Source organism: Phyllostomus hastatus, unplaced genomic scaffold, assembly GCF_019186645.2.
Source record: "Phyllostomus hastatus isolate PE091 unplaced genomic scaffold, TTU_PhHast_1.1 phas_contig_196, whole genome shotgun sequence".
NCBI lineage: Eukaryota > Metazoa > Chordata > Mammalia > Chiroptera > Phyllostomidae > Phyllostomus > Phyllostomus hastatus.
Window position 1 is genome coordinate 10,157,450 of NW_025333709.1, and position 144,179 is coordinate 10,301,628.

The following is a 144,179-nucleotide window of genomic DNA, read 5'->3' on the forward strand; positions in this document are numbered from 1 at the left end:
GATGCTGTGTGGTCCACAAAGTTTAAAATAGCATTGTCTGGTTCTCAGAAAAAGTTTTCTCAGCACTGCTCTAATTCACGTTTTCTATGACTTCTATCTGGACTGTCTTTCAAGTCATCTTTTTTACCTATAGAACCCCAATCATTCTTCAGGACACAGCCCATGTATCCCCTCTGCTGAGAAGACCTCTCAGAATCCAATTTCACCTTCATACCACAGAGCTGACCACTCCTAACACATGTACTGTATTTATCACACAGTATTACAGTCATTATATGTCTCCTATAATAGGCTCTGAGTCTTTCTCATTCATTTCTCTCTATCTCACATAATTACAATGTATCTGGCACATAACAGGGCATGATAAATATTTAACTAGGTCAGGGAAGGCATCAATGTTAAATAATAGGAGGTTCTTGACTTGAGAGATGTATTTCTCCTTCTTAGATATGTCAGAATTTAATTGTACGTTAACACGATACTGCACTCGTGGGTCTTTTGCAAAACGTTTTATAACAGCGTGTTTCAGAATGTACAGAAGTCAACTGACTCTATTAACATAAATGACCAGGCTGATTTTCAAGTGAAAGATTTGTTTTTGTTAGTCCTGTGAATGAATTCATTTGCATATTTTTGCATTTCCATAAAATACTAATATATTCACTAATGTAATCCAGCAGTCCTCCTCTAGACATGCAATTAAAGTCCACTCCCATCTCAGTCACCATTTATCAGAAACTTACTGGCCCTTAAGGTCATCAGAATCCAGCTCCCACAGAACACAGAAAAAGCAGATATCCCTTTGGAAAGAATTACACAAATAAACGTTTTCTGAACAAAGCATTGCAATAACTCACATGTAATGCTCAGTTGGAAGGTGGTTTTCAAGATAACTGTTAAGAAAAAGGGATTTCAACCATAAATGTTCATTAAATTTTCTTTTTATTTCAAACAGCATTTATTGGAACTGGTATTCACTGATCAATGTGTGCCAATATAATCAGAATATACTTTGCATTTCTGTATTTGGCATAATTTTTATGCTTAGCATTGGTGAGGCACTCAAGTATATTTCATAATAATTGTAGGAGTGCAGTGAAAGAGACAGTCCCCATAGATTTTTCCAAAGAAAGGCTGTTTCCCTGGATGACAATAGAGACTCTGTAAACAATGACCTTAAAGAGTTAGTCAAGGACCAACAAAATGACCAGAAATTCCTTGGATGCAGTAGATTCTGAAATAATGAATTCTGATTTCTGTTTTTTTGAAATGTTCCTTTACCATAAGTATTTGTGATACAAAGAACTAAAGTCATAGAGCAAAAGAGATAAAAAGAAAAATATAGCTTTTCTGTAGCATGCTTATAATAATTCACGCACGTTTAATCACATGTGGTCTTGTTTACGTACTCATCTCTCCTCACTCTAGAGAGAGGTGACTGGAATCAGAATCTTGGTCCAGAATCTGGTTCTCTTCATTATGTCTATTTTTATCTGTATAAAACTAGACTCCCCAGTTAGCTAGGGGAACTCTCAGGCTGAGGCTTTGCCCAGAAACTGATCAGGGGAGATCAAGACCTGTTATCCTTATCATAATCGCTTTTCTCCCATGTGGCTGCTCTTGTTCTGTTTCTCCTACCCTTTGTGCCTATAAACTAAACTGAATTTCCTTAATGTGCTGCCCTCTAGTACTTCTCTCCTTTGATTACCAATTTTGAAAAGAAATTTTAGACTTCCTAATCTGGTACAGGACTCCACTCTTGGTGGTCACATATCTCTGTATTATTGCTGATCACACTGACTGCCTTGTCTATAGCTCCTATGCTGTGGTCTGTCTTTCCATCAATTATGACATCTGTCCTTTTTGACTTTTTACATATACACTGATAGCATCGCTGTTCTCTGAGACAGAGATAATTAACTCCATTTATCCAATGCAAAAACTGAGGCTCAGAGAAATTAAGAAACTATTCCAAAGTCATCAGCCAATAATTAGTTGACAAAGTCAACATCTAAACTCAGATATAATTTGAAAACATCAATGATTTACAGCACGAGAAATCAATAGTTTCTGTATGAAAGTCTGGAGTTGCAGCTTCTTTTGAATGATCAGAAGTCCATGATCTCTCATGGACCCGCAATACCCAACTGACTGGCAAGCATCTGTGGAATGCTTTATGAGTGGCCACGTCTAGGCCAGGTAGTTTAAATGTCTAGAGCACTTCCATGAAACATAGCAACTTCCCTTGGGAATGTGAGGATTTTATGGAGAAAATAAACAATGGTACAAAAAACATTTTGAGAATCTTATAAGGGATTTTAAGCAGGGACTAATATTTGGAGGGGAACAATGAGTGACTATCAGTAAGAAGTGGAAGAGAAAATGAACACTGGCTTAAAAATCAGTGAAAGTAATGAATGAAGTCACTGGAGGGAGGTGTGTTAGTTTAGGTGTGAGTATGTACGGATTGGCCTAGTTTATCAGCCTAGGTTCCCTTGGAAGCAGATGCTGAGACAAGAAATTGACTTCAAGAAGTTTATCTGAGAGACGCCCAGAAAATAATGACAGAAAAGTGAGACAAGGAAAGAGAGTCAGGTAAAGTAAAAAACACTTAATACATGGTAACATAACACGTTATTACTGTGGACAACTGAGGGCAGTCCCAAAGTGTGTTCTGATGGACCATGTCCAACATACCTCACAGTTATGTCAACTGATGGATGAGAAAGTTCAGATATATATTCACAAATTCCCTATGTGTTATTAGCTAAGGGCTGATCCAAGAGGCACTAACTCTTCAGTACCACTGGTTGGCTGTCCACAGGTGGAATTTTCTCCTCCAGCCACAAAGTTAATATTTTGGTGGAGTCCCAGTGTTAAAAATATCAGGCTTTAGTATGTGGAGATGAGTGCTAGGAGGATGTAGTTAGGTTGTTGATGGAGTCGGCAATAAGAAGGCCAAAAGGCAAAGATTTAGAGAAAAAGAAGAGGAAAAGAAAGGCTTTTTATATACTAAAAGCATAAGTATGTACAAGAACACGGAGCTACTCAAAATAATCACTCTTCTTTTGTATCATTTTATAATGCAGAAATCATTTTCACATGTAAAATGTGATTAAATAGAGTAGTTTGTGTAGAAATGTGAAAATACCACCAGGAGACTAATTTCAGATGGCTTACTGAAGAGTAATAACACAGGTGAGTAGGTCTGAATTCTAGATGCCCTGAAAGGCAGGGGACCATTTTTTGCTGTGCACAACAGAGAAAGGGGAAGCATAAGTGGATCTGGACAACGAATATTTATGATAAACACAGCAGTTCAGAAGGATTTTCTGACAACCAGGTAATCATTCGTTCACTCACTGCAGAAATATGTGTTGGTGCTGATCATCCTCTACATGCCAGCTCCTAAGGGAGGATAAAACTGAACAAGATACAAGATATGCGTATGTGGACAAAACAGCAAGACTGTTGGTGTAGGTGTAGACAAAGAGGCATGATAGCACACATAAGGGGGATCAATTAGTGACAGGAGAAACTGGAATTCAGAAGGTAGATGGGTAGCACTTTCACTTTAATCCCAGTGTAAGTCTTTTGATTTCCAAAAGATATAGCTAGGAAACGGGAGGAAAGGATGGCAAGTGTGGTGGGCATTGCTAGTTCCCTCCTCAAAGAGGGTTGCTAACAGAATCCTGGTTTGTTTGGAAGTGTAATGTGGCCAGCCCCAAAGATGAAAAGTATGATACAGCGAAGTCCATCAAAACAAGTGCATTATCTTTATTTGATGCACGTAGCCTCCCATGAAGCTAGAGGAGGCTGTGTAAGCTAGCTATGGCCAAAGAACTATTTGCAGAAATATACTGAAGAGAGTGTGGCCCTCACTGATAAAACTAAAGACCTTCAAATTCGTATCTTAAAAATAGCTCAAGAACTTGGTTCTTAGAGCTTCCCTTGTATTCATGTGTAGTGACTTGGATGAAGCAAAAGGCAAAATGATCATAACTGAGAAAAATGGCGGGGAGAGCCTGCAACATGACCGACTCCACCAGGCTACTAAATGAGGCCTACAGTGGGCCACTGTTTTATTGTGAGTTCATGATTACAGTAGCCCCCACCCCCCATCCAAAGGGGTATGTTCCAAGGCTTGAAACCGCAGATAATACTGACCCCTATATACCCTGTGTTTCCCCCCCCATACGTACATGCCTAAGCACTGTGATACCACAACAGTCAACCTGATAACCAAGGCGACTAAGTGACTAACAAGTGGGTAATGTATACAGCATAGACACACTCGAGAAAGAGATGATCAACATCCTGGCCAGGATGGAGCAGGACACCTTTCCTTCGGTAGGTAAAATACACTCTGACAAACCTACTAGCTATCAAAAGCAATAAAATCTCCCCGTGTGTGTGAGTGGCAGTAGACTAATATCAAAGCTCTTTTATTCATTTATTCCAATGAAAGTCATTAAATGCATACTATGTGCTAAGCATTGTCTTCCTTGGGGCATTTTAATATTTAAAAGTTAAGAATAAGAGAAGTATCCACTAAGTTAGAAGCGACATTCGAGAGAGAGAAGAGTGTTTCAGAGCTAATAAAAGAGCCATTCAAGATAGGAAGTTTTATCAATAACGTCTAATGTTGGTGTGAGAGAATAATTTTAAAAAGGAATGAGAATTGACCATTGGATTTGGCAGGATGACAGTAATTAAAATCTTTATTAAGTAGACGGATGGGAATTAAGTAATAACAGAATTGAATTGGTGGTAAAAAAATTGAAGGAAGCCAGCACAGGAAAATGCTATTTGAAGTTTATTTATAAATTGTGCTGAGAGATGAAGGTATACCTGAAAAGGCAGCTGATCTAGGGAAGGTCTTAAACACAGACAACATCACAGCGCATGTCCAAGGTGTGGCAAAGGTATGTTTACAGTTGTAAGTATGCAAAACCCAGAGTTCATTCCTGTATTATTATTTATTAATTCTTGTATTATTTTTCATATGAACAATGGTAAACCTACTTTTCTCCACCAGGTGTATACTGAGAGAAATAACTCAACAGAGAGGGTACATTTGATCTTGAAAGAAGAAGGGATCATTGCAAGGACAACGAGACCTGGAGTAAGTCAGAGAGCATAACATGATAGTTCTTCTTTACATATGTAATGATAATTCTTTGACTTTAACAGAGAATAGTGCAGAATATATGAGTCCTTTAATAAGTGCATGTATAGACTGGGTAGAAGGATAAAGATGTAATCCAAGTGTTATTTTCTTGGTGAAATAAGAGGCAGTTCATCTTTGGGCTGAGGTAGTAAGTGAAAGGGTTGAAAGGTTGAGGAGAAAGATTTAAAATAACATCTCATCAATCAGGATGTACCATGTAATGCTGAATAATAAATAACCCCAGAGTTTTGGTGGCTTCATACACAATGTAGTTTTCTTTCATGCTAAATGGCCAGCATAGGTTAGCAGGGGGACTTTTCACACTGGAGTTACTCAACGAGCAAGATCGACGGAGAATCCATCTTGTTTTGTTACTACAGTGACTCTAACACAATAAAAAGGGACTGTGACACTGGCTTTAAAAGTCTTCTGCCTGTGCTACTTGGTATGTGGGTTACAAGATAAGTACATTTATGTAATAATTATGCATAGTTAACTTGCACAAAATCAACCACGAGTTTTTGGTTAGAATTCATTCAAGTGTATTGATTGCATCATATAGCCATCATATGTAGATATAATCAATGCATTTTAAGGAAATCTATGACAAATAATTGTATGAACTTTTACCCATCATTAATAGCATTTGTATTTTGTAGATAATCTATAAAATTATCAATGAAAATTTTGGATTGATTTTTTATTCTATGCACCAATGTTATAATCTATTCCCCAGGTATGATGTAACTGAACAATAAGATTCTCTATCTAAGCTACTTACTGTCTAAATGACAATCTTATTATTACTCAAAATTTTGACTCAGCAAATTGTCAAAATAACCTTAATGAGAAACGGTTAAAATTTCATCTAGAATTCATCTTCACCAATAGTCCATTCTTCATTTCTGCATCTGAATTCTTACCACTGGGTGAGGTGATCAGTGGGTTCCTTATAGATTTTGAATTCCATGAGTAGAAAAAACTAAGATGGATATCTGGTGAAAGGTAAGGAATAATTCTATGTGGTAGTGGGCCACTTACCACAGCAAAGCAAGGCAGGCTTTGCAAAGGCCTATTGTTAGTATGAAGTATTTTAATTAAAGAATGGAGTAATTTATTGGAGAAATATGTTTTTAAATCAGTGAGAACTCGAACTCAATTTAAGTATCTTTAGGAATTGACTTCCACCTAGAGAAACAGAGCTCAGTATACATTGCCCTTGAGCCAATGAGAAAAGAGGATGGGAGAGCCATCTAATATCACCTGAAGCATATGATATGTTAGTATCATTGAGAGAAAGCAGTTAAAAAGGATGATCCATGTGTACAGAACACACACACTCTCACATACACACATATGCATTATGAAAACATTTTTAACCAGGAAATTACTGAGTCACTGAGCACAGAGATTCATCTCTCATGGAAAGCATTAGCAGCTCAGTTGCCTGAACACATTAAAACTGAACTGACCACAATGACACTTTATCTCAGCCAGCAAGCAGGGCTCAGGTAGGAAGGTCTAAGAAATGGATTATTTCCCTACTCAGATATCGATGCTTCTATGAAGTGAATCCACAGAGACCAAAGCACTGTGCTTCCAAATATTACCTCTTCATCTATTTCAAATAAATGACGGTTTCCCTCCCCTTCCCAGTGTGGTAAGATAGTCTGTGAAAACAAACAGGGGGAAGAGTAGTACTTACAGAGGTAATGGCATTTGTAACAAAATAGGGCATGGAAAACCCAGTGTGTGAACAGGCTTTTAAAAAATGTGTAAGGGGAGAACACAGTTGGATTAGATGAATGGTAAGAAATAGGAGTGGAAGATAAGCAAAATTTCCTGAATTCACATCAGTTATTCAAAGAACCTTATATTATAAAATCAAGATCAGCTCTGGCTGGTGTGGCTCAGGGGATTAAGTGCCAGCCTGTGAACCAAAGGGTCTCCAGTTTGATTCCTGGTCAGGACACATGCCTGGGTTGTGGGCCAGGTCCCCATTGGAGGCCACGTGAGAGGCAACCACACATTGTTGTTTCTCTCCTTCTTTCTCCCTCCCTACCCCTCTAAAAATAAAATAAAGAAAATCAATGTATAAAAAAATAAAAAAAAATCAAGATAAAAACCAACTTGAAGATATAAACATTTTCTATTCAATTTCATCAATAAAAACATCAAACCTGGCTCTAGTCATCGGGAAACAAGAACCACTCAGCCAGAATCCATACACTGACCAACTTAATCAAATTATGGCTCTCACTGGCTTGGCCCTGTTTTACTGAGAGCACAAAAATGCCCAAGGAAAATCTCACATCTGTTTGAACAATTCCCTAATACCAAGAGTCACAAGTATTTATGGTATTATTTCTCTTGTTCAATATATGTGATAAGCCACCCAGCCACCTAGTGAACTAATGAGTCTTATAGCACACATTTATGTCCATCACAACAAGCCCACCTCTCATTTTGTTATAAACCGGTTGACTCTTAACCTAGTAGAGGCTGGCAAGTGCAAGATCAACAACGTGCAGGCAAATTTGGTGTCTGGCGAGAGTCCATGTCCTAGTTCATAGCCATCCTCCTGCTGGGTCCTCACATGGCAGAAGGAACAAGGGATCCCTCTGGAATCTGTTTTATAACGTCATTGACCCCATTTATGAGGGCTCTGCTCTCGTGATCGAATCAGTTGTCAAGACCCCACCTCCTAACACATTTGGGAGGTTAGGATTTCAACATAAACAATTTTGGGGGGGGAACACAAATATTTAGCCTATAGTACATTGAAAAACACTACTCTGAAGCAACAGTATTGATAGAATACTTACTTAAAATCTAGTGCTTTAAAGCAAACTATAAATGGTATACAAAGCAACTCTTGGGATGAAAGAGTTGAGTGGATAGAGTCTGTGATGTTGGAGAAGTATAAAAAAGGCTTTTCCTGTTGTGGGTAAGAGAAAAGCAAAAGCAAAAAGGAGATGCCATTGGCCATCCAATGAAACTCAACCCTGAAAGTCTGGCATTTCCGAAAATCTCATTGGCTGTTTCCCAACCCTCCAATATGAGGTTTGAAAATGAGATGATTTCGCCTGGAGAGGAAATGGGTGTGGGTTCTGAGGCTTCCAGACAGCGGAAGGGAAAATCACTGCGTCTCTGGCCAGGGTCATGGTTTTCTCAGGCTTGGGAGTGTTGACGGTACTTAGGCAAAGGCAAGGGGACAGCCTGACCACTGGCCTTTTATTTTTTTTCTCCCACGGGGTCAGTCCACAAGCAATTTTTTATATGGAGAAAGGCAGAAGGAAAAGTAAAGCGGACCCATCTTTTAACTTCTCAACGCTTGATTCAAGATGTCATAAAAGCAGCTGCCAGAAATGAAGAGCAAGGCATTCCATCTGAGCCTAAGAAAAGCAGACAAGGAAGGGAGTCTTTTGGAAAGCCACCATAATAATCAGTAATGGACCTGACATCTGGCAAGGAGACACATCTGCAGGGGGCAACGGGGATGAGTAACTGAATTTTTATTTCTGCATTTTCACGGACTGTGCATGTTTAGCACCTACATTTTAAACACAGGAGGACTTGAGGAAGTGCACTGTTCTCCGAGGGTTTGTTTCAGGGGATACAGGGAACATCTGGAGTAAGGTCAAGCGGTTTTCACTGCCGTCTGAACAACTTGTGGTTGCACTGTTTTGTTATGGACCTACCATGTGCAGTTAAAATTCATTTGAGGGTTCTCCTAACTGTATACGACTGTGTCAGCTTTTCTCAGAATCTAGCCCGAAACAAAACAAAAGATCCCTCAAAACACACGTCAGCCAAGGGAACAATAAACAGCAATGTCCTGGGGCAAATCCTCACTCGCCCCACTGGCGTTGATAAATGGGTTTGTGAAACTGTGGTAGCTGCATAGCTTGTCAGAGCTACTGTTATTCTTGTTACCCAATCACGAGGGTATGACGCAGTCGGTCATGTTGTGGTTTTGAGGCTTCAGAGGACAGAGTTGTGTTCTACTCATTCCTATGCAGCAGAAATGTAACTCAAGGGCAATAGAGGGCTGGTATGATATAAATGGGGGACTCTATTCTTTAGTCCATGATTTTCTGAGGATTAAATCATAATGAATATACAATGAATATAAACATGTCAAGCACAGGGATTACAGCACAGTAGAATTTTAATAAATTCAAGAATGTACTCTTCCCCCTGACCTTCACCAGAACCGCTGCAAAGCTTATCCAATCATTTCCCTCGCGGGTCTGGTCTTGGACTATTTAATCTCATGGAACAATTCAAAAACATTGATACGTGGTGCACTTAGTAAACAGTTCCAGAGAACCTACTATGTGCCAGGTACTGTGGAAATCACTGGGTTGTGAAGAAGCCAGACAGGTCCATAACTCTCATGGGATGATGACCTACTTTGGGGGGACTGAGGAGGCAGAATAAGAGTGGTTCAAAAGCTCAAATTTTGCAAACAGACTGCTTAATCCAAATCTCATCTCAAACTTCCTGCCAGTAGTCATCTTTAGGTAATCTATCTAGCCTGTGCACATTGCCTATCCGTCTGTGAAATGGGGAAAGTGACATCAGCTAACTCATAGGGTTAAGAAGAAAGCTAGTTAGCACATGTAAAGTACTTAGTGGTATGCTGGTATCCAGCACGTAGGAAATGCTACATAAATGTTCGTGTGATAACTTATGCCAGGGAACATTTTAATGGAGCCCCCCGGCTTGGTTTAGTCATGAGATGCTATGGTAATTTGGGTGAAAGAGGACCCTTTTCTAATCCTCTAGAAACCTGGTTTCTACCAAAGAAGCTGCATCTGTGCTTAGAGGCCAGAAGAGAGGTCTGTGTGTGGATTAAAGAAAGGCTGGACAGACATTTCATTACATTTTGTTATCTGTGGCTCCTAGTAGGGGCACTAGTCTAGACATTACAGAATTATGGAAAGAAATACAAATGACAGATGACAGAAAGGTATTTTAGTCGAGGCACTAAATAACAGTTTGCAATTATAGACTGCTTAGTTTGGAGCAGTTCCTCTTCAAAGCACTTTATGGGAGTCAAATTGCTTAATGCTCACAATATGGCTTTGGTAGTAGGTTTTAAACATTTTACGAATTAGAGAATTGAGCAATCGAGAAGTAAAATGACTTACTTAAGTTTACACTGATAGAAGGGAAGCCAGGTTTTTAAAGAAGACAGACTGGACCAGAGCTTTTAACTTTCATACTCTCTTGCTTCTCTTTGCTTGCCAATGCCATGAAAGTCAACTACAATGTCCAGAAATATTAATATGCTATTATGCTGGAGTATGGATGTTAGATCACAAAAAATATGAGTCCCTTTCCTCATGTACAAAATATAAAACTGTCATTCTCAAAACTAAAACATTGTAGAGCATATATGTAATATCAAGGAGAAAAATTTGAGGACAAAAGAAGGGTATTTTAGAGAAACAGACTCATTCATAGAGAGAACAGATTGGCAACTGTCAGAGGAGAGGGGATTGGAAGGCAGGGTGAAAAAGGTGAAGGGATTAAGCAAAAAGAAAAAAAACTCATAGAGACAGGCAAGAGAAATGGAGGAAGGGGGAGGGAGAGGAGGGTTACATTGGAGTAAATGGTGATGGAGGGAGACCTCACTTGGGGCGGTGAACACGCAATACGACATATAGATGTTGTACTGGAGAACTGTCCCCCTGAAACATATAAATGTAGTAACCAATGTCACCCCAATACATTCAATGAAAATTTAAAAACAATCTAAAAAAGATATTGATACTTAAATAGATAAGCTCTAAGTTGTTGATGGATGTGAAGTAATCACTAATGAAAATGTATATTGAGTCCTGGGCCAAGCACTAGGGAAAGGAACTGGCCTTTCTGGGCGATCACATTATCGTATCCATAAATACAGTGTCTAGGGGAACTAAGATTCTCCTGCCTGATTAGTGCATACCCTTCACATGCTGATTAGTGCCCATCCCACACATATTTAAACACCAAAAAAAAAGAGAAATTATTGCATTTTACTGCTTTTTTTTAGCAATATTGGGTGGGAGGGGAAAGTTTCACAGAAAGTAAAAGTATTTCAAAATGGGGAGAGAGTTAAGAATAGTTAAAGAGGAGAACTCTGCAACATGTGGAAAAAGAAAGAACCCTTATTAAGAATATGACATCCGTATCCACAACTCTGCTGCCAAACACATGTGTGCGAATGCAGGCACGCACACACAAAAAAAATACCCTAACCTGGGCCACGCATGGGACTTACACTGTGATCTCATGCAGGGGCCCGTCTGCACGTGAACAGTGAGGTCATCCCCCCTGCTTTCCGACACCTTATTGGCGGTTCATTGGCATCCACTATTGCTGAGGTTCTGGAAGTGCGGCTGCATCGCAGCAGAGAGGCGCGTGTGTAGGATGAGTCATGCTCCACAAATGTGGCAGACTCTATATGGTTAGAAATGTTAAAAAAGAAAAAAAAAAACAAGGTCGAGTAATGGAGACCTGAGAGTGGAAAAGTTCTCATTGCAGGACAAGGACAGACCCAACCAGAGACACTGAGATAAAGAACAAACGGACAGCGACCAGAGGGGAGAGAGGAAGGAATGATGGGGGGAAAGGAGAAGGCTCATCAAGGAACATGTACAAAGGACACATGGACAAAGCCAAAGGGGGGTAGGATCGAGGGTGGGAGGTGGGGATGGGTGGGGTGGGGGGAATGGCAGGGGGAAAATGAGACAACTGTACTTGAACAACAATAAAAAAAGAGAAACACATACTTAAAAAAGAAAAAGAGAGAGAGGGCTTAAGGGCACGTGGTGTTCCACAGAGTTCCAGTAATCTTCAGTAGTCCAAGCCCTGGGTCAAATGTGAGTCTAATAATACTTCCACCAGAGAAAAAGCAGTTTTCATCGGTGAATCACTTTTCAGAAGGGAAAACATCTAAACATCGTAGACTCTTCTTGGTTACCATGAGGTCTGGGTGCCTGCCAAAAAGAAAATGCAAGAAATAGCAAGGCCAAGCAAGGCAAAGAGCTGGAGGAGAACCCTGTGGAATTTTTGAGGGAGGAGAAGCAAAATGACCTGCAACATGAGAATATCCAGAGAGTTAGTGAATTTACGTAACCCGTGGTGACTGGCAGGAATTAACTGGCCTGTAGGAGCCAATCCTCAAACAACAAGATGGACCCACCTCAAGGGAAAGGAATCCTTTGGAGGAAATGTATGCGCCCTTCCTCACCACTCCCTGGTTTGAAAGAGCGAAACCATGGTCATAGTGAGACAGAGCAAATGTACTTAACATTCCTCCAAACGCCCTGTTTCCTACAGGATGAGGTGCAAACATCTCTTTACGACACCTGTGGGCCCTCCACAGTCTGGCTCCAGCCTACCCGGGTAGTCCTTTCCTGCCAGCATTGCTTCGCGTGTCCCTGCTGTCCAGCCTCACTCCACGAGGGACAGTGCTCCAAGGAGCCTTTTTCACTCTTCATCCCCTGGCACGCATCCATCTCTAACCAGCATTCCCGCCACACACTGCCACTGGGCAGAATCAGGCCCTGCTCTCACAGTACAGCTCAAGGGTTCTCTGCTTGTAAAAGACACCCCAGGGCAGCCCCGACTCCACTCCGCTTTGGAACTCACTGCAGCCTCTGCCATCAGGTAATGAAAGCAAACCCTCCTCGCACTCAGTTGGTGCCAGGCACGATTCTAAGGCATGCTTTTATAAATCAACTCAGTTATTTGTCCTCGCAATGGCCCCATGGGTTAGGTACTAATAATACCTCCATTTTACAGGTGAGGAGACAGATGCACAAGCATCATAAAGGATTTGCTCAAGGTCACACCACACATACACAACAGAGCTCGATTGTGAACTCAGAAAGCGTGTCCTCACCAATGAGCTGTGCTGCCCCTTCCCTGGGTTCATGCCCCAGTTTCACAACACATTACCTTTTATTTCACGTGTATATTGGCCTACCTGTCTCTGCAGTGGAGTGTCAGAGCCTGAGGGCAGGATCTGCGCTACATCTATTTGTGTTTTCAGCACCTACTGCAGGAACAGTAGGTTGTAGGAGTTTTGACAATGAATGACCAGTGAGCAAGCACGGAAAAACCTCAGTTCAGGAGGAGATGAGTGCATTACTAGGTTTTGAGGTGGGAAAAGCAATGTGGTTCTGATTTGAGGGCTGATTTGGTTCTGTGTTTGGTGCATTTATGCTTCCCCGAGCAAAACAGAGAGAGGCCATGGTGAACAGCGTGGCAGAGAATTCAGGAAGGAGCGATGAGAAATGAAAACGAGTGCTGATCTCCTGAGGAACTGAAGAGGATATGAGGTTCAGAAACCAGGACAGGGCGCGGGCACCCTGCAAAGTGGGAAAAGGCAAAGTCTGGCTGGGCTGGCCAGGTGTGGTGTCTCTGCTTGATGCCAGGTTGTGATGGCCACAGGGTTCAGGCGAGGGGAGGTCCTGGGAGGCCTCCGTTTGCAAGAGCTGATCTGCGGGCGATGCAAGGTTATGTGGGAGGAGGAGTGTTCTCCCCACTCAGCTGAAGATGAGAGTTTGGCACCTGCAGGCAATGTGGCAACGTGGGCACTGAGATCATTGGGAATGCCCTCATGCGGTCCCTGGAGAAGAAACTCCCAGTAGCAGTCACATTCTCTCTAGGAATGACTGACTATCCAGAGTGTCTTTGTCTCTGCCTCTCGTCCCTCCCTCCTTCCCCTCCCACCTGCACTCCTCCACTGCCTTCCTTGTTAGCAGTTCTTTGTGGGGTGGGAATGGGGAGAGCCTGATGTCACTTGGCTTGTGTTTGTCACTATGTACATTTTCTAACTGAAAGGCGGCTCAGCCATTTCTTTTCTGGTATCTTTTTCCTTGTTTCAGTCTTGAGCTGCCTATGCCTGGGGAGGGATGGGGTCGCCCTGACCGCCTTTTCCTTGTCATAAGCAGACTGAGGAGGGCTTGCTGCTGGTCTCTGCTCTCTCTGCTCATACTTCTCCACCGAAAACCTGATGGGTACGAAAGGCAGCCTTTTACTGGGCAAGTGGTGTTTCCAAGATAGAAATGATGGATTAGTCATTGTTTCATCCGTGGGCAAAAACTGGATGTTCCCATCAAAATGCTAACAAGTTTATACTTTAATTCTATTTTGGCCACTCGTGTGTACTTTCTCTGTAGATTAGAATTTGGAAGGGGGAGGGAGAGTGACGCGATCACCGACTGGCAGTGACCGCGAACGCTATGGATGGCTCGTCGACACACAAGAAAAACATGCACAGAAACAACCAGGTCCTGTGGGGAAGTAAGAATGGAATGGCCACTCTCTCTGGTGGGAAGAGTGTCCCGTCCCGTTCCCCCACCGGAGAGGCTTTTTATTGGTTTTATTTGCATAAGAATTCAGGTAAATCTCATTACTCATTGCTAGGAAGTAAGGATCAAACAATAGGTAACAAGGAAGTCTGCAGGCCTATTTTGAGTCAGGGTCAGATAGCTAAAGAGCTGTAAAACACTTTAAGGAATGAACTTACTTCTTCCTTGGACCCTTATCATTCAATTGAGAGCATTCTAAACAAAGCAGGTTTCACAGGATTTTACATATTCTTTCTTAGGCCTGATCACCCAAGGAACCCGCCCTTTTCAGCACAGAGCTGCACCACCCTGTCATTGTTTCAGGCTTAGGTGGAGCAAGGGAACTAAGGCAACCAGGAGATAAAGAGATTTTCTGACAGACAATGACTCAGGCTTTGTCAAAGCCTAGGAGCGAAGGTCCATCACCCCCTTTTGCTGTAGCCCCCAAAGTCCTTCCTTGGGGGCCTCCCACATGATCCAGCCTGTCTTAGATCATTCCCCCCTTGGGGAATCTTACCCATCATTGGCTAACCAACCAAGCACTGGCGGCCAGGCAGGGTGAAGTAAAAGGAGCAGAAGCTGTGCTCCTGCCAGGGAGATAAGCTTTTGTCTCCTTGGTGGCTTATGGTCCAAGGTCATTCCCTCAGCCTTAGCCTTGGTGGAGGTTACAGCTTCTGATACCAGGCAGGGCGGTTCCCAACAAGAGAGGTGTTGCCTGACTCATGGGGCCCTCCCACAGAGAACCTCACACACAGAGGATGCCTGTACCCCTGGTGCTGGGGGACCACCTTCAGACCACAGAGGATGTGCCCAAGGGAGCCGGGAGCAGGCAGGCGAACTCTGAGAGGTCAGTCGGGCTGACTGACACATCCTTGAGCTCACCATGAACTGGACTTCCAAACATAAGTAAGAAGATGGTCAGGAACTGTGTGAACAGGCAGGGGCAAAAGTGAAGGACAAAACATGAGTTATTACATTACGCTTAGTATCCCCTAAGTAGCCAATAAATGGTCAGGCCTTGGGAAATGCAGATTGTATTATGTCAAAGAGAGCTGGGAGCAGAACCCATGGCTGATATTCTGAGATGGACTTTCTGTTCAGCATGAGTGAGTTGTTTGTGAAAAGAGAAGCCTTGTGTAAGAAGTGACCTTGCGTTCTCTCGGTGAGGGATTGAAGTTTGGAGACAGAAAGATCTGAGTTCAAATCCATCCAGTCTCCCATTAATAGCTACGTGATTAGATGGAAATCCCATCGCCTCTCCAAGTCTCACTTCCCCGGAGAAAAGGGGAGCTTGTAACCACGCTGGGCCATCTCTGACCGGGCCCATACACATGGTAAAGGTGAACACCCAGCATTGCATTCTGTGGGAAATTATAATGAGAAAGAAACCTAGTACATGAGAATTTCCATGCTGATTCACGTAGAAAGATTTTAATGTCAGGTACCATGACTGAATCAGATCACAGAGTTCAAAGAAAGCAACAGAAAAGTCCTGAGTGAAGAAAGACCGATTTGCTTTCGAATCTCCACTGGGCTACTTTTTCAGTTATAAGACTGAAGTTAAGTTAGAGAAGCTCTCTGAGACTCAGTTAGCTCATCTGTAACATGGGAAAAATAACACCCAGATTAAAATCTTGATTGCTATGATCTAGCCTTGTCTAAACAGCTGATTAGCTGTACAAGGTTATTAGGCCTCAGTGTCTGCTTCTGAACAAAGAAGATAGAAATATCCAAACGCGACATCTAGTTACAATGTCGGTGGGACCAAGAATAAAGATTTTTCTTTTCTGCAAGTAATTTAATCTGGTTTACCCAGTGGGAAAGCACTAAAGGCTATCATTTTGTTTTCCTTAGTTGAAGCTATTAACTGTAATTGCTTTCGTTAATAATACTTTACTTATTATAATAATCAAAGCTCAATTTCTGTACTTATACCCTGGGGCCAGTTTGCAGAGGCACAATTTATAAATGGATGAAAAACAATTAATAACAACTAAAAAAAAACCATTAATGATCTTATCAACCAAGTGCTATGTAATCTCTAATTGCAAAATCACACACAACACACAAACAAAGAACACTTGGCTACAGCCAGTGCTGCGGGCTCCCCTAGTACAGACCAAACACAGGGCATTGCAAATGCAGAAAAAATAGTGCCTTTCAGAACAGTCTCCTTCTGGACTTAACAGGGGATGTTTCTATTAATCTACTAAAGGCGAGATGCAGTGTTTTTTTAAGTTCCTGTGGGGTGTAAGCCTTCAAAGAGAGAAACCACAATAATTTGAAGAGAAAAATACCCCATCATCTCCCTACATCACTGGCCCCTCGCTGTGATCAGCAAAGTGGTATGTGTCAGGGCTCCTCCCACCCTGTCATACCAGCCACCCCCTTGCCCTTTAAATGCTCCCCTCACTCCAGATCCCACTTCTATTATTAAAACACGACTGATGTTTTCCGCATAGAGCCTGCGCTGGAAAAACTCTCTCGTGGATGCCTTCTTCCGGTATTCAGGCTCTGAGATACTTCCCCGGGTCCCCTTTCTAATGCTGCCCTCAAAACACCCTACTTACTCTTTCTCACCGTCTCTGTCACTATCTGAAATGACTGAATTACTCATTGAGCACCTTGAGCAAGGCCAGATTCATCGCAAGGAAGTATTTGTTGAGTCAATCGACTAGAGAAATTAATGAATTCCCACTAGCTGTTGGATCAAGGCAAATAATTACTTTCTCATGTGTTTCCTGTTTGGAGAACTGCAGTCGCTAATGGTTCTTTCCTCCCCGCTACTCCCATCCCATCCATCCCTTTCTTCTCCCTCTCGCCCACAGGTCAATCAAGTGAGGCACAGGCTCGGGCGTCCAGCAGCTGGGGAATTGAGACTGCACTGAGCCGTAGGTCCGCGGGGGGCCCGTACGTGTCCGTTTTATTCACAGTATATTCCTTAGGCTAGCAGAGGGCTAGCGGACACTCAGTGTTTATTACCAAATGAGAAAGAAAAAGTTTTGAATAAATCAGTGCTTTCTACTTTTCTGCATTCTAGTTGAGTGGTGTCAGATAAGTTTTTAACCTCTCTAATGTCATTCCCCTCCTAAGAAACAATTTAAAAATAGCATTTGCTACATGGGATTTACTACAAGGATTGAATGAGGCCACACATGCCTACAGAGAGTAAACTTTCACTAAATGGTTATGGAATTATTATTAAAATATCCCCATTCATAATTAAAATATAATTGGCTTTGGTCTAATCATTTTGTTTGGATAGCACCATCCCTGCTTCAGTGCATGGCCTCACTTCCAAGGACCAGGCCACCACCATAAAACACCTACTTCTCCCATCTTTGAAGGTGTCCAGACCTCCTTCCACCTGTGGTTCCAATGTCAAGGCCAACTGTAAGTTGGAGTTGTGGACTTGGGGTTTGGAAAGTCACTCTGTCCCTGACCTCTCTAACTTGCTCCCCACAACCCAGCACCTCCCCACCCCAGCAGCGCCATCTTTCTGGTGGTGAATGTTTCTACTTTGAATTCCTGGACATCATCACATAACGTTTCCTCTCTGATGCCAAAGCTGAATGAGTTTCGGATCAAATATCTGGCTGGAAAGATGTCATTTCTTTATCCAGTTGCTCTTACAACAAATCCCACGGGGGCAGCGAGCATCCAGAGGTACACCTAGTAGGAAACACCGTTTCATCTGTACAACACGAGTGGGAATAATTGGCCCTGGGCTGCTTTTGTGTGCACGGTGTCCCACCTCAGGCCTCGCTGCCTGTCTTAGCACATCCCTCGACCTCCACCACAGAGCCAACACTGACATACACTCCACACTTCAGTCTTAGCATCGGCCCCTTGTGGAGACTGCAAAGTCTCACACGAGGCAAGCACAGGCTCTGGTCTTCTACGTGCCTCAACCTTCTTACAAATCATCCATTCATTGTTCTTGTTTTCACAGCTATGCCTGCTAGGGATTCTTTTAGACATTAGTTACACAGCATTGAAAAACAGTAATAATACCAATAACAGCAAAATAAAACAGGTAAAAATGTCTAACCAGCTCCTGTACATTATGGTGGGGGAGAAAGACAAGAAACTAGAAAAATAAGTAAAATAAAAATGTGTTACCTAGTTTCTGAGCAGACAGGTAAAGCTGGTAGGAGATATCCCAGGGAGAGAGCACGTTATACGAAGGGGACTAGAAAGCCTCAGTGATTCAGGTGGCATTTCAGTAAAGATCATAAGGAAGCAGAGGGCTAGCTACACCTACGCCTGTCTTACCGCCAGCTACATTGCAGTAACGTCAGCCAGGCATGTTCCAGCCACTGCCGTCACACTGTAAGTCCCCCGTGACAAGGCGTCATGTCTACTCACAGCCGCACCCCCGGAGCTCAGCCCAGGGCAGAGAAGGCACTCTGTGCTCAGCACTTATCTGTGGACTCCATTTCTCTCCTGTCAATCACAGCCGTGTTACCCTCCCAGGGCCAGGCCCTGTTTGACCTTGGAGTACTTTTTCAGTGTTGCCACCAGCAGCTGCTCTTGTCTTTTCTGTACATGATCTGGATTTCTAATCACTGGGCTCCGCAAGCCCCACTCAGAAGTGGATTATGGGTTGGATCAGCCAGGCTGCCAATCTATGGTGGGGCATAAAAACATTGCTAGAAATGTAACTCTTTGGTGAAAATGTATCTCTTATGCTTTTTTTTTTTTTTTTTTTTTGCTTAGGAAGAACAATTTGATAAGCTGTAAAAAGAGGTTTACACCCTCATGGATCATACTTTTTAACACTTGATCATCACTGAACTGACTGTACATTAGTCCACTTGGGTTGCTATAACAAAACACTATAGACTGGGCGACTAAACAATAGACATTTCTCTCTCATTGTTCTGGAGACTGAGAAGTCCAAGTGTAAGGGGTCAACAGATTCAGTTCCTGGTGAGGAGCTTCTTTCTGGCTGGCAGATGGCTCATTTCTCTGTGGCTTCACATGGTAGAGAGAGAAAGGGATCTCTGATCTCTCCCTCTCTCTCTCTCTCTCTCTCTCTCCCCCTCTCTCTGTAAATAAGGACACTAATCCCATTGGAGTGGGGGGACCACCTTCAGGACCTAATTTGAATATAATTATCTCCCAAAGGCCCCACCTCCAAATACATTGGGGGTTAGGGTTTCCACAAAGGATTCTGGGCAGAGGTGCGGAGGTCTCATTCAGTCTACAACAAACTACCTGTGAAGAGAACTATATGTAAAAATGATTTTTAAAAGCATAAAGGATGTAATGCGATGAAGAAAAACTCAAAAAGCGAAGAACTTGGCATCAATCAGTAAAGCAACATTTACTACCTACATCTACCTTTGAAGTCAAGACTTCATTTATTTTCTGCATTAAAAAGTAAGGGTGTCACATAAGTGAACTCACACTGATAATAGTTTACAAGAGTCACTACTATCATAATAATGTTGCTTAATCAACTACCACCAAATCTTAAAGGCATTCACAGGAAGCAATGATTTCTCGCACACACATCTGTGGTCAGCTGGGGTTCAGCTAATCTAGGCTGGACTTGGCTCCATCGGACTCTGATCCTGGGTAAGGTCAGTGGCTACCCTAAATATGTTAGGTACATTCTCGTGGGGAGTGGCAGGAGCATGTAAGGGCTAGGCTGGTTGCGTGAGTGCCCTTCAAGTCTCTGCCACTATGTCTGCTCACGTCCGAACCTTTGGACATCCCTTAACTCTCTGAAACACATCAAGTCCAAAGTCAAGGTGTGGGAAAGAATACTTCATCTGCCACATGAACAGTGCAAGGGCATGGGTATATAATGTTATTCTGGGAGAAGGAGGAAATGGCATCACTAATTCAACCTGCCACATGATCTATTTCATTTCAAGGATCATTCAGTAGTGATGATGCGTGGGTTCAAGTCTGATGATGAAGAACTTCTGAAGACTAAATTCAAGTACTCACACAGTGAATCCTGTAATTGTCAGACACTTATAATTTGCTTATACATTACCACAATACAGTTTATTTTTCATTGTGACTAATATTTCTTGGACTTAAAAAATATTTTTGTTTCATTTTTGTTTCTTTTTTTTTTTTTTTAATGGAGGCAATATGGTGCCTTGGAAAGAACATTAGTGGGGATTCAAACAGGCAGTCTCCGGTCCTGTGTCTGCCACTGATTAACTCTGACCATCAGCAAGTTATCTTGAATTCTTCTGGCCATGTGCCTTCCTTCTGTAAAATGAGGATTTGAACTGGATGGTTACACTTCCTTCCACCCCTACAACATCATGAGTGTATGTTTACCGACATGGATGTCGGCCAACAGACCTTGCCTCATCTTTCTCTTTTTTTTTCATTATTGCATCATATTGAGTTCCCTGTACCAAAAATACATGTGTAAACCAAAGTTGGGATCTTGTCTAAAGTCATAAACAACATTTAACTATTCCTTGGATGGACCCAGAGGGAAATGCCCCACCCTCATTTCCTGGCCACGTATTGTCAAAAGTGGAAGATTCCTGACAGCGAGGTAAAGCTCACCCATGATCCCAGATTTTAAATGGTGTCCAGAACAGAGAGGATGTGCAGAGCAGAAAAGATACACAAAACATGTTTATTGATATCTCCCAGGTCTGCACGGAAATCTAAAGTATGTTTTGTTAATATGATGGTATTTGTCTTTCTGAAATGAGGACAAATTTCATGTTTGTTTGGGAAGTTATTAACATCGCATATGCTCCTGACAGTGACAGATCAGCCAACGGTGTTTACAGAGCCTCGCATGTTCTCCTACCACACCACAGCTGAGGTCTGACTCCGGCCGAAGCCCCGAGTGACTATAAACCAAACAATTATTTTTTTAGTCCTAATGTGTTTGCTTCCTAATGACCCACAGCCTTAAACTCACACTGGGCAGGACGACAAAAACTTTCTTTTTTTATGCTCCAGGCCCCAGCAGGGCAAGGCACATTCTGGAAGACTAGTTGTGGGTGACCAAAATGCAATTTAAAACTTCAGCAGCCTTTGATCAGGGGAGCTTGCTTACTTTTAATTGTTTCCAGAGTGCTTGTTTGAAAATTTGTTAGATTACACATCACAGGCAATGGGAATTGATGGCTGAATATACTGCCTCAATTCTTGGCTAGAAAGGAGTTATGCTTATTTCAGTGAAATTTAGGAAGCTGAGCTTTTGGCCAAGCAACTTAAAGGTGATTTCAGTTGCTGTCTCTTTTCACCCATACCCAAAATAACAAGATGTGAACTCAGGGAACCTCAGGAAAGTGGGACGTAATTGGTTGCTGATATTTTTTTCTCCAGCTGCACTAACTTTAATCAAATCATCTTTTTTCCTTCCACCTTCATGGACAATAGTGAATATTGGAACAATAAAGTTGCCCCTAAACAAATTTGAGAAGTCAGAGCAAAATTAGTATCAAATACAATTTCTTTAAACCAGATATGTCAAAATCCTTCAGTGTTTGTGGGTGAGAATTGGCCTCTCCTGGCAGGAAGTAAATGAAAAGCCACAAAGAATGAGAGTAACCTCCTCTTTGGAGCCCAGTGCTCAGATACTGCCTCCCCAACCTTCACGCTCTCTTTGGGTGACCTCACCTAAGTGCCACAGATTCAACAATGACTTTTGTGCAGATACCATTTAAAGTTTCATTTCTGGCCCCAAGTTCAGCTCTTCCACTTATATTTCTGGTGGTTACCAACTTAGACATCACTGACCAAACAGATCTTGCATGCACCCCAAGTTCAAGGCAGCTAGTGGGAGTTGATTGTCTTTACCCATCCCACACGTTATGACCACTTCCATTTCTTTCTGTTTTTAATTTTGTGTGTGGCTCTACCATTCCACCATTCCAGCCACTGCCACAAACTTGGACATAATCTTCAACTGCTCACTGTCCCCTGTGCCTTATATTAAATCACTTACTGAGCCTTATTCATTAAGTACCTCCACTGTCACATTTTTCCTAAATTCATCATACTTTTCTGCTTGCAATGCCTTGGAAACATACTTAATAGGATCCCGAGTCTTCTAACTTGACTAATGCCAATCCATCCTGTATTTTAATGCCAAAATTCTCTTCCTTAAAGCCATCTGATGATGTCACTTCCAGCTTAGAGTTAGTTAATGCTCTGTAGCCTAAAGATTAAATGCCTAGACTTCTAAGCATGACTTAAAAGACTTCCTGTTGCCAGCACTACACTTTTCTTGATATTTGCTTTCTGTAAAAAAACAAAAAACAAAAAACCCTGTGCTCCTAGCACCCTAGGTTGCAGTGATAAGATTATTTGTACACTGTTTGATATGCTCTCTAATACTCGGTGCCTAGTACTTGTCCCTTCCTTTGCCAGGAAGTCTGCCTTTTTCAAATCTTTACTTCATCTTCAAAAACTGAAGTTCAGATGTGACATCTTTGTGTGAATCCTTAAAATCACACTGGCAAAATCAAATATGCTCTCCCTCTGTGCTCTCATAGAATCTAGTGGAAGAACATGTTATTAGGGTCACCCACTGTCCCTAATCACACATGACTCTTCCTGTTTTAACATGGAACACCCTTTGCCCAGGAAATCGCTCAGTCTCTGGCAAGCTAGAATGGCGGTTCGCCCTTGACACAGTGAGTGGTCACTGTCTGCACGTGTCTCATCCATTAGGTTGAGAGCTGCTTGAAATCAACAACAAGGTCTAATTCAACTTCGTAGCCCTAAAAGTTGAACGATGCCCACAAAATAATAGATTTAATAATGGATTTAATATTGCAATGCTTTGCTCTTCTCTGTTTTACCCTCAAAATCTTTAAAGCATGTAGGCATGAATTCCAATTTTATAAACATAAAAAGAATACATCCAAGAGAAATTTAATGTCCTGCCCAAAGTTGTACCAGTACTACACATAGACAGTTTCATGATTACTAAAGGATGCTTATTCTTCCACACACACACACACACAAACTGAGTAAATCATTGGCTAGGATATTCTGTGATATGTTAGATTGAATAATTTTCTGCACACAAACTGACTGGGGGAAGATAATTAAAATCAGATAAGCAGTTAATTACCAGCCCCTCCACTCAATTAAATTTCGAAATAGTTATTTGTTCAAATTAGACATCTTCAAACAAGATTGACTGTCTAGATATAACTAGTACAACCAAAACAATACAAAATTAAAATCAATGTTATTTTCACAAGAACTAAATTATTTAGAAAAGGAGGCCACTGAGATTTTCCAGTTAATGCGCTTATAATTTTCAGTCACATATCTGTCGTTTAATACAGTGGTTCTCAGCTAGGAGGAATTTCGTTTGTCCTACGAGATAATCGGCAATTTTTAACTTTTATAACTTGGGGAGGGACAGAAGGGCCAGGGATGCTGCTACACATCCCACGGTGCACAGAACGGCTCCCCGCAATGGGATTTTCCAACCCCAAAGGTCAATAGCGTTAAGGTTAAGAAATCCTAACTTAAACTGCAAAAGAAGTAAAGCAAAGGTCACCACATACATATTTTAATTGACTCTTTTACAAGATGGGAAATGTTAGCAGAAGATTCCACAAGTATTTTGACAATGTCGCCCATGGTCTAATAAAGGACAATGCTAAGTGTTCGCTTGAGGCACCCTGTGAACTGTTACAATCCTTCCAGCCTTAGGGCTTGGGGAGGGCTGTCATATGGCAAAGGGCTGCACCACTGCCCTGCAGATCCCGTTACCTATTTCCTCTCCATCCACTGGGGTCCCTCCGATTGATCAGATAACAGTGGTAGTGAATGAAGAAGGGTGTGTATCATTTATTCTGCTAAACCAGAATCTAGTTTGTATATAATGTTAAAACGAATTGAAATCTTATAGTACAAGATATAAGATACAATTAACTAATTATATCAATATATAACTAAAAATATATACTATTGTCATATAATATAAAGCATAGCCATGTTGAGGTTTATATATAATATAAATATATTCTGAAGTATATCTACATTATATACATGGGGTGAGGAAAAAGTAAGTTTACAGTTGGTTGTATGGGAAATAATACAATAATTAATAAATAATAATATAAGAATGAACTCTGTTTCACATACTCACAACTGTAAACATACTTTGCTCTACCCTGTACACACTGCATATTCTGTTTTGACAGAATATATATAGATGTATTTTTAATGGTGGAAGTAGAGGTGGTTTAAATTTAGTTCTCCAGTATCAACAAACACCCCTTTAAAAAAATTGTGTGTACTTTTTCTTGTTTGAATGAAACAATTTATGCTTATTGCAGATATCTTTACTCAGAAAACATTGTTTTAAAAGATCCTATAATCCAAGCATTTAGAGGAAATGAAATAAAAGCATTTCAGTGTATTTGTTTTAGTTGGTAATTTGTAAAAGATTTAAAAAATTTTATTACACTTACATAAACAGTTTTGAATCATGCTTTCTTTACTCAACATTATATCATAAAATAGCCTTCTAAAAATGTCACTTCACTATTGAACAAATTCCATCGTATGAATAGACCATAATATATTTAATAAATCTCCTAGAGCTGGATACTTGGGATTTTTTCTCTGCTTTGCGATAATAAATAACACCATGATGAACATTCTTGTACATAAATCTCTAGCCCCTGCTCCGATTATTTACTTGGGATAGATTCCATGAACTAAAATGTTGGGGTCAAAATGGAGCCATTTAAGGTTTTGAGTTTCAGTGATATAATCCATAAAACAGAAATAATAAACTATGGCCTCTCCCTAGTCCGTAGTATAAAAGGGTCATAGAACAGCGATTTATTAACATAAACCGTAGACAAGGCATCCGACTGTGAAGTTATCTCTACATGTGCAAATAGAGGTGGGGGCCAGAGAATACACGCAGGCCCTGCTACAGAAACAGGCCTGTTCGTGTTTATTTTTGCTCTGGTTCAAAAGCTCCGAGTCATTATAAGATCCCCCTCTTCAGGTAGAATGTGGCAGGCAGAATGTTCTGAGGAGAGCTCTACGTGTGATGACTACTTTCCCCAAACATATAGCAGAAAAAAAAATGAAATGCAATCCCAGCTTATACTTACTGTGACATGCACGTTATATATCATTCAGTACTTATTTAGTGAAAATTTAGCGAAATTAACGGAGAATCTGTGCTATGTTTAATGGTTTATTGCTCACTTTGTTTCTGACCTGGTCATATTACTGTGGTAGCTATTATCTCCATTTCACAGATAACCCTGAGGATCTGAGGGCATTAAGTAAATTGGCCACGTAACCAGGTAAGTGGAAAATTTAGTATCGAAACTCTCATCTTTATGACCACTGAGCAATTGTTCTTCAACCCCGTGACCCACATTCATCTAGGACTTGGTGCCTACATTTTCTAGATTCGTCTTCTGACTTTATATATTCTCTACCTCCCTTAATAAGCAATTTTTGCACATCTAATTTAACTAATCCTAGATTTCTTCTCACATTTTTAGATATTTCCTAAGTCACTCCCTTTCTTTCCTTGACACATTCATACTCCTCATGAAATATGGGTTCCCAAATTACCATTTTCTGAATATCATAACTCGGCCTACTATAAAATGTGGGTGCTTTATAAATGCCATGCTTAAAACTTATTGGATAACTCTAGTCTCCATTAACAAGCAATCAGTGACTATAAACATGTGTATGTAAGCATTCTCCTTCTCCTTTAAAATAGATATTCAGATTGTCATTGTTCGATTTGATTTTACATTTTGTTAGGGCTTACACTAGGCAGGAAATGTGCCAGGGCTGGGGTTGGGGTTGAGGTTAGACGAATGACTTGCCCAGGATCACCAACAGCGAGAGCTTTGCAGATGATAAGCCACGTCTCATCCAGGCTTTCAGAAACACCTGCTCCAGTCACTTTTACGCCTGTAGTACGTTTGTTTCCTCTGTCTCTTCAACCTGTTCATCATGGTGAAATCCTCGAAAACACAGTTTAAACGTCACCCCTCCTTGAGGCCTTCCTCTCTCAGTGTCCCCGCACTGGGGAGCACTGCTCACGCCTTGCTCTCTCTGACAGCATGTTGCTCTAGTAGAGCAGTCGTGGCAGGAAGGCCATGAAGTCAGACATCCTGTGTGATGCTCGTGTGATCCTAGGCAAGTTCAATGGCCTGGCTCAGTTTCTTCACCTACAAAACAGGGCTAACATTGTGTCCACACAGGGTGTTTCAGTATCTCACATATAAGAATAAAGGTTTGAAACAGTTAACGTCTCAGTCATAGAAGGCAGAGTAATGACGCCTCAAAGATGCCTGGATTCTAATGTCCAGAATCTGTGAATCTGTTGCCTTCACAAAAAGGGCTTTGCAGATGTGATAAAGGTTAAGGACCTCAAGATGGGAAGATTATTTTGCGCCCAGTTACAAGGGTTCTTAACAGGAGAGAACCTTCTCAGCTGTGTTCAGGAAAAGAGAGCAACAGAAGAATGGCCAGAGAAATACAGCACCACGGCCTTTATCGATGCGGGAAGGGTTGCCTCTTAAAGCTGGAAAAACCAAAGAGATTGATCTTTCCCTGGAGCCTGCAGAAGGAACACAGTCTGGCTGATACCTTTCTTCAGTCTGGAAAGACCCTTGTCGGACTTCGGACTGAAGGTAATATATTTGTATTGTTTTAAGCCACTAATGTGGTAATTAAATGTTTATCCTGGCCTCATTGAAATGCTGCTTTATCATATGGACTTCTAATGAAAACAAAAAGGACAGGCACTCGAAGCTTATAAAAAGTTCATGAACTATGTTTTCACCTAGCCTGACTGTTCAAGTGAACAATTGTTTGAGTTAATGGAGTGAAGACTTGCTCAATGACCGTTTAAAGTTCTTTTTCTCATGGTTTCTGTTAGGAATCGGTTGCAAAATTTTGCAGCTTCTAAAGGTCTTCCTGTTATGCAGTAGATTAAGTGATAAATATTAAACTCAAATTATTTGCATTATTCATTCATTTACCATTCTACAAATATCTTTTGGAAATTTACTCAGGGAAAGAAAGCATTAAAAATGTATAAAAATGCACTTAATAAACCCCTTCTGACTGGAACATTCAGACCAGTAAAACACAAATAACCAAAATGAAATAACACGAGAACCTTGAGGTCTGGATTTCCATGGCAACTCTTGGTCACAACAGGGTCCCTGACACGTAGCAGGAACACAAAGAAACTGGAGAACTGCTGAGCTGACTGTTGTATATGCCGTAAAATAATTTGATAACTTACAAAAGGACAATTAGCGACTTCATAGAAGAAGTACAGTTTTAAATACTCCTGGAAAGGTGTGTAGAAACTGAGAAAGAAAGATGAAGAACTTGGCCTAGGTCAAAGGCCAGGAAGAAGTGAGAATATTTAGAAACTGCAGATACTTGAGTTTGAAAGACTGGATTCTATGTTGAAAACACAATCATGAAAAACAGGGCTAATGAGTAGGTTGCATACAGATCCTAAGAATCTGGGTTTACAAGAGAGTTTCAGCACTAGAAATCTGAATAAAGTGTGTAAGTACCCACAACACATACTTCTTTAGTCAAATAAATTTGACCGAATTAAACAAAGTTAGGCAGACATTTTTTAGAGCAGCATTTTTAGGCCTCACAAAGTCGGTATTTCACGTAAAAGAAAGTATGTCTATATTTCTTACCTATTATTCCATGAGCAGCTACCCTAAAACAGTGGCTTCAAATAATCATTTATTTAAATTGTTTACTATTTCTCATGACTTTGTGGGTTGGATGAGCAGTTCTGTGCTTACTCAGCTGGGGAATGAGCTTGTCAAAATTTTGTTTAATCTTTTGATATGATCATATGCTTTTTATCCTTCATTTGGTTAATGTGGTGTATTGCACTGATTGATTTGTAGGTGTTGAACCATCCTTGCATCCCTGGAATACATCCCACTTTTTCATGGTTCAAGATCTTTTTAATGTATTGTTGAATTTGGTTTGCTAATATTTTGTTAAGAATTTTTGCATCTGCCCTGGCTGGTGTAGCTCAGTGGATTGAGCGCGGGCTGCAAACCAGGCATCGCAGGTTTGATTCCCAGTCAGGGCACATGCCTAGGTTGCAGGCCATGACCCCCAGCAACTGCACATTGATGTCTGTCTGTCTGTCTGTCTGTCTCTCTCTCTCTCCCCCACTTCCATCTCTAAAAAAATAAATAAATAAAATCTTAAAAAAAAAAGAATTTTTGCCTCTGTGTTCTTCAAGGATATTGACCTGTAATTTGTTTTTCTTGTGCTGTCCTTGTCTGGTTTTGGTATCAGAGTAGTGCTGACCTCATAGCATGTATTTGAAAGTGTTCCCTCTTCTTTATCTTCTTCAAGGAGTTTGAAAAATATTGGTATTAATTCATCTTTAAATACTTGGTAGAATTCGCTATAATGCCATCTGGTCTGGACTTTCTTTTTGAGGCTTTATCAGGGACAAGACAAGGATGTCCACTTTCTCCAATTTTATTCAACATAGCACTGGAAGTCTTAGCCAGAGAAATTAGACAAAAAAATAAGTCCAAATCAAAAAGGAAGAATTACAGATGTTTTTGTTGGCAGATGACAGGATATTATAGAAAACCCCAAAGACACAACTAAAAAACTGTTAAAACTAGTTAACAATTCAGTATAGTTATAGGATACAAAATCCATACATTAAAATCAACTGTGTTTCTATATACTAATGACAAACTACCAGAAAGCGATATTAAGAAAACAATCTTACTTACAAGTTCATCAAAAAGAATAAAATACCTAGGAACAATTTTAACCAAAGAGGTAAAAGATCTGTGAAATCTTTTTAAAAGATCACAGAAAGATCTGTGTCTTTTAGCAAGACATTGGCTAAAAAAAAAATGAACAAGACACAATAAATGGATAGATAGTCTGTGCTCATGAATTGGGAGAATTAATACTGTTAAAATGCCCATGCTACCCAAAGCAATACACAGAGTCAATGCTATACCAATCAAAATTCCAATGATATTTTCACAGAAATAGAAAAAATAATTCTAAATTTTTTATCAACCCAGAAAAGACCTCCAATAGCCAAAACAGTCTTGAGAAATAAGAATATAGTTGAAGGCACCATACTCCCTAGTTTCAAACTATATTACAAAACCAGATTAATCAAAATAGTATGGTGCTGGCAAAGAAACAAACACATAGACAATAGAACAGAACAAAGACACTAGGAATGAACCCATGCATCTATGTCAATTAATTCACAACAAAGGAGCCAAAAATATACAACAGGAAAAGGACAGTCTCTTCAGCCAATGGTGTTGGGAACACTGGGCAGCCACATGCAAAAGAATGAAACTGGACCCCCTCTTATACCATACATCCCTTATAGTATCCAAAACAAATAAGAAACATATACCTCAGCAACAACAACAACAACAACCAAAAAACCAATTAATTCAATTAAAAATAGATAGAGGATCTGAATAGACATTTTTCCAGAGAAGACATCCAAATGGTCAACAAGTACATAACAAGATGTGTAACATAACCAATTATCAGATAAAAACAAATCAAAATCACAGTGAGATACCTTAGACCCGTCATCAAATGGCTGGCATCAAAACGACAAGGGATAACAAGTGTTGGTAAAGATGTGAAGAAGAGGGAACTCTTATACACTGATATTGGAATGTCAATTGGTGCAATAACTATAAAAAACAATACAGAGGTTCCTTAAAAATTAAAAATAAAACTACCTAGAATTGCAATATTATCTAGCACTCCTACTTCTGGGTATATATCCAAAGGAAATGCAAGCAGGATATCAAAGAGATATCTGAACTCCTGTGTTCATTGTGATAGCCTAGATATGGTGACAACCTAAGTGCCCATTGACAGAAGAATTGACAAAGCAGATGTAGTACATACATATTTTACAGCCATCAGAAAGAAGTGATCCTGCCATTTATGACAACACGGATAGACTTTGAGGGCATTGTGGGAAGTGAAACAAGCCAGAAAGGAAAATAAATACTGCATGGTATCACTTATGTGGAATCTGAAAAAAAAAAACAGTCAAACTCAGAATCAGAGAGTAGAAAACTGATCGCCAAGGTATGTGTATGGACAAAACAGAGATGTTAGTAAAAGGGACAAAGTGTCAACTGTAAGATGAATAAGGTCTGAGAACCTAATGTAATACAATGGCTATAAATGGTAACAAGGTATTGTGCAATTAAAATTTTCTAAGAAATTGGAGCTTAAATGTTCTCACCAAAAAAATGAACAAAATAATAAAATAATAATAAAATAAAACAAATGTACATGTGCAAATATGCATATGTTTATTAACTAGATGGGGGAATCCTTTCACAATATGTATGTATAATAAATGACCATGATATACACTTCCAATATCTTACCATTTTATATATTGATTGTACCTCAATAAAGCTGATTTTTTTAAAAAAAAGATAAATAGGATAATAATGTGAGAGGAACTTATGCCAGGAGAGTAGAGAATGGAACCTGTTTATGAAAGGAAGCAACAGAGCCAACATAAAGACACAAATGACACATAAAAAAAGGAATGATCCAGGAGCAAAGAGAAGACCAGAAGTGGGTAACTGTTACGGTTCACACAGGACAGTAACCTCTGTTGGGATAACTGGCAAGTTCCTCTGGAAGCAGAATCTGGGACCAAGTATAGTAGGAGACAAATTAAAGTGTACTAGCGGCCAACACTTGTAAAGGGAGGGGCAAGAAGTAGAACTGGGCAGAGAGAGAATTGTGGTGGGCAGAATACTGGACTCTCAAAGATGCCCATATTCTAATTTCTGGGACCTGTGACAAAGGTCACATGGCAAAGGGGAATCAAGGTTGGGGATGGGATAAAGGTTGCTAGTCAACTGACCTGAAGATAGGGGTATTTTTCTGAATTATCTCGATGGGTCATTAACAACAGAAAGAAGGAGTCAATGTCAGAGTGATACAATTTGGGAAAGACTCAACCAGACATTGCTGCATTGGAAGATGTAGGGAATGACCATGAGCCAAACATGTGGGTGTCCTCTAAAGCTAAGAAAGGCAAGGGAATGAATTTAATAGAGGCTCTAGAAGGGAACAAAGCCCTGTTGACACCTAGAGTTTAGTCACGTGAAACCTGTGTCAGACTTCCAACCTACAGACCTTTAGCTTGTTAAATTTTTATCCTTTTCTGCCTCTGCATTTGTGGTAATTTGTCAAGGCAGCTGCAGAAAACTAACACATCAAGTTATGGCTCCAGCTCAGTAGCACAGTGGGTCAGCCCAATGGCAGCTCTGCCTCCAGAATGACCCTGTACAGTTGTACCGCATTGGGCCAAGAGGGCAGGTCTTTATATTCCTTTACTGATCCATCCTTGGATGTGAGGCATCCCAGGAGGAATGTCTTTGGGTCAGGTGGCTCCCTCCAGCCAAGCAATCTCTGGAGAGACTGAGAGCTAATGTTCACCTGCCGGTAGTACCCCTGGCAAATTGGACAACAAGTCTCGCATCGACAGGGGAATAATCTGGGTAGCACATAACTCCGTCCTCCACAGTACCCATAAACTCATCACCCAAACTGGGACAGATTAAAACATAACACTCTTGATAATTATGTGTTATTGGATGACAAGTCTACATCCAGTCTGTCCTGATCCATCTGGAATCAGAATCCTTACCTGCATTGGTGGGTGGGGAGGATGTTCTCACTAAAATCAATTATTCGAGTTTTAGAAGTAATTCCATTTCATGTCATCTCTAATCTTCAAATTCTCAGGCCCCAAATATTCAAGTTATCCTTCAATTCTCTTCTTATTTCATACCTGACATCCAATCCTCTAATAATTCGTTTTGGCTCTACCTTCAAATTATACCCCCAAACCAACCAGCTCTCACAACTTGTACTATTCCCAACCTGGTCTGAGGTCACCACTTTTTTTCTGTTGGGTTACTGCACTTCTTAACACGTCTTCCTCACCTGCCATTTCTTAGCAGACTGATTCTTTTGAAATTTAAGGCAAACGTAGTTTTAACTCTGTTCACAGTGCTGTAAAAAAGTGGCCGCCTATTTCACTTAGTGGGAAAGCCAACAGCTTCATGTAGTTGGCAAGGTTGGATGTACTTTTCATCCCAAAGTCCTTTCTTTGATCTCATCTCCTACCACTTTCCTCCTGCTCTGGGCCCTCTCCAGCTGCAGTGGCCTTTTGTCATGCTGCAAGCACTTTAGGCACAACGACCTCACAGCACCCGCACAGAATCATACCCAGGGTACTCTTCTCCAGACATCAGCCTGGCTAACCCTTTCACCTTCTTCAGGCTTTTTCAGACAAATCTTACTTTCCTAATACAGCCCACACTGGCTATGCTCCCACAGTTTGTAACTGCAGGCACTGTTTGCTCTCTCTCTGGCCAGTCTGTTCCATATTTTTTTTTCACTATAGTATTTGTCCCTTCTAACATATAATTCTCTTCCCTGGGGTGTGCAGGAATATAAGCTCCATGAGGGCAGGATCTTTTCCTGTCTGTTCATACCCCCTGCATCAGGAATGTGTCTGGTGCATAGGGCACAGCCAACAAATGTCTGTTGATGAAATACATTTTTATAGCACTTTTTGATATGAGAAGCCACATTGCATGCTGACATTAGACTCTTCAGTGAGGCTGCCCAGGTTTAGGGGAAGAGTTCAGTAACGCAAAGGACTGAATGCTTGTATCCTCCCAAATTCATATGTAAAATCGTGTTCCCCAATGGGATAGTGGTTGGAGATGGGGCTTATGGAAGGTGATTAGGTGATTAGGACAGGGCCCTCATGAATAGTATTAGTGTCCTTATATAAGAAGCCCCAGAAAGCCCCCGTGTCCCTTCCAGCAAGTGAAGACACCGGAAGAAGGCAGCTGTCTACAAGTCGGGAGCGGCCTACTGGTGCCTTGATTTTGCACTTCATCTAGCTTCCATAAACAGAATAAATTTCTATTGTTTATGAGTCATTCAGCCTATGGTTTTCTGTTATAGCAGTCCAGATGGGCTAAGTAACAAAATATAAAGTACTAAACACAAAATCTTAAATCTAGTGAGCATTCAACATGGTAGGTTTTCTTATTTTCATTGTATCCATTACTATTTATTATGATGATTCTAATCTTAGATTCCACTGTATCTCCGCATGTGGCTCATCGACCTGTTTGTTGAAGCAGAATAACTTCTTATTTCTCAGAATAGCCTATGTTTTCTCATTTTCAGAGACCATTCAACCTGCTCCTTTGTATCAGTTCTTTTTCTCATCTACTTATGTACAGAATCTCTCTGTAATTTAATTTTCAGCTTTAAAGTCAATACCTCTGTGACAGCTTCACTGATCACCACCATACTGTCAATCCAGAAATGACCTCTCTTTCCTGTGGTCCCACACATACTGCCTATCCCTTGGCTTTCTGGGGTACATAGCCTTTCTCCCCGAAAGGCTTTCAACATTTTTATTTTTTTATTTTATTATTTTTATTTTAACATTTTACTTATTTATTTTTCTCAGTTTTTTTTTATCGTTGTTCAAGTACAGTTGTCACCATTTCCCCACCACCACCTCCCCCCACCCCAGCCATCCCCACTTCCCACCCTTGATCCTACCCCACTTTGATTTTGTCTGTGTGTCCTTTATACATGTTCCTGAAAACCCTCCCACCTATCCCCCCATTATCCCCCCATCTCTCTTCTGGTTACTGACAGTTTGTTCTTAGTTTCAATGTCTCTGGTTATATTTTGCTCTGATGGTTAGGTACCACTTATGGGTGAGATCATATGGTATTTGTATTTCTCCACCTGGCTTATTTCACTTAGCATAATGCTCTTCAGATCCATCCACGCTGTTGCAAGGGGTAGGAGCTCCTTCTTTCTTTCTGCTGCAGAGAATTCCATTGTGTTAATGTACCACAGTTTTTTGATCCACTCATTTACTGATGGACACTTAGGTTGCTTCCAACACTTGGCTATTTTAAATTGTGCTGCTGTGAACACTGGGGTGCATAAGTTCTTTTGAATTGATGTTTCAAGGTTTTTAGGGTATAATCCCAGCAGTGGAATTGCTGGGTCAAAAGCGAGTCCCGCTTTTAGCTTTTTGAGGAAATTCCATACTGTTTTCCACAGTGGCTGCACCAGTCTGCATTCCCACCAACAGTGCACTAGGATTCCCTTTTCTCAACATTTTGAAGGTAGGATCCAATCACTTCAACTCTGCATTCCCATGGGTGCTTGGTGAATGTACACCTTTACTCAGTTAAAACAATCGCACACTCTAGTCTGGGAATAGTTATTGTGACGGTTACTTCCTCTAGGTATATTCAAGTTATAAACCCAATAAAAATCATAATAACTTCAGAAACATATGAAATGATACATTATTAGTTTAGTAGAATTAAGAATGGAATAAAAAGAATTGAGGTTAAAGGCACCAAGACCTTAATTTTATGAGAGAGCATATTATTTTGAGATAGATCAGGTTTTTGTAATATAGCAGGGAGCCTAAAGATTTGCTTGTGATTAATTTAAACACTACTTACATGCTGCAACAAAGAGAATTAACAGTTTTTTTTATCAAAACACCTCCCTGCATGAGCAATTTACTTAATATAACTTGAATAGTTTCTCAAAACATGCAAAATTAATTTAATATCCATTATTCATAATAATCTCAGAAAGAGCTTTTGGCAACTTGCTACTCTGATATCCTTTCTCATTCATAATCCCTAGCTGAAAATAAGATTAATATTCAGCTGCTATAAAATACTAAGACTTAGTGATTGCAAATTCTTAAAGAACATAGGTTTTAGAGTCATCAAATATTTTCCTAAAGAAGATACACATAATGTAGTTCATCCTTTAAATCCATCAGGTTAATTAAAATAAAATCATTGAGATGACTTTGATAGAAATAAAATAATCTCAGGTGGAGAAAAAAGGGAGGTCCTTAGGACTGAGGCAGCATCTGATATGGAAAATTAAGACTGAAACCTGAGACCTGGGCGCTACTTCAGTTCATACTGATACCTGTCAAGTAGCGATCAGACATTAGCAGTGCCCTAAATGAATTAGTCATGGACAGGTAACATTTCATTTGATTTCTGCCTCTTCTTTGTAAAGGTTTGAGGGGACACATGAGTTTTCTAAATTATCCTTCTGCCTAAATTGTAAATACAATTCAAAGGCACAGGGAAAAGTGCCTAAAAGACCCAAATTTAAATATCTGGTCAGCTACTTCTAGAAGTTTAGCCTGAGTTATGTACTTCTCCTATAACCTCAGGTTCATTGTATGCTCATGAATCTTATGTTTCAAGTCCAGTCTTATAGGAATTCCCTCTGCAGTGGAGTGACTGGTGCCTATGCTGACACCCCCAAAGACATGACTATGTTGTTCTAATCTCTGGCGTACGTGATTGTGGCCTTATTTGAAAGAAGGGACTTTGTGGATGTACCTGAAGTGAAGGATCTTGAGATGAGATCATCCTGGATTGTGCAGGTGGTCCCCCAACCCAATAAGCATCTTTATAAGACACACACAGAGGAGAGACACACAGATAAAGAGGAGATGGAGGCAGAGACTGGAGTTGAGCAGCCACAAGCCAAGGGACTGCTGGAGCCACCAGAAGTTGGAAGAGGCCAGGAAGAAATCCAAATGTCTATTATTTTAAGCCACCAGGGCTGTGTTCATTTTTTGTGGCATCCCTGGGAGACTAATGCACCTTCCAGGGCCTAGAGAGACAGGAGCGATGTGTTAACAGGCTTTACATGCTGTAAACAGTCTCCCACTCCTATTTCCCCTCTGCCTCACTTTCACTTGTGTCAGGTGATAGCGGAGTGGCCACAGATTTATCTGGATCCAGCTAAGAAGAAGTTGGCATGCAGTTGAGGATTGGTGAGGTATGTTCATGTGGTTCTGCCTAGTTACTATGTATCCTGATGTGGGAGTGGCTTCCAGGAATGTCCCTACCACCTACTGTGTTGACTCAGGATAGTGACATGAAGGACAAGGACAGAGATCTGATCTCTAAATTTGGAGCTAGAAAGATGTTCTGCAAAGGATCATGTTGCAGTCCTAATGAGATGCATTATAAAAGTGCTGGTACAATAGCTCGGTGATAAAGTTTTTTTTTGCTGGCTTGCATGAATGAGATTTGAACTACTGATAACATTTTTGCTAAATTCACTTTATTCTTTCATTTCCTGATTGGGGACAGCTTGAGATTGCGGAACTCTTTTTTGAGACTTCTTTCCTTTCTAACCTTTTATGTTCTTGTATCTTCCTTTTCCTTTCTTTTTCTGTCTGTCTTTCTCACCCTCTACATCCTTTTTTTGTGTATGAACACACACACATGTACTTATACTCAAGCATGGTGAATAGAGAGACAAGGACAGAAATGACAGTTTCAGTTTAGTCTCTTAGTCTTTGTTACTCAGCTGCTAGAAAGAAAGTTTTGGTCCCAAGTCCACGATAATGTGTGTATATAAACCCACGGGAGTTTCAAGTCAAAAAGGAACTTCAGAGACTCTGTCATCTAGCTTCCAACAGGTAGCAACTGAACACTTGGTGAAAATGCGTAATCTCAGGAACCACCCCTCTCCCGCTGAACCACAAAGGGCAGATGTGCCCAGGAAGCTGAGTTTTAGCCAGTCCTCCCGGTGACTGTGTGCACGCTGGAGTTTGAGAACCTCTGGGCTAGATAAAGCCCCATTTTTCTTATGCCGCCTCTTAGGGTTGGTAATAGAAATCATCGTTTAATGGCTCATCTTGCTGAAAAACAGATTTGGAAAAGTGGTAACCACAATCAATGATTCATTAATTATATAATAGAGCCCTTCTTGAGTGCAGGTTTCCATGGTAAACTGATGATGGAGTTGCATTACATTTATTTTACCAAAACATGCAGAAAATTCAGAACAAATCTAATTAGAGGTTTTTGCTTACACCGATTGCCAAGGAAGAAAAAAACATAATGCAAACAAATGAAAAGAAGTTATTTACCTCTTTGACATTTGGACCAGAAAAACAATCAGAAGAGCAAAAATCATTTTTATCTTCATATTACACATTTAATGGATTCCTAAATATATAATAATTTTTGGAAATCCACTTCTATAATGAGATTTTTTCTTTTTCACAGAATCTGGTTCTTTTTAGCTGAATTCTAGCCATTAATATTCCTCCAGTAAGGACAGATGGTTCAGATGTTACATATCTACTCTATTCCTCAAAGAAAAAATAGAACATATGTATCATGAAGGCAAAATTTTCTTTTCTTTACCAATGAAGTATCCCCAACACCTAAAGCATTATTTGGCACACGGTAGGTGTTTAGTGATTATTCATTATTCACTGACTGAGTGATTGAATGAAAACTCTATGTACATAAATTATTCTTATCACTTCCTTCTCCACCACTCAAAAAGCCAGATTCCTGAGCCTTTCTCTGGGGCAGTAACACAAAACCTGCCACTCAGATGGCTGCTTTCATGCTCTGCCATTGCTGCTTTGGAGTTCTTAATAATTTTATCTCTAAAAATGCATTTGTAAGGGACATCTTGTGGGATAATGGAGCACATGCATAAACAGAATATACACAGCAGAGCAGATGTGAATGTCCACCATTACTTGCCAGTCCACCTGAATGCAGCATTCACTGTACCACACGGGCACAGAATTCCCATGGACCTGTGGTGTGTGGGAGCCCGGCAGCACTCAGAGGAAGCATGGAGCATGCTACCTCTATGGTTGTGTAAGGAGGGCCCTGTCAGACTCCTTTCTACCTGAAAAGAGCAAATGGTGTTCTAAGAAACACAGATGACCAAGGAATGCTCTCATATCCTTTCTTACTGCTATTGCTTCCTCATATTAGCTAACCACTTATGATGAAAATCAAGGCATAGAAGGAAAGGGAAACATAAGGTAAACTATAGTTTCTTATCATTAATGTTCTTTCCTAGTCCTCAGTAGGCTGAAGACAGAGAATATTGATAACATGTGCACATCAAAAGTGAAATAAAACAGGCAGAGTGAGTTTTGTGCCATGTCCTCACTGCTCCGGTAAGAATGAGGTACATCTGGAGACATGAGCAACAAAGTACAGAGTGTATAATTTTGGTGATTCCACATACGACTTAAATGTGGTTATACTTTGTTTTGAAACTGGGATTGCATAGTACAAAAGATGACCAGAAAAAACATATGCTAACAATTTAAAATAGTGATTTTTATTTGCTTAGAATGACACTAAATAGTGAACTTAAAAAAACATTTACATCGAGGGACTTCTGGCCAAGATGGAGGCATAGGTAGACACACTATGCCTCCTCGCACAACCAAGACAAGCACAACAATAATTTAGAAACAGAATAACAACCAGAACTGATAGAAAATTGAACTGTATGGAAGTTGGACAACCAAGAAGTTAAAATAGACCCATTCATCCAGACCGGTAGGAGGGGCAGAGTCAGGCAGCTGGGCACAGGTCATGGTGTGGAGAGCAGAGAACATTGGGACTGGGCGTGTAAGGCATCCAGTGCGTGCAAGACCACAGCAGGTGGACCCTGAGCATGCAAGAAGCAGCTGGAAGACCCTGGCCGAGGGGTAGCAAATGGCAGACACAGTGAGGCGGGAATTGTGAAGGCACTGTGCGCGGCCCAGAATCACAGTGCCAGGAAACAGAGCCTCGGGACACGGATTGAAAACACCTGTGGGGGTTGAGGCATTAGGGAGAGACTCCCAGCCTCACAGGAGAGGTCCTTGGAAAGTCCCACAAGGTGCACAGGCCCACTGACATGGGACTTAGCACCAGAGGGGCCCAGTTTGCTTGGGGGAAGTGGTGGAAGGGACTGAGGTCTGGTGGAGAGCGGAAAAAGCCCCATTATTGCCTCTCGGACCCAGCCCCCACAAACAACGTCACAACCCAGCGACTGATGTGCCCTGCCCTGGTGAACACCTAAGGCTCCACCCCTCATATGTAAAATGCACGACTAGACCAAAGGTGTCGGGGGGGGGGGAGATGGTTCAAACAGAACTGAAATGTCCACAGTCAGTACTTTTAAGCAACTGAGAGATAGTCAACCTATCAGATGAACAATTCAAAGTACTGGTGATCAAGATGCTCACAGAATTGGTTGATTTTGGTTGCAAATTAGATGAACAAATGCAGGCTATGATAAGAGAAATGAAGGAAAATGTACAGGTAACCAATAGTGATGGGAACAAAACTGAGACTCAAAACAATAGTGGACCAGAAGGAAGAAAGAAGCAACCAAACAGAAAAGAATGGAGAAATAAGAATTCAAAAAAAATGAGGAGAAGCTTAGGAACCTCCAGGACATCTTTAAACGTCCCAACATCTGAATTATAGGGGTACCAGAAGGAGAAGAGGAAGAGCAACAAGTGCAAAGCTTATTTGAACAAATAGTAAAGGAGAACTTCCCCATTCTGGCAAAGGAAATAGACTTCCAGAAAGTCCAGGAAGCTCAGAGAGTCCCAAAGAAGTTGGACCCAAGAAGGAACACACCAAGGCACATCATAATTACATTAGCCAAGGTAAAAATGAAGGAGAGAATCCTAGAAGCAGCAAGAGATAAGGAGACAGTAACTTACAAAGGAGTTCCCATCAGACTGTCAGCTGATTTATCAAAAAAGACCTTACAGGCAAGAAGGGGCTGGAAAGAAGTATTCCAAGTCATGAAAGGCAAGGCCCTCCATCCAAGATTGCTCTATCCAGCAAAGCTTTCATTTAGAATGAAAGGGTAGGTAAAGTGCCTCTCAGATAAGGTCAAGTTACAGGAGTTGATCATCACCAAGCCCTTATTTTATGAAATGTTAAAGGGACTTATCTAAGAAAAAGAAGATAAAAAACATGTATAGTAAAATGACAGCAAACTCACAATTATTAATGACTGCACCTAAAACAAAAACAAAAAGAAACTAAGCAAACAACTAGAACAAGAACAGACCCACAGAAATAGAGAACACATGGAGGGTTAGCAACAGGGGAGTGGGAGGAGGAGGGGGAAAAGATACGGAGAATAAGTAGCATAGATGGTAGGTAGAAAACAGACAGGGGGAGGGCAAGAATAGTATGGGAAATGTAGAAGCTAAAGAACTTATGACACATGGACATGAACTAAATAGGGGAATGTGGGTGGGAATGGGTGTGCAGGGTGGAGGGGAATAAAGGGGGTGTAATGGGACAACTGTAATAGCATAATCAATAAAATAGATTAAAAAACATATACGTTGAGAAGTGGGGGAAAATTTTTATAATTTTAATAATCTTAATTTTTTCCCTAATTTTTAAACTAGGGATACTGCACCATTATGTGTCAAATCATGGAGCTGGCGCTGACTATCTGTAGGTTCCCACTCAGTTGGCACAGCTCTATAAGCATTCCAGCCATTCCTAGTTCTTTGTCTTTACATGTGTGATTTCTTCCCTCTAAAGGTCAGCTTGGATCCCAACAAACTGGAGTTTATATCCTAACTGCTATTTTTATGTGTATGACTTAACCATTTTTTATTGGCCTTTACCTCTTTATCTGTGAATGGGGGCTTGCTAATACCTACTTCTTAGAGCTGTTAAGAGAATAAAATAAAACACTTTATGGGAAGTTACAATAAGATAATATGTGTAAAACTCCTGCTGTAAGAGATTTCAGGGCCAGGCAGGCAGTGCAATGGGTTCAGCATCTTGGCATCAGCTGAAAAGTAATTTGGGGAAACATCATGGAATTCGAGTGGCAAGCCCAGCCCAAAGGGATTCCAGTTTTACAAGATTCTTAAAACATTGTGCTTCACTATATATTTTCACTCCAGAGGAACATTTCACATACGGACAGGGCAAAGGGTGGGCAACAATGTGGACCTGCGGGAGCTCCCAACCCCTGCTGGCGAAAGTGCACAACTGTCCAACCACGCTGGAAAACAACTGGACTGCTTCTTTCCAAAGTTGAGGAATATGCAAAAGGAATTAAAATGAATGTCCACACAAAGACTTGTGGACAATACCCACAGCAGCTTTATTCACAATAGCCAAGAACTGTAGAGAACTCAAATGAGGTAGTGAGATGCTCCTCAAAATTAAAAAAAAAAAAATACAACAACAGGGGTATGAACTGCTGTTACAAACACAATATGGATAAATCTCATAATCGTTACGATATGACTAACCAAAGCTAGACACAAAAGGGGGCATATGATGCGATTTCATTTATATGAAATTCCAGAGAAGTCAGAGTCATCTGCAGTGATAACAAGAGGCAGTAGTTGCCGGAGGCCAGGAATGGAGGGTGAGAGCAACTCAAGGCCCCGAGGACCGTCGTGGGGAAGATGGAAATGGTCCATGTCTTAGCCATGGCAGTGGCTTATGGATGTATTTACCTTTCAAACCTCAGCAAACTTTACACCTTAGATGGATAAAGTTTATTTTATGCCAATTCCATTTCACTGAAGTAGATTCTAGCACAAACAACTGAGTGAGGAGATGGCGGGCCAGTGAAAGAATTCATCAACTTGCCCAAGGCCCTACCCCTGACCGGCAGAGGATTCCCGACAAGCTCCCCGCCTTCCTGCATCTTTGGAAATAAAAACAACAAAAAACATTTTTTTTACCAAACCAATTATATCTGGAGGATATTTCTGCTTGCAGGCTGGTGATTTAGGGCCTCTGGTACAGAGAGTAAATGAGTATGTGGACTCCTTTTTCCATGCTCTTCACAAGTGCATTTCTACCACAACGTCTTTATGCGCAAATACTGTCTTCCTCAAGGCCTCCTGAAAAGAACGGTCTCCTCTTCAGTCAAACCTTCTGCATTTCTACCAGGAGTGAGCATTTCCTCCTGGGATCCCATAGCACTGGGTTCACTATTTTACTATAGCTCTTAACTGGAGTCAGACTTGTGATTCTGAAATATGGCTCTACTGCTTATTAGCATGTGACCTTGAACAAGTTATAAACTCTTGGTCTTAAACCCCTTTATCTATAAAATGGATAAAATAATACTACCTTCTTCCTTAAGTTGTCGAGGGATGATGTAACACACACAATGCATTTGGGATTGATCCTGGCATGTGGTAAACAGAAGTCAATAAATGTGGCGTTTTTATTGTGATTACCAGCATGGATATTTTTGGACTCCACCTGCTCGTGTGTACCTTTCCCATTATCCTAGATGTCCCTCCTGGACAGCGAGTGTGTGGTGCTCCTGTGGTCCCCAGCGTCTACAGGAAGTGCTCCCTGAGTATCTCATGAATCAGCGAGTGGGTGAGTCAGAGCCTCTCTACCTATTCGCATTTCCTAGTTACTTGAGAGTGACTAATGGGAACTTACTTAGTCGTGCTGACCTTCACAAGTGCGGAGGAAATATTTTTCTTCCTTTCTACCGGAGCAGTCAAGCTTCACCTTTACTTGTTAGGCTCTCTGCCAAGAAGAAGGCACAAAAGAGCACTACATCCGATTGACGAAGGCATCGTAAAAGGGAAGGACACGAAGACACGCTGAAGTCACCGGATGCTGCAGCAGGGACCATGAGCAGCCTGGCAGGTGCTCTGTGGTCCTCCTCCGTGCCTCACACCACAGCACTAGCACCAACACGGAGGAGAAAAACAGTATGCGTGGGTCCCACTTCAGTCCTTTCCAGAGAACAGACAGATGTATTCTCAGAACAAGCTGAGCCTCATGCAATGCCGTTTTCCAAACACTGCAGATGGAAGCCATGTTAGGAGGGTGACGGGCACTAAGGGAAGTTACAACAGGTGACAGGTACCTAGTGGGGGAGTCGCGTAGTGGCAGACTGCTTCATTTCTTGTAACACATCCCCAAAGATGTCCAGGGCTTCGGTATTACTTTACTTAGTCATGCGTGTCTTTCAAATATTCATTCTGTCAATGACTTGATATTTTTGTGATTATAAAAGCAACCTGAGCCTATTGCAAACCATGTGGAAATATATTGTGGAAGATAAAGAGGATGCTCATTCAGAAATAGCTACTGCTCAGTTGTGGTTGAATTCCTAAGGCTTAATGTATGTTTATAAGTTTTGTAACAAAGCAGAAATTAACCAGGGAATTCCCAGACTTCTGTGCCTGTTAAAGAGAATCCCGTCTGGACCCACCCACCTCCCTTTCCACTTTCTTTGTTCAGCTGTGTCTGGAGTGTCCACCGATTGGTAGATCAGCTCTTTAGCCATTAGGTGTTCCTCATGGGTATTAGTGGGGAGGTTAAAAGGAGAAGCTTTGGCTTAAAGTAGGGAACATATTGGAGAGGAGACTCTACAGGATGGTGGTGAGAGAAAGCTGGGCTGTGGGTGGAAACAAAAACTGTGCTGTTAGACAGTATGACTTACCTTTATGGTGTTTCTGAAAAATGTGCAAAATTTTTTAGTGATTGAAAAAGATTGTTTTGGAGTCCAAACCATGTTTCCTGAATAAGAGCATTCATAACTCTTTCTGGGGCAGAGAGGACTCTCAGATGTACAACTCGGTAACAATATAAAAGTAGATATCAACATGAAGCTAGAAATAAGCACAAGTGCAGACAGCAGCATGCACATAAGTGGTGTAGCTGTAGTTGTATATTCACGTAAGCATCAATATCAATACCAGTAATGCTTGAATAGAGAGAGAGATGGAGAAAAGAGAGAGAAGTTTGAAACCAAGTCATATTATGTTCAAGGAGCTTTTCTCAGCAAACATAAAATAAACATGGTGTCATATCAGTAAGTCCTTTAGCTATTTTTTTAAATTTTTTCTTTTTAGAGATAGGATTTCTTTTTTTTGTTGTTTTTTTTTAAGATTATTTATTTATTTATTTTTAGAGAGGGAAGGGAGGGAGATAGAGAGAGAGAAACATCAATGTGCAGTTGCTGGGGGTTATGGCCTGCAACCCAAGCATATAACCTGGCTGGGAATCAAACCTGTGACAGTTTGGTTCGCAGCCCGCAGCTATTTTTTTTTTTTTTTTTTGCATTAAGGGATTAGTTATCCATACACAACAGTTCGATTGGAAAGGGTTTTATGGAGAAATAAGGGACAGAGACTCAGCATGTTTTTTGTTTTTTTTTTCCTTAAAGGGTGTTCAAATCCCACAGCAACTGGAACTGGAGAACTGTGCATTCCTAGCAGCCCCCTGAGACGTTAGCACCGTGAGCTTTGTGAAGTGGCACCAGACAGCCAAGATATGAGTCTTCCATAAAGCAACTGCCCTTTGTTTCTGGCTTTCTTCCAATCAACCATAAAATCTACCCATGTCCCTAATTCACATTTTAAGATGGATAGGGGAGAGAAGGAAAGGGAGAAAGGGAAAGAGGGAGGGATAGAGGAAAGAAGGAGAGAAAGAAACTGAATCATCTATGAATCTGATCAGGCCAGGTATAAACTATCACCTCAGTTTGGGACAGCAGTTTGTCAAACAAAGTTGTGACATAGATAGCTGGGCAATATCAGTCATTGCCCTGGGATGAGCACATACGGTCACACAATATTTGTGTCATTCAGGAGACTTTCTTGCAACTCAAAGTAGAAAAAAGGAAAGGGGTGTTTACCAGCTCATACATCTTGTGAGTTCATCAGTAGCCAATGCAAAGATATGGCTAATGATATATGGTCAAATTATATCATCAGGAAGATGTTGGTCTTCATTTCCCAATTCTGCCTGAACTGCCTTGCCATCATTCCCTTAGGCTTTCCCCATGTGGTGACAGAAATGGCCGCCAGAAGCAACAGGCTTTCAGTCTAACAGGGAAAAGAGCAATGCAACGGGAAGCAATCGCTTCTTTTCCTTTACAGCAGAAAACCTATGCTTGCCTCTGATCGCCCAGCTCAATAAGTTATATGTCCATCCCCAAGTCGATCAATGTATGTTGAAGATTAAGATAATCGTACTGGCCAAACTGGGGTTCCAGCATGGGCTAACCCCACCTAAGCCAGGTGGGTTCCAAGTCAGGGATCTACTGTCAGTGAGTACCCGAGAGCAACAGTCAGCGGAAGGGACACCGCTGCAGCCACAGACCAGGTGAATGAAGTGTGACCACGGACTGGTGACAAAGGTGTGGACAGTACTTGGGGGAAGCAATGATGGAGCGACCCTTCTGTGTTTTCTCTGGAGTATATTATAAATTCTAATGGCATGAGTGCACTTTCATTAGTCATGTTTTCAATATTTTCTTGACCTTTCTCTTACATTTACTCTTACAGCTGACATTTGCAATTTCTTGCAAAATCATCAAAAGGCAGAATTCTGATTTACATTAAATTAAATGTATATAGTATTTGAGATGGAGAGACATCCTCCCAACCCAGAGGATACTACAACTCTCCAACTATTAAAATTTTATTTTAAGTATTTCAGTAACATTTTATTGATTTCTTAATATCACTCTTACACAGATTTATATTAAATGCTTATCTTCATATTTTATAATTTTAGGTTAAATTTGTGTTTGGTTTGTTTTGTATTAGATCTTTTGGATTTGGCTTTTCCTTCCAATATATGTTCTAATCGGACATCATACATAAATACAATAACTTGAATTTATATTCCTTCTATCCAGTCATATGAGCGAATTTTCCTAATTTTTGGTTAAAATATTGCACAATAACAATATTTATGATAGGGATAATAATGTGACTAATAGGGTTAATAGCTGTGTTATTAATTAAGAACTGATTAAGTACCAGCCATTTTGCTAATCACTTTCCGATGGTTATTAGATGAGCTCCTCCTAGTCCTCCTGAGAGAGAGATCAATGTGCTTTTCCACGGGTGAAGATTTGAAGCTTACAAGGGTTAAAGAATTGCCTAAGATCAGCCCTGGCTGGCGTAGCTCAGTGGATTGAGTGCGGGCTGTGAACCAAAATGTCGCAGGTTCGATTCCCAGTCAGGGCACATTCCTGGATTGCAGGCCATGACCCCCAACAACCGCACATTGATGTCTGTCTGTCTGTCTGTCTGTCTGTCTGTCTCTCTCTGTCTTCCTCTCTTCCCTCTCTAAAAATAAATAAATAAAATCTTTAAAAAAAAAAAGAATTGCCTAAGATCTTCCAAGTAAGAAATATCTGCCCCACCCTCCCTGCAAAATGCCCTAGAATTGGGACCAGAGCACATCTCTGACTTCTGTGGTCACGTGGCCAAACCTAGAGCCACTATGGAGCCTCTTCTGTGGCTGGGAACTCGGATGCCCTGCTGAGGGACAGAGGGGCTGGGGTGGCAGTCAGCACTTCTGTGCTACCTTGAACTTAATGGAGTGTGTCAATATACTTACAACAGCATCTGTTGCTGTCAAGCATATACTTTTCAACTTTTTAAGGAGGTTTTGTTCTTTTTTAATTTCTTTTTTACTCTTTAAAAAACACTAGCAAATGTAGAATGTTATTAACTTATTTATCTATTGACACAATCATACCTTTAAACAGTGGGGCATTCTAGGTGGCTGGTTTCCTAAGTTTACCACACTGCGTTCTTGAAATAAACTCTACTTCCACATGGCATACAATATCAATATTTCCCTGAATGCTATTTACATTGTATTTTTCTTCATTTATATTTTAAGTATTATTCTTTTGAAGTATAATTTTTCAGTGCCATCTTTATTGCATTTTGGTATAAGGTTATGGAGCTTAGTAAGATACCCATATTTGCCTATTCCCAGAAATAATTTTTTAAAAGATTTTATTTATTTATTTTTAGAGAGGGAAGGGAGGGAGAAAGAGAGAGAGAGAGAGACATCAATGTGAGGTTGCTGGGGGTCATGGCCTGCAACTCAGGCATGTGCCCTGACTGGGAATCGAATCTGCAATGCTTTGGTTCGCAGCCCACACTCACTACTGAGCTATGCCAGCCAGGGCTTAAATAATTTTATAATGTACAGATTTTTTATTCCAAAGTGATTTGATAAAATTTACCTCCAAATTCATCTTGGTTTGTAGATATCTTAGGGTTAGACTATAAAATAGTTTATAATTTTTCTAAAGTACCATTTTTTTGTACTCTCTAACTCTGAATATTTTTTGGAAATTTATATTATCCCAGAAAATTGATTTCTTCCTTAAGTTATTTGTATTCACTTTTCATAAAATATTACATAAATTTGTTTATAATATTTATCTTACTGAAATTGCTGTTGTAGCTCTGATTACTTTCCATGTTGCAAATATTTTTATCAAAATTATAATTATCTATTTGATTTGATCATCTTAATTTTATCAATATTTTCTTCTTGGTATTTTTTTGTTCACAAACATTCTTATTTAAATTTCCCTGTTTTTCTTTCTTTTACAATTTCTTAAGTGCTATATTAACCCATTTTTATAGTCTTTCTTGTTTATAAATAAAATAATTCTGTTTAATTTTTCTTCTGAATATGGCTTTAGATGCATTCCATAAGGTTTTACATGAAGTGATCTAATTTTTGCTAATCTCTAAATTATTTGGAATTATAGTTTTATTTCATATGTATTTCTATTTATTTAAATTAATTTTTATTATAGACAATTAAAAATGTTTTATTATTTTTACAAGTCTATGCTTTTGGGCTTTTAGCCAAGAAATGTGGCCTCTAAATTTTCCACCTTTGGGAGTTTATGAAGGTTTGTGTTATAGCCAGTTACATGTTGTTATTTATTTATTTTGGTACCTTATGAATCTTGGTCATAAGAGAAAAGTATGCATTTTATAGGGCATAAAATCCTATGGACAGAAATTAAGTCACTTTTGGCAGTTTTGTAATATAATCTCATATATCCTTATGGTTTTAAATCTATTGGATCCATCAAACTCTGACTCGCACCATGAGTTTTACTTTGCTAATTCTCTTTGTCTGGGTGTTAGGTATTGAACGGCTCACAGACAGCTGATATGCCTCATGGATTATCTTCTTCTCTCAGTGTCTCTCTGTGTTGACGAAGGTCTTTCAGTTGCTTTATCTGAATTATCTCTGGTATTTTATTTCTATGCTCCCATTTGCCTAACGTATCATTGTGTATGTTTGTGTGTCTAATACTTACAAGCATTGTGTGGTATTTCATTTTAGATATGCTTGCTATAAACACTGGATAGCTAGGTTTTTATCCTAATTTAAGTGAATTCACTAATTTTTGTGTAAAATCCTCAATTCTGGAATATTTACCTTATAGTTTAAGTCTAAGAAAACCATGACACATAAGACTTCTGTATTTTTACCTGGCTGACATAGCTCAGTGGATTGAGCGTGGGCTTCGAACCCAAGTGTCGCAGGTTCGATTCTCAGTCAGGGCACATGCCTGGGTTGCAGGCCATGGCCCCCAGCAACTGCACATTGACGTTTCTCTCCCTCTCTTTCTCCCTCACTTCCCCCTCTTTCTCCCTCCCTTCCCTCTCTAAAAATAAATAAATAAAATCTTTAAAAAAGAATTTTGTATTTTTAAATTATTTTATAGATAATTGAACATTTCCTTCACTGTTTTTATATTTTGATTACTGTTTACAAACTGCATCAAACGCAGTGTTTAAAATCCAAAAGATAATAAAGATAGTATATAGATCCCTATAATCTTTGCTTTGTGTCATCACCATCTGTCTCTATAGAATTGTTTCTTTTTAAGTAGGAAAATAAAAAGCACAATATTTGGATATCCTCCCATAAAGAACCATTTAAATACTTTCCCAAATGCACCAGGATTGCCAATGGTAAGTAAAGATGTCCACGCAGAAAGAGATGCCTCCCCATTTTCAGAGATCTTCCTTGGTCCTTAGCTTTATTTCCCGGTACATTGGAAAGACCTTCAGGATAATTTTCATTGTCTCCAACTTTGTCAACATCAGACTAGAAGAGGAAAACAAAATGAATAAGAAAGAAAAAAAATACCAATACAGCAGGAGAATAAAGCTCTTCAGGGCTTAGAGTATTCCCTGGCAACATCTATTTCCACTTTGCCATTTTACTGGTGTGGAAATTGTCTCTAACAGGTCCAGGAGCTTACCGAAGCTACATTCGTTCAGTGAGATCACTAAAGCCATAGCCCAGAATTTCCTTCTGAGAGAGGCAAACCTGGCATAGGAAGAAAGATTCACAGGTTTCTAACCAGTTGGGCTGGTATTATGCCTTTGATTCCACACACACAAACCAACAGACACCTGCATCAACCCTGCCTCTTTATGTGTGAGCTCTGGAAACGTGGTAAAGGTACTTTTCTTCTAAGCCTAGATGTTCTCCTCTGAGGATGAGTAGGATCTGCTCTACTTTCAGGCTCACACACTGTTCTAAAGAGTGGATAAGCCCAAGTGTATGAAGAATCTAGAGCTGCATCCCCCCCCAATACTAGCTTCCTCCTCCATCTCCTTGATCCCCATGGCTCCAAACTGGCTTTCCAGGGGTCAGATTCATCACAAGAACAATACTTCCATGCCACGGTTGGAAGCCAAGCACTGGTTGGGATAGCTGGTTCTCTGCTAGACAGACAATACGATTTTGGAAAGTGGGTTGCACAGGATGAGGTGACATAAGCAAATGGGAATTCTATTCTCCTTCCTAATGAATTTCTACAAAACGCTCTGGATTTCCTCCTCAGGCATAAGCTCGAACATGACTTTTCATTTATCATAACTTCCAGGAAAACCCAGTGGTACCAGTGGGAACCATCCAAGGGAATTAAAGTGTTAGGTTCCTCAGGGTAAGACAAAAAAATGGAGGAAAAGCATATACAAAGGTCTATTTCATGTCACCCTACCATAACACCATTTTCCAACAATCGCTTTGGTTCTCATTAGTACAGTCGGAGAATAGATTGGGCTCATTCTGGCATTGCCTGAGCAGAACCCTCAGGTTAGACCCCATTGATTTTAGCTTCCATTGCTCTGAAAAACACGTCTGGGTCCTTAATTAATAATTCATTAAGTTGGAGACCAAATTGCTATTGCATGAACGTGCCTGATGGAAAGCACAGGCAATGCTCATAAAACGTTGGGGAAAGAAAGGAACTGAAAATAAGATTATAAATTACTCTTGGCTTTAGGCATTCCTCGGAATATGAGTAGCAAAAAGTAAAAGTAAAAATTAGTTTTCTTTGGAGATGAAGTTAGCCTATTTTCTGTTATCTAATCAATGTTCATTATTCTTCCCAGCCTGGTTCTCTGCTTAGTTTGGGAAGTTCAGAAAAGATCCAACTTTACTCATGTGCTCAATCTGTTCCACATTTCTTCATTTTTTGTTGTTCAAAAATTCTACCAGAAATGACTCTTGTTGAGCATATTAGGACTTGAATGTGTCAGGCAAAACAGTTTAATAGCTGTAGTTAGTGACCTCATTTTTAGTCTCTGTCACCAATGAGAACTGAATTTATTAACACTCCTGTTTCATTAAATGAATGCTGAATATGAAGAATCTGTGTTAAGCAATTTAAAATATTTAAGGCATCCTAAAAATTCGACTGGGTCTAGAAGTCATCGCATTATGCGCACAAGCAGCTGATGTAATGGATTTGCAACGATGTTTGAGGTTTTACTTCTGTGGCATAGACATATGTTTATTTTGTGAAAGTTGTTTGTTTTTTTAATAATTCACTTGGGCACTAGTAGCTTAGGTACAATAGTGCAGATTGAAAACAACTGAAAAGTATTTCATCTCCAACGTAAGATTAGGTCGTATTCATTTTCTGCCACGATCGGGATTGTGTAGCAAACCGGGATACTCTTTTCTGATTCCACACAGAAGTCCAATTCTCCAAACTCAGAGAAAGGAATAAAAAAGATGTCTCTTCTTGCTTTTTTTTACACACCTCTCTATCATCTCCAGCCTACTGCAACCCAGGAGTTGAGCGCTAGTCAAAGACTCTCTTTGAGGAGTTTGTGTGAGCCAACACGAGTCACTTCAGTTTCTTCATCTTTGACAGGAAGAAAACCAGGCAGCCCTAACAGAGGGTGCCCTCCTGAATCTGCCCCTTCCTCCTGCTAGTCACACGGCTCAGTCATGAAGGGGACTCTCTCTGTCTGCCTCACAAGACTGGGGTAATGGGACACAGATACACCCTGTCACACATTGTCATGCCTTGTCCACATCCAGCTCACTTCCTGTCTCTCCCTAACCCATCGCTCTCCTGCCCCAGAGCACCTCATCGATGTAGATGGTAAAATACAAGAAACACATAATAAATGTTTATGACATAAATGGTTTCCAATGATTCCTCCTTCCATAGACACTCCCTGTCCTTGAGTTGTTTCTGTAGGGTAGATGCCCCCTCTTCAGAAAGCCAGGAGAGAGGACCAGGGCAGTGCATAGGACAAAGTGGAGGGGGTATTCATGGGCTGTACTGTTTATTTTGAATATTCATGTTACAAATATCATTACTGCTCCCTCCACTCTTCCTCCATTGGCAACCACATGCCCTAAAAGGCTGTGCACGATAACGGAGTCTTTTTCCCCCAAGGGGAAGTTGGGAAGAGATAATATCCTTTCCTCTCCTAAATGAGGAGCCACCAGCAATAGCCTTTCTGGTTAACAACAGGCCTCTCTCCCCCACAGGCAGGCTCCCACTCCTCAATTAGTTATTTCTAGTCTGGCAAGGATTTCAGCACTTCATTAATTTCAGGGGTACATATTAAAAGTGCAGAGTGCCAGATTCTCCAGATTTCTTCCTCGGATTTCCAAAAATGAATGCAAGACGTCTGATGATTATCTGGTCCCAGCTGTTTTCTCCTTTGACTCCCCCGTGGCCCACAGCCTCTCCCCACCGCTTTGGGTCCACCAAGAGGCTCCCTGTTCAGAGAATGAAAGAGCACACTCCCCTTGCTTCACCTCTATGTGGGTGAAGCCACGTTGCGCACAGACTCCACAGCACTGGGGAGGGAGCCAAGTCATCGGCAGAAGACGTGAAAACCACTAGAGTTTGAAGGACTCAGTAAATTGTACCTCTTTTATTTTTCTTGTATGAACTGCAGAATCGATTGAAAAATAGATGTAGGAATTAGATAACAAATTCTTGGGTCTGTGAGCCACCCTCCCAAGGAAGTTCTGCCCTATCTGAGGAAGAGCAAGGCCTCATCTGTCCTGCTGCTCTTGGGGCTGGAACCTGCACAACTTAAGGCTGGATGAGCAGACAGTGTGCTCCCCGTAGGCACTTCCGGAAGGAAAGCTTATTAGTATTATTAGTATTTGTCAGAACTCTGGCAGCAAACGGAATCCACTCTAGAGGACTGGAAAAGACTTTAATGAAGGGACTATTTATAAAGGCGTGATCAGAGTTTAGGAAATAAAAGACAGAGAAGCACCCAGAGCACTGCACTGAGGGGAAACTGTGATAACCACTAGGGCTTAAGGGACTTGGGAAGGAAATCATGCATTTGGAGTCCAGTTAAAAGTAGGCTGGTAGAGAAAGGGCCACCGGTAGTAGCTACAGCTGTAAAAAAAATATAGCTACTTGTGGATAAATGAAGCTCAGACAGGGAGAAGCAAGGAAAAAGGAAAAAAATAGTCTGACCTCTCTCCTCTTGCCCTCCAATCTCCTACCAGCAGATGCCATTGGCCAAAGCCAATGGGAATCCATAGAGTAGCTCGGTCCAAAGGGCTCATGCCCCCACCCAACCTCTTCCCACACTGGCACAGAGCAGGAAAGTAATGGCTAACGAGAACACTGATCAACCAGGAGCAACACATGTCCCACTGGAAGGGAGAGGGGAGAAGAGGAAGACTGGGGAGGGTAGGTGTCCAAACGAATTTTTTTTTCCCTCTGTAGAGACAAGAATGCAAGGCAACTTTGGGTCATAGGTAAAAACAGATGTCTCCAGTGATTCAATCTTCTCTAGTCCACCCAACTCACACAACTAATCATGCTGTCTACTAGGGCCTCACTGGTCCAGTCTGTTCTAGAGAGATTCATTCTGTGTCCCTGAGCCAGGCCGTCAATGCGCATCCACACACATTTCAAACAGCGCTGACTGCTAAGGGTCTCCAAGGCCTTTCTTTCTGTCCCAGGAAAGGTTTTTTCCTCCAGAGCTGCTCCTTTCAAGCTGACCTCTGAGTTCACTGCTTCTACCATTAATCCCTATAATGCAGTAGTGAGGAGAAGGGAAAACTAAGTCAGATGGAAATGTCCTTTATAAATGATCCCTTAGGGTCTATAGTTATCTAACTCTTCATGTCTATGAAGACTCATATCTATGAGTCACAGAGAAATCTTTTGTGGTAAATTTGCTGCTGGGACTCAATAGATAATTCTGGGACAGTGTATCTAATTCTTAGCGTGAGAGCTGGCACAGAACAAGCCCTCACAGACTGGCACTCAACTGTCCGCGTCAGTCCTTGCACGTGGTATGCCCTTTCTCCTGCAGACAAACCTCTTTGCTGTCAGGTCATTATTTCAGGAGTGAATGCCAGGTTGGGAGGCTCACCAAATAACCTGTGGGTCAGACAAAATGCTCTTACTTTTTATGGGGAGAGGCGGAAGTACCAGATGTGTACTATGCAAGTACTCTGTATATTTCATAGGAAATCATCTCAGAGTTTAAATCAAACTCACTTCTCTTGCCTCTCCATTAGCCTTTGACAAGCTGAAAGCCCCTGAATTTCTACGGGCATGAACGTGGCCAGCCAGGCCATTCCCCAGGCCTGTTAAAATAAGGCCTAACAGGCAGCTTCCTGTGTGTACTAATGCCAGCCTGAGATTCTTTTGATAGAACTTATCATGCATTATTTATGTTATTCTGAACCTCTAATGCAAATGTATGGAATATAATGGAAACAATCTATACATCACAGTGTTCCCCTACCAGCCCGAGTCTGCCACAAGAGTCTTACGAAATTACTTCTGTGGACTAATCCTACACAGAGTGTTACAGCTAAGCTATAATTCCTGGGAACATTTCAATGCTTGGCTTTTCCTTTACTGTGCAAATTTTATTTCCTCTTCCACTGCTCCAAGTATTTATTGCCCACAGCACACTTGTAAGAATGTGTCTCCCTCCAAGCAGGGGAAAGTACGGTGCATTGCCAGTCTCCTTTCATTTCGTGAAGGCTGTGGAGGTGCTGTGGGGGATGGGGGGTGGGGTAGATTTCAAGGAATTCCACCTGTGTGCCAAATAGATCTGTAATTTCTCCCCTGAAACTTTATGTGTGTTGGGAATCTTTTCATTCTATCCACGACAGCCATGTACTATGATAACAAACTGAAACCATATCTAACCAATCATCTTAATACTCACTCTCTACATGTGTGATTGAGAAAAAGACTTAATCAGAAGGTGATCTAAGTAATATTTTACATTTATACAATAAATTTTTCTCCTGCATAATATTTGATCAGTTGACTACCAGTCTGGTCTTCAGTTAGACCAGTATATGGCGTAGCATTTGGTGGAGATAAGAAGTAATTTTTACTTTAAGGACACAGGCAGAAGGGCGTCAAAGAGACCCATGTAGAATCAACCCCATTCGTTGATTCTACACCAAAGTAGAAGTCCTTTTGTACAATCCGGCAGTCTGTTTCTTTTACATGGAACATGAAAATTATTGATGCTACTATTCAGCATTTCATTTCTTTGTGGCAACCAAGTCAGCCTCCCTTTCTGAATGCTTTTGTTGGCTTTTAAATTAAATGAATTTCTCCTACTGAGAACACATAAAAGCAAATGAGAAGTTATTGTGTTTTGTAAAGTCTATAGCAAGGCATTATATTGCAGGCAAAAGTCAAGGAAGGAAATCTTACATGGAGTAACCATCTATAAACCCATTTAAAAAGATCCTTCGCAGTGAAACTCCATATGACATGAAAGATACAATGCTGGTCTTTTTTTCTCACCAGTTCCAGGGATTTATTTATGTTTTCTCTCCACCTTTGTCTTTTTTTAAATGCAACTTGATTTTTCTCTGTTTGCTTCTTTAACTATTGCTAGTCATGAGGGTAACCTGAATTGTCAGGAGAATTCACGGAAGTGCCCTCCGCCTCTCACAGGCTCATCCCTGGCTCTTGGGTATCTTGTCTTCTGTGCACATACACTCTCAGGCTTTCCCATACCTTGTGCCTGCTCCTGTCTGCTCTGGGAATATATACAAATAGATGGTGTCCACGTATTCTAACAGTAACAACTTACATCACAATTTCTCCCGGGGCTCCTAATACTAATCCAATGAGATAGATATTGGATATTGTTTGTATTTTTAAAGTATATTTTATTGATTATGCTACTACAATTGTCCCATTTTTTTTCTCTCCTTTATTCCCCTCCATCTTACATACTATGCCTCCAGCGATCCCTCCCCTTAGTTCATGTCCATGGGTCATACATGTAAGTTCTTTGGTTTCTCCATTTCCTACACTATTCTTAACTTCCTCTGTCTATTTTATACCTAGCAATTATGTTTTTTATTCCCTGTACCTTTCCCCCCATTCTCCACCTCTTCCTTTCTGATAAACCTCTGTGTGGATATTGCTATATAAATCAGGACATTGAGATTGTTTTTTCCAAAACCAAAGATAACTCTTTTTTTTAACAGGTTAAAGTTGTCTAGCTCTTGATGTCACCCTAACCTAAAGTCATGGAAATAGCAGCTGGTGACTTGGAGAACCCCTAGTGTTTAAGCCCTGGTGTGGAAACTATGCTAGTGGCCTGACTGAGGAAGAGGTCACATTCTAGGCTTAACAATTCTTCCAACTTCCTCTTCCTCTATTAAAAAATCAGTTCCTGGCCTAATTTACAAAATACGAAGATGAAAATCACATTCCAAACAGCTGGATTTCAGTCAGAATGCTTCTTCTAGACTTTTCTTTTGACCTTTGATCGAACTGTCAGTCCAAATCACTTCAACTCCTATCGACTGGACACATATTGAATTCCAGGCCTGTTTTGAGCACCAAGGGTAATAAAGGTGATTAAATGATGACCCTGGCCTAAGATGTCATAGTAATGATGATAGGCAGAGAGTGACCAACCCTTGCAACAGATTAAGACTGAGGAGGATCTCACTTGTAATACTGGAAATATAGACTTTTTGAGGAAAAGGGGGGCATGACAGACAAAGGGAAAGGCTTGTGCAAAGTATATAAAGCACAACGTGGTATGAGAGTTTCAAGGAAACAGACATGAAGTAATTTAGTATAGCAGGAGTGTCACCTATGGTGATGTAACCAGACACATAGGAGACCTGGTAAATGGACTGAACGAGGTGAAGGCAGAGCAAGAAGGAAGTGAGACTAAAGACAGTGAAACAAGGCACTCATATGTTGAAAGTGGAGCAGGGCAGCCAATGGCCATGTCTTGTCTTCATGACAAGAATGCATTGCTCCTTTTCCCATGTCAGTTAAAAATCCATATTTTTCAACTGATTTCATTCTAAGATTGACTGTTCATCTCCTGAGATTCCATAGGATATTTTAATAGTTCATGTTCAATAGATCATCCTGCATAACCAACAACTCCAAAATCTTAGGAGCTCTCAAAAACAAATATTTGTTACTTACATTACACATTGGCAGAGTATCTATGAATCTCAGCATCAAGATGGCAGTTGGGGTTGGGTCTGCTCCACACACCTCCCATCCTGGGTTTGGGCTGAAGGTGCAGCTTTGATCTGAAATAGGAACATTATCATGGCAGAGGGAAGAGTGGGCAACACTGAGCTTCTGCCCAGAAGTGGCAGAAGCCACATCTGCTCACATTACATTGGATACAGTAATTACCAAACCCAACAATAAGAAGGGGGTGCATCATCATTTTATGTTGAAGGTAAGATGGACATATTTCTTTTCATTGCTACCACTGAGCAGCATGATTTGTTTATTTAATAATTAATAATCATCAGAATTCATTGAGAACATGATTATATAGTACTATTTTAAAAATCGATAAAATTGGGGACCTAGAAAAGCTCAGGACCACCCATCTATTATTTGGAAATTTTACTTATTCATGTATTCATTCGCTCATTCAACTCATTCATCTACTATGGGCTATGAACCATTTGCAGTCCTATGGGATGCTTTAGTGAGAAATACAGAGAGAATGCTTATTATCCTCATGGAGCTTTTACATTAATACAGATAAAATCAGATTGTTGTAAGTACTATGCAGAGAACTAGGACATGGTAATATTCTAGACAATGACCATGAAATAAAGGGCTTAAGAATCATATCCGGGTCTATATGGCACCATATCCATGTCATTTTAAATACAATTCTGCTAGATCTACCCTGAAACATTTCCAATATTATTTTTCAGAAATGTTATTTTTATTAATTATTATTTGACATTTCATGTCTTCATGTTTTACTTCCCTAATTGGATTTCAGTCGACACACAGAAAGGTATCACTTAATTTAGATATTTGTAATAGTCTGTTTTATTCAATATATTGCATTCCTCTGATTAGTTATAAGGTAATTTTTCAGATAATTCTTAAATACATCTATTGTATCATAAATAATAAGATATTAAGACAAAACACATGCTTTCAGCTTGCTTTTACTCACTGGCACCTGGCAACAGTCAATGTATTAACTATGATGATGAGACAAAATAGCTTTCATGATTTAGTGTGTGCCTCCCTGTCTAAAACTCAGATCTGGCTTTTGTTTTGTTTTTTTTAAGGAGAGAGCATCTTTGAAAATGAGCAGATACAGTAAGTGTTCTTAATTTCACAATTTTCAAGCTTGTATTAATGGATGTGAGGGGCCCAATTTGCTGTCTATGCATTAGGGAAATTTTGCAAATGTAAAGCTGGAATAGCTCCTTCCTTTTCCATTCTCTATTATGTAATCTCTTTATAAACCTGGGAAAGGGGAAAACTAGGCTAACTGCACTGTGATATAGGGGTAAATGATTTATTTTTCGAGTTAGAAGACTTAGCTTCTGACCAGGAATTCCATCTCTGATGCTGCCTATTTAAATAATGGAGGATAAATGACCTAATCTCCCTGGGTCTTTCTGTCTCTGAAAAATAGCATAAGAATGACCCGACACTCAGACCTTAAAGAGCAGCCGACTTGAGAGAACTTAAAATAGGATCATATATATAAAAGCTCATTAGATAATTGTTGTAATAGCAGTAGCAGTAACAAGAGTAGTAAGAGTAGTAACACTGGTAATCCAAGCCTATACATTAACAGTATTATTGCAGAGAGGCTTCAAGCAAGGTGCCCATCTGAAGAATGACTGAAAATACACCCTGCCATGTGTACCATAGGAGAGTGGTTCTTTCCAAATTAGACGAGTATGGACACTGGAGGTGTCTTTCTGGAAACCATATGTCATGTATAAATCGCACGGAGGGAGGGTCTTTTTAAAAACCCAGTTTCCCTTTTCTTCATCTTCCAACTAAAACCCTTTCCCTCTGCAGGCTGTGCCCACCCCTGGGCCTGAGAATCACCATCAGAGCAGACACGGCTCCTGATGGGCCATGTTATGTCCCAGCTGAAAGGCACTATGTTAGATGTTGCCTGTGGGTTCTGGGGTGCAGGGAGGAGGAATGAGCTTCACGGAGGAGGGAGCATTGCCACAGGATGTCCCTTCATTCACTGATTATCTAAAATTCAAATGTAACTGGACACCCTATATTTCTCTTTGCCAAGCCTGGCTGCATGAGGGTTAAGAAGAAGAAGATAAATATTATCACACCAGACTTATCCTAGTATTCTTGGCTTCTCCCAGGACTTGATCAAGCACCCTGACAGCATGGAATAGATAATGGAGCTATTGCCTCTTAACAAGCACCACTGAAAAATTTGCATATCTAATTACAGAGGCTCATGTACGTCACAAGTCCCTCCCACCATTGCAACACTGAGCAATTTTCTCTTGGGTTAGTCCTACCACTATCCCCGTAACACCCCTCACCCCATTATAAGCAGCAGAAACCTTTCCAAACCGATGAGAGGGGTAGACCTGTCAAATAAGACCCTTATCCTTAGAAAGGTTCACTCCCTCAGAACACACTAGGTACATTTTATATCAAATATTAAGACTCCTCATTTTGCTCATAATTCTACCCCTGCTGCCTGTTAGGCACATGACAAATAAGCGTTCAGTGAATGAGTGAGTGAATGAATGATTGATTGAACAACATGCTTCTAGCATATCAGCTAGGAAAGCAGTTGGGAATAGAACATTTTCAAACAAAGGAAGTTCAGATTAGCACCAGGCAGCTCTGTTCAGACTCAACACAGCTCTCCCCAGTTATTCATAGTGATTGAAGATCCCTGTGACCCGTAAAAGTATAATTTGCTTAGGAGAGTGTACTAGTTTCTCATGAAATAAATGCTTAAAAGCATAACTAATATAACAACCATATTACTATTCATGAAATATAATCTCAGTCCTGAATCTGAAACCATTTGAGTATCATGAACTCAAGGATTAGTTTTCTTCAAAGCTTCCTTTCCCTTAAAATCCACACCTGTTTTTTCATACCTCTACCCTATTGTGACCCCCTGTCACGCAGACGGATCATTTTGAACTTGTCGAGAGCTTGCTGTGTGCTACACATCAGGTCAAAGCACCCTGGTAGAACACAGGTTCAGAATGTCTGCGTTAATCCCACCTACATGGCGCCTTCAATTCCCATCACTGTGGGGACTCTCACTGGTGAAAAATGAACAATCCAACTTACTAGGTCTTTTTCCAGCTCATCTTTTTTATTCTCAGCTGCTAGCCTTTCCCCTCATGACTAAAGGCCATGATGCTTAAAGCCAGATGTAGTCAAAACACTTCATTATAGCAAACCCATCACTACTTGATTGGTCTAGGTGCCACACTAGTAATTTTCATTCCCTAATCTCATTTCCACAGCTAAACTTTTCATAAATTCATAAAGATTTGTTATCTCCATTTCTTCCTATAGTACCGCTGGTCTTAGATTTATTGATTAATAAATATAAAGGCTGTAGTCTTAGCCTGATGAATGGATTTTCTACATTAACTATTTCCATCATTACTGATATAATTTATCCACCAATTATACCAAGATTCACAACGTGATATATTATAATTTATCAGCCAAATATATTGTCTTCAAATATAGTATTAATTTAGGAAAATGACAATACCACCCTATGATAATAATTACCTTGCTCCATGGAGAAAATCAAAGGATAATTAGAAAAGTACTCTTAAGTCCTGTTTATATACACTATAGAAGAAATGTGCAAATCATATCCTGAAGATACGGGGTTCAACATAGAAAAAGCTTACAAAAATACTTTAAAACAAATGGGACACAGATTGTCACTAGGTAACTTTGTTCAGGAGCAATATGGCTGGCCACGGTAAATGCTGTATATTGTATCTACACCCACCAGTGTAAAATAAGTAAGTACTATACTGAAGATAGACACTTGAGCTGAAAAACAGACCCAGCTCTGCATAAAACTGTGAAACAGAAATCAACGATACATTGTACTCACCATGAGAATGTCAACTGCTTTTATTTCTTGGTGTACTCCACTCAAAACCACTTTCCACCAGCAGCAGTGCTCCGAGTACCGTTAAAGGTGGCAGACGGGTCACCCAAACAACAACACATCTAAAAAGGCTTTCCAATTCCAATGCATGGACTTATTTACTTCAGGAATTCCATCTGTAAGGACCTGAGTCACACCTCTCCAGACAATTTAAAATGTGTTTGTCTCAAACTGTAATCCATAAGCACAGACGGAACTGAAGTGTTCTTTTTTTTTTTTTATCCACTTTAGCTGTAGGTCCAGGGCACCGCACACAGTGGGCATTGAATTATTTATTGCCTTGATAACGCTGAGGCTGTTTTCTTAGCTTAAACACAGATTGTGGGAGAACTAAGGACTCTCGATCATACCTGATTGTATTAGCTTGCTGGGGCTGTCATAAAAAAATACCACAGACCGAGTGGCTTAAAGGACAGACATGGATTGTCTCATAGTTCTGGAGGCTACAAGTCTACTAGCAAGGTGTCAGCATGGTGGTTCTTCCTGAGGGCTGTGAAGGAAAGATCTGTTCCAAGTCTCTCTTCTTGGCTCACAGGGGGTCGTTTTCTCCGTATTTCTCTTCGCAGCATCATCCCTCTGTGAGCGCCTGTTTCCGATTTCCCCTTTTTATAAAGACCCCGGCCCTACTGGATGAGGGCCTTCTCTAACAGGCCCATTGTACTTTCAGGGCCTCTGTAAAGATTCAACCTCCCAATATGGTAACATTCTGAGGCACTGGGGACTAGGACCTCAACATACAAATAGTACAGGTCAACCCATAACAGCCTGACCCCTCGCCTATCCAAATATTTGCATCCTTCTCGCATGCAAAATACAGTCATTTCACACTAACGTCCCCCAAAGTCTTAACCCATCTTGGCATCAACTCTAAGTCCAAAATCTTACTCAGTTCAAGTATGAGTGAGACTTAGAGTATGATTCATTCTGGGGCAAGAATCCTCTCCACCCCTGAGCATTGTAAGACCAGACGGTTATGTGCTTCTGAAATAATGCTGACAGCACAGGCCTGAGACAGCCCTTCCATCCCAAAGGAAACTGTGGAGATGAAAGGGGCCACAGGCCCTTTTGCAAGTGGGAAGCCTGGTAGGGCGAATTCCAGTAGAGTTTAAGGCTTGAAAATACCCCTTTTTTGATTGATAGTCTCTTCTGTAGGCCCGCTGGGGGGGCAACCCCACCTCCTCAGCAGTGGATCCACCCTCTGAAACCACCGAGATGGCTCCGCCCTGGGACCCGGGACCCAGACCCCCGACAGAACGGTCCCGAGCCCTGGGCCTGTGCTCACTGGGTCCGCCGTGGCAGCAGCGGCAGCAGCAGCAGCAGCAGCTCCCCCGGCCGCTGCACCCGCAGCTTGGCCTTCAAAGCCATTCTCCCTTTGTTACACCCCATCTCTGACCCTTTGCAGCGAGGCCAACAATGTTTTTGCTGGTGCACATTTCTCGAAATCCTTGCCCTGACTGACGTTATTCAGTGTGTTGGGCGTCAGTCATCCCTCCAGGCGAAAGGTCGCCAGTATGATTCCAGGTCAGGAGGGCACATGCCTGGGTTGCGGGCCAGGTCCCCAGCTGGGGGCGTGCGAGAGGCAACCCGTCGATGTCTTTTTCACACATTTCTCTCTCTCTCCTTCTCCCTGCAGAATTAAATTTCTAAAAAAATCCTCATTGGCCTCACACGTATTAATAATTCATAGGAATCCTAGCCCACAGAAAAGAGGTCCTTCACAGACATTTCCTGGATAAATGCATCTCTATTCCTGGCTTCTCCCGAGATAGCTGGTTGGATCCCTGAGTCCCACACTTAATTTTTCAGCAAAAGTTGTCCAGCCACACACTCAAACTTATTTCCAGAAAACAGTACCTGGATAGGCTGAGAACCTTCCAAACCGCCAAGTGGTAATTCCTCTTTGCTTAACACCCCTTCCTCAATTTATCTCTCTCCTCTGATGTTTTACTGTAAGCAGTGGCAGCAACAACTACAATAAAACAACAACAAAACAACAACCACCCAAAAAACCTGGCTGTGCCTTCAACACTTTGCTTAGAAACATCCTCAGCTAAATATCCAGATTCATCACTAGCAAGCTCTACTTTTCACAAAACGCTGACACACATCGGTCCTAGTTATCTGTCAGTGGTATTTCTCTTGGAATCTTTCAAATGTGTTTTTCATACATTTCAATCTTCTCTTTTCCTTGGAGGCCCTGCGAGGCAAATGGACTGCTCTGCCGTGAAAGTCTAAGGGACAGAGTCACAAAGGAGAACCTTCTCGGCCTGCTGCAGGGGCTGCGGAGAGAGGGTGCATCGTCATGTTCCCGTGGACCTGCGCGGGCAGGGCTGGGCCCCACTCTTGGTCATTGCCAGCTGGGGCCAGCATTAAGGAAACAAAGAAGAGTGGAGCTCCACTTGGTCCAGCTCTCTTCAGGTCCTAGCAGCCCAGAGACAGAGTGCCCACTTTCCCCAGAATAACCCCTACTTTGACCGGGGAGTGCTCAGTCAAAGCAAGTGGTGTTTGTGCGTTTTCTCCCCATAATACACAGCTGATGTGCATTGCTGTGGAAAGCTCCACAGCATGACCCAGCTTTCTTTGAATTCTTCAGTCCACCTGTGGTGAAGGTGTCTTAGGGCAAAAATGAGTTTCTCAGTGGGCTCTTTTAGTTTCTCCTAAACAGAAGCACTACCATCTCTGGGTTTTTCTGAAATCGCTGGTTTGTGTGCAGTGGAGGGTCTGGAGGAAAACACCTGTGAGCCTCGGAGCACACCTGGTCTTACTCCTGTCCTCAGACTGTTGGATGATATTTTGATCTGCATTAGCCAGACACGGACAGGTTAAGCATCAGGGTTTCTCTAGCAGCTGGTTTAAAAATAAATTTGATGTCTTAACACAGCTTAGCATTGTTGTCTTCAGCACAAAGAAGAGCGCTTTGTTCAACAGTCAGAAATTTGTTTCCTGCCACCGTGGGAGAATGGGAGCACCTGCCCAAGCACTGAACTCAATGAAAACACCGAGGATGCGGGTGCAAGAGTCCCTAAACCAAGTGCGCCCCCTGACCAGCCATCAGAATGCAGCACCCTTACATCTGCTCTCAGCACCCCCGTGCAGCCCACAAGCTAAGGGATGGGAAAAGCCTGTTTGGAAAGTGATAGAACATGAAAAATGAAAATACATGAGCTGTATTAATTTCGAAACAGATGTACTACATGTTACACTTACAAATAGAGTCATGAGCTGTTGTTAACACAGGATAAAAACAAATAAAATATGTCATCTTTTTTTGCCCTGTAATTAAGATATCACTGAATGATCCCTTTTCCCAGATGTTTGTGTTTCTTTGTTTACTGTTACAGTGCATCTATGGGTATCAGATACTGGAAATTTACACTAAGAAGGAATTAATTGATCTGGATTTGGGGTAGTTTATCTTTCGGTCTTTCTGATCATTTCTGTATATAACTTAACTTTTAGGTATCAGCACACAAAACAGTATCTCCTTGGACTAGGCCCTGTGTTGTAGGGACCTGTTACTGCAGCTTTCAGTTTACAAAACTGTAGACTGGACTGCAAATATTTTTACCTCTTTATATGCATTGAACACATATTCCTGGCAGGATAGTACATGGCAAATATTAAGGACTGATGGGGCCGAAAGGTGTATAAAGATTCTGGATTCAGTATCCATTTCATATGTGCAATGGAAACCTTGTTTGGGGGACAAAGTCGGCCTCAAATACACAGCCTCACATAGACCTGTGGAACCCCCGCCCCCCCACCCACTACCCTGCAATTGCTTAAACAAGGAAATAGCATCTAATCCACTGACAATCAGACTAAGGGTTCAGTTATAAATCCTCTCTAGAGGTCATACAGAGTCTTATCAGTTAAACACATTTCCACAGAAGCTTTGTACTTACCTTTCTGTCTGGGGTGCCCCACCCTCATATCTGGCTCCCTCTGATCATTCACCTTCAGCTCAAATACCAATCTTTAGAAGAGGTCTTGTCTGTGCATTCTTGTCTAGAGGCCTTTGATGGTTTTGCAGTATTGTTTCAATAGCCAACAGCAACGAGAGAGTGAGAGGGAGAGGAGGAGAGAGAGAGGGAGGGAGGGAGGAGTAGGAAAGGGAGAGGAAGAGAAAGAGGTGAAAAGAGAGAGAACTACATTCAATAATAGCTTGTTAAATGAATTGTAGTATAGCCATGTGATAATAGATTATGCCATTACCAAAGTAATACTTTAGAAACATATTTAACAATCTGCATAAAGGCTTCTGATGCACTATTCATGTAAAAAGCAGTTTTTAAAATTTGGTGTTATATCTCTATGTCTATATGCCTATAACTATATAAACATACTCATGACCAAAAAATTAGAAGGACATATAACAATATGAGAAGAGGTTTCATAGTTTTCTGCACTTAAAAATTTATTTTTCTATATCCATTCAGTAGTTCTTCATCAGAGAGAAAGCAACCAAGGAGCAATGTCAGTAGTAACAGGGCTTTCTGGCTGTTAAAGTATCGTGTTGCTCGATCTTGGCAATACCTTTTTTTTTTAATCTTTCCTTTTCAGTTAGATGTTCTGTTGTCAGAGAGATGCCCTTTAGTTGCCATGGTAACAAATGAATAATAACCGCACTTGTGTAGCACTTGACCACTCGCACATTCCTTTCTCATGCAGACCTCATTTATGACAAACAAAAGCGGAGACAAGCTTCCAAGGAGGGCGCACCTGGTGCACTCCCCAGTTTACAGAGGAGAAATGAGGGGCTCCAAAAAAAAGTTAACGCATCACTTATGGCCACACCGCTAATAACTTGAAGACCTGGTAGCAAACGTAAGCTCTCCCGGATTCTCAATGCATTTCAAAGTAGCTTTTGTTCATCTATGCATCTATCTTTCCATATATTGATATACTTCAAATAAAGGCCTTTATAAAACCGAGTGTATAACAAAGTGGGCTTGGGGAGGTTTGGTCAGGGCTGAGGGACTCATGGGCCGATGGGCCCATCCATGTGTTTATTGGTGGCAGGGTGTCTAAAGCTGGAGGATTTTGCAAACCATGTCCCAGGTTCGAGCACCCACACTCATCTCCCCCCTCGTGGAGGCACAGAGTGAGGTGTTTTCAGCAATTCCACCTTCAGACATGGTTCTTCTAAACTCAGGAAACATGCGTGTGTGTGTGCTTCTCATGCGATTTTGTTTGTGTGTTTCCCCTTATGCTCTTAAATGCACGAGAAGTATGGACTCTCACAAAGAGCTAGTGCAATTGTTTCATATATCCCAGGGTCCCCGGAAGTTTTAAATCAGGGGACAGATGGAGCAGTCTAGAGCAAGGGTATCAAGTTTAGCAGCCAGTAGCCAAGGGTAGCTATTTAAATCCAAATTAATGTAAAATAATTACATTAATTATTATAAAACTTAAATTGTAAAATAAACACAATTTAAGATGGGTTTCCTCAATCACACTAGCCACAAGTAGTCAATAGCCACATGTACCAACTGGATATCATATGGTGTCATTCATATGAAGAGTATTATTATTATCACTGCAGACAATTCTGTTGAATGCTACTAAGTTATAGACACCGGAGCTGAGGTGTTAGGTCCAGACATATCAGGCACAATCCTGGCTTCCCAGTAGCTCCCCAAAGCTTCAGAACATCATCTGTAAAGGGAGTGTTGATGAATTAAATCAGATACAGTGGTACCTTGGTACTCATCATCAATTCCTTCTGGAACTCGTGACGAGTGCTGGAACTGACAAGTACCAAATGATGAAGCATTTTTTTCTGGCAGGACAGTGTCGTGACTCACACAGGTTTCTAGCAAGTGCAATGACTCCCAAGCAAGCCCAAGTGCGGGAACAATTTTTTTTCTCATCCAAATGTGATGAGTACGGGGTTTGATGCATTCTAAGGCCAACGAGTACAGAGGCATGACTGTACCTGCAATGGATGTAACCAAGATAAGCTGATGAAAGTTCCCCGTCCTGCTGCTCCCCTATACTATGCCAATTCTCCCTCTCACATCCCTGCGCTGTCACTTGAGTTGATATCTTGGTTCACATCATTGTGTCTACCAAAAGACAAAACTAACCAGTGTTCGTGACTCACTTTCAGGACTTAAACTTTTGGCCTCCTATCGATGCTTCAGTTTGACATACAGTTAGTTATTCACCAGCTGGTACAACTGAGGCATGACATTTCCTACTGGGCAAGTCCACTTGGGCAAGGGTGTGGTCCAGCCCATCACTATTGTTCTATCTTCAGGCGCCTCCAGAGACGAAGTCGGAGGAAGGGGTTGGCTTAGAAGAAAAAGAACACGTTTCACACCCATGTGTTACTGTCACTTCTTTCTTGGCCATTGGACTTCCATGCCGGAAGGCTGTGAAATCTAGGCTCTGTTACGAGTTCTCAAAGCCACTGCAGAATTGTGTGTCTCTTGCGAAACTCCTCCACTTCCCTCAGGTTCTCCTTCTGGCCACCGCAGGCCGGCCCTGGCTGCTGCTTGTCCTCAAAATTATATAGTTGAGCGGGAAGGCGTTGTCATGTGTGTCCCCAAATATCAGAGATATATATCAAGTTTTCCCAAGAACTTTCGTCTCACATTTCCTCTGGCCCCTTGGCAGAACGAGGGTTCACATTTTCCTAAGTCCATAAATATTCAGCTAGTACTCACTAAATCTTCAGGAACACATCTGTCAGAACCCTGCTCCCCTGCCCAGAGGTGAGTTGGAATGTCATTTTCTATTCACGATCAGCCATAAAAAGAAAGCACATCAATGTGTTACTGCCTTATCTCCCAAATCAAACATTCTCAGCCTCCCTGACGCTATAGTTACAGTTTCACATACATAGACTTCTCTTACAAAGCTGAGTGGTGAGGAACAGGGTGTGATCCTGTCTGGACCACTCTGACTCTCTTGGGAAACACAGCATAGGTGTGCCTAGAACCTCTCTGTCGCCTTGTTTGCAGCTAGCAGGCCTGAGCCAAAATTCAGAGACAACCAAAAATATTCTGTTTGGCATCTGGTCAGAGGCTCTGTGAACACTACAACTGGAACATAGCTCACACTATGGACATGGTGGCTATTACCACCTCCCAAATTGTCAGAAAATATTTTGTTAGTAGCATCACTGATAAAGAAATCTCTGCTCTAAGATGCACACACCTGTGGAATTACTGTGATGTGAAATCTATACAGGTCGATGTAATTTCCAAATTTTGTGGTCACACGTTCAGAAAAGGAAACAACCATTCTTCTACTTCTGAAGCCTTTCCAATTGCTAACTGTTGAATCAACTTTTCAAAAGATGAGAATGTGGAATGTAACAATAGATATCATCGCCCTTCGGTTATCTGTCTAAAAGCTTGCTGTGCCACTGTGACCCTGAGAGAGTCACCAGCGCCCTGGCCATGCGACCTCACACAACCCCTTACCCTCCCTCAGCCTCAGAGCCCAGGCCTGATGCGGGCAAGATCTACTTTCTGACGAACTCATTCAAATTATTAAGCATAACCCAGGTAATTTGCTCAAATATAAGGGGTTACTGGTAAAGAAGAGAATAAGGTCACAAAAAAACAACTTGTTTCATTTAAGTGAAGTCCAATATTCAGCCAGCATCCCATGAAATGCAACTAGTTTTGCCCAGCTATGATAGATGGTCATTTAATAATTCCACATCAAATGTGGCTATTTTGTCATGTAAATGGAAAACACCTATTAATATTCATGGAATTATTAATAACAGAACTCTCTAGGTGAGAAATACTGCCAGATACTATACTATTCCAAAGGCCAATAGCATTCTTGCTGACCCTGACAACCTATATACTTCCTACAGGTTAGGGGTTAATTTTGAATAGCTGCATTTCTAATGTGTTCTTACTTTTCTAAAATCTTTCATCCAAGTTACTATTATTTCCAGATGTCTTAAAATATGCAATAGCATTAAGAAAAAGTACAGATTCCATTCAGCCTGAACACAGAATGACTTATCTGGGTGGCAGAAGACGCATCCCTAGAGAATACCATTATTAATAATTGTAATTAATTTTGGTGTGGCAATATCCACAAAGATATGCAACACTGAGCTCACTAATTTCTTTCCAGATAATTCTTTCTGACAAATAATTCATTTTGTTTCCTAGGATGTGTTAATGAGCTAAATAAAGTGCCCTAGATAGATTTCCCGACTGGTATAGAAAATTAAAAATGGCTGCCCTGAACTAATTCCTGTGTTTACACTCACAAACTTTTAATCACTGATCAGTTCTCCTGTAATATGTAGTCCTTATGATTCTTTCCAAAACTTTTCGTTGTATGTGAAAAAAAATGTCTTAACTGCTTGAAAGAGCTGTTTAAAACCCTGGCTTCTAATTTGACACAGTATTAAATATTTATCTGCTTCTAGTTTTATTTTATTTTATTTTATTTTATTGCACTGGATACAGCATGACGAGCCATGTACTGGAAATAGACCTAAGGTGCTGACAAGTACTGAGAAATAAGGGTCACTTACTCCCTCTGCACAGAAGAGGGTGTTTTGTGCGACACCTTGAAGAATGGATTCCGTACAAGGAATCAGAAAACCTGTAACTTCGTTTAACCTCTCCTCTACACTAGAGACATTGCTTTGAGTAAATTAGTGAGACCTCAAAAAACCTGGTGTATCTTTGATAAAATGAAGACAATTATGCCTGCCCTAACTGTTTACAAAACTCCAGAGAGGATAGAGGGTTTTGTAGATGTAAAACATTATGCAGATATTTTTAGTATTGCTGTTTTCCTAACATAAAACCCAGAAAGGCATCATACTTAAAAAAAAATAAGCCAAAACATGATTGGACAACACATGCAGTGATTCCTGTTTCATAATGACCGAGGTCCTCTGATTGTGCGGATTCAGTAACAATAGTATCGGCTGGCTCAAATGCATATTTATATGTGTTGCAGAGATGCCAAGATGTTTGTTAAAGAATTCCCTTGTTTGGCTTTCTTTAATACTAGACATTAGCTATGCTTTGACATAAGCTATGCTTATTATCTGGATGTTATTAGAATTATTTTGCTTATTCTTCTATTTCCATTTGATTTGGGAATAGTTATTTCCCTTGAACCACTTTTCCTGACTCCTCAGTTTCTTGAGGATTGTAAAATCAGAATCTTTCCAAAATCATTCACTTTGATGGGAGTATGTTCTATTTCAACATTCAAGGTCAGAAGATAATGTCAGTTACATAACATATTCAGTCCAAACATGGATTAGCTTGAAATGTACTTATTTTTCTTTCCCTTGATGACACCTCAATCATCCCTGAAGTTTCAACTCTCTGTCATGCTCTAGTGTCACACCGCTATTTCCTGTGTGAATATAAACACTATTTCTCAGCAGCAGACTAAACAGTTTTCATGTTTTTATGTAAATGTCTATTCACTCTTTCAGAGAACTATAATTGACAGCCAATGTGCACTTGAATTTTTATGTGTTTTCATTATATTAGACAAAGAAATTGACCCTGTACAGACATATCTGGTAACAGCATGGAAGGATAATTCCCAATAAATCCTCAACCTCACCGGTCAAAATAATTTCCTGCTTGGCTATTGACCTTTATAATATTACCCATTATTTTCTAAGATTATTTGAGTAATTAGAGCCATTTAGACATGGATCTCATAGTTTGTTATGAGATAATTTATAAATAAGTAAATAAGATATCACATGCATGGCAAGTGTCAGATCAAGTCAAACAGTGGAACTGCAATTAATGTGAAGAGATTCACTAGTGAAGAAATGCCAAACAGTACTGGGAAAGAAAGAAACAAAGTCATCTCTATCGCACAAATGAATATAGCTCCAACAACTGTGCACCTGTCAGAAAATGGTGACCTATCAATACATGGAGTCTAACACTTTATTCTAGTCTGTATTTGTACCCATTCTATCTTTTCAAACCGTAAAAGAGCCACAATTAAATACCAATTTGAATGGGTGGTGAAATTCCGGAAAAGCTCCTGTCTTGCTTTTACAGGCTCCGTACTTGGCTCCAATTTTGAAGCCAAGGGTCTGATTACTCTTTTAGGCTTAAATTGAGTCCAGGTGGTGTACCCAAACTTCGTGCTCACACCTGCATGACTCCCCAGAGACGCCCTCTGGCACAATGATAATAACTCTGGATGTCCACCACTGTCCCTTTCTTTTAGAAGCTATGCCTAAACTGATTGTGAAACTGCGCTCAATAATTAAGAATGTGCACAAAGTTTGTAATTGCCTGGCTGTTGATGAGGAAAATTCAAATCATAATGTAATAGTAACTTTGCACTTTAATATAGTTATTCCATGGTAAGTACATGATAATGATAGGACACACACACACATATGACAACATATATTTTAAGTCATTATATATATATTATAAGTCATATTTGGAAATTAAGGCAAAAGTCCCCATGTATCAGAAACAGAACACAAGAGATTTTGTGGGTCTTATTTGTGGCACTGATTTGATGACTCTATGTCCACAGGCAAGAAGAAAGTGATGACTAAGAGTGCCCCACATGAGCAGAGGTCCTGATTCAGACTCATTGCTAGAAACCAGAGGCTGGAGTAGGGTTCATGAAATACATGCGAAGAAATCACATCTTTCCTTAATTATTGGCCACAGATGAAGCTCAAGTTGTATTAAGTCAGAAAAATTCAGACATCTCTGTCCACCTCAAGTCTCCAGTGTCACCTTTGGGCAGGACTTCTGACCCAACCAACAATACAGACCTTGTAACACCAATAGATGATTATAGCAACCAGTCTTTGAGGGGGGTTCCCAATTCAGGTCTCTTCATATCTATGCCCTTGTTTACTCCTCACATATTGAACAGGGTTGGCTTTTATATCATTAAGATATTGTGCAAAAAACAATGCATAATTTCCGAGGCTAGGCCACACACAAAAAAGCATGACTTCCATTTTGTGTTCTGACATCACTCACTGTGGAGAAACCAGCCATCTCATTAGAGGACTCTCAAGGGCCCAGTGGGGAATTCACATATTGAGAAATGGAGGCCTTCCACTACTAGCAATATGAGATTGCCTTCTCAGAAGAGTTCCAGCCAAGCCTTCTGATAACTGCAACTCTAGTTGATGCCCTGAATAGCTTATGGAAGACCCCAACAAAAACCACTCAGCTAATCTGCTCCTATATTTTGGACCCAGAGAAACTGTGAGATAATAAATGGTTAGTGTTTTAAGTCTCATGTTTGGATGTTTTGTTAAAAAAATCTACCATTAGGAAAACAGAAAACAAAATCAATGATTGGGTTATAAATTCACTTAAGTGAAACTGGTTTTTTAAATATACTGACAAGGATTTTAAAATAAGCATGTTTAGGATAATCAAATAGATAAATTAAGAAAAAGTATCCATATAAAGAAAAATACCTTATTAAAGGGGAACAAATAGAAATGAAACAAAAGGTAGACAAGGAAAATAACTAGTTTAAAAATATAAAATATAGTTATTAATTATAGTTATTAAACATTAATAATAGAACACAGACTTATTTAATGAATTGCAAAATATAGTTACTTTAATAAAAGACATCAGTTGCATACCCAGTAATTCCATGTACTAGTTCATGCACTGAGAATAAATAGTGAACAATACAACCTTCCTAGAGCTAATATGTTAGTAGGAGAAATCAGTCAATAAATCAATTATACGATGTCGAGTTATAGTGACATGAAGAAAATACAAGAAAAGTGTTATTATACTGGAGGTTGACATTTCAGATGGGGATGTCAAGGAAGTGCTCCATGAAGAGTTTGCATTTCAGTAAATAGTTGAATAAACAATGTGATCAGCTATGCAGAGAAAAAAAAAAACAGCAAGTACAAAGGCCATGAACTATGATTAGAGTTAGTGTGTTTAAGGAACAGGGAGGAAGGAAGTCTGCATGTCTGTTGTGCATGAGCAAAGAGAAGAATGATACAAAAGGAATTTAGATAAATAGCCAAGAGTCAAATCATGACGGGGCTTATAACCTGCACTAAGGACTTTGCATTTTCTTTTCTGTTTGATGTAAAGTAATTGGAAGGTTTGGGGCAGGTTGTGATTTGGTTTATGCTTGAAAGAATCACTCTAGCTGTTTTGTGGGGAATAGACTTTGGAGGAAGGCAAGGGAAAAGTGGAAACAAGGAGATTACTTAGGAAGGATTTTCAGCAGTCAAGATGACATGCAGTGTTGGCTTTGATAAGGGTGATATGAACTGAGGTGGTGAGAAGTGGCCAGATTTGAGATATCAGTAGAGATAGCCTTAAAAGGATGTCTCCACGGGCTGGATGTGATATATGAGGAAAAGAAAGCAGTCAAGGGTGATGCTGATGTATGGCATCTCACCAATCAGATAAATGCAAATATAATATATTACAATGGGGCTTAATGGGTAAGGACAAATTCGGAGATTTAAAGTCTGGGACATGTCAATCTTGAGATATTCCAGGCATCCAAATGGAGACATTGAATGAGCTTCCGCATACATGAGCACAGCGTCTATGGAAACAGCTAGAGCTGCTAGCCATCCACTTCGGCATGTTCTATTGAGGCACGAACTAGCACAAGGACATCTGGAAATTAGGAGAGGATAAAGAAGCAACAGCACCCAAAGACGGAGCCTTGCGGACCACCACCACTTAGAGGTTAAGAATCCAAGCAAGAGGCAGCAGACGGGAGAGAGACAGCTCAGGTAGGAACACCACCAAAAGAAGGTAATTAAAGAAGGTGCTTTCAGGAAGAAGGGATTCCTTAAGATAGATGCTCCTGACACGTAAGGCAAGACAAGGACTGAAAATCGATCATTAGTTATGACATCCGGCATCTAGAAACAATAAACATTTGACTTTCAAAACAAAAGTTTATCCTTGATCCCAGGCACAGTTTTAAAATGAAGTATTAAGCATAGGTATGGCCCTGAAATATTTAGAAAAGTAAAAGAGGTCGATGGGACTCAGCATGCCATTATCGAGAGAAGGATGCTAGGATCAGAGGCAGCACAAGGGAGTGAGGAACAGGGGTGCAACCTAATTCCATCGTCTACATGTCTGGTGACAGAAGGCCCATGGGAGGGTGACAGGGACGGGAGATGAAGCCAGAGAAGTCAGTGAGGCCCAATCATGAAGGGCTTTGTCAGTAATGAAAAAGATTTGGATTTTATTTTGCATGGGGTATCAGCCACTGGTGGACTTTGAGCAAAAGAATAACATAATATTAATTTTATTTTTAAAAGATTTTATTTATTTATTTTTAGAGAAGGGAATGGATGGAGAAAGAAAGAAACATCAATGTGTGGTTGCCTCTCATGTGGCCCCCACTGGGGACCTGGCCCACAACCCAGGCATGTGCCCTGACTGGGAATCAAACCTGCGATGCTTTGGTTTGCAGCCCATGCTCAATCCACTGAGCTAGGCCAGCCAGGGCTAATTAATTTTATTTTATAATGATAAGTTTTTACTCTATATAGAGAAGAGCCATTGGGGGCTATGGGTAGAGACAGGCTACTTACCACCTTAGCTCCAGAGAGAGGATGCCAGGAACAAGTATGGTACCAGTCGAAATGGGAAGGAGTGATAAGATTTTTAGTATATTTTGAAGGTAAAACCAATAGCAAAACAATTCAAGGCTAAGAAAAATCTAAACGGTTACTTTCTCCTGATGTCCCATCATTATTTTACAACTCATGAAAAGGACGTGGTAATAGCCTCCCATTTGTTTGACAATTAAGGATGCTACTTCAGGCTTCCATTGCAGTACTTCCATTTGGAAGTTCTAATGAAGTCATCTCTCTGAATGTTTTAAGTGATCGTTGAAGATGCCTCTTGCAAAAATTCAGTCAAGCCAATGTCTTCCTGATGGAGATAACCCAAAATTCTGCAAAAAAGCAGACCTTTGTTTTGAGAGTTATTTGCTCTTTTTCACTACCTACCTTTCTGCCTTTGACCTCCTCCAAACACAGCTCTTATTGTGCTTAAGAATTAGTGTAAACCTGAAAACCAGTCAGCTAGCTCTCTGCTAGTGTTTCAGCTACAAGACACAGACAATAGATGTGTACACAAGTTGCACAGCACTGACATTTAATTCTAGAGACACCGGGATTAGTGAGGGTCTTCCCTGGGACCCAGCTGTCTTTATTGTCTGCACTTCACGAAGCGGTCTTTCTCTTCTCTGAGATCCCTGGCTCATGGATCGACTTCATCCCTGATTTTCAGAGATTTCTACAACCAAGAACTCTATGCCTTTTCAGAGACTCTTGCTGCCTACATACCAACCATCTTCAGGGATTTGCTTTCCAGTAGTGGCCCCTGTTCAACTTGATTCAATAAGGACAGGACATTTTCTTCGGGCTGTATTCAAACTCACCCCCCTTTTTTTTCTGCAGCTGTAAGAACTTCCAGCTCCTTTGAGACTTCTAAGAGCAAATTGAAAATGTTCTTATTTTTCTAGGCTTAGCTGTCGGCTAATACACTAAGAGTGTATTTTATATTGAATTTTCATCATAGCCCTTTGAAATGCTTTGCATAAAAGACCCTTTATAAGTACCTCTGCTAGTCCCCTCTTGCCTATAGAAGTGAGATCTGTGCTTGGGAGAGGGACTATTTACTTCACCCCCTCCTGCCATCACCCCCCCGCCCTTTACTAGTTTTCCATTGTGGGTAACAGGCACTTGATTTAAGGGACTCGCCAGCAGCAGTTTCTTTTTAACTCTTTCCCCACTGCCTTTAGGAAGAGCTAGACAAGCTGCATTTACTACTTTGTTATAAAAATGCCACATGAGTACACAGTCTATTAGCAGATAACTCTAACTTCCGCCTATGTTAAAAAAAGATATAATGAAAAGCCTGCGTCACACTGAGATGCGGTGGCTTCCTTAGGACAAACAAAATACATCCTAGAACATGATTGAAATCGCTCACCCTGTCATTGCGAGGCACATGTAGGGAGTGTTGCATGGTAGGGGAATACAATACATGGAAGAAAAACATGTTTATTCGCTATCTACATGGTTTTAGGCTTTTTATATATAACACATAATTTAATCTCCAGAGTAAAATGCTAAAATTGTGACTGTCTTTACTTAGCAGATCAGGACTCAGGGGCGAGGCCTGGCTGAGTCCTCGACTTGATGTCTCCCAAGGTGGTTGTCACGGTGGTCTGGTCTGCAGGCATGTCTGAGCCACGACTGGGAAAGGATCTGCTGCCGCGCTCGCTCCTGTTAACAAGATTCAGTTCCTCGCAGCTGCAGGGCTGAGGACCTCAGTGTTTTGCTGACTGTTGGCCAGAGGCCACTCTCATCTCCTAGAAGCCACCTGCAGCTTCTTGCCCCATGGGACCCCCCAGTATGGACTTCAGCCCCTTCGAAGCCAGCGAGAGAGAGAGAGGGAGACTCCAGTGGGACAGGCGCCATGACCTCAGGCAGCATAATCGGCACCTGCAACTACGCGCATTCCATTCCCTGTACCACGTCCCGTGGGTTGCACCCACACTCAGCAGGGCGTTCATCACACAAGGGCACGAACTACTAGAGCTAAGACGTTTTTACAAAAGGTATAAAAAATAGGAGTATCAGTAGAAATAACCAAGGATTTGCCTCTTCATCACAAAGAACAAAACATAACCGAGCCCTGCCTCCTCCACAGGCAACGGACTTATTTCTTCATAATCAACTTTCTTGAAAGAGCATCTTCTGTTCTCTGACATTTCTTCATATTTCACTCACCAGGTTGCCAGCTGATTTCTTCCCACCTCAGCCTGGGGCACTAACAAATTCTCAAATGCCAAATCCAATAGCTCCGTTTTGTCCCATCACATTGAATACCTGCCTATCTTTGAGCAGTGTTTACCAGTCACCCTGTACCTCATTGCCAGGCTTTATTCATTTTGTCTTCTTAGTATACCTCTTGGATTTCTACTGTTTTCTTCCATATTAGCATTTATGTTTCATTTCAGCATGAAATCTTTTTTTAAGATTTTATTTATTTATTCTTAGAGAGGGAAGGGAGGGAGATAGAGAGAGAGAAACATCAATGTGTGGTTGCTGGGGGTCATGGCCTGAAACCCAGGCATGTACCCTGACTGGGAATCGAACCTGCGACACTTTGGTTCCCAGCCTGCGCTCAATCCACTGAGCTACAGCAGCCAGGGGTAAGCATGAATCTTTTAAATTTTTTTTTATTTTTTCAATCTCAGTTGACATTCAATATTGTATTTGTTTCAGGTGTACAACATAGTGGTTAGACATTTATATAACTTATGGAATGACCCCCCTGATAAGTCTGATACCCTCCTGACACCATACATAGTGATTACAATATCAGTGACTATATTGCCTATGCTATGCGATACACCCCCATGACTGCTTTGTAACTGGAAATCTGTACTTCTTAATTCCTTGACCTTTCTTACCTCATCTGGTAACCACCAGTTTGTTCTCTGTATCTACTAGTTTTTTCTTCTGTTTGTGTGCTTATTTATAGTGTTCTTTAGACTCCACATACAAGTGCAATCATATGGTATTTGTCTTTCTTGGTCTCATTTATTTCACTTACGGTACCCTCTGAGTTCATCCATGTTTTTGCAAATGGCAAGATTGCATTCTTCTTTATGGCTGGGCAGAGTCTGGTATATAGGCACCACATCTTCTGTGTCCAATGGTCTATCGATGGGCATGTCATTTGCTTCCATAGCTCGACCACTGCATGTGACAGGTCCTTCTTTGTCTCTTGTGATAGTCTTCGTTTTAAAGTTGATTTTGTCCAATATAACTATCGCTGCCCAAGCTTTTATTTTATTTCGATTTGCACGGAATATCTCTTCCTCTCCTTTCATTTTCAGTCTGGCATGGCTTTCCACCGGAAGCGGGTCTATCTCGGGCAGTGTACGCAGGGCTCTCGTTTCCTTCCCCATTGAGCCACCTTTGTCTTTTGAATGGGGCATTGAATCCATTTGCATTTAAAATAATTACTGATAGGTATGTAGTTATTGCCTCTTATTATTCATTTTTTAAATTTTTTTCTTCTTAAAGAAGTTCCTTTAACATGTCTTGTAATAGTGGTTTCAACAAGGATTTTGCCTGTTTTATAAACTGCTGTATTTGCAGGGATGGTATTAAGCCTTGCATATTGTATGCACACAATAATTATTTATGAATGACTAAATAAATCAATTAATAAAAGAAAGAAAAATGTTAACATCACAAAACTACTTGCACGTCTAGTGGAGGGGTAGGGTAGATAACACCTGCTTCATGATTCATCATGGCCGTTCATCCATCCTGAATGCATCAGCAATGGTTCTGTTTACTAAAGGGAGGAAAAGGAGGGAGTGAGAGCTTAGGGTAATGTTTCAATATTTTGGCTAGGGAAAAAAGGTGTTCAATAGAAAGGTACTGCTTTTAAGATACCGTCTTTTTTTAATTAATTTATTTTTTTAAAATTTTATTTATTTATTTTTAGAGAGGGAAAGGAGGGAGAAAAAGAGAGAGAGAAACATCAATGTGCAGTTGCTGGGGGCCATGGCCTGCAACCCAGGCATGTGCTCTGACTGGGAATCGAACCTGCGATGCTTTGGTTTGCAGCCCGCACTCAATCCACTGAGCTATGCCAGCCAGGGCTAAGATAATGTCTTAAGAATGCCACGTGACATTCACAATATGGTGAGACTTTTTTGTTGTTTTTCTTTGTCATCCAACAACCAGTATGAATCATATGTAACACCCTTTATGCTAAAACTTTTACTTTGTTTGTTTGTTAAAGAACTGGAAGCTAACTTGCTGGCAAATCTATATACCTTGAAAATTTGTCCTTAGACTCCAGGGTCAGATTTGTTTAGTTTACTTTAAAATAAGCTTCATTGGTTGGTACAGCAAAGACTATACATCAACCCATGGCTCTTTGCTCCTTCACGTATCCTAAACGTCCTTGCTGTTTCTTTGGGGCCCTGTGAGCAATTCTAGCCAAAGAGGCAAAGAAATGTAAGCAGAATCTGCAAGCGTCCCTGTAAGGCTGAGGCATTTAAGAACTGGCAGACCAGCCCCATGCCACCTCCTCCCATCCCATAGCGAGCCCCGAGTGCTCGTGTTCCAGATGGTGCAGCTACAGCACTGAGCAGCTTCAATCGGTCCCCGAGTGATTGCACCAGGCAAACTCCACTTTCTACCCCAACCCCCAGTCTAAAAAATGGTTCATTTCAGATATGCCACATTAAACAAATATACTTTTTTGGTGCTGCTAAAACATCAAGATTCATGAGCTTATTTGTTCCTATGGCACAACTTATCTTATCTTGACTAATATAAACACTCATGGGAAAATCTAAGTTGGGAAGTTATTTCTTCTCTCTTCTATGTCTGGAAACGCTCTGAATATTTCAATTCAAAATAACAGAGCGATCTCTTGCCAGTGAGCAAGCTTCAAAAGCATGACAAGAATTGTTTTTCTTACCATTAGGTTTAAATTTCTCTTAAAATTTTGGAGTGAAGTTCCTGAAGTACAAATGCAGAGGAATCTTTGTTAACTGAGAGTGGCATTGAATAAAATGTGGTGAGTAGTTGAATGGTACAGATAGCATAGTCTAAAATGTGCCTGGTCATAGCAAAACATGGGATGAGACAGTGCTTTGTGGTTAGTCCCTGCTTTCTGAATTCAGGGATTCCATGAGCCTAAAAATACTTCATATTCAATGTTTTCTGTTTGGTTACTGCTCTCTTGTCAGCAGAAAAAAGATATAAAACCACCCTACCAAAAAAGGTAACTACGTGATGGATGTGTTAATTAACTGACCTTGGGGATCATTCTGCAGTGTACAAGTGGGGGAGGGCAGCAAAATGGAATGAATTATCTTCTAGACAGCAGGTCCCTTGTAGTATAGGCTACCCCTGCTAGGTGAGTGTTCGAGGAACCCATCGGAACCAGTTCACTAGCTGGTGTTTTTATGAGAGGCTGAGTTCAGCTTCATTGAATTTTCTTTGAAGACTCTTTTAAAGCCTGTGCCCATTTCATGATAGGTGATTTCGGAGTGCACCTATGCACACCATGCTGAGTGTTCAGCAGTTTTTGATCAAAAACCGCGTGAACCTCATGCTCCACCCTCCCTATTCACTGATCTGGCCTAAAGAGACTTTTTTTTGTTTCCCTGGGTGAAAAAGTCCTTAAAGGGAAATGCTTTGCTGATGTGGAAGAGGTAAAACAAAATACATCAGAAGCACTAAAAGGCATCAAAATCAATGAGTTCAAAAACTGTTCTGAGCAGTGGAAAATATGTCTCAATGGGTTTATTGCATCAAGTGGAGAATATTTTGAGAATGACTGAAGCTTCAAATGTAAGAATAAATACCCAATTTTTATAAATAAATTCCATTTTTGAAGTCCCTTGTATATGTACATTAAATTATCACATTGTACATCTTAAATATGTATGAGTTTTTATTATTTTTGTCAACTATACCTCAATAAAGGTAGGGTAGGTAGAAGTAAGCAGGTGTGTGATTAGGGCACTATTTCAGAATCTGGAAACTACAAAATGCATTCAGTTCCTAAGGAAAAAAAGACTTCCTACATATTTCTCTGGAGATTCTGGAAAAGGTCAAGTTCAAAGATAAGCAATAAACAATTTTGATGTGGTTGTATTAACTGGGATTGATTGGAAACTATAAATAAGCTCATGGAAAAGACACATAAATGGCCACAGAAGATTTTCTTTTGCATTTCAGAGTTGCCACTGATTATTTGTGATGCTCTGGGAAAGTTATGTAATCACTTGAAGAGCATCAACTGGAAAAGAATCCCAAGAGGTCTGAAGGCAGGTGCTGACTGCTGTGCACCGAGCAGTGAGCAGTGTCGCAGGCCCTGGGGATGGAGCACCAAAGGAGACCCACCCAGTCATTCAGGGAACTTAAATGCAAATGACTGCGGTTTGCATAGAAATGTGAGTCCCAGTGTTCCAAACCTTCCACTTGAATATACACCCTCTACTTGAGGAAACAGCCTTTAAAGCCCCACTCAAGGACTAAGAATAGAAGCAAAGAACAATGGACCTGTCCTCAGGGAAAATAATTTCTCTTGTATGTATGGTAGGTGATGGTCAATCTAATTTGCTTGCTTTGGACAGCCTCACCTCATTAACTTCTGCATTCACTCCTTCAGTAAATACTTGCTGAGGAAATGCTTTGTGCTCAGCACTGTGGTAGAAACTGGTGGATTGTGCTTCTTGTTTTTGGTCTCATATAGTCAAATACCTATAAATGTATTACATAATGTAAGCAGATAACCATGTTAATAACACTAATCACCAAAGAAGAAATGTTTAAACATTCTGATGTTGAAGAGATGGGGGTGGTTAGTAGAAGCTGGAGAAGATTTCACAAACCTCACTCTAAGCCTATTTTTGAAGATGTAGAATTTTCTCAGGTTTCTGTCAGCTTCTAGTTAGCAAGTTTAGTAGAGGTGGAGGGGAAAGGCTTTCAGGGCAAGAGAATATTATGTGAAAATACACAGACACTTATATTTGGAGAATTACATGTAGTTACGTTTTTATTGTTATATTTTTACGGAGTATAAAGGAGGATGGGTAGATTATTTATTGGAACCTAGCCATTCATTTGCCAGGGGTTAAAATGTCCTTAAAACTGTTAGCCTAAAACTGTTAGCAAAGAAAGGAAGAAATATCTTTCCTTTCACATTCTTATTTAAAATTCAATTTGAAAGTTGGTTTTCTAGGTTATATTTAGATGTTTTAGGGCAATAGAGAGAGAAGCCTTATCATCTCAGCACATCAGCATGCACCTTGGGTTCGTACTTTTCAAAGTCGTTACAGGGAAACGTGTGTATTTATAGTTGACTTCGACTTTCTTACAATTATTTAATAAGGCAGCCTCGCAATACTGCTCTCATGATCTAAGAGCCTGTAATCTCTCTGGGGTCTAATTATCTCCTGATAACCTTGCCCCTTGACGACATCTGTATTGCTATTGTAAAACATGTTTACTTTGGGAAAGAACATATATTTTGTAGTGTAATAGCATTAAACTGTCAGGCCTGAGTGTTAACAGCAATTTGCCCAAGGAGCCTTCAGAAAAGATTAGCTAAGACATTATATGTGGCTTATCAGACAATCTAAGAGAATCAAAAGGCATTTTTATAACAACTATGTTTCTTTATTTTCTTGGAAAAGGAGACCTTGCAGGATGAAAACCTGGTTTTAATACCCATGGATAGGGCTACCTACACTTGCACTGGAGGACGCAGCCAGTTAGTAATACAGACACACACAGATAAAACTGGCATGAAAAAGGAACTGAACACTTGTCCAAAGCAGCGGTGGTGAAATGTAAGAGCATGGTTCTATAATCAGAAAAACCTCGAGTCAAGTCCCAGCTCTGTGCTTATTCCCTATATGAACTCATGAAACTTATTATCTCATTTCTCCCATCTGTTTACTCCATTGTAAAATGGGGCTAACCATCTGGGGTGAGGGGGTAATCGCACTATCTGACCCACATTGGTATATGAGGAACTAAAATAGATGTTAATGGAAACATTTCTCAGAACGATAGAACATAACCTATTAAGAAACAATCTTATGATCATCGTCATGATCATTCATTCTTTAGCAAATGGGTACTCCCCAGTTTTGTAGTACTTACTGCTATGAAGGAGGCTTTAATTGTCCACAACAGAAAAGCGTTCCCTGCCATCGGAAGGCTAGTAATAAATATGATTACATTTTATTATTAGTCTAAAGCATTGTATCATTGAATCTTTCATAGAAAAGGTCCTCCAAGACTGGCATCTGAGTTGGAATAGAAGAGGCTGTCAGTGAGCCCCAAATCCCAGCATGCTATCAAAGCAGGTAACAGCCACAGCCCGGCTGGTCATGCCTTCTCTGAAAGTAAAGTAGGAGAAGGAAGAGAAGTGAGTGTTCTGGGCACTGTACTAATCATTTCAACACATGATAGTATTACTACTTTTGAAACTACTTTGATAGTTCATAGTCATTAAATTTTACTTAAGTGCCTACTTGGTGCCAAACACTCAGAATGAAGAAGTCAACACAGAAGGATATCCTAGTAGAACAACATAAAAAATAAGCAGCACCAAAAGAGATTTTGCATAGCAGAATATGGGGACTCGTACAGAGAAAAATAATGCAGAAAATATGAATAGAGTATCTAAGGTGGGTGCTGTCTTTTAAAGGTTGATCAAGAAAGACCTCAGTAAGCAGAGGCATGCAAAAGGTGAAGTCATTTTAATGAGTTCATTATAGAAACTAAGGCTATGAAAAATGATTTCATTTATTTATATTCTTCTGTATTTACTGACATATTTTCTTTGTTTGAAAATCAATCCTAGGAGGCTTAAAAACAGACACAAAATACAAGCAGAAACAATAAAAAGGAAAGTAAGAAAATCCAGGCAAAGGGAAGATAATGTAAGGAAATTAAAATTTAAAAAAAGATTTGGATTTATATACAAAATTTTCTTTCCAAATGCAATACATTGCTTTTGAGCTTTCTAGTAGCCAAAGTAAAGAGAAACTAATCAAAATTCAACTAAACCCCTAATATAACCCAACTGGTGATTCAGAAGCTAAACCAGCCCTGGTATTGAGATCATAGAGGGAAGTTCAAAGAAGACAGTCAGCAATATCATTACAGTCAACGCAGCGATGGATTTCCTAGCATCGTTTATTATAATGTCTCTCCAAGGTAAACGAAAAGCCCGAAGCCAAATGTCAAAGTGTACTTCCACTCATGGTATTCCACAAAAGCAAAAACAATGCAGCCCACTTACTCTCTCAGGACCTGGCTGAGGTCCGGCAGATATCTGAGATTATCTCAACAAACAGTGAAAGGGATTTTCTCAAAAAAATCTCATTTGACTCAACTAAAAAAACTCAAGCATGTCCAATTATTCCATGAGGAATGTAACCATATAATTTTATGAACCCCGAGGAATGTAACAAAGATGTTTTCTGAAGAGTTGACGATGACACTGACACAGGGAAGTAACCCAGCTGACAAATGGCTACAGACTGAGGACATGGAAATTGCAGGGCTTAAATCCTGGTGTGGCGGACTCCTACTTTCCAATCAAACGTACTTCCCGTCTTCATTAACAATTACGTTTATATGTTGTTTATTTTATCGATATCAGCAGATGCACATCTAATAAGAAATATACAATGCAATGAATAATACACGGACTAAGAAAACAATGAATAAATATTAAAAGAAAAATAAAAGTAAGAATTCTACACAAAAGTTACATGTTATAATTCAATACAAATCTTTTTTTTTATCTTTTAGGTAAAATAATTTTATACTTATTTAGAAGACTTCATATCTGCGACTAGCCAACAGTAGTCTGAAAGAAAAAAGTGTGAGGAGACATACTACATATGAGAATTTACTGAAAAGCCATTGTGATTGAAAACACAATGGTATTGATACCAAAAACACAAATTGGTAAGTGGAAGAAAACAGTCTAAGAATAGATTGAAATATATGTATGAACTTAATAAAGTCTACCTCATTGGTGTTTCAATTCATGGGGAAATAATGGTTTACTGAACAAGTGCTGTTAGAATATTGTGATATATATTAATTGCTCTCACATACGTTCCCTTTGTAATTATGTAATGCAAATTCAGAGGTGTATGAGAGACAGAGATGTAAGCACATATATTCACTGAACCATTTTAAACTGAAATCTTCTCATTCTAATGCCCTCTTAGAGATTCATGAACATGAGTAATATTATGTTACAGGTCTACAGAATTGTAAGAAACTTCATCTAGTGCCAAGATTCTCTCCCTAGAACAACTGGGTAGTAATAGTGCAGTCTCTTCTTCAACATTTCAGATAATGATCCATTCACAGCAATCTTAAGAGAGTTTTTTCATTGTTGAGAAACTCTAATAGTCACATATTTTTTTCTTTTTAAATTTATTTTTTAGAGAGAGAGGAAGGGAAGGAAAAAGAGAGAGAGGGAAACATCAATGTGTGGTTGTCCCTCATGCACCCCCTACTGGGGACCTGGCCCACAACCCAGGCATGTGCCCTGACTGGGAATCGAAATGGCGACCCTTTGGTTCGCAGGCCCACGCTCAATCCACTGAGCCACACCAGCCAGGGTGCATATTCTTTCTTACACTGGCCTCTAAGACTTCTATCCATTGCTTCCAAATTCTACCAAATAATATTTTTACATTTTAATTCATATTTTATACTTATATCTTCACTTTCTCAGATTACATTTGCTATAAAGGATGAGAGAAAGATCTCACTTTTTGCTTTTTTTTAATTTTCTGAATGGCTATTCTGCTTTTTATTTTCTAAACTTTTCCAGGAATAAATTATATTATCATTATACCTCCATTCTAATTCTTATATTTAGTGCATCTATCTTGTATAATCGCTTTGTCTAGTTATATGATAAATAATGCACCAACAATGCATACCATAAGATTTCCACAAGTATGGGACTGATTTTAAAAGATGTCATAAATTTGCCTACTACTAAAATAGAAAAAGTGACAAGTTCTGTCTGGAAAAAGTCCAGCTATTGTTAATATAATGAAAACAATTTTTGTGACATTGCTGTAACCTGGCAGCTAAGGAGAATGGACTGGAATGCGCATGTGTGAATAATGTTGACTTCACTGTACTAGTCAGTAGGGCAGTAGACACCCTTGAGTGAGCATGTGTACTGGGTGGCCATTGCATTTAAAATGTCTGAGCCAGTACAGCAACAAATCTACATCAAATTTTGCATTATGCTTGAAAAGTCCTCCAAGGAAGCTATTTGGATGATTCAGAAGGCCACAACTATGGGCAATTGGTGACTGGCAGCTTCATCATGGCAACATGCCCACTCATGCAGAGTTTGGTGGTGAAACATCAAATCACCCAGGTGACTCAGCCACCCTACAGCCCAGATTTGGCACCTTGCAACTTCTGGCTCTTCCCAAAACTAAAATCACCTTTGGAAAGGAAGATATTTCAGACCCTTGATGAGATTCAGGACAATACGATGGGCCAGCTGATGGTGATTGGGAGAACTGTGTGAGGGCCCAAGGTGACTACTTTGAAGGGGACTGAGGCATCATTGTCCTGCAAACAAATAAAATATTTTTGTATCTTGTATCTTTAATAAATGTCTCTTTTTCATATTACATGGCTGGATATCATCTGGACAGAAATATATATAATACATGTATATTTTGAACATATATATTTCTGTCCATAAATAAATACATATATAATATATTTCTGTCAATAAATAAATATGTGTATATATATATATATAGAGAGAGAGAGAGAGAGAGAGAGAGAGAGAGAGAGAGGTAGCGGGGAGAGAATCCATTTACTACTGTGATAAATTGTTACTTTAGGGATATAAATTAGTGTTTTGTCTTCTTTCATAATTCTAATGTACTTATTTTAAAATTCCTTGCACAGTGCCATTTAGCTATGGTTCTGCAAACATGAATTCTCCCATTTAGGATCAGATGACAATCTCTGGTTGTGGGTTTTCTTCTGTGCATCGTTATTTTGTCTGTTACTGCATTCAGCAGAGGTTTTCTTGTATGAGAATCCTATTTCCCCCCCCAGATTTTGGAGACATCCTTAAGTGCTTTCACATTTGTCTCTGCAGAGTCCCTACAAAGTTTTCTACTTTCAGGCCAGTTTTAGATTAGTTTCCAGACCTGAGGTTTTCACACTGCACGAGTGATTTGAGGTTCTACACACACATGTGGTTTTGCTGGGTGTTCTGATTTCCCCTCAGGATGGTTTCCATCAGAGGCTGAGGCACAGCGCTCACTACCAGGCCAGAATCCTAGAATGAATGGTAAGTGGAGAGTTTTGGATCGCAATGAGGGAAGGAATAGCATCCTCCTAGACCTGAGAACTACGTAAGGATTGCGAGTCAGAGTCCAAGCATGAATGAGGCTGAGTCCTCAACACTCTGGCTTGTTTTGCTGACACTGAAGATGATGTAGCCGATGTTGGCAACTAGCCAGGACACAGTATCAATTGCTAAAATATTAAACTATTCCTCTGTCTTTGCCACCCAATTCATACTTGACCCTTCACAGAGAAACCTTCTTGGAATTCCACACTGTGTTCTAGGAAATAAACTAGTCTCCAAGACATTAACTCCCTAAGTAAGATGGCACCCAGTCCAGTGCTGTGCCATTTGTTACGTATTGGTAATACTCTGAGCATAATCAACCCCACATCCCCATGAATATTATGATTTCTATTCCATTCTCATTTTGACTATAAATTCTCTTTGTTTCTAGCCTCTGATCTCCTTTCTGCCTTCAAAAGTCAATGTTTACCCTAGATTCTGTGAAACAGATATGGCATTGTGTTCCTGAATTATTTGAGATATGGCATCCATCCCCAGCATTGCAAATGGAACTTAAAAACCCTAGTCAAAATATAAATGTTTTCACACTTTATTCACTGTCCAGAGATAACATCACAATGTGAGGAACCAATCTGGGTTTTCTTTTAATCTCATTTTCTAAACACAAGGAAGTTTCATTAGTTTAGCCATTCAGAGCATCACATCTCACAGGCTTGATGTCATTTTAAATTTTCATCAACGTCAAACCCAAGCCAAACAATTTTCATGGAAATACTATTCAGTTCACTTTACATTCACAATATAAATGCATGGTTTTGCTGCTGTTTTCTCATTCCAGTTTAAGCATCATAGGAAGAATTAATCCTTCACTTGCATTGCTATTTATGCTCTTCATTTGTGTGTTTTCTTTTGACTCCTTGTTAAGTAGTACATTAACTGTGCCATAATGTAGGCAGTGATTACGTGTAGTTTACTATCTCGGAGCCCCCCGGGTTCTCCTGCTTTCTGTGGGGCTGCTGAAAATAGCTGGCGGCGTATTTTTCAATTTCCTATGACCTTCCCCATAACTTCTGATTCTCCATCATGTTGTCAGATCAATAGAAAATCTTACCTTTTCACTTTGCCTCTATTTCCAGGAAAATATTTTGCTTACAGCATGCACCACAGGTTCATATTGATGTTGGGCATGAATGTGCACTTTTTGCTGCTGCCGTTGCAGCGCGTGTTAAGGCAGAGCACCACACAGTCGCAACCACAGCTCTCATCTGCACCCCTACCATAGAATACAATCACAATGTTAAGTGAAACTGCTTTCTTTTTAAGTAATGTGGAAAAAATAGACCTTTATAAAGTGCATAGTAATTAGAATAACCAAAAAACTAGTATCGGTGTCTCTACACGCCTCTGCTACAACTGGGTGCCATTTGGAAAGTATGTTCCTATGTCAGAAAAACCAGGTTTTATTGAGCATCTAATATCCTGATACAGCCACGGCACTTTATATACATGTCATCACTTAATCAACTTGGAACACCCTGACGCGCTGGGAAACATTATGCCAATTTTACAAATGAGAAAACTGAGATGCCCAAGGGGTTAAATAACCTACTCAGGGTCCTATAACTTGATTTTGGCTACATTAGGATTTGAAATCCATTTAGTGGGACTCCCAAATGTGTCCTCTTTCCATTACACACAACTGCCTATAAACCAGGTATCAAACTTACTTATTTCCAAGCACATTCCACTTTTATGAGAAATTTTGGCCTTTATGTTGCTTTTTCTGGGAGGAATACCCTCATCTCCTTCACTACCTGCTTGATATTCTATTGAGAATTGTAAACCAAACCCTTTGACTTTGGACATAATAACCACTTATTATTCCCATGATCCACTCATTTCAATAGGGTGTGGATCAGGTTTTCAAAATTTCCACATAAATCATTCCATCCTGGCACATACCTCCATCCTAAACTGATTGGACAGGCTCTTTCCGGCAAGATTCCTATTACACCATTTTCCCTATGGCCTGCGGTTTCCAACTTATTTGACATGTTTTCTTTAATTTGATCAGAATGCCTTAGAATCCACACTGGCTCTTTGTGACTGACACCATTTCTTCCACGGACTGCTTTTCTTCTGCACAACTGAAACTTGCCATCTCTCTCGGAGCTCTCACCCCAGCCCCAGGGCCACTCAAGTTTAGGCCACGTCAACCCGTGGAAACCACTGCAAGGGGAAGGACACGTCTTCCCTCCGCCTGAGAACCCCGTCAGATCCCGAACTCATCAGTCCTGATGATTTAAATGTTTTGCCACTTCACAAAAACAACAAAGTAGAGACTGACCTCTATTACTGAACACTGCAATATTTTTCCCATTTATCATACACGTACTGAGTATTTACTGAGTGTGAGATACTATGCTAGAATCAAGCCTTACAGAGGCATGGCTCTTGTCCTTAAGAAATTGAATTCTAGTGAAGGAGAAAAGTAAATTCATACAAATCTATAACGGATATTAAATATCAAAATATCTTTCCCCAACATCATTCTTCCCAGGTTTCCTTGCACCCTGTGGCACACTCCTTCTTTGTTTCCTTTGCTCGCCCCTCCTTTTTGTCTTTCCTGGAACGTTTAGTGTGTTCTCCACCAGCTCTCTCCCCACCTGCACACTCTCTTTGAGCGCTCCTCCCTACTCTGCACAGTTGAACTCCAGATGAGATTTCCTCAGCACCTCCACCTTGATGTCTCACTGACGGCTCATACTGCACAAGGCCACACTGGAGCTCATGGTCCTGTCACAAAACCCACTCCTGCCCTGGCTGGCGTAGCTCAGTGGATTGAGTGCCGGATGGGAACCAAAGTGTCCCAGGTTCGATTCCCAGCCAGGGTACATTCCTGGGTTGCAGGCCATGACCCCCAGCAACCACACATTGATGTTTCTCTCCCTCTCCCTCTCCCTCTCCCTCTCTCCCTCTCTCTCTCTCTCTCTCTCTCTCTCTCTATCTCTATCTCTATCTCCCTCCCTTCCTCCTCTAAAAATAAATAAATAAAATCTTAAAAAAAAAAAACCCACTCCCCAGCAATATGACAAACTTGGTGACTGGCGCCATCTCTTCTGGTTTCATCCCTCTTATGTAAATGATTATCATCTAACTTGGAAGCCTTCTTGCCCCTAACCACCAGTATCCAATCACCAGGCCCTGCCAATTGTACTTCCTAAGTCTTGAGTATTTATCCTCACTGTCCTATTTTAGGGGACTCATTATTATCTCATGATCAGATGTCAGAAACAACCTAAGAGTCTTTCTTCTCTGAGTATTTCCCTCTCCAATCCATACTCTATACTATTAACAGAGTACTATTTAAAACTCTAAATCAAATAACTATGCTTAAAGTCCTTCAGTGGTTCCTTATCATCCTTCCCCTATATCCAAATTCCCAAACAGAAATTTGGCGGGACTTCACATGACCTGGATTTAGATTACCTCTCCAAAGTCTGTTTACCATTCTCAACCTTTCTATCCTATAAAAATGTGAATCTTCTTTTAATTTCCTTCATATATATTTTTCCCTTAGGCCATAATTCATGCTATGCTTTAAGCTGGTACTTTCTCCCCATTCGTCTCATTTTACTGCTTCTTTCTGCTAGAGAAATCTTACTCTGTAGGTGTAAGTTTAGATGTCATTGATGTCCTCCAGGAAACACTGTTTGACCTCCCAGACCAGTTTGAATCACCATTCTGAGTGCTCTGATAGCACTGCATTCTTACACTGAACAATAGCAGTAAAAATAGTGGCTTGCAATGGCCACTTTACTCTTTCTCCCATCATGCTTTAACTAATATAAGAGCAATTGTGTTGCTATTTACTATTTCTGGAAGGTAGTTATGAACATAGCAAGAATTCTAATGATAGATGTTGAAGAAATAGATAGATGGACAGATGGATAAATGGACATTGGATGGATGGATGGATGGATGGATGGATGGAGGGATGGGTGGAGGGATGGATGGATGGATAGATGGATGAGTGGATGGATGGGTGGGTGGGTGGATGGATGGGTGGGTGGATGGATGGATGAGTGGATGGATGGATGGATGGATGAGTGGATGGATGGATGGATGGGTGGGTGGGTGGATGGATGGGTGGGTAGGTGGGTGGATAGGTGGATGGATGAGAGGATGGATGGATGGGTGGGTGGATGGATGGATGAGTGGATGGATGGATGGATGAGTGGATGGATGGATGGATGGTGAACCTTTATTTCTGAGGAGAATTAACAAAGAGGAAGAGACATCAGAGGCGCCGATAGTTAAACCATGTCACAAAGAATGAGGAGGTCCTAGAAGGTAAAGGGAGAGAGGGCTTGCTAGCGAGAAATTACCTGCAAGGTTTTCCTTGGATGATTCCTGCTAATGTTAACAAACAAAAAGGCTTCTAGTTTACTGTTCTTTCTAGGATATGGTTGGAAAACAAATCTCATCTCTGGGGAAAGAATTTCCTCCAGTGATTATGAGGCCAAAGTTATAAAAATGAAATACTGTAATTTCATAGTCATAACACTGGTTTTCTAACTGTATTCCCATTCCTTATTTGATACACAGTTGATGACACAACTTTCAGAGCATAATACGATATGCAGGAACATATCAGTAGTTACTATGCTGACCTGTGTTGCACCATTATGGAAAAGGATTGCATATGATGTCAATGGTAACAGATTTTACTACTTCTCCCCAGACTGTTACTGGCAGAACACGAATGACCAGTTAAGGTTCTCTCCATTCTAACAATATTATTCCCCAGTGCATTGCCAGACCCTCATGGCACATTTTTCACTATTATTACCCAAATAGCAGGTTTATGCTGGATATTCCTATAGCACCCCCAGCCCCTTTCTCATGAAGCTGGAAGGAGGTCAGGCAAACAAACAAGCAAGCAAACAAAATAATGGTACTTATCTGTTAAGGATTAAGATCACTCAGTCAATTTGAAAACTCTACTTCATTTCTGATTCTGTTGTTTGTTTCCTTTTTCATAAAACAGTTTGTTATGTTGCATTTTTTTCCCCTTGGATTTTCCATAGTTATAAATTTGGGGGAAAAGCCAGCCAAAATATTTTATATTTCACTCACGATGAGTACATTCTGCTTGAAGCTTTATTTATTTATGTTTAGTTTATTTATTTATTTATTTTTAGAGAGAGGAGGAGGGAGGGAGAAAGAGAGAAACTACAATGTGTGGTTGACTCTTGAGCGCCCCCTACTGGGGACCTGGCATGCAACCCCAGCATGTGGCCTGACTGGGAATCAAATCCACAACCCTTTGATTCACAGGCTGGCACTCAATCCACTGAGCCACACCAGCCAGAGCTTGAAGCTTTATATAAATAATGGATGAACAGATTTGGGGAGGGGGGTGGCAGATAATATTTAATTGACAGTAGAGGAATCATCCAGACTGTTGAAGCCTGTCAGTGGTTGGTTGAACATTAACCTAGAGATCACTGCTCTTTGACAAGCTTTGGTGCTCTCAGTCTATCCACCACTAGAATGTCTGCTGAGCACAGAGAACAAAACTCCCGTTGGGGCCAAAGGTAGAAAGGAGTCCCACTGGAAAGAGGACCTCTCTCCAGGGTACGGAGAGCACCACTTTATTTTAAATAAGCCAAACTACAGATCTTCATTTGTTGGTAATTATTCTGGATGGTCGTTCTTCCACAACTAATTCTGTACTACTGTAAGCAAAAAGGTATCACTTTGAAGAAAAGGTGACCAAAACAGCTTCTCTCAGGGAATCTGTGAGGACAAACGAACATGAACACAGAGAGTAAAAGCAATTTGATCCAGGTTCTGAGTAGTTCGTATTTTGCCGCGTCTATGTTCAGCATCATTGGAAAACTGCCTAGGGAGGTGTTATTGACAAGTTGATCAGGTGTGACTTTTAATGAAGTTCTCCCATAATTCTATCAGTGAAAGTAAGATAAACATCATGTCCTTTCCTTAGAGGACAAGGGTAAAGAAGTTGAAAAAGAGCTAAAGCTAACTACAATCATGATAATTTTTAAAATTATTTAAATTATTTTTTTTTACCAAAAAAGGGGGCAACTCTTGAAGGCTGCAGAGGTTGGCCTAGCCAGCAGAGCAAAACTTAATATTAAAAATTAGTCATTTTTTGCAAAATCTATCTGCAAGGGAAACCTTCAGATGAACAATGGGGCCATCCACAAGCTGAGAGTTTTTAAGTTTGTGATATGCATCTAGCACACTGCCGACATTTAATCCTCTGTAAACTTCAGTTTAATGACTTGAACCCTTCGAGAGATTTCCACACAAGCCATCTCATGCAGGGATGTTCTGAGTTGATGAGAGAGCAGGGCAAGGTGCATTAGAATTCCCTAAAAGGTGTTTTAAAACTACACACCTCACAGCGTGATCCAATGTTCCCTTACTAGGTGTTTGGGCAGCATGGGGATCACCAGGGACCTGAATCAATATAGGGCACCTGAGGGCCCAGAGCGGTGAGATGATGAGGCCCTACTGTAATCCTATCGCTAGCCAGACATGTAACCCACAATCCTGAGGCAGTCCTGCCTATGGGCATGAAACTCAGAGCCAGATAGCTTGGGTTCGAATCCCAGCACTGCCCTATGTTCACTGCTTGACATTTGGCAATTTACTTAGACTCTCAATAATTCCATTATCTTGTTTTTAACTGGAGATTTGAATAGAGACTCTGCATCATAAATCTGTCACAAAGATCATATGTGCATGTATATGCATGTACAAGTGATACAGAGCAAGAATTTTTAAATGTCTGGCACAAGGTAAATGCTGCGTTAGTGTTAGCTGTTATTAATAATTTAAAACACAGGTGGAAAGTATTATAGCCGGCAAATATGTTGGGGGATGGGGTGGAAGAGTCAGTCATGGCCTTGATGCAGATGGGGAAAGAACAGGAGAAATGCTCAGGACAAGTCTTCCTACCAGACTACCATTTGCGAAAGAATGGTGCGGCAGAAGACTAACCAGTCCTTAGAAGTGTTTTGTTAGTCTCCTTAAGCTTTTTAAGGAGTGTGAATGTGTTGCTAACATTATAAAACTGGGAGACTTCATGTGAATATCTATATCACTTGGCACTTCACTCCTTTCTTGTGTACTCTTTGCTTAGCTTTTACAACAACACACCACCATGGTCTCTTCTTCTTTCATTGGCTCAGAACCCTTTGCTGGCACCTCCTCTCCCCCCCAACAGCTAAATACATGGGAATGCCCAAGACTTAGTCTTCGGACCTCATCTCATCTCTATCTACAATTATTTGTAGAGACCAAATTGTAGGTCTCATTTGTGGAGACCACCCAGTCCCCAGGCTGTAAATATCATTCATGTACCGATGACTCCCAAAGTCGAGTACGGTTCTCCCAACACCATCAACCCCATGCCTCAGTCTGCCCAATGGAATTTCATACAGGGCAGTTCCCCTTGACTGTTCTATAGGCAACTCTCCTAGTCTGGGTCATGTAGAAAGAAGACCCTGTGCAAGGATTAAAGTGCAATGCCCGGGCGGTAGTGGTGAGAGAAAAAGGCATGAGGCATGAGGATGATAAGAAGCATTTCCTCACTGGATACCTAAGAATAAGCTTCAGAGAGATATAGCAAACTGCTTAGAAGATATTTTTACCCTATATTTGGGGAGGTCATCGGTACAGGAAGCTGAATAATTCAAGGGAGAGAGAAGCCCACTAGCTTCCTCCCATGGAGAGGTAACTCTAACTTCCGGCTCCTTGTCTGTCCTCCAAGTGTTTGGATGTGACTTGGAACTTCACCCACATCCAAAAGTGGAAGGATATTCCAATACAGGATGGTACCCGTATGCCAAGAAGGCAGAAGCCGTGGGAAGGTAAAGGAACATAGCATCTCTAGAAGAGAGAGTTGCAGATGTAAACTTGATTGCTGGTTGACTTCTGGTTTAGATTCTGAATGTTATTTCCAGTAGGCTCTCCTCCATAAGTAAGACATCTCCATAGGCATATAACCTTGAAACCATACTAATATTGGCACAACTGGGACATTTTTCCAAATATGTATACTGACCTTGTGGGCCACATACTCTGGGCACAGCCTCATCATGATACACACGACTAGATGTGTATATGTGTGTGCAATTTTATGCACTTAAGAATTGTTAGCAATGTGCCCAATAGACCTCTGGTATAACCTAGACTTTGTTATCTGCAAAGTGCTCAAGGGCAAGGTTGTATAATCATAACACTATTGACATTTGGGACATTTTAGGATGTTTAGAAGCTTCCCCAGAATCTACTACTAGATACTGCTGGCACCTCCCACACACACAGTGATGACAATGAAAATGTCCCCAAACAGCTCTCTACCTCCGAAGGGGAAAATCTCCCCCCTCATCTAGAGGACAGAATATGAGAAATCCTTTATCTTAAAAAAGCTTTCTTTGTGATCTGGAGGCACAATATTTGTTTATCATGTCTCTAGAGGTAATTTCTGATCTCTCCAGTTGTCAGGTATTCCGGATGGTCTGACTGCTCGACGTCTAAATTCTTCTCCCTGTGTTCAGAGGCTAAACTTTGTAAATCACACTCTATCTCTGCAATTAGGCTTCCTCATATCTAAAATGAAAGGCAGAACTAGATAAATGATATCCAAGAGGCCACACATCAAAAATTCCTAGAAAATAGATTCCTAAGATCTATAGTGTCATTTATAGTATCATAATTTGCATGATATAATTCATTGGGATCTGAGGGACTTGTGTCACTGGTATGTATTATACATGGACTAAAGTTTATGTTTTATTCCCCTTTAATTATAGGATTCACTCATTTTCTTCACGATCATTTACAATGGCTTCAATTGTTTCTGTTTTGCCTTTTTATAGTTGTTTCAACCATTTAATGTTTCAAGCTCAAGAATCTAGTAAAATACAATGCTTAAGAAATATCATATATGTTTTCTACATATAAAATGACAAAACTATGCTACTCTTTCAAGTGCGGGTATATATTTAAAAGTGTGTCTTCTTTTCTTAATTCACTCAATTATTTAATATATATTATTGAGAACGTAGGTCCAGGAAATAGAGTGATGGGGCACACAGAAATATACTGGTCCTGCTATTAAGAAGCTTATCATTTAAATGCATGATGTAGACGTGTTCAGTACAAAGTGATAGTGCTACAGACAAGGAAGTGCAGAGTGGAAAGAAGGAAGAGGAAACATCTAAGCAAACCTCCAGGAGGGATAGATTTAGTGGAGACATACTCTTTTGAAATATATATATAATCAAATATATATATATATTTGAATATGCTAAATATCCAAGGCATCAATGTAACCTGGCAGCCAAGTAAAGTGGACTGGAATGCACATGCGCAAACAAAGATGCCTTCACTAGTCAGTGGGGGCAGTAGACGTTATTGAGTGAACACGGGTACTGTTTGGCCACGACATTCTAAATGACTGAGTGAGTAGAACAATGAATCTGCATTGAATTTTGCATTAAGCTTGAACATTCCTCCGTGGTAACTATTTGATGATTCAGAAGGCCATGGCTATGGGAAACTGGTGATTGGCAGCTTTTTGACGACAGCGTGCCCACTCATGCATCACTTCTTGTGCAGAATTTTTTGGTGAAACATCAATCACCCAAGAGATTCAGGCACCCTACAGCCCAGATTTGGCACCCTGTGACTTCTGGCTTTACCCCAAACTAAAATCACCTTTGAAAGGGAAGAGATTTCAGACCATGAATGAGATTCAACAGATATGGCAGGGCAGTTGATGATGATTAGGAGAACTATGTGAGGTCCCAAGGTATCTACCTTGAAGGGGACTGAAGTGGCATTGTCCTATGTACAATGTTCCTTGTATTTTGTATCTTCTTCAATAAATGTCTCTATTTTTCATATTACATGGCTGGATACCTTCTGGACAGACCATATCTATATATATCTATATATATCTATATATATATATTCGAAGATTCTAATCATTCTGTATGCAAATTTAAATTCAAATTTCAGCACCTTATGTGAATAGCAGTCAAGTTACAATTGAGGTTACAAATGTGAATATGCAGCGAAAACCTTTCACATAATGATGTTTGGGTGCACCTGTTTAAACACTGTTGCTGGGCTGTAGCATCTCTAGAACATTTAGGTAAACATTAAAAATAGGAAGAAAAAGAGCTTGAAAGTCACCTGAATGTTTATTGTGTGCAGTGATGCACATCAAGGAATTTGGAAACACGAAGCTCAATAGAGTCGTTTTTCCATTTGCCAGGAGGCCGCCAGAAGGGGGACGGCATCAGAACAAAGAGAGCTGGGTGTCAGGCAGGACAAGTGTGAGGCCCTGTGAAGTGGAGTATGTTTCCTGACAATATAAGCATTCTATAAAGCAAAGATATTTGATTGCAATTTGTACAGCGTCCATTTGAAAGTTAATAAGTAGCCATCAGGAGAAATGACTCTTTTCAAAATTATAATACAATAGAATGTGTCAGACTGGAGGCTTTGAGGAGTGGGCGAGTAGTTTCATTTTGTTTCAGGATCCTGACCAGCCTCCATGTATAACCAGCCTCACCAAGAACTGCAGCAGAGAAGCTTTTGTGCACAATGAGTGTAGCGGCAGGTCAGTATCAGTCAATCATTGTTCAATAGGCTTCCTTCAGATAATACAATGGGCTTCAAAATAATCCAAGAAAAACAGTGTGAGGCCATTTCAGCTGAAGGATTATCCTATTGAGAGCTTAAATTTCACTGCGCTCTACAGTCATTTTCACGTTTTAATTTACAGTCACTTTATAGAGTCCCCCCAAATAATGATTTAGCTGTTGTGTAATATGATTGCTCAAGGCCCTTTCATTGCATATAATATGCCCTTTGTATATAAGAAGGTTCATTTCCTCTTTCAAGCTAGGAGTGTTTGACCCAGTAGAGTACAGCCCAGTTGAACTAAAAACCTGAAAAGTCCCAGTCTATCAATTAGTCATTCATTTCTTCATTCGCTCCAGGAGTCAGCCAACAGTGCTTATATGGAACTATGGTGTAGTTGCACCCAAACAAATTTCATGAGAATACACAAAGAGAAATGGAAGTTGACAATAATACCTGGTATTGTGAGGATGAAATTGAAGTGGTACTCTCAAACACTGACAGTGGAAGTCATAGTTATTATTGTCATGTCCCCTACCTCCAGTCTATCCCGAGGAACTACTCAAATCAGTGGTGGTTACCCAACTCCCCACACGGGGATTGCTTGGGAATGCTCATCTGGTCGATACTTAGGCAGCGAATGAAGTCTGCTGAGGCTTCTTTGATGGCTTCCTTGTGTCATAAAGGAGGCCCCGTGTCCAGGCCCCGTGTCCAGGCCCTGTGCGCAAGCTGTCACAGCCACTTTGCCCACTGTCCGAGTACAGTGCCAACCCTGAGAGAGGCGCCAGGCACAGAGAGAACATGGTTCTTGAATGGTTTTGAGCCTTTTTATCAAGCAACTTGGGAGGCTGCCTGACCTTTGGAATTTCCAATATATTTTCTCGTTTAAATCCCTTCAAAATGGTACTTTACTTGCAAACTGAAACATCATAATTGAAATGTTGTAATTTGGTCATCTTTTCCTGCAGAGTGAGCTGTCTTTGTATAAAGAATCTGAAAATGCTTGCATACTTTAGCATATTTAAGTGGCATTCAAAAGATTTTTTGACTAAATACTCAAAAATGCTCATCAAGCTTTAAATATGGAGGCTTGCCATTCATTGTCTTTTATGACAGTTAAAACATGAAATAATATAAACAGCTCAAAAACAGAGAAGTCATTAAATTGGGCATATGATTCAATACAGTGAACTACTAGACATTCCTAATAACTATGTTTTTAAAGAATATTCAGTGATATGGAAAAAAGATTCATGTTAGAATATCAAATGAATGCAAAAATACTAGGTACAAAATAATGCATGAATGTTAAATCTCACTACGGCTAGCTTCTATAGCATTCTGACCACTAGCAGGTGCAGAGTTGGTCACTTAACATAGACCATTGCATGAAATTCTCCCAGCAATCCTGAGCAGTGGGTCCTCTCATTGTCCTAGAGTTGTACACCAGCAAACAGTAGTTGGAGATTGTAGAACTGGTCAAAGATCATATTCCTACTAAGTAGCAAGCTGGAATTTCAACTTGAAAAGTACGTGTCACGAATACATTTAAGATCAACAGGCTCTGACCCACGTCTGCCTGTGAACTCGCCCGCTCTGCAGCCAGCCTCCCCCTGTCTTTGGGCTGCCCCCCAGTCCCCTGAGGTGCTCCTGTGGTCACCCTTGTCTCCCCAGGGATTATCCCCTGCAGTCCCCAGGGCTGGCTCTTGGTCAGGTCTCATTTCTTATCTCAAATCTCTTCTTGTCTGTAGTTCCATTGACGGAAGGCTGCTGTGAAAACTTTTCATAAATTATTATGATAAACTGAAAAAATACACCACAGAAGCAGGAATTTATAATTAAAGCTAAACATGTTTGTTTCAGAGACTCTGCCACGGGGAATTTCCCGGTAGCTGCCTCTTTCCCACGAGCTGCCATATTCCGCGGGCTCCTCCTCTCTCCACCTCCTGTCTCCCCAGCTGTTAGCTTCCGAAAAGATCGAACTTTCCGTTAGCTTTCTATGCAAAGCACCCCAAACTAGGTACATTTTTTTTTTTGCATATACCAGTCTCCTTACAAAACTGTTTTCTTCTTTAAGAGGAAAAGGGCACCACCATCTTCCAATATCAACACTCAGACTTACCAGAAGTTACAGATAATTTTATGCTAGATATATTTTGTGCAGAACTTTCCAAAGGACAAATACCTTCTCTATTACTTGTACATTTTCCAGATTTCCAAAGTTAAGATGTATTTTGCATTAAAATAGCTTTATTTATTTTATTTTATTTTATTTATTTTATTTTATTTTATTTTATTTTATTTTATTTTAAATTGTTGTTCAAGTACAGTTTTCTGCCTTTTACTCCCATCCCAGCCCATGCTCCCAGAGAAAATAGCTTTATTTATTTTAATAAATAAAACTAATTTATATTATTATTTCTTTTAAATAATGCTTTTACTAAAAAGAATTAATTACTGTGCTATATCTGCGCTTAATCACCTACGTGAGTTAAGTAAATTCATTCACCAGTTTTGATCCCAGCCTCCTTCCCAGTAAGAAGAGGGGCCTTCCCTGTCATTTCCGTGCTCAACGACTTCCCTGTTTCCTGCTGCTGCTCAGGCAACTGCGTCAGGAAGTTTTGTGTAATCCAGCACTGCCACAACCGTATCTTGTATCCAGAACTTTCCTATTAGTCACAGTCAAATCTTCAATGAAATATGTCTTATTAATAGGATTACCATAACATTTATCATTCAAACTGAGACAATTTTGAGAATGTAAATTCATGCTAGTGATAATATGTCATAAACCAGAATGCTTCAGACAACCAGAGATATATGGTTAACCTTTATTAGGGAAATTCATGCTTTGGAGCTTTCCAATGTAGGAAAACAACATTTGAAATGTTGGCCTTTCAAATGGGCTTTTGAACTGGATCCAAGCCCTCTAAGACTTCAGGAGAAAGACGAGGGGAAGATGATGTTAGTTAACATGTTCCTGTGTGTTTTGTTGTGTTAGGTGCATTGTATGGATCGCCTCTTGTTCTCACAAAAAACTTCCGAAGTAGGGTTCTCATCATTTCACAATTGCTTGGTTCACAAAAGGGAAATATGGGGACAGAGAAGTCTTTAACTATCTGTCACATAATAACCTGTTGGCAGCCATGGACACTGTCCAGTTCCTTATATAGGATATAAAACTGAAACTCATAGGCACAAGATGACAGTATGGTGGTTATTGGAGGGAAGGGGGGTAAGGGCAGTAAAGGGTAAGGGGGGTCAAATACATGGTGATGGACGATGATTCTACTTTGGGTGGTGGGCACACAATGCCATAGACAGATCATGTAGCATAGAAATGTACACTTGAAACCTATATGATCTTATCAACCAATGTCCCCTCAATACATTTAATAAGTAAATAAGTAAATAAAGGTACAATCAATCCTACCTTATTCATTTTTATGTACTGGCATAAAATACCTTGCCTCTTTCTCTGTTTTCTGATATCAGTGTCTTTATTTAAAGACTTCTATTTTTATTTGTATATCAGTTTCAGAAGCATCCTTCTAAATACATATTCAATATCCAAGTTACTCAAGTGCAAATAGCACATAAAATACTATTTTTATGTTTATATAGCAATTCTTTGTTTCTTGTAGTTGACTCCTTGGAAAAGGAGAAAAAGAAAAGATAATTTTTGTTTCATTCTCAGATTCACCATTTATAAGAGCCTGTTTTTCTTTTTCTTTTTCTTTTTTTAAAGGCTATAAGTAAAGGTATTTATTCCCCATAATTGCGGCAGCAAGAAGTGACTACTTTGGTCCAAATAGAAAACAACTTTGGTCCAAATAGAAAAAGTCTGAGGGACTCAACGTTAGTTTGTTTCCCTTTTTCTTGTTCCATTTTGTATTTCAATTAATATTTCCTCCGACAAAAAGCTAACAAGAAAACAGAATGATAAGGCCATGTCATTTAAACAAATGTACCTAGGGAAAGAAAGTGCAGATATAAAAGTGAGCATGCCCTGTATTTAATTAATATTTCAAATTATAGTATGCTTCAACTACAGCAAACCTGGTCGTAGAAACCCCAGAAAGAAAGGATGCACACTTACATACACATAGGTACACTCATAAAATATAGGCTGGCTACAATTTTCATTTAAAGAAAGGCAATGTGTTTGCTCCAACCAACTACACATAGACAAATCAGCTACTTAATGTATATTCATTAAGTGCCTACTATATACCATGAACTATGACAGATTCTGAAGATTTGGATACATATAAAAGCTCATCTTGCACTCTAAGAATTTCAATTTAAGAGAAAGGTACAGATGAAACAGGGTTATTTTACTCCATTTCTGACTAAATAACTGGTTGTTTACAGAAGAATGTTATAAAAGAAAAAAATTATCCCTATCTTCTTTAAAATACATTCTATGGGGAGAAATGGCAAGTTTCATTGCAAGCACACAGAAATGTATTGCAAATGTATTCCCTAATTCTTTAAAATACATCTTATCTATAGTCTGTACTTGTTTATTGCCCCCTGGGAACTTATAGTAAGCTCTAAAAGATGTGTGAAAAAAAACTTAAGAATAACTACAACAGAAATATTAAATCATTAAGGAGTTCACCTAAATTACATATTTATGCAGCAACAATATAGTCTAAATTTGAAATATATCAAAAAATTAGGTAGTTAATATGAAACTATGAACAAAAGTTTTGCAGTTCTACCAGTCTGTGGAATTGAATTATGCTAACCATTAGAAGTGTTAGCAGTTTTAGTAGCATTCACTAACTCTACAGTATCTTGTGATGCAGATTGCTGTCGACTTTTATGTGTTTTAGGCATACATTTTATAGGCTTAAAACTGAAAAAAAATCTGAGTGACATTTTACAGCATTTTAAAATGTAATAAGCACTTTCAATAATGAAAAAAGAAAATTCACAGTTCCATATGTTTCAAAAATATTTCAATACTTTTATGGGTATTTTGAATATGTATAATAACTTGAATATCTAAGTAAGGAATTAAGAGATTCTCACTGTGTTTTTAAAGTTAGTGAAAATTGAGAATCTGCCATTTTGTGTTAGCAATTGAATGAATATTTTTTCTTCCAAACATCAGGAGGACTACCATGTACCCCCACAACTGTTGTTGAGGGTAACCCAAGGAATAATTGCTCTATCTACATAAAGATAAGTAAGTGATGCTGCCCATACATTGCACAGAGTTCCTTCTATGCCCCTGCAGAAGAATTTTCTTTTGATCTTATTATTCCCCTTAACAACTGGTTTGATTTTATTTGATAGATATTTTGAATTCTATAACTTACTAAGAGTCCCTGTATATACTAGCTGCCAGGATGTTTAGACACCACATTATAACCCACTAGAAGGAATTGGAGGAGAGACAAAAGCAGCTGTATTTGGTTGCCTGAGGAATTGCCCCATAAATGCGTGTTTCTTTGTTTGTTTTTTGGTGAACTCTAGATAATCAGAAATTTCATGGACACATACACAGAGAAATAAACATATAATAATAAACATAAATATACATATAAATATAAACATAAACATAAATATACATATACATATACATATAAACATAAATATACATATAAACATAAATATACAACACAAATAAACATATAAACAACAGTAGACCTGTATTCTAACCACACTTGGCTAAAATTGGTCCCTTTAAAAGAAGTAATCGACCAAAGTTTCCACTACCCATATTATCTCATATTGGTCCACTTCACTCATCTATATCATTTGCCTGCTTCCCTTTAATGGTTTGTTTTGTACCCTTTGTGGCATATAATTCTTCAGCTCTTTCTACATTCCATGTTATTACTTTGTTTATTTTCTTTTGTTTTCTCACTTCTATCTAATTTATATTTTACTATATGTTAGTGGTTCTCAACCATAGAAATGTTGAGGTATAAATAAAAGAAACAAGTGCTGATTAAATTTGGCTTAGTATATTTTCACATCTCTTCCCCTTGCAATAATATAGAGCTACTCCAAATCCTTTCTTAAATGAGTTAGGAACTGTGTTACAAATCTTAGTACAAACACTCTTTTCCTGCTCTGTTGGCCATATGCCATCCCAAGAACCCAGTGGATGGTCAAGGGAAATGAGTCAGGATTGCTTCTGAACAACTGTATTTTACCTTAGTGTGAGCAAGCAGTAAAATTGGGCTTAATTAAGTCACTAGGATTTTCCTCTAAAAACTTACGCCATGTAACCTCACCTGACTAAGTAGGCCTATAGTTACAAAGGTTCTTACGAGAATTACTTAGAGTAAAACTCAGTACAGAGCCTGTCCCACAGGAAAAAATCAATAAACGCTATTCACTTCTTTTCCCCCTGTCACGTTTCCCCCCGTCCACTTTAAAAATCTATATATTTTTGCCTGCCCAGATTTTACTTTTCTTATTACTGAGATAAAAACTGTCCTCTTTCTTTATTGGATTATAAATACTATTGTCCCAGTCTGTGGAACTCACTTCATCAATGAATTCCCACGATTCCTTTTGAAATGTGCCTCCTCCAGCGGTTCTTCTCCGCCTGTGAATATGCAATCACTTCATGCATTCACAAGGACCACCGCTTCATCTCCATTATGCCGTTAAACCTAAAGACGTTTCCTCTACACTTCATAGTGAAAATCTATTGAAAAGGTCATTTATATTCTCTGTCTCTATGTACCCACTACTTTTTTACTTTTCTAGGTTTTACACTTGATTTTTTATCTCCTTTATTCAACTTTCAGTATTTCCCCAAAAGTCACTCATTTTATAGTAACCTAAATAAATTAGGTTATTATAAATATCAATTTTCCTTGACTTCTCTTCAGCAATGAAAAGTGTTGGATCAAATGTTCCACTTGAGCCCTGGATGGCGTAGCTCAGTGGGTTGAGCGCGGGCTGTGAACCAAAGCATTGCAGGTTCGATTCCCAGTCAGGGCTCATGCCTGGGTTGCAGGCCATGGCCCTCAGCAACCGCACATTGATGTTTCTCTCTCTCTCTCTTTCTCCCTCCCTTTCCTCTCTAAAAATAAATAAATAAAAGCTTTAAAAATTTTTTTCCACTTGGTTAGGATTATAGTAACTAGCTTTGGTCTTCCTCCCTACGATGATCGTGCGCAGCACGTCGTCCGTGGACCTCTCTGGAAATTCAGCCACACCGTATAGGGTTTTCACAGCTCATTGCAAGCCCTCTTAATTAGATACCTCTAGTTTTAATCTGTTTCTTGGAATCCACCTGGACTTTTCTAGTGGCCTCATAGACATAACCATCTGTGGAAAACCTCTTCAGTTTAACAATTAAACTTTTTTCCTCCTCTTAAACTATTCAGGACATGTCTAAAACTCAACTCCTAATTCATCACATTTGAGTAATTGCATGATTTCCTCTACAAAACATCTTGAATACCTCTTTTTGTTTCCATCGTCTTGGCTTGTAAATGGTACCACCGACTGAATTGTTTAACCCAGCAAAGAATGTCCCACCCTTAATTATTTCAACTCCTTCATATCCAAATCACAACAATCCACCAATTTCTACAAATTCTAAGCATGAAATACTGTTTGAATTCTTCTTCAGTGGTCTACCCTCACTGCCAGTATCCTGGATTAGTCTCCCATCATCTGCCTTTGGTATCACTCTGAAAAATTTCAGCTAGTGTCCTTGCTGTAGTTACTCTTTCATCCCACACAACTTCCTGAAATCCATCACTCACAGACGAACCACAGTAGTATTTCTAAAGTCCAATCTAACCATTGCTCACTCTCTCTCAACGACTTCTCACTGAATTCAGTATAAAGTATAAGTCGTTAGGAACATGTTTGTAGTTTCCATGGCTGGAGCTCGACTAAGTGCTCAACTGCGTCCTTTGTTTTCAACCACACTGATCTTTCCAGCAAAAGTGTTTATTATTGGTATTCTCTGAGCACGTTCTATTCTCTTCTGCCTCCAGGCATGCATGTATGCCATTGATTATGGTTTAAACACTCTCTACCCCTACCCATTTACCTGGAAAACTGCAACTCATCCCTGCTTTCACTTGGACAAAGGGCTATCAGATCATCTGTTGTTCAAGCTGGGCTTCTTTTGAGCGTAGAAGGACACACTAGTAACAGCTAAACCCGGAGAACAGACGTGCATGAAAGCTGTCCTGGGAACACCAGCACATGTAAGCCAACGAGGCACCGCTTCCTAGATAGCATTTCCAGGCAGCAACGGCAACTTGTTTATTTTTCATTATATTTACATTCTATTTATCATACAATATTGCTTACCATACTCTACTGTCCTGTCCATTTATCTAATCTTCTCTAGACCGAAACTTTATTAAGGACAGGGATCAGGCCTGTCATCGTCACCCATACACCCCAGTGCCTAGCACAGTGCCATCCCAGTGCCGAGCACAAACATGCATTCAACCATGATGCATTGAGTAGATGGACTGCTACCAGCTTAACCGAGATGTTTATTCCATCTATCTTTTACTAGGTAAGTCACTATTGTCACAACAATTGGAATCTTATACCCACACTCAGATGCTTCTTAAGAAGGCATGGCTTTAATGACAAATGTCCCTATTAAATTTGTCCAAGATGCTCCACTGCCTCACAGATTAGGAACATGTTCCCTTGAATAGCATTCAAAGCCTTCTACAAGTCTCCAAGTTTGTCATTACTCATAATATTCCTCTGTACAGTGTGTGTTCCAAACAAAACGCCCTCCATGTAGTTCTGTAAAAAAACTCTCATACCCTTGCAACTCTTGAGTGCAAATGCACTAAAAAAAGTGCATTTATTAATAATGTCCACTTTTCTTTCTTGAATGCTCCTCCCATTCACCCCTGTTTATCTTCTAACCATAGTTAAAGAGTGATCTCAGATAATATTACCTCATAGAATATTTCCCAATGAACTTAGGAAGGTAATTGACTGAATTCTTTTGAGCCATGATAGAACACTTTTTCCCTTGCCTGGATGAGCCGATGGAAGTCACACTTTGGAAAAGCAAGATTCATATTCCAGTTCCAACTATTTAATATTTCAGTGAATAGACTCGCAGCTGTGGGCTGCCTTTGGGCACCCTTCAGGGATGCGACTGGGAGGATAAGGACAGGTGTTTTGGTATGACTTTGATGAAGGTCACATTGCCAAGTGAAAGCATTTGTAAAGGAGCCAAGAACTCTTCAAGGCAAGTCAATATTTTTATCTGTGGCTGGAATAAGCTGGAGAACTGTTACAGACCAACTGGTTTCTATAACCTTGCTCATCTACATATTGAGGACTTTATGAATAATGGTGGGTTATAGAATGAGCTTGCATAGCTTAATGTTTTCCCCCACTAAATACAGCTAAATGTTCTAGTTATTTCACTGACAATAATAATGAGACGTGAAGTCTAGACAGGAGGAAGAAAATTGGCTAGAGACCTCAAAACTTAAAGAACGATAAAGAGATATCCTTGCATACTCATTTTCTGTCCCATACACCCCCAGACAGGATGCCAGAGAGCCGTGCAGCCCACAGCCACCAACAGACAGAGTACGAAACACACAAGAAAACACAGGAGGTCAGGAAAAGGGAAGCCCAACCTAGTGAGCAGCCCCAGCCACCTCCCCTCTACCCAGGCCGCCTGGGAGTCTGACTCCCTTCCGGTAGCAAAGCCCTGGGCTGACGAGTCCCAGATCCATCATCTGGATGCCAGGCAGCTTGATCTGCCAGCAGTAATGGCAACAGTAAAGCCCAATGTCTCTCCACCCTCAAAGTGGTGGAATAAAAGCCGGGATGAGCAGCTTCTTTTCCTCTCTCCAGCAGAGGGTCACTTAGCAACAACAGGCACCCCAAGAAAGTGCTTTCCACCCCCACAGCCAGCAGCAGAACAATAAAAGAAACTAAAGTCTGTATAAGTTCACCACAACCTATATGCTAAACTGAAACAGAGTGATTGCAAGCTAAAATAGAAGATTCTTATATAACCCCACACCCCTTCAGTGTGGGCTGGTACCTAGTTACTAATTTCTAAAGCATAGAATATAGACAAGGTGAGAGGAGAGACTTGATCCTAAAGAGTAGAAAACAGCAAAGGTGATATGACGTGATTTCCATGATTAGGCTACGTAAGATTGTGACTTTTATCTTTTTAGTGGTCTCCCTTTCCCTGTGCTCCTCCTCCTTCTCCTTCTTTCTCCCCCACTCTCTCTGGCTTTTATTAAATAATATGCCACACTACAGAAGCCAACATGGCAACAAACTGAACATGGTCTCTGGCAATAGCCAACAAGGAACCAAGGCATGAAGTGCAGAAATGACAATGAACTGAACCCTGCCAACAGCCGTGTAGATCAGAACAGAGGTGGATGCTTCCCCAGTTGCACCTTCAGATGAGCCCCAGGCCCTGTCTGACAACTTAATTGCAGGTGTGGGAGAGATTACAAAACACAGGAGCCAGTTAAGCTGGTACCAGGATCCTGATCAACAGAAACTGTGAGATAATAAATGTATGTTGTTAAGTTGATAAATTTTGATAATTTGTTAATAGCTGAGAGATATACTTTATACTCTTGACTATCATTATCCAGGAAACAGTCTTCTAATTACATGGGATAATGAATTCCTTAACAATTGAAGTAAGCTATCTAAAGGACAAATCCCCAAAAGGGGGATTTTTATTTTTTTTACCCACCCTCCCTTACCCACTGGAAATCAAGTAAAAGAAATCATAGTAAATTTGACCGCAATAGAAAAGTTAACATTTCCCACTTTGTGTTGGTTGTTACCTGTACTATTATAAAATGCTTGTGGTGTAAAGGGTTAACTAGCTGAAACATAAAGGCGTTGACTATTTTGATTTCTTCAAAGACCATTCGTAGAGTTGATTAAACACCCAAGCATCTGGGAGTTGTTTCTGCCTCGATCACTCAAGCAGGTGCTTCTGTACAGCTGTGGGAGAAAGCTTAAAGGGAAATAGTAAAAGAAAATACATCAGAGCTACAGTCCGAGAACGTGTCAGAGTAACTGCACACATAGCATTATAGCTCTGTCTGAAATGTTCCTATATTGGAACAAAGCTGATACACACTAAATTTACATTATGGAAGTCTACTCTAACTCATCTGTGTCTCACTGACAGATTTTCCTTTCAAATGCAAAGATTTTCCCTGCCCACTCAATTTGGGGTTTCTCTCTACTTGAAGTTGACATAGGGAGTTCATGGGAGAATTTGCATGCAAGGTTAGAATGCTTCCCTAAAGTATTATTTTGTTAGAGAAAGTGATACTAGCTGTTATGGCAAATGAATACCATAAGTCTTATTGCCTTAACATGATAAACGTCTATGTCTTGCCTATGTCAAATCTAACAGAGGTGTTCCTAGATGCCGGGAGTGCTTCCATGTCTTTATTCAGAGATGCAGACACTGTGCATCTTGTTGCTCTCCCATTCTCTAGAGTCTAGGAGGCCTCTACTCGACCCTTTGCACTCAGATGCTCATCAGTGGAAAAGCAGGGCATTGTGGGAGAAAGACTTTCAGGAACCAGTTCTGGAAATAGTTCACGAAGCCATTGGACAGAAGTCAGTCCAATAGCCCTGCCTGACTTCAAGGGAGACTGGGAAATGTAGTCTAATTTTGTGTCCAGGAAGAAAAGAAAGTGAGAATTGGTAAGTACCTAGCAATCTATGCCACAGGAACAGAGAAAAAGTATATAGTATCAATAAGAAGAGATTTAGTTCCACAAACAATATAGTACCTAAGTTTTGTGGCTTAACTCTAACAATGATCAGTCTTTTTTAAAAAGGAAACATTTTTAAAATCTCTATAACATCTGAATTATATAAACTAATATAATAATGGAACATGTAAATTGCAAAAACATTTTTTAAATATTTTATTTATTTATTTTTAGAGAGGGAAGGGAGGGAGAGAGAGAGAGAGACATCAATGTGCAGTTGCTGGGGTCATGGCCTGCAACCCAGGCATGTGCCCTGACTGGGAATCGAACCTGCGACACTTTGGTTCACAGCCCGCACTCAATCCACTGAGCTATGCCAGCCAGGGCCAAAAACACTTTTTCTAATTTTACTTTTTGATAAGTCATTTTGTCTATTTCTTACTTATTTTTGAAAAGTTACTTTTATTTTCTCCACTCTCTATTTTCTTTCTGATAGCTTATTTTCCCTTATTATATATTTTAAAGGCAGTCCTCATTTTGTTTTACTAAATTGTTAATGAGGTCATTCATTTTGCAAAAGGGCTATTTGGGTACACATCTTCAATTAACTCTAGCTTTCAAAGGATATATATTTTAGCCAAGCAATCCATGCTAGCCTTAAGCGTACTAGAAAGAGGACAAATCTGCAGCCTCTTGGGCAGCAGATTAGTCAAGTGGTGTCTCAGAGTTCAATTGTTACCAGAAATGAAGTAAGTGACCAAGGAGATGGAAGAGAATGGAAAAACCAAAACAAGAAATTGTTACCAGCTTCAACTAGCAGTATTTCATGACTGCTCATAAAATGTCAGCGGACAGAGCAACTGAAGGGAAGCCTGTATGTGTTACCAACCCAATCGAGGTCACACATTGTGTGCTGCAGCCTAAGGTGAGTGGTGTCTTGGTCATGACCTTTACAAATCTCCCCGGCCATGAGTGATGAAATGTATCCTTGACCGGCCAGGTTGTTATATTTTATTATTGTTTTCTGGGTTATTTTCTTTCCTGGGAAAGAGGTAACGCTGCACCAACTGTTCCAAGTGACCTGGGTAACCATAAGCCTCTAACTGGCGTTACCCACTCACAAAGTATTGTGAAAAATAGGTGTTTCAGAAAAAAACTGTGGTTTATTCTATTCTGTTATTATATATGGAACCTGAAGGTTCATTTCTGTATTTGTCTTTTTGCAGCTTGTTTACCTGCTTCTGAAATATTAATATTTTAAATAACCTGGAATGTTAAGTATATGTATCATGAGAGACTGGAAATCTGTTAGTTGAATTTAAAAATGTGAAATCTACAGTGAGACATAAAGATGGTCCACTCCCTCTGCTCTCCACCCCACTGACACTTTTGAAATTTGATAGACCTAAGGGAAAAACATATTTTCTTGTTGATTCTGAAGTTTAGACTAAAAGTTCGAGTATAAAATATATAACATATCACTTATACGTACATATAAGATATATAAATCAGATATCTAGTTGACATGCTAACCACTTGTTTTAGATTTAATATTTACACTTAGAGGAATGATAAATAAAATGTTAACTAGGCTTTGATGGCATATGTATATATACATGTGTAGACATTGCCCTCTACACAGAAACTCCCGAGGCATCATCAGATAATACATGGGTTAGGACAGTGAACTCTTAAAGAGATTGGCCATTACCTAAAACAATGTGTTTCCTCAGTTTTGAGAGAATAGCAAAAGATTGATTGGCAAGGATTTATCAGAAAATATATTTCTCTAAATCTATTTGGTCCCAGAAGAATCAATCAGATTTGGGGGAAAGTCTCTATATGTCAAATAATATATGCTTTCATTTTAAGCAATAAAATGCCCATTGAAATTGGCCAAAAAATATTTTCCTGAATAGTAAGACACTCATAATCAGGTATTTAATAAGAGGGGTTCAGCAGCCCGATAGTGTCAGCAATTTTGAACCCATCCTAAATGACATCTTTAGCTTCCCTCATTGTTGCCACGTGGCTTTGCTAGTTCCAAGAACCATGTCCTCATGTGAATGACATCAAGGGATAAAGCAGTGGTCCCCAACCTTTTCTGGAACCAGGGACCGGTTTTGTGGAAGACAACTTTTCCACAGACCAGGTAGGGGCAGAGATGGTTGCAGGATGATTCCATCACATTACATTCAAGTTCTCCTCCTGCTGTGGGGCCCAGTTCCCAACAGGCCTGGACCAGTACTGGTCTGTGGCCTGGAGGTTGGGGACCTCTGGTGTAAAGGGAACATGGCAATGGTCAAATATTTTTAGCTAGGAAAACCTTTTCCAGGAGCTTCCTCGTGGATTTCTCACCAAGGTTCTATTGGCCTGGATTAGTCTGTGTGCCCCACCCTTGCTACAAGGAAAACGATTTTCTGACCCTTGAAATCTCTGTCATAAGCCAACTCTGTCAGCCTGACGGGGGGCAGGGGATGGCTGTGAGGAGGGTAGCCAGTGTGGACATCACTGCATTATGTATACCGGTACACTGTTGGAGTGGCCTAGATTATTCCTAGGCACTAAATTCTTTCCGTTAGGTTGTTAGTGATGATCCTAGTGAGTGTAATCTTCTTGCAGGGATGCTGGTTGACATAGCAGAGGGAAGAAAACATGAAATATTGTGCACTGATTCCAAAAGGCTTTCAGCTGCAAGTGACGCTCCCACTCCTGCTCATGGTTAGTCAATGGAAGTCACGTGACCACATCTAGCTGCAAGAGAGTCTGTGCTATATTATTTTTACCTAAGCTGCCCTAGGACCATCTACATTTTCATCACTATGGAAGAAGGGGGAATAGATCTTGGGGGGCAAAATAATATCTGACAAAAGTGCTTCATGAACAACACAGTTAAGGTAGATAGAATGATAGACCCCCAACTATGTCCACATTCTAAACCCAGGAACCTATAAATGTGTTTCTTTACCCATGAAAAGAACATTCCATATGTGATTAAGAATCACAAAATGGGGAGATCATCCTAAGTTGTCCAGGTGGGCTCAATGAAATCACAAGAGTCCCTATAAAAGGCAGTCAAGAAGAAGAAGGTACAGAAGGAAATTAATTTCCTTCCATTAATATAGTCAATGGAAGGAAATATGATAACAGAAGCAAGAGGCTGGAGGGATGCAAAAAGGGGCCTCACACCAATGAATAAAGTAGTCTCTCCTTAGTTGCAGGGGATACTTTCCAAGACCCCCAGTGGATGCCTGAAACTATGGATTGTACTGAATGCCATATATATATAGCATTCACACACATACATACACACACAGACACTGTGTTTGTTTCTCTTTTTGATATATAGAGATCCACCATAAAGTTTAATTTATAAATTAGGCACAGTAAAAATTAATAATAATAACTACTAATAAAATACATTATAACAAGAAACTGTAATAAAAGTTACGTGAATGTGGTCTCTGTCTTGAAATATCTTATCATACTGCACCCCCCCCTTCTTGTGATGAACGAGACAGATTTGTCTTTACCATAGACCTTAGCAACCTCAGCATACAATTGTTTTATTTCTTTCCGTTGAGAACTTTTACCTTTTCACTTAAAGGAGGCACATTATGGCTTCTCCTTGGCATATCTGAATTGCCAGCATCCCTACTATTGCACTTTGGGGCATTATTAAGTAAAATAAGGGTGATTTGAACAAAAGCACATAGTGGTATCATATGGAGTATTTTCATTGCCTTAAAAAATCATCTGTGCTCATGTCTTCATCCTCGCTCTACCCAAATCCTAGTAACCACTCCCCTTTTTACTGTCTCCACAGTTTTGCCTTCTCCAGAATGTCATATAAATGAAAATGTACAGACTGCAGCCCTTTCATATTAGTGTCTTCCACATAATAGTATGTGGTGGGGTAAAAGCAGGTTTACAATTGTTTGTAGGAAAATGCAATAATTAATAAATAACAATACAAGACTAAATTGCTTCTTGTACTTACAACTGTAAACCCACTTTTACTCCACCCTGTATGCATGTCTTTTCATGGCTTGATAGCTCATGTTTTTGTAGTGTTGAATCATATTCTGTGTTCTTGATGGACCATAGCTAAATTATCCATTGATGTACAGAAGGTTATTTTGGTTGCTTTTAAGTGTTGGCAAATAAGAATGAAGCTGCTACTGACAAACTGAACTGTGTGTCTATTTTTGTGTTGACATAAAAACATTTTCAGGTCCTTTGAGGAAATCCCAAGGAGTGTGAATCCTGGAACATACATATGGTAAGAAATTATTCCCTCCTGCCCCCACCCTCAAAACACAGCAAGAATATATGAATGCAGGAAAATAGATGCTGTGCTAATTTCTACTCATCCATCAAGAACTGAATCAATTCTTGTTCCATTGTGATGCCTTTATCTATTTTTCAGGGACTTATTTTTAGCTGAAAATTATATCTCTCTGACATCCAGAATGTTTGCCTTTCTCCACTAGTGTGTGAGTTTCATGCTGTGTGAGCTCTATCTTATTCGATTTCATAACTCAACACCTATGATGGTATATTAAGTAGTAGATATTGACTGTTTCACCAAATTCAATAAAATTATTCTCCAGTGTTGTGTCTTTGAGTGGAACACTAATATTGTTTTAATGGGCTTGATTTCATTTTAAGGCTCAACATCTGCCCACAGAAACACATTTTTGAAATTTCACTGGAAATACATTTAGGGGAAGTTTCTTTGAAACACAAATATTCTCGGTGCACACTGTTTTGAAGAACATGAAGTAAACAGCCATAATTCTCTGCTAGAAGGGATGCCTCTCCTGAAATTAGTAACACCATGAGCTGCAGTTCAAATTCGGGAATTATGAGCAACAATTTTATGAAGAAGAAAAATAGTCAGCGCTTTCCCCAGAAAAATATGGCTCCGTACTCTACATATGTTTCATCCAAAAATATAGCTCTAAATCATGCAGCATGAGAAATGCATAAGACCTCAGCATCATAGAAGTGCCTTCTGCATAACTAAAAATTGAGAGCAGTGATGCTGGTCTGAATTCCCACTGATAGCTCTGCTGTCCAATCAACTCAGTCTTTCACCTAAAGGAGCAAAGAGGAATCAAGTATTTAGCATATGCTATAAAGACGATAAACACCTAAGAGTTGAAGAAAACCTCCAGAGAGCCATCAGTTTATTTAAAGAAAACTTGGAAATGCAAGAGAGATCTCTCTGCCAGAGGAACTTCCTAATATATTGCTCCTATAAGTGCACTGGATTTGTTAACAAGCTTCTGTATCAATTCACAAGTCTGCAAGCTTTATTTAGGATACCATCTGCCTACAATGTTTGTTCAGGAACTTCTATTTTGAAATACCCTTAAACACTTCTGAAGCCTTCTTTTATACAAATACACACAAATGCACATGCACACACAGTCGTCTTTTCTTTAATTATGTTAACAATAAAAGTTTGCATTACTTTCACAGAATGAGTCTTCTTATTTCAAAATGTTACACTATCTGGGATGTTAATTATGCAAAATTTTAATACAGGACATTTGGTTTTGTGTGTGTGTGTGCACATGTCTGTGTGTGTGAGAAATCCATTCACTTGGCTGACCATGAAAGAAGGTTTTCAAAGAGATTGTGCAAGCATTTCTTTCTTCTGGAATTCAAGGTTTGTGATTATGAGTGCCAATCCATAGTATTTGTATAAGGGTCAGGCAAAACTTCCTAAATGAGTGCCCATCAGACACTGGTACCTAAAACAGCAGGTTACAAGCTGGGCAAGGCAGTGAGTGGAGGAGCTTCTTAAAATGAGTGGCCTCACTCAAGAACCACAGAAATCAGAACCTCAGCATGAAGGGAAGGGAGAAACAGGATTCCACATTTCAAAACCACCGCATCCTGTTAGGACTAGGAGGTGCTATAAGTTAAAACTCTCCACATTAATACAAAAGAAAGTATAATTCAAGCTGGATTAAAACTAAATGGGTGTAATGGTTGAAATTACTAAACACATTCAAACAGAACAGAATTAAGTTACTGAGAGTTAGCAATCATTCACTGTGATTTCTCCACAGTTGTGTTCACTCTGACCTCTTAGACTCTTTTTCTCACTTACATGAAATATGTGCAGGAATAGCAGATTTTACAAATGCATTCCACTTCATCCAGAAACATAGGAGTGTCCCAGTGCCATGATTACTAGCAGGTGTTCTGATATTTGTGTTGATGTGACTTAGTGCACTGATGACCCAATTCTGCCCTCTCCCTGTATCTTCATTATTTCACCAGTGGACTCACAGTTCTTCTCAGTCAACTATTATTTCCACATCCCTTAATCTGGTCTTGACCATATGACTTGCATGGGCCAATAGAATTTTAGCAGACTTGACATATATAGAGGCTTGACAAAGCACTAGTGTCTGTCGCTTCCTTATGCCTTTTCTGTGACTGTTGAGATATTGGATAGCATGCCCTAGCTAGCAGTCTCAGAAGTCTCCTGGGGCTTTGTGAGAGATACTGAGAGGAAAGCAGTATCATTCCACCAAAGGTTCTGCTAAACTAGCCAACCGTCCACAGACTCTCAGTCTTGCAAAAGATCCCAGCCAAGATCAGCTGACTTGACCCATAACTGACAGAAGAGGCACAAATGAGCCCAAATGAGACCACGACCCACTTTGAGGCTGACCCTTAAACTCATGAGCAATGATAACTGTGTATTTATTCAAGATGCTGAGTTCTGAAGCAATTCATGCACAACATTTTTGTGGCAAGAGGTAATTGATGCAAACAGAGTCAAGGCCACTGCATGAAGCTCAGTCCTGCACAGTGTTAAGTGGGATCCTGAGACTATGGCTAGGGCAAGGTCAAGGGCTACCTGGCTTAGGACCAGTTACCTGAAAGGAACACTGTGTGAGTGAAGACAGGAAGACTGGAGCTAGTCAAGAACTATCTCTGTAGCTACACAATGAGAGGGCGTAGAATAGTTTGGGGAGGACTCTTTGGGTGACTCAGAAGAAGGACAGGGTGAAACTATGAACAAATGATCAATCCAGTTGAAAGGCCACACTCAACTATGTGGAACGAATGATAAAATCATATCATAAGAAACTAGGCTATGGTAAAAGATTACACTGTAGACTATAAATACAGTACAAGTTCAAATGTGAAGATAATAAATAAAACCTGAAGATATCAAGTCAAGGATAATGGGAAAGGTAGAATTAAAGGGATGCTTTGAAAAAATGACTAAGTTTAATAAAAATTAAACAGATTCTCAATGAGCTTTTTAGAATAAAGTGTCAGAGTTATTAAACATTTAATGTAAAATCTTTGCTTTTCTAAGGTTATTGCATGCAGAAAAAATTTAGAGTTACTACAATTTTTAATTTACTAAAGTTACAAATTGACAGGCTTAAGTATTCTTTTCTTTCACAAAGCATTTAGATTTAATTTACAAAGTTGTGATGCTATTTATAAATCCAGTAAATTTTAAGTCTGACTTTTTAAAGGGGATTTTACAGCTTAGTTAATTAAATCACATTAAATATTTTAAACAGCATTTATACATTTAAGATATTTGCTTTTATTTTATATGCACTTTAATTATCTGAATAATAAAAAACCTCTCCAGGAACTTAACCAATTATTATAAACCTATTAAATTAGAGACATAAATACAGTAAATCTTAAATCATAGTAAACATTACAAAATTATTTACAAGGCCTGGTAGAATTATCTTTTTCCTTCTAACTTAAAACTATAAGCTCAAATCAATTATTTAAGAATACATTTTAAACTAGAATGAAATCTTTATCCGGTAGACCTATGATTTTTGACTGGGGGGACATTTGGGCATGTGGGCAGGTGCTGGGCTGCCGCAGTGCTTGGGGAGCTTGGGGAAGTCTACAGGCATTTATTTTAGTGGGGGGGGTGGGCAACCAGGGATGTTCAACCCTTTACATAAATGAGAACCAAAAGCATTTGTTAGATTATATAGTTTGGGTTCTTCCAGAAGCCATTGCTGACAGAGGATTCACTGTCAAGTACATTTTTTGAAGTGAAGGGAACACTGATTATTAGGTGGAAAGAGAGACAGGAAAAGAAATGGGGCAATCAAGTGTGCTTTATCAAGCCAGCTACTCCTGAGCATAACTCAACCAAGGACACTCTGAGGACCAATGCACAGCACAGGCCTCTAGGTCATCTCGCCATCCAGGTGAGAAAGCTAGGTACCAACACACCAGCAGCCATCCTCACTGAGGGCCACTCCAGAAGGTGTTAAGTCTGCTGCACTCAGGCAACGCAAATAGAACAGAACCCTGGCAGCCAGAGGAAGCTGTTCAAGGGGAAAAAAATAAAAACAAAAACCAGATGTTCTGTGCTTATTTCTGTTTGTTTGACTCTTCAGATTGCGGCACCCTGAATAGAAATACAAATGAGAAATGAGTTTAAATGTATGGATTTGATGAATTGACTTTTAAACATCCCTTTGGTGGAAGAAGCGGCCATCCAAAGAAGGATGCTCATGCAGGCTTTGAGACATCAGAGAACCTGGTCATCTAGAGTGTGATCCTCATTTGTTTCCTGGAGGCAAACCGTAGTCGTTTAGAACATGTGAGCCCCAGAATAATTCTCAAGGGGAACAGAAAGGCAACACCGGTGTCGGTCCCCAAGCAGGCGTGCCTGCTTATCGGCACCTGCTGTGTGTGCTGCATGTGCTGTATGAGCTGGTGGATGGTGATAGATGTCGGACTTCCCAGTCCCCACCAGCCAGCCCTCGGAAAAGGCTCTGAAATTTGAATCCCAAGGGAGAGTCTGTAAAAGGAAAAAAGGAACTGAACTGAGATTAAAAAGATAAAGCAATGCATATTAAGGCCTAGGCCCATGCAAGTGTTTCACAGGGGCCCAGGAACTGCCTGAAATTATGTCAACTTTTGTCTAAGCACATATTTTCTCAGGGAGCGAGTCCATAGCTTTCATTCGCTTCCCTAAGGACACCATGCACTTCACACAAGAGTGAGAGCTTTTATTTCAAATAGATTTCCAGTAGCAGAGGAGGAACCAAGAGAAATGTAATTAACACCCACAAATATCAAACACAAACTGTGTCATGACCCTATAAGAACCTGCCACAGTTCTTCTGAAGAACTAAGACTTAGTGAAAAACGAGGGGATTCATACGCTCAAGGACACAGCAGGCAAGTGGTACAGCTGCTCATCCAGCTCTGACACATCGCTCACTGTACAGCACACGTCACCACCTCCACCCTGCTGGCCTAGCGTCTCCGAAGGGTCCTGGAGCGATGTCCCCGAACAGCATCTTCTGAATATTCTTAACAGTCCAGGGAGAGAAGGAACGGATTTTGTGGAAATTGAAGCGATCCAAAAGAAACTTGATAAAGTACAGAGTGGTTTAACACAGCCATCCCCTCTAGGACCACAGGCCTCAGACCCATGGCTCCGACTGCTCCGGAGCCGACACCTGGAACGGTGCCCCCTGGCATCCACTTCCTCACTACACAGAGCAGGGAAGAGTAAGTACTGTATCCACTCTCTGGACAATTAAATGAAACACATTTGACAATCAATGACCCATCAGTATTACCCTAAACTTATCAATATACTGTGATACTTAAGTTTGAGCTAAAGTTCATCTCATTAGAGCATGAAGTTTTAAAAATCTCAAATTTTTAAATACTAAGCATAAAACCCTTAACTTCTTGCCATCTTATTTCTTTCTTCACTATTCCCCAAATATTTTTCTGGAGGAGCACTAGGGATGTCCTCACTGCCAAATATAATAGTTCATGTTCTAAATAATTTAACTATTTTCCCTACATAAAAAGATTGTATTTTCATTGTGAGCAATTTAGAAAACACAAACAAAATGAAAGCCATACAAATATGCAAAATCCCAGCTCATAAAATATTAACTGTGAACCATTTGGTACCTAGTGTATCTGATAGATGATTGGTAGACACATGTATTTTTAATTAATATAACAGAGCAAAATATGCATGTATAGGAAGTAACAATACCTCACAGTAGGATGGTCCCATGTTCATGTTCACTGTATTGTTTCATGAAGACAATGTGAAAAGAATGAGGTGGAACTCGAGAAATCAGAAGGGAGACTGTGTTCCCCCAGAAAGGGCAGAAAACAAGTGATGGAGGAAAATACTCCATCTTGGCAAGCAGAAAGGTAGAACAGCCTGGATGAATCAGCAGAGCACTTTTAAGGGGTTTTGTAAGGGAGACTAGAAATTAATGAGGGTTTGCTCATGCTTTCTGTCATTCCTTGTACTTTCAACAAATACCATGACTGTACTCTGAGCAGAGCAAGATGCCTTGGATATGGAAATGGGAAATACCTGCTCTCAGCACGCATATGGACTAAGGAGAAGCCTATGTACAAATCAACAGACAACCCCAACCTTGTATGATATGAGAATGGAAGCATGACATTCAGATTTGGACATAGAAGAGGTTAAGCTCAGATGGTCCTTTCTAGAGAGGCTGACGCATGATCAGGAACCTAAGGATAAGTAGGGTTTAGGCAGACGAGGGGTAGCATGAGGGTCTTCTTGCAGAAGAGGTTCCTGTTAAAGTAATATAGCACTGGAAAGAATGGTAAGACAGGGGGCTCATGTGCACAGAGGGTGGAGGGCCTGAAAGAGGCAGAAACTTGGTGAAATGTTCCTGCCCCCTCACACTCTTGGACGTGACCCCTAGCTACACAATCCACACACACATGTGGTATAGACACACATGTATGACATGTGGATATGCCCAAGTAGTTATTCTCGATGCCACGCATGGGCTTCGCCCACAAATACCTCCAATTATAATCGAGGCAAAAGAAGCAAAAAGTTAGAAGGAGGCAGACTTCAGGATCCCTGAAGAAGGAAGGTTCTAATGTGACAGCCATCCAAGTGAAAGAGAGCAAATGAAAGGAACAAAGGGAAGAAGGGGAAGAGCGGAATGGAGCGGGGAGAAGGTGAAAGGGGGCAGCACTTGGGAGAGCAGTGGGGTCGCCACCACCGGGGACGTCTCAGCAAAGATACTTCTGCACTGACTATGGAATTTGTGATTCTGCAATTTGTCATCAAACAAATGACAATGATATTTCTCTGATGCAATTATACTTGAAAAAAAAAAGATGCATATCAAGATGTTAAATGTACCTATGTCTGGATGATGGGATTACAGGTAATTTTTTACTCTCAAATTTTTTAATAGACATTCTGATTCCCTTTATACAGTTGGAAAATACAAAGTTTTACTTTGCCTCTTTACCAAACATTTAAGAGTACATAAGTATAGTGTGTATAGTCAAAAGTGATATATATATTTTTTATTGAATGAGTGGATGGATTTTTTTAAGATTTTATTTATTTATTTTTTAGAGAGGGAACGGAGAGAGAGAGAGAGAGAGAGAGAGAGAGAGAGAGAGAGAGAGAGGGAGAGAGAGAGAGAGAGACATCAATGTGCAGTTGCTGGGGGCCGTGGCCTGCAACCCAGGCATGTACACTGACTGGGAATCGAACCTGCGACATTTTGATTCACAGCCTGCACTCAATCCACTGAGCTATGCCAGCCAGGGCCCAAAAGTAATATATTGAAAAACTCAACAGATTATTCTTTTCATATAAATTACCTTCCTTCATTTATCAATTTTGATAAAGTATTTTGCCCAGAGCAGGTCTTCTACAAATCTATTGACTACTGACTTTTCACAATAGGCCATCTTTCTAGATGAAAAAGCAGCAACATTCATTTTGGTAACTTTTAAAATGGAAAAAAAAACCATTTTATAAAATGAAAACATAACATAGAAATCATCATAAGCAACAGTAAAGAAAAATTGGAAAAAATGTCCAATATACAAAATAAATGTGATTGTTATCTAGAATGTATTAAAATCTTACATAGATTAAGGTTTTAAAATGGATACTTGAGCAAAGAATACTAACAGAAAGTTAAAGAGCCAATAATAATAGAAATCTCCTTTTTGTTAGTAATCATAGAAAAGCAAATAAAAACAATGATATAGGACATGCTGCCTCAGATTGGCAGCATTTGAAACCCTCACAAAATATTAAAAATTGTGTGATGTGTACTGCAGCTTTTTACAGGTACTTCTGACAATACATGATAAGTTGCTTAAATGTGCATCCCCTCCTATGCAAAAATTTCACCTGCTGGTTTTTCCTACATAGAATTCCTTACAGGTATGTGCAAAGATAGCTTTCTTCATCATTCATTAAAAAGATAAGAAATAACATGGATATCCTTCCATAGAATAATGACTAAGTGTTATGGCACATTCATAAGACAAATTTTATCCACTAGTTTGAAAATACATATAGTTTTATCACTTTAAAAGCATATATTCACATATAATACACAAACAAACCTAGAAGCAGACACGTTCAAATGAAGACATGCTTTCTGCTGGGGTGAGACAGGGGCAGAGAAACACCAGGTAGGTCAAAAGAGGTGTGTATTTATTTGTGTTGTGTGATTTACTTTATCTTACATCGAGACCATGCATGATTTACATTCTTCTATCGAGATCATGCCTTATTAGTAACGTTAATCAATGTCTTCTAAAAAAGGAATAGACAGTTTTATATTGTCTCAAAATTTTGAATGAAAAAGGGAATAGAGACATCACTTAGTTCAAATGCCTACATTTAAAGATCCAGGTCCTGATGCAAAAGATTTGAAATTACTCAGACATCTAAGACATATTTCTTGTGCTCTAAACTGTAGCTCAAGTGTCCTGACTCAAATCCAATGCTCCTTCTGCCCCTCAGGTGCATTGCAACTATTCTTTAATTTTGAGCACAGTATCAGTAATTTCTGTGATTTAGATGACGACAATCCTAAGGGGTAGTAAGTCTTCCCTAAGCGTAAGCAGATGTGTGCATTCCCCGTTATAGGAAACAGAATTGGGTGGAAATTAATTATAACCACATTGCTCCCCCAGATTAATCATAATGAGCTGGTAGTAATGCTTCTACATGGACAGCATGATAATAGTCCATTGAAGAGTTTATGGTCCTAATTATTTAGTATTAAAGGCCTCATTCTGAGCTGCACAGCAACATTGAATTTTAAACATAGAGTAAATGCATTTGTTTAAGCAGGAATTTACAAGGCATTATACTTGCAGGCACAACAAACAGTTCCCCAAACTGGAATTTAGCTGCTAGAAACCTGCCAGGGACTACCAAGCATCGTGCCTTTGTGAATGCAGATGTGCGCTGCAGCTTCCGAACTGTTCGTTAAAAAACAAAACAAAACAAAACAAAACAAAACAAACACCTCTACTTACAGATAATTTACCACTGCAGTGTCTGGTGGGATTGGCTGCTCTCCCCCTATATCCTTTCAGCAGAGAAGTTTTCTGCTGTCCATATTTCCTAAAAGAGACCTGAATCTTTGAAGTTCAATGCTAGGATCAAGTAACAACCAGGGACCATTTCGCTGTGGGAGAAAAAAAAAAAAAACAGTGTTTGGCCCCGTGTCCAAATTCCACTCCATTGTTCATTTACCAAAACTAAAATTATAATAAAAACAAGATTATGGACTTTATATAGGCCTATAAAATAACTCCGGAAAATTACAGATCCAGAAAAAAAAATAATCAAAAACTTCAGTATCAGCTGTAAAACTTTCTAAAAATGCAACAAATAATGTAATAAAGAACAGAGGTAGGATTTGGCTCTGCATTGAGTTGCCCACCTGCAAGTTATTTTTAGGCGCCCCCAAGATGGAAAGGAAAACATAAAAAAGAAAAAAAAAACTTTCCACAAGTCTCCATTTAAAAAGTGCTCTGTGGTTGAATCTTCACTCAGATTCCAAACCCAGCTTTGGCTCGGCTATACATGGGCTTTGAATAAAGTAAGAATAAGGTAAATAAGCAAAATAAGATAAAAGGGAAAGACAAACATGCATGCCTTTGTATGGCAAGAAAAAATGAAACTTTTAGCTAATCATTTTGAAGTTTGTTTTTTTTTAAGTCAGGTGGCGAAAGACAAAGACCATATGATCGCACCTATAAGCAGAACATAATGAACAAAACAAACACATGAGCAACATGGAACCAGAGACATGGAAACAAGGAGCAAACTGACAGTGACCCGAGGGGAAGGGGAAGCCAGATAACAGGAAAGAAGGGGAAGGGTCTAGTCAAGGGACACGTCTAAAGGACCCATGGGCATGGGCAACAGGAAACTGACTGAGAGAGCGGGGGAGGTAGGTAGGCGGGGCAGGGGAGAGCAACCGGGGGAAAACTGGGGCAGCTGTACTTGAACTACAATAAAAAATTAGTTAGCCCTGGCTGGTGTAGCTCAGTGGATTGAGTGCAGGCCTGAGAACCAAAGGGCTGCCGGTTCGATTCCCAGTCAGGGCTCATGCCTGGGTTGCGGGCCAGGTCCCCAGTTGGGGGCGTGTAAGAGGCAACCACACACTGATGTTTTTCTCCCTCTCTTTCTCCCTCTCTCCCCCTCTCTCTAAAAAAAATTAAACAAATAAAATCATTTTAAAAATTAATTAATTAAAAGCTAAACTAAATAAATAAAGTTGTTTTATTTCTCCTCATGCATGCTCAAATACAATCCTACTCACTGCACAAACCTGCCAGCTACTCGAGGAGAGGCCCGACAACCCACTCTCTCTCTCTTTCTGGCTTCTTGAAAGCAATGTCTACTCAACAGAAAGCTGTTTTTCAGATTAGGTAGAAGAAATACAGACAAAAAAAAAACCTTCTGCTGAAGAATGCCTTTTGACACTTTGAATGCATTTTCTTTATACCCTCACAATTCGTTATTAATGGCAATGAGATCAAAGAGTGAGTGCCCACTCGCAATCATTGTATGATTTGGAACATGATGAATTATAAAATTACCCAGCAACAACAAAGTACATCCCGGAGATCAATACCATCGAGCATTATAAAGACCAGATTTTGTGGCTAAACAGAGTAAATATACATGGGGAATTATAGACCAGGTGCAGCTATCATGGAGAGGTTTCGAGTTAATAATATGGAGAAACTGCCATGACAGGCTTCTTAGACGGCCACCAACAACATTTTCACACGGCCTATCCATGGCATTTGTCACAGCCAGCCACCTCCAACGCAGTGTGGTCACTCTCCTCCGATGTCCTCCTCCACTTCTGCATGCTGCTTCTCTGTCTCCGTGCCGGGTCATCTGTTCCTAGCTTTCCACCTTCTGTATACAGGCCAGGTTTCAGTCTGGGCCCCTTTCCATCCTCGTCTTCAGTCTTTTCCATTAAATCAAATCCCTCTCTGGCTTTGGATAGCACCTCTCGTCCATGTCCAACTTAAAGATTCCCCCTGAACTTCGTTCTCCCACTTCTCATAGTGTCCTTAATATTTCTACCAAAATATCTAATAGTTATTTCAAACTTATATGACCCATAAAAGCACTGTTTCCTTTTCTCTCCAAACCTGTTCCTTTCTCTGTCTTTGCTACCTTGTTAAATAGCACCAACATTGGTCTGGTTGCTCAGAGGCAATAAACCTCAAGTCATCCCTCAATCTTCCTTTTTCCTGATCCCTCACATCCAATCCATTATCCAATCATTCACTTTCATCCCAGAAGCGTATCTCAAATGCGTTCTGTTCTTTTCCTGCATGGCTAATAACTTGGCCGTGGCCCTCTTCACTTTGCCAGGATTATAGCAACAGATTCCCAACTGGCTTCTGTGCTTCCGTAAATGCCCACTTGCAACCTGGTTTTTGCACAGAAGGCAGCGTGATTGCTGTACAAGTGTAAACTGCAATCCAACATAAACACATACATTTTCTCCTTTGCTTAAAATCCTTTAATAGCCTCTCCCTCTAGCCAATCCAATGTTCTCCACTTGACCTCTACGGCCCAGGGATACTTTTCCTCTCCTGTGTATCACTTGTACTCGCCATGCTGATGTGCCTTTTGTCCCTCGGTGCAATCAATATGAGCAAACGCTCGCTGTCCCCAGGTCTTGCACTTGGCTGTGTCGTTTGCCTGGATCCTCCTCTGCTCCTTCTCCTCGCTCATCCTCACAGTACTCGCTTCTCCTTCTCACCTTCAGACTTCAGATTCACCCATCACAGTACTGTTTCTCTCTCCAGGATCATGGTTTATCTCCTACAGAACACTACTCAGTGAAACCACCTGGACCGTCTGTTGCCTTGTTGATGGTCTGCCCCCCTGACTTCAAATGCTTAACCACCTTCTTGAGCACAAGTGTTTCGCAGGCCTCATTCCCTGCTGTGCCACTGGTGCCTGGCAGAGTGACAGTGGGCTGCAGGCACTAAATATAGATATGTGAATGGATGACTCATGGAGGGAGTGTGTGATGACAGCCAGTAGTAGACAGGGAGGAAATGAAATATCATCTGCACAATGAAGCCCGCAGTCCAATGGGCGAGGTAGACATTCATATTTACAATGTGCTGTTCAAAGCAATAGAAGCATGAAATAAAACAGGAACACAGGCAGGCTGTAACTTATCATTCGGGCAGAATGACTAAAAGGAGACGTTTCTGAACTACTGTTTCCAAGAATTCTTATGGCACCACGGTTGGCCCTGGTGTCCTTGCTTTCTGCCTGAAGTAGTGCTTTCTCCACGTTGACTTTCAGTTAGAGGTGTTCTAAGGGGCTTTCAAAGCTCACTTGCTCAGACACACTTCCACAGAAAGTAGCAAGTCCCTAAAGAGAACACGGGCATCATGCGGTGAGGTTAGAGGAACGGAGACCTACAACGAGCCTAATGCACCCAGTGGAGAGCTGCAACATCCATGCAAATCAGCTGATAAAACTCATCAAGACTATTGTTTGAGCACAGGGCTGTTCTAAGAAAAGGGCTTAGAAGGAAGAGCTTTGTAATAGGAAGCAAGCCTTCGGCAGACACCAAGAACTTTTCACAGTTGCAAAGTTACAGTCACAGCCTAGTAAACCCCTACCCGCCCTTTAAAAAACAGTTCAAACATCTCTCTGAAGCATTTGCATTTGACCGATCACTTTCTCTCCTGAGCCGCTACAGACCGCTCTCATGAAATGCACTATGGCAGATAGCATTTTCTGCTGGCACGTTATGTTAACTAACTTGGGAAGCCATAACAAAATGCCATAGAATGAGAGACAAACAACAAAGTTATTTCCCCACAGATCTGAAAGCTAGGTCACCAAGCTTAAGGTGCCATCAGAGTTGGCTCCTGGTAGGGCCTCTCTCTTCAGTGGGCAGATGGCCCAATTTTCTGTGTCCTCACATGGCGAGGCAAGCTTTGGTGTGTCTCCCTCCTCTTATAAGGGCAGAGCCCTAACAAATAAGGACCCTTATGACCACATGTATTTAACATTTTATCACCTGCTCAGAGACCCTGTCTCCAAATACAGCGGCATTGAGAGTCAGGTCTTTAACATATGAATGTTGAAAAAGACAATGTTCAGCCCATACCACGGAGCTGTATCATTATGACCACGTCTTGGTCATATTTTAATTCCAGCACTTTCTGCTGAGTCTAGGATAGATCAAGTTCTCAACAGATACATTTGCAATAAAAAAAAATGAATGAGCAAATGGAGGGATGAAGAAATCCTAGATGAGGCAAATATTTTGGGATGCAACTCAAGTTTTATTTTGTTATGTAGTTCTTTGATTTGATTATGTTGATCCATGAACCTCAGCACCTTATAAGGGACAATTTTGATATGTAAAGTTCCAAAATAATGAAGTGTTCCAACTCTTCTATTCCCTTACCTTAGGCTTTAAAGATAAACTATTCTATTTCAATAAGCTAAGTAAACAGAATATTATATGTTGTAGAATCAAATGTATTTTTCAAGTAGAGGAAATTAAAACTGAACAGATTGAACACTGGAAAAGCAGTTGTTTCTCTTATTTCTCATTGTATACTTCACTGTCTTTGACCATGACATTGATTCACGGATTTGTCAGCTCTTCTTAACTTGATGCTCTTGAAAGCTATTATTCTATTGCCTGCGGTTTTTCCTCTTGAGGATGCTCTGATATTAAAAAGAAATAAAAGCATGCCTAGTTTTATAGTATCACCTCATGAATTAACACATGATATTCATAAACCCAAACATTCTGTCAAATTCCATTGATTAAATAAAATAAAAGAAAGCACAAAAAATGTACACATTGCTACTGTCTTAAAAAATTTGAATTTTAAGAAAGTCACCCAGCAGACATACTGGAGGAAAAAAAAAACCATTTGCGTTTATCTAGAGTAACTATGATGGGATCACGACAACATCTTTTTCAAATTATGAATAATTTAAACCTGTTCACCTTCCACCTTAGGGAAAAGTGTCTACAAGGCATCAGGTATGAGTAAAAATACACATGTAAAATAAATATGTCCTCATCTATTACTGTCATTCTGCCATTGTTAATTTCAAACCACGCTTTGTGTGACACCCCCTCCCCCACTTTACCGCTTAGCCCTTTGACATTCCTACATTCAACACCCCACCCTGCCCCACTTCTTATATCTACCCCCAGTGCATATTTCCTTTTCACATGCTATGTGATTGACTTGTCATATTTAGTCCTTAGTTAACGACTTATTGTGAAATTTATGGTCCACTGGGCAAGGGAGTTTGTTTTGCTCACTGATAACCTAAGCTTCTACCACAATGCCTGGCATGTAGTAGGCACTGAATAGATATTCAGGAAATTAATGAACCAACTAAGGTGGTTACTATTTTTCAAAGGTAAATATCTCCATGATTATTCCTGATTCCATCATGCTTGACTAAATTTATTGCAATTGTGTAAATATTTGTAGGTGAGTGCCTATTTCAATGTTTACCAACTCTCCAGTTCCAAATGTTAGCATGTTTTGTTTTAGCAAGTTTGATCTGAGAGGAGATTTAATGTAAATTTAAAAAGAGACCAAATAGTACCTGATGACTTGTTTCCAAACATTGTCTGCTTATTCAGCCGACAGTAATTTCTCCCTCGTTACTTCATTGATCAATACGATGCACAGTCCCAAAGCAGCTCGCGCTCAGAGCCCAGGGTGTCTGGAAGCGGGAAGACGGGGATGCGGACCCTGGCTCCAACACTCACCTGACACTGGACTTGGATGGGATGCTCTCTGTCTTGTGACAACAGCTGCATCTACTCCCACAGTAGTTGTGAGTTACCATGCTTGGGAGAGCGCTGTGTGAACTGCAAGCTGCTAACGCAGAATTTCCTATATTATTTTCCAGAGCTCACTAGAGTTCCTTAAGATGTTAATAAATGTTCTGCAAAAATGTGGCTAAGTAAACCACAATGGATTTCTCTCTCTTTAATGTGCTAAATTGTATAATGAATATCCAAAATGGAAATGGAGTATGCTTTAACTCCCCATTTTTTCTTAAATATGAAACTCTTTTCTCAAGTTTCACCAATTCTTCCTGCAGAAAATATTCTTTAATTGCTGGTTATGCATAATTTAATCATTTTCATACTAAACAGATAACTAATTAACTGCTCAAACTACTCAAAAGACTTCTGTACAGAAGATTGCAGGCTATTTTTATGTAAAAACCCCTTCACTCAAAGATGTCCGTCTTCGAATACCAAGAGCCTGTACATATGCTCAGGAATATGAGGACGGGTATGAACTTTGCAGATGGAATCAAGGTTGCTAACCAGGGGACCTTAAAACAGAGACTTTTGTCCTCAGATCAAGGAAGACCCAATGGAACCATGAGGCTGTTCGAAAGTAGAAGAGAGAGCACGGCAGAATAGTCCAAGCTGGATCACAGCAACGTAATGTGAGGACCTGACCATTTTGGCTTTGTGTATTGAGGAAGAGGCCACAAGCAAAGACATGTGGGCAACTTCTAAATCTGTAAAAGACAAGGTAAGATAATTCTCCCTTAGAATCTTAAGAAGGAACATAATAAATTTATATTGTTTAAGCCACTAAGTTTGTGGTAATTTGGTACAAGTCATGAAATCTAATACAGGAGAAAATCTTCAAGACCATGGGGTAGGCAAAAATTTCTTAGATATGATAAGAAAACTGCAAGACCTCAAATTTTTAAATGAAAAAATTTACCTCATTAAAATTTATTACATCAGTGCCTCAAAAGACATTATTTAGAAAAGTTTTCAAAAAGCAACAGGCTAGAAGAAAATATTTTATAAAATCGATATCAAGTAATAGGCTAATATCTTGAATATACAGAGAATGTTTATACCTCAATAATAAGAAAATAAATAACCTAACAAAAGTAGGCATAAGATCTGATTATACAAGTGGCTGACAAGTACAAGGAAAGAAGCCCAGTATCATCTGTCACTGGGAAATGCAAATCAAAACAACAATTAGATACCATGTTATAGTCACTAGAATAGCTATAATAAAACTGACATGCAATAATAAATGAATGTGGTGAAATAGTGGGTACGACCACTTTAGAAAATAGTTAGGGATTGTCTTAAAAACTTAACATACATTTGCTATATGACTGAGGAATCCCACTCTTAGGTATCCGTCAAAAAATGTGGACATACATACCCATGCAGAGACTTGCACTCAAACGATCTTAGCAGTCCTGTTCATAATAGATGAAAGTTGAAAACAGTCTAAATATCACTCAACTGAGAAATGGTTAGACAAAGTGGTATTTCCATGCAATAGAGTACAAGTCAGCAATTAAAAACAAACAAACAACTTCTGACACGTGCTAGATAGTGGGCAAATCTCAAAAACATTATGAGTGGAAGAAACCAAACACAAGAAAACATATATTATATTAGTGCTTTTATGTGAAATGTCCAGAAAAGGCAAATCTACAGAGACAAAGAGTAGACCGATGGTTGCCTGAGGTGTTAGGGTCTGGAAAGCTGGGGGAAAGAGTTTAAAAGTTAGTGGACATGAAGGAGTTTATTGGATGACAAAAGTGTTCTAACACATTACTGTGAAGGTTGCAGAATTTGTAAACATATTAATGAATATTGAATTCTATACTTGCAAAGGGTGAATTATATGATACACAAAATATACCTCACTAAAGTTATATACAATACTATTGATTCTCCATTAAAGATGTGGTTCTAAAAATATCCCCCTATTCTGATCTGTAATTGTTATTCTGTCCTTGGTTGAACACATTTCTAAAAGAAAAGCCCAAGATCAAGGAATGCTAGATTCAATACCGTAAAGTCCAGCAGAAAGGTTTTCAGAAACACTTCTGCCCTGGAAGTTGAGCTGTAACTGTGAAGTCATGCTCCCCCAAATCAGTTTATACAATATACCAACCATATGATGTTGACAACTTCCCACTTGCACATTCTCACTGCCTTTGAAATAAATTTTTATGATAAAGCTTCTATTTTAAAATAGAGATAAATATTAAATAATATAAGAGCTTACCATCGGTCGATGGGAAAATGAAACAGACTGGGGGCTTCATCCTCACGTCTAACTTGTCATTTACTACAAGGTAATTTATCAGCAAGGACTAAAAAATATAATTGAAAATATAAATTTGGGATGTGATGTTTGAAAATGCTTCATTTAACTCTTATTAAATTATCACTAGTCACCTCAATAATTTTTTCCAACAAGGCCCCTGCAGTTAGAATTTACAGGAAAATTGAAGATAACAAAACATATAATTCACTAGCATTTCATGCAGTGAACCATTAAACAAGGAACATGTTTGCAAAATCAAAACCTGGGTGTATTTTTATTATTATTTTCAAAGAGAGAACTTCTGGCACACAGCCCAGACTCCACATTCAGAGCAGAAATTAAAGCAATTAAAGACTCATTGAGAATTACTGATAATAATGTAACATAAACAGTGGGTCCAGCATTCTAACTCTAAATAAGCTACCATTACAGAAGAGAGTAGGGCAAGTAGAAATGCCAAATCTCTTATTTTTCAGTCACTATTAGCAACATTTGCAAAGAGTTAAGCCAAGGTAGGAGATAAGCAAGGAAGAAATCAAATGGTCAGGAAAGAATTTGAACTTAGGACTTCTTCCTTCTGCCTAAAATATTTATAATGAGCATATTAATGACATTAAATCTAATACTCAGAAAAAAACTGAAGTTAAAATTTATTGAAATGATTTCAGAAAGATATTATTGGCTGAAATTTTGAAATATTCATAGACAATAATTCACTAGATGAACATCTGCATAAAATAAATAAAACTTACATAATATCTTTGCCTTTATTCCACCATCTTTTAAGGATAAAATGAGTAGAATTATTGTTCTATTGTACACTTCTCAAAATTTCAAGTGGCTAGCAGTAACTGCTTTAATAAAATGTTTAGTATGAGTTAAGAATTTCAAAATATACACTGCATTTTACAGTAACATTATTTTCCAAATGAAATTTCCAGAAGCCAGTGATCTAAATTTTAAAAAGCTTTTTTTTTGTAAAATTCAATAAAATATATGCATATTTGGAGGGTTCTGCACTGGGGAAGGTCATTAATCACCTACTCAGTAACCATTCATAAAATCTACTCCATATAATAAAAATAGGGATTTTCTTATAGTCAAAGTTGTTACAAAAAGCTACTTTCAAAGTGTATCACATTACACTACTAGTTAAACATCAAAAGAAAGCAGATGTTGTTTTATCCACAGAATCAGTACATTTACTAAATCTGTATGCTCAACTAATCGGCTTAATTATTTCTTGAGTATACTTAGATGTTCACACTTGAGAACAAACGTAAGTAAAACATTTCCCGCATTAGGTGTACATGCTCTCCAAGAAATGACTCGACTTCAATGCAAATGTGATAGATGGTTGAAGAAGTCTTCTTGTCCATTCCAGCCAGGATTTCGGAAACAAGAGCCACGACGAGGCAGACCATCCTAGCCTACTTTGAAGGCTCATAATCCAACTTCCTGCTTGGTCCCAGATGGTGGCTGCTTTGAAAAGATTCCTAATTTCATCTTTTGAAAACATAGTTTTGCCCCTGAACCACCATCAAGACAGTCACCAGCCAGCTGAATGGAAGTTAAGACTAAGAGTGTAAATAAGACCTTGTATGAACAGGCTATGATAATATAAATAGTAATGATGGTAGTTGTAATAATATAATAATAATAAGTAAACTCTGTGCATACATAACCTCTTTGAAATTTTACAACTGGGTGAAGATTGGGTAGTGTTGATCCCATTTATAGATAAGAAGCCTTGATATAAGGATATTTACTGACACATGGTCTATCTATCTTTCCATAATCGAAGAGGAAAGAAGGCATCAGACTTCGAACTCCAAACCCTCAACAGATTAGTCACTTTGGCTGGTGCTGAGGATACAACCGTAACTAAAAAAGACAAAGGCCCTGTTATCAGTTCCACCACCAAAATATCTGCCTCCCTTTAATTTCTTACCCAGGACCTTCCCACACTCTGCTAACATGCTTCTATCTTTCAATATACAGATGCCAAAGAAATTCTTGAAATTATATTAATGGCAAAATGGGACAGATTTCAGCCCACTATGGATACTGAAGGCTTTCTCTTAGACACCAACAAAATGACTTATGTCAAGAATCCTACCATCAACCGCTGAGGTTTACAAATGTGCTGGGACTATTAGAAAGGGAAGTGTACGTGCACTGCAGTTCAAAGGGGACTCAGGAAGTCACACCGGCACCCTGTGACCCAGACAACACCCAGACAACAAACCCAGCAGCTGGTGATGGAAGACCCTCCACTGAAAGTGGTACCAAGTCCACCTGGATGACGCCTCAGCGGGGGCGCACTCTCAGTGCATTCTTCACATTGCGCTCCCCGATAGGTCTGAGTAAGCCAGGTAACATTTACCCAAATAGTAATGGCTAATCTCAAATTTAGCAAGGTGCTAAGGAGCTGCCTTTTAAAAACAGAGGGTGATGTTTTATGTGTGTAAAGTTGAACTATGGAAGAGGTTTGTAACATAAGACCTGTGGCCCTCTGGATTCTAGAGATGGAATTATTTCAGTCATGGAACCCTGTGAATTGTGAACTAATTCCACCGTGTGTTTTCTAGGAAGAAGGCAAATAATTTTTTAAAATAACAATTTCAAAAGTCCAGTGGCCCCCAAATGATCAGGAACTACAAGACTATGTTATTCTTTTATTCGTTATCACTTTAAGGTGCAATTAAGAAAGACTAAGGTATTCAGATACACAGTCTGTTTGCATTGGAGTGCTAAAATCTCATAAAACAGCAAAGGAAATGGAACTGCAGATTGAGCGCACTGAAAAAATTGATACATTCAGTTTCAAGCTGAATGTATCAACGTAACCCACTGGTTCCAGCCATTTCTATCTTTGTAAAGGTGGCCAAACTATATCGAACAGTTAGCTTTCATTTGCTTGCCTGTTTGCCTTATTTTGGAAGGACATGTGGGTGCAGGGGATACTTTTTGCTCTTCAATTTCTGATAGCTGCCTTTCTGGAACAAGCTTATAGGTATGCATGAAAAAGTATAAACTCCAAGCAAAACATCTGTCTCTCTCATCACTTCCAAGTGCCTCTGAAATATGCTCTAAGCATTAATAAGCAACTGCAGGGTTTGGTGCTGCTTAGGGCTCATGCAGGGGGAATGGAGTCACCAACCACGCACCGTGAGGAAAGCACTGACTCTCCTGATAATGTTATTTCCACGCAGAAGCATGTCCACATCAGTATTTGCTTAGACATTTGAGAAAATGTACATTGGAGGTACATCAAAATGACCAAATTATTTTTATTTGTTTTCATGTTAACATTTTAACATGTTTTATGTCAGTAACAGATAAAGGCTACTCATTAGATCACATACTAAGTTGTGACATACAGTTTAAATGATGATTAAGCTTTAAAATGATTAAAACTTTCATTTCACACCACTTGGGCAGTCTCTCTCCCCTTATTGAGGCATACCCCTTTTCTACCTCAAATCTGCAATTCCTAAATAAAACTGGAACATGTAACACCTAGTAAGATGTATTTAAATCTAATAAAATAAAGAAGTATTTATTTTAAAATAATAAAGTGCTAGTTTCCTCAAAGAAAGATAAGTATGTCATTGAAGTACCCTTTCTCAAATGTAAAAGAGAATTCATTAGAGATAAACAAAAAAGAGAAGAAAGTCTCGAGTATCGAGGCCCACTTTCTAAAGGCAACTACAAGTTCACTTCAGACAATTCCAGCAAAGTGCTGCACACAAATTAATAATAACTCAAGAAAAATATCTCATTTTGTCTCAGTGAGTTTCAATACGGCATGAATTCCTGATCCGTTTTGGCTAGAGACGTTCTGTTAGTTCCTAGGAGGAATCTATACTCTTTAGGAAAGAAAAAGCGTTTTTATTCTTTTAACAAAAAGCTGAACCCAAATTGTTCTTCTGGAAGCTTAGAAGGCTCCCAACCCCAGACAGCCTTCCAGTAGCCACACAGACAAGAAGGTACACAAACAGTTAGGGAGGCTGCCGGAAGTTAACTGTACTCCCGCTTCAAAGGAAGAAAAATGCACCTTTCCACGCTGCCTGGATTTCTGCAGGAGCTCGGTTTGGTCATGTCTGTCCCTCCTCTAAGAGAAGCAGCATCTACTCTGAAGTCCATGTGATTGTTTGTGACGAAACTTTGCAATCAGCAGAGTGACACACAGAGGTCACTCTGCCGGCTGAATCCATTCTGATGATCTCCAGTGGCTTTTCCACTTCGGACAGCGTTCAAGAGCAAATAACTGTTACTTCCAATGTGGAACAAAATTACAAATGCATTTTTATTCATAAGGAAAAGCATTTTTTTTTGCATCCCCACGTGTGCTCTAGACAGAGCCACTATCTAATGGTATTCAATGTCCCTGTCACTGTCGTCATGTGACGTCAAGTTGAAATGAACTTTCAAAAGTCTGGCAGGAGAATAAAGACACGAAAGAAGCAGGTAGTGTGCCTTGTGGTCTTCCTGCATGGAACAGGGAAAGCTCCCCACCACTCCGTGGCTGGTAATGGTCCCAGAGAGATGGGACCATTGCTTATGTTTAATGACCACTAATTTGTGAAAGCACAGTAGAGTAGGAACAGGAAAAAATGATGATGTAAAACATGTTTTAAAAAAAAAACATTCCATACACACTTGGCGTTCTCTTTGCTTTCAGTCATTCTTAGCTTCGTGGGGTTCTTTACCTGGTAGGGCATTCTGAACCTTCATCTTAAAACTACTGCCTTGAAGGTAGTATGTTTAAAAGGAGCAATTCTAAATCTGGCTCCATTTAAACATCTCTCTTGCTAGCTCAAGAGCTTTGTCCTCTAATTGTCCCTTTTCACGCCTGCATCAACATTTCTCTCCCCCACTGCACTTCTCCCTGACTTTGGTGAAAAATTTCCACAAGTATGGCAATATTATTTAAAATTTTTCCCACCTTAAAATTATAAACCTATGTGATCCCTTTTACCTCTCCAGTCTTGGAGTCATTGTGCAAGCCCCCTACACAAACACTCCTTGGAAAAACTATCTACCTTGATTGTCCCACCCCACTCTCTGTGGAGCCTTCTGCCTGTGTCTTGTCCAAGGTCATGCAGATAGGGGTTGGACTAAGTTAGAACCCAGCCTGATTCTTGGTTGAGCATTCCTTTCTTACTTATGAGCAAATTTCATCTCTCTTCCTAAGATTTACTTTTTATATTATGTTCATTGAAATATGGTTTTCTTGGCCCTCGGTGAGGTGCACATGGGGTTTTGAAATAGTTAACAGCTTACTGACTCTGAAGTAGAACATTACCGAGACCCGTACTTTGGAGAACTCCAAGACTCTGTTCACGTTATGGCTGCGGACTCTGGGCTGTTCAGTGCAGGTGGGAGGGGTGGGCTCCATGAGAGACCGTGGGCTAAGGAGGTGGACGGCACGAGAGAAACGAGACTCACCAGGGAAAGGCTCAGAGTGATTTTTTATCGATACTTTGGACAGAAATAGATAAACTATTTGTATAAAAGACATAATGTTTCCTAAATACCATATTTTCATAGGCCTTTATAATTTTTCACAGGAATAGTGGACTTGGCTTGACTCTAAATATCAGTTCTATTTATTTAATAAATGCAAAGTTTAGTGGTGTTTATTCTCATAAAAATTTGACCAGAAATGATTCCATTAGAATAACAGTTAAGAGTAAATATGACATTTTTAAAAATGTGTCTCTTTCCTTTGTCTGTGAAAGTAATTTACTATCGCATCTGAGAGCTTGACACGTAAGATAATTGTTCACCTTTGGTATAAAGTAAAAAGGCTCCACTGTAAACCTATCAAAAAAAAAAGAGAAAAACAAAAAACCTTTGCTGAGCTGTAAACACGTTATGATCAAAGGCATACAGATGTAGGGGCATGTAGCCAATTACCTTAACAAATGGCATTCTGGCGCTGTCCCCCCTGACCAGCTGATGGGCTTCGGATCCAGAGGTTACGGGATTGCAATGCTACCCCGCTGCTTGGTGGCTGCCTGAGCCCCAGGTCCCTGGTCCTTCCGTCAAACCAGTATTAACCTGAACTTTGTAACTAACTTGTCAGAAAAACCATGGAGGCCACTTCTTAGAAGATGGACTTTGGAACAAATTTAAAAAATTGCATAGATTTTTCTTCTTCTTATCAAATAAGGGTGACACAAGAAGCCGTTGCCAGTGACTCCAAAATCATAGGCTGCGGAACTTTACTCTTTCGTTCTGTAAGGATTATCTGGCTGCCTCCTGTTCACCAGACACTATTTAAATTTCTCTGTGATCCTGGCAATGAATAAAAAAAACTTAATGATTCTTTCTCTTACTTTAGGAGTTTGCAGTTTGGAGTAAAATATAAATGATATAGTATTCAAACCTTGAACTTCTTTTTCTTATATACCATATATATAGACCCCTCTACTTCATAACTTTTTTGTAAATAAACAAATTATTTTAGTAACAGCGATTTTTTTTTGTTTTGAAAACAATGGTCAATACAGAGAGATACCAAAAAAAAAAAGGAAAAACAATCACTCAAATCCCAGCACTGGGAAATAACCAGAGACTATTTTATGAATGCCACTCCATAGAGATATATAGATAGAAACTATTTTTTAATGAAAATATACGATAATTGATATTTTTATTGTTATTTTAAAAAATGTCAGTACATCTTTCTGGAAAGGTGGCATATTTTTAGAAAAGTGTGAGAATTCTGGAGTACAGCGTGAGGACGTTTCACAATGAGGGCACAGACAAAAGCACCGTGTGTATCAGGAACCAGAACCGCAGGAACCGTGTGACTTTCCCCGTATCTGTCTCTTTCTTGCCAACTTTAAACTTTGGGTACCTGGAATCATAAAGCATGTCCTTCTTTCTGCCTGCATTCTTCACTCAGCATTTCGCTTGTGAGATTCTCCCCCATTATTGCAGGTGGCAGATTTTGTTTATTATCATCACTGTATAGTATTTTATTAAATGCGTATGCCACAATTAATTTGGGTTGCTTGCAGTTTGGTGCTTTTACATATAAAGTTGGCATAAACATTCTCATTTGTGTCTTTTGGTAAATCCATATTTCTATTGGATATCAATCTATCTATCTTATCTTCACATACATTATTTATATTTATATATAAATCTATATATGTCTATACATATGCATATTTTGGTGGGTCATGGAGTATAATTGCATTCCACTTCAGAAGGTAATGTCAACAAGTTTTAGAAATAGGTTGTAAAATATACACTTCCAATCAAAAATGCCCAAGAGTTCCTGTTTGTCCACATTCTAGTGGAAACCTGTTATTGTTAGTCAATCGGGAATGAGTACAGTTCCCAGGTAACGGGAAACTTTAGAAAAGGTTAAGTAAGGTTGCTGCTCTCACTGATGTATTTTCTGGGTCGTCACCCTAACTGGAAAAGCGTTTGCCGTAGATTTTTACAACCCACGAGGTTTTGTATGCTCCTCATGTCTGTGTGCCTCCTGCACTTTTCCGTGAAGAAGCTCAAGGAGGCAGCGTGAGTTTGCGTGGCGTCTGCACCCCACAGTGCGTGTGCCACCGACAGCCTCCTGCCCGCTCTGCTGGGATGCTTTGCCACCTGAGTCCTTTCTCTTAGCACCGATACAGATGGGACAATAATTTATCAGGACTGACTAAGATCACACTTATTAAATGAAGCAAACTGAGATCTTTCTTCTAAATGTTTATTTGAAAAGAGCTACAAAGAAGAAACTGCAGTTCTGGTGTCAGCGTCTATCTAGTTGCAATTCAACGAAGAACTGATGCTACATCTCAGCTGAGGTGGTCGCACCACCCCCAGGTTTGGGGGGTCTTCACCTTCGTCTTCATATTCAAGTTGTTCCGATGGGCCCATGGATTCTTTCTTCTCTGTTCCGGTTCTTCATATTCACTTGACCAGAGACCTAGTTGTCTGAGGATTTCCCTGTCTACACAAATGTTTCTGGTGCAATTATTAATAAACCCCTTTTTTACTCTAAAAATTATCCTAGTTTGAAAATGGCTGTGTGATAATTCCACTTAGAACTGATGTGTTTCTTGTTTTCTCCATTGATCAATCCCAGGAGTAATAGCTGGATGCTGCCACTCGAATCTACATTTTCTGTTCCAAGAGTCGAGGCCTCTTCCCTGATAGCTCTGCCCTCTCTGGGGGACCAGAGTTCTAACTGCACCAATACAGACAGAGGATTTTAACCACTTCCAAACTGATGCCCTGAGTCATAACCAATATGTACATAAATGGAGGGGACCCTCACAGTGGGGTAAGGCACACACGCTTTCTGTCCTCCACACCTTTATACACACTCTTTTCTCGGCCTGGGAATGTCCTTGCATTTTCTTCCTCACCCTTCAAAGCTCATCACGTTTGACCCTTCCCAAAGCATCTAGAAGGAAATAACCACACCCTTCACCTGTTCTCCAATAATCTTTCACTCTTACCTCTTACTAACAGGAACTTTATTATACTGTGGTTTGTTTGTGTTTTTTTTGGAAACTTGACTGTTTTCCCAAGTAAACTGTAAGAAACAAGAGGGCATCTCTATTTTTTTTCATCTAGGACTTCCAAATGCCAAATACAAGGTAGACAGCTCAACAAATCTTTCCTTCCATTTGAGTGAATGAATACATGCAGTCCAATGTAACCATCATCCACTGAGCTCGATTCCATTGGTTTTAGACTGTTATTTTGTGGTTTTATAATCCCAGGAGCCATAATAACCAAGATTGCAATTTATTTCTGATGAAACAAGATGAATATGAACTTGGCCATGGCCTTGACATATAGTACAGTTGCTGGAGGAAAGTCCTACTTTTGAATATTCATGCCTGCTCATGAATGGTTCCCCTCCCACCTCTGCCTCCGCATTTCTAATAGAAAATCATGCAAAATAAACCCTAACTGCCCATGAAGCATCCTCTCTCCTGTGCCCCCTTTCCGGTGCACCCTCACAAAACAAATATTTTGGCATAGATTTCATCATGTTACCACCAGAAGAAATACGCTATAATCATCACATGTCAGAAAGCACCAGGCTGAACAAGAACCTTTGGCAGCAAATGCCTTCCACAGTCAGCTCCGTTCAGAACACTGCTCAATTCAGCCTGCCCGTAAAGCCACAGAATCTAGGCCCAGAGCTATTACCCAAGTTCCTTTCTAACACTATATGCAATACGGGCAATTTATTTTCTCTAGCATAATCCAAATACAGTCTCCAAATGGTAGTATTGATGTCTCTATGTTAACTCTTCGTATTAAGCTTGTATCCAAACCAAGCCTCCTTTGGGGAGTCTAAGAACAGCCTGTGATATGTAAAGTTTGGCTAGAAACTTTAGCAAAAGTTGGGAAATGGGGAGGTGGGAAGAGTGTTTCTTAAATTTGAAGACAAGAGACATCATTGTGTTTTCTCCTGACTGTGATCTCCTTTGATACATCAGGTTCTGTCTTTCCTTCATCCATCCATGGTTCATTCAACATAAATTTGTGGAAAACCCATCTTAGTCTATATATTGGGCTAAATACTTGGGAATCATAGGCTGAATAAGACATAAACTCTGCCTTTAACAATATCACAAGTAGGATAGAAACACATATAAAATTATTTTAACACAGTGTAGTAAATGTTACAATAGAGGTAAGTGTTGGGTACCCTGTGCCTCCAAAAAAAGGAGGTGCCCTCTCTTTGAGTTAAATAGAAAAAAGCTTCCCATAATAATACGTTTTGGGGTAATGGGACTTTAGAAATGAGTACAAATTTATTATAGAGACAAAGTAAGCAATGAAATGCCAGGCAGAAAGGACAGGATGCTCAAAACATGGCAACATGAGATGGAATGACACACTCTGAAAATCTACATGATCTACATGTAGATCATCTAGTTAGAATGAAGAATGCAAACAGAAAATAAAAAAAAATAGGATAAAAAGTTAGAATACAAGTCATTGAATGTATGTATGCTAGGTTAAATAAATACCTTCCACTTCATAGTGAGTTATTAAGATAGTTGAATGCAAGGACTGTCATGGACAGATTACATATATGCTAATATGCTTCCGTATTTCCTCTTAAATTACCATTCTTCTCTTTACTCCTTTGGAAAACAGTTTTGAAGAGAATAAGGACCATGGTGAGTAAATAACTTTTTCCAGCCCTACCCATCAGGGCAGATGTGATCAGCCACTTAGCACCACCTCTAGTCAGCATCATCTGGGAGACCGTGGAAGGCAGTACCTGTCTGGCAGGACGAGATACGGTGCTCACTGGGAAATCCTGCCTAAGAGAAGAGCACAGGCACTGAACAGCCCAGGGCTAGAAGGCCAACGATAATGTTCTAGACCCAGTTCTGAAGATGTCTGTTCTTCCTTTATAAAATGAGAGGGTACTCAACTTGAGTTCCAGAGTTTTTGCTGCCATAACAACTTTATTTTTCCTAGCTTTGTTAATGGGCAGGAGTATGGAAATGGCAGCAGCCGGTGGACTCTCGGGGTCAGGAATCCATACATGACAAATATAAGGCCAGGGACGGAGTCCTCAAGGAGGCCATGTGGAGGTGTGAAAACAAACTGTTGGAAGAAATGCTACCTTCCCATGATTCATGAAGATCCACCTTATGTTAGGTTGATCATTTTAACCGCTACCAGAGAGTACTGCATATTTTTAATTAGGGATATTAGAGTCAGGCTTCATGATGAAAGGAAGCTTGGACATTGGAGAGCACAAGCTTCTCAAAGTCCAAGGAGAGAGGCCAAGAAGAGCTGAAGGGGTCTCTTGGGGACACGGGGAGACCTGGAGACTAGAACCCAGATTCCCACTCTCAATCCAAGATGTTTATAAACTCACCTTTATTTTTTCTCATGAATGACAAATGAAATGTCAAAGATATTAAGATTTCCTGTTCTTCAGAATGCCACCCCAAACAGCAGGTAGAATTGTGTATTAAAGACAAACGCAATGAATCCCAGAAGATACCAAAATGATTGGAAAGAACTTCTCTGAACCAAGATGTACCGTGCTTTGCTAAGTGCTTTGTACGAACCAGTACTCTACTCCTGTAACAGGTGAGTGGCTGCGAGGGGAGAGAAGGAGCATATACATGCCCCATGTCCATTCTTTACCTTCAAAATAATTATCATTGTTAACAATTACTGATCAATTACTACTTGCCAGGCAGTGCAAGAATATTCATAATCTCCAATCCTTAGGCAAAGAAAATGAGACAGGTGGATGATAAGTTACTTGCTGTCCTGGTTTCCTACAGCTCCCATAACAAAGAGCCACAGACTGGGTGGCCCAAAACAATGCCTCACAATTCCAGAGCTAGAAGTCCAAAATAAAAATATCACAGACCACACTCTTATGACTATGGGAATTGAAGTGTCTGTTGCCTCTCCTAGCTTCTGGTATTTTCCAGCAATTCTTGACATTCCTTGACTTGTAGATGCATTCCTGTGTGTCTTCACATGATTTTCCCTCTTGCATGTCTGTTTCTGCATCCAAATTTCACCTATTTATAGACACCTGTTACACTGTATTAATGCCTATGCTGATGACCTAATTTTACTGAATTATATCTGTAATCGCCTTATTTCCAAAGCCACATTCTAATATCCCCTTTAGTGGGACACAATTTAATTAATCCAAGCTACCAAGCTACCAAGTATTAGAGCAAGAGTCTAATCCAATCTGTCTCCTTGGACAGATGCTTGAAAATTGTTAACATTTGGAATGTTCATGATTATTATGAACAAGCTACACTAGAGGACTGGAAGAGAAGGGGCAGGGTCCCCTGAAAGGAACTCACCCCACAGATCCGATGCATAGGTAACTAACTATTTAAATACAGGAGGACCAAGGTCCATACTCCAAGCCAGAGCTAAACAAAGTTTAATCAATAATAATCAATAATAAGAAGTTCTCTTTTACTTCTAAGTAAAAGTATGCATTCCTAGGTAGGGGTGAGGGGAGGTTCCACTGATTACGCCATAAGCAAGGCCTGGCTAACAAAATGTAGGCAAAAATCTGGTGCTCAATTCCTGGAAGAGCTGCTTGAAAAGAAAACGGACTCTTTACAAAAGTAAGTCCCAACTGTCCTCCTACCCTTTGCTGTCCCTGAAATAGGGATGCCACACCTGGGGCTCCAATAGCAATGAGGGGCTAGGAGGGGACTTTGAGGGTGGAAGCCACATGGTACAATGGTGACACAGGTGGCATGAATGAAGCATGTACAAGAAAGCTAGCCCTGGCCCTCCTAAATCTGGGTTATGTTATATGAAATAACAAGTCCCTGTGAATTCACTACAGGCCCTGAGCACAAATCCCTCATTGACCCAGCCCTCCACTGAAATGGAGGGCCCATGAAGGCCGTGTACTCTTTGTCTCTTTCACTGTGTGCCCGCGATGCCTAGAACGGTTCTTGGCACGTTGTACATGATCAATAAACATTAAATGAGTGAAATAGCTGAATATCCACCATGAGGAAAAAAAGATGTAAAAGATGCAAATGTGCAATGCTTTAAATTTGATTTAAATACCTGCCACGATTTTAAAGAAGAGATATGTAGGCCTGTTGCTATTGCCACTTTATGAATTTTATTGTATTTATCAAACACAGTTTTGCTCTGGATTTGTTAGGTATTATAACTAAATCACTTTTGCCTTAGTGTCAGCATTTTGTAGCCTGGATTAAATTCATGAGCACTTTTCATAGTACCTATGAGTCTGACTCACACTGGGCTAGGAGTTTTAAGTACGTAGCACACAAATCCTAGTTTATAAACTCAGGTGAACCAGAAATATCCTATGTATTTATTTTCTCTTATTAAATTTAAATATGATTGAGCTCCGCATGTGTAGCTGACTAAAATCTCAATAACAGCTTATAATTTGAATTCGCTTCCACCCTGAGGTTACCCAGGGTTTCAGGATGATGCATATCCAAAGCATCTGGGAGGTCTTTCTGCTGAAAGGGTTTTTGTCCATGTTTGTTTCTGTTACCACATCCTTGTCCCACTTCAGACCCTTAAAAAGACACAGGTCTGGGGACCTAGTAATAGCATATCCCACTGGGATCCTTCTAACTTGCTCTTTCCCCTTCCCAGCACTGAAAATCTCTCCTCCCATTTTTCTCTGTCCCTATAACCATCCCTTTCCTACCTCCTACCTCCAGGATGCGAGACTCATTGCATCTTCAGAGGGCTTAGTTTTTTTGCAACAGAGAGGAAGCATGGTTGACTTCAAACAGCCACTACCCTATAGATGTGACGGAGGCGAGGGTTTAAAAGGCAGAGCCTGCATGAAAGCAGAGAGGGGAACAATACAGGGAGGAAAAGAGGAATAAAATCCCAAAACAGTGTCAAATCACAGAAAGATCATTTCAAATGCCCCATTGATTT